General features: G+C 44.4%; 4 protein-coding genes and 3 pseudogenes across 4 annotated transcripts; 3 read left to right on the top strand and 4 right to left on the bottom strand.

The window, feature by feature from the left end:
- The first annotated feature begins 11622 nt into the window (after positions 1-11622).
- On the top strand, positions 11623-18417 carry LOC109561207 (putative adhesion G protein-coupled receptor E4P). The gene is made up of 4 exons (XM_019963596.2): positions 11623-11895; positions 12876-12942; positions 16800-16891; positions 18168-18417. The coding sequence occupies exons 1-4, from the start codon at positions 11720-11722 to the stop codon at positions 18415-18417; spliced, it is 585 nt and encodes a 194-aa protein (XP_019819155.2). The 5' UTR covers positions 11623-11719.
- Positions 18418-41097: 22680 nt separating this feature from the next.
- LOC109560954 (heterogeneous nuclear ribonucleoproteins A2/B1 pseudogene) lies at positions 41098-42202 on the bottom strand (annotated as a pseudogene).
- Positions 42203-49072: 6870 nt separating this feature from the next.
- On the top strand, positions 49073-52224 carry LOC109560953 (RNA-binding protein with serine-rich domain 1-like; annotated as a pseudogene).
- Positions 52225-63309: 11085 nt separating this feature from the next.
- LOC139184088 (heterogeneous nuclear ribonucleoproteins A2/B1 pseudogene) lies at positions 63310-67194 on the bottom strand (annotated as a pseudogene).
- Positions 67195-76022: 8828 nt separating this feature from the next.
- Positions 76023-77621, bottom strand: OR2Z1 (olfactory receptor family 2 subfamily Z member 1). The gene has a single exon (XM_019963395.2). It carries the CDS (start codon positions 77308-77310, stop codon positions 76378-76380), a length of 933 nt encoding a protein of 310 aa, XP_019818954.2. The 5' UTR covers positions 77311-77621; the 3' UTR covers positions 76023-76377.
- An 11686-nt stretch (positions 77622-89307) lies between these two features.
- Positions 89308-90681, top strand: ACTL9 (actin like 9). Its single transcript, XM_019963595.2, has one exon. The coding sequence runs from the start codon at positions 89429-89431 to the stop codon at positions 90677-90679; it is 1251 nt and encodes a 416-aa protein (XP_019819154.2). The 5' UTR covers positions 89308-89428; the 3' UTR covers positions 90680-90681.
- Positions 90682-109309: 18628 nt separating this feature from the next.
- On the bottom strand, positions 109310-115192 carry NFILZ (NFIL3 like basic leucine zipper). Its single transcript, XM_070792941.1, has one exon. The coding sequence runs from the start codon at positions 113829-113831 to the stop codon at positions 112974-112976; it is 858 nt and encodes a 285-aa protein (XP_070649042.1). The 5' UTR covers positions 113832-115192; the 3' UTR covers positions 109310-112973.
- Between the last annotated feature and the right edge of the window lie 10206 nt (positions 115193-125398).

Raw genomic sequence — 125398 nt, 5'->3', positions numbered from 1 at the left:
AACTCAATATCAGAAAAACAAACAACCCAATCAAAAGGTGGGGAAAAGACCTAAACAGACATTTCTCCAAAGACATATGGATGGCTAACAAACACATGAAAAGATGCCCAACATCACTCATTATTAGAGAAATGCAAATCAAAACTACAATGAGATATCACCTCATACCAGTCAGAATGGCCATCACCAAAAAGTCTACAAACAATAAATGCTGGAGAGGGTGTGGAGAAAAGGGAACACTCTTGCACTGTTGGTGCAAATGTAAATTGATACAGGCACTATGGAAGCCGGTATGGAGATTCCTTAAAAAACTAGGAATAAAACCACCATATGACCCAGCAGTCCCACTCCTAGGCACATACCCTGAGGAAACAAAAATTGAAAGAGACACATGTATCCCATTGTTCATTGAAGCACTGTTTACACTAGCTAGAACATGGAAGCAACCTCGATGTCCATCAACAGATGAATGGACAAAGAAATTGTGGTACATATAAACAGTGGAATATTACTCAGCCATAGAAAGGAACTCATTTGAGTCAGTTCTAATGAGATGAGTGAAGCTAGAACCTATTATACAGAGTGAAGTGAGTCAGAAAGAGAAAGATAAGTATCATATTCTAATGTGTATATATATGTAATCTAGAAAAATGGTACTGAAGAATTTATTTACAGGGCAAAAATGGAGAAACAGACATAGAGAATAGACTTATGGACATGGGGAGAGAGGAGGAGAGAGTGAGATGTACGGAACGAGTAACAGGGAAACTTATATTCAGTTCAGTCACCCAGTCGTGTCCAGCCCTTTGCACACCAGGCCTCTCTATCCATCACCAACTCCCGGAGTTCACTCAAACTCATGTCCATCGAGTCGGTGATGCCATCCAGCCATCTCATCCTCTGTCGTCCCCTTCTCTTCCTGCCCCCAATCCCTCTCAGCATCAGGGTCTTTTCCAATGAGTCAACTCTTCACATGAAGTGGCCAAAGTATTGGAGTTCAGCTTCAGCATCAGTCCTTCCAAAGAACACCCAGGACTGATCTCCTTTAGGATGGACTGGCTGGATCTCCTTGCAGTCCAAGCATACCTGTGGCAGATTCATGTTGATATATGCAAAAACAATACAACATTGTAAAGTTAAATAATAAAATAAAATGTTAAAAAAATGTAAAAAAATGGATATATTATGATTAAGTACAGCAAAAAAAAAAAAAGACTCTTCTCCAACAGCACAGTTCAAAAGCATCAATTCTTCAGTGCTCAGCTTTCTTCACAGTCCAACTCTCACATCCATACATGACCACTGAAAAAACCATAGCCTTGACTAGATGGACCTTTGTTGGCAAAGTAATGTCTCTGCTTTTCAATATGCTATCTAGGTTGGTCATAACTTTCCTTCCAAGGAGTAAGCATCTTTTAATTTCATGGCTGCAGTCACCATCTGCAGTGATTTTGGAGCCCAAAAAAATAAAGTCTGACACTGTTTCCCATATGTAAAATAGATAGCCAAAGGGAATTTGCTCTTTGTCTCAGGGAACTCAAACAGGTGCTCCGTATCAACCTACAGGAATGGGATGGGGAGGGAGGTGGGAGGGAGGTTCAAAAGGGAAGGAATATATGTACACCTGTGGCTGATTCATGCTGAGCTTTGACAGAAAGCAGCAAAACTCTGTAAAGCAATCATCCTTCAATAAAAGATAAATTGATTTAAAAAAATAACCAAACACACATTCATCCTTTGTGTGCACCCTGAGTTCTGCTAGTACCACAGGAAGAAAATGAGGGAAGTGGGTTTTTGCAGCAACATGCATCAGGGTGCCACCCTTAGAGAGCTAAACAATCTAGTCTGGCAAAAAATACTCGTCAGTATCTAGGAAGCAAGTAGAGCAACCAGATAGCTCATAGTTAAAGCACCCCATTTCTCAGTGCAGGCCATTTAAGAAATGTGGGAGAAACAATAAATGCTGGTATAAGAACTTTGGAAAATTATTTTGCCACATCTACTGTATCTCTGTAATCTTTATCCCTATCTATAGTTATCTATATATACTTTCTGCTATGTGTGTGTGTGTGTGTGTGTGTGTGTGTAATTCCACTCCTAGGCATATTCCCAAGAGAAATGAGTACCTATATACACCAATTGATATGTATGGATAAATAGATTAGGGTATATTCATGGAATGGAATCCCATATACCAGTGAAAAAGGACAAAACACAGCTATATGCCCCAACATGGATAAATCTAATAGACAACAATTAACAACAGAAGAGCAATTGAAGAGACAACAGATGGTAAGAGTCTATTTATATAAAGTTCAAGAACAGACAAAAATAATCTGTGGTGGTGGAAATCAGGAGATGGGTTAATTCCAGGGTTGGGAGGATGGTACTGACCAGAAGGGGACATTGGAGAATATTCTGAGGGACTGAAAAGATTTCCATGTCTCAATTGGCCTCCCCCTGGAGAGGGGAGAACACTTCCTGAGACACTAGCTTGCTATACTCCCTCTTTGCCTGACAAAGAATAAATCTGCTCTTTCTCCTTCAAAACTCTGTCACCATATCTCATTTCAGCATTGTGTACAGAGGACCAATATTTTGGCATCTGTGATGATCTTACGAGTGTGTACTAATCTACAAACTCATCGAGTTGCATATATTCATTATGCAAGGCATTTTTGTATGTAAAAAAATTAACTAAAAGAAAAGAAAATAGAAATAGCCTTCTATGAATGAAAGGCATCGATCTGATCTCTGATGGAAGGAAGTAAGATTCAGGTGGAGAATATAGCATGATCAAGTTGTTGTTGGGCATATGTTGGGGCCGAGAGGTGAATGCAGAGAGAAAGGCCATGGTGGGTCATTCAGCATCTCACAAACTTGGGCCTCCATCTGGAAGAGATCAGCTCAGTGATTTGATAACTTCATCTTTGTAGGGCTTGACTGAAAAGCAGCCTCTAAGTAAAAGCTAGTCTGCAGACATCATATTTCTTAGAAAAGCAGAAAAAAAGAGACTTCCTTCTTCTGATTCCTCCCCACCCATCCCCTCAAATTTGCAAGTTTATTTTGGTCAGAAATATTAGATCAGAATGGGAACTTACACCCTGATATTCCTGGCCCTGTTTGGACTTTGAAAATTCTGAATATTAGCCCTGATGCCCACTTATGTGTCATAAGTGGAGCCCATCATGCTCCTTTATGTGTCAAGACTTAATTAATCTCTCCAGCATCATCTGAAATCACATATCCTTCAAGAAACCACTTATTGTGGATTATCAAAAACACTTAATTGAAAAGATACACCCTAAAGGTGCTATGCACCCTAAAGTTCATAGCATTACTGACTATATGGAAGTAACCTGAGTGTCCATCAACAGAGGAATGGAAAAAGACATGGTGTGTATATGTGTGTGTGTGTATATATATATATATATTTGTGGTGGTTGTTCAGTTGCTCAGTCTTGTCTCATTCTTTGAGACCCCATGGACTGCAGCATACCAGGTTTCCCTGGCCATCACCATCTCCCAAAGCTTGCTCAGACTCATGTCCATTGAGTCGGTGATGCCATCCGACCATCTCATCCACTGTCATCCCCTTCTCCTGCCCTTAATCTTTCCCAGCATCAGGGCCGTTTTCAATGAGTCCATTCTTCACATCAGGTGGTAAAGTATTGGAGCATCAGTCTCAGCATCAGTCCTTCCAATGAATATTTAGGAATGACTCCCTTTACGATTGCCTGGTTTGATCTCCTTGTTGTCCAAGAGACTCTCAAGAGTCTTCTCCAACATCACAATTAAAAAGCATCAATTATTCAGCACTCAGCCTTCTTTACGGTCCAACTCTCACATCCATTCATGACTACTGGAAAAAACATAGCTTTGAATATATGGACCTTGACCAGCAAAGTAATGTCTCTGATTTTTAATATTCTATTTGAGTCTGTCATAGCTTTTCTTCCAAGGAACAAGTGTCTTTTAATTTCATTACTGCAGTCAACATCTGCAGTAATTTTGGAGACCAAACAAATAAAGTCTGTCATTGTTTCCCCATCTATTTGTCATGAAGTGATGGACCGGATGCCATGATCTTCCATTTTTTGAATGTTGAGTTTTAAACCAGCTTTTTCACTCTCCTGTTTCACTTTTATCAAGAGGTTCTTTAGTTCCTCTTCACTTTCTGCCATAAGGGTGGTGTCATCTGCATATCTGAGGTTAGTGATATTTCTCCTGGCAATCTGGATTCCAGTTTGTGCTTCATCCAGCCCAGCGTTTCTCATGATGTACACTGCATATAAGTTAAATAAGCAGGGTGACATTATACAGCCTTGACGTACTCCTTTTCCTATTTGGAACCAGCCTGTTGTTCCATGTCCAGTTCTAACTGTTGTTTCCTGACCTGCATACAGGTTTCTCAAGAGGCAGGTCAGGTGGTCTGGTATTCCCATCTCTTTCAGAATTTTCCACAGTTTATTGTGATCCACACAGTCAAAGGCTTTGGCATAGTCAATAAAGCAGAAGTAGATGTTTTTCTGGAATTCTCTTGCTTTTTCTATGATCCAACAGATGCTAGCAATTTGATCTCTGGTTCCTCTGCCTTTTCTAAATCCAGCTGGACCATCTGGAAGTTCTCAGTTCATGTACTGTTGAAGCCTAGCTTGGAGAACTTTGACAACGACTTTACTAGCTTGTGAGATGACTGCAATTGTGCAGTAGTTTGAGCATTCTTTGATGTTCCCAAAAGGAATGAAAACTGACCTTTCCCAGTCCTGTGGCCACTGTTGAGTTTTCCAAATTTTCTGGCATACTGAGTGCAGGATTTTAGCAGCATCATCTTTTAGGATTTGAAATAGCTCAGCTGGAATTCCATCACCTCCACTAGCTTTGTTCATAGTGATGCTTCCTAAGGCCCACTTGACTTTGCTCCACGATGTCCAGCTCTAGGGGAGTCATCACACCATCATTGTCATCTGGGTCATGAAGATCTTTTTTGTACAATTCTTCTGTGTATTCTTGCCACCTCTTCTTAATAGCTTCTGCTTCTCTTAGGTCCGTACCATTTCTGTCCTTTATTGAGCCCGTCTTTGCATGAAATGTTCCCTTGGTATCTTTAATTTTCTTGAAGAGATCTCTAGTCTTTCCCATTCTATTGTTGTCCTCTATTTCTTTGCATTGATCACTTAGGAAGTCTTTCTTATCTCCCCTGCATGGATACCTTTCCTTTTCTCGCTTACCTTTCACGTCTCTTCTTTTCTCAGCTATTTGTAAGGCTCTTCAGACAACCATTTTGCCTTTTGCGTTTCTTTTTCTTGGGGAAGGTTTAGATCACCACCTCCTGTACAATGTTACAAGCCTCCGTCTATAGTTCCTGAGGCACTCTATCAGATCTCATTCCTTGAATCTATTTATCACTTCCACTGTATAATCATAAGGGATTTGATTTAGGTGATAGCTGAATGACCTAGTGGTTTTCCCCTTTTTTCTTCAATTTGGCAATAAGGAGTTCATGATCTGGGCCACAGTCAGCTCCCAGTATTTTTTTTTTTTTCTGATTGTATAGAGCTTCTCCACCTTTGGCTGCAAAGAATATAATCAATCTGACTTTGGTATTGACCATCTGGTGATGTCCATGTGCAGAGTTGTTCCTTGTGTTCTTGGAGGGTGTGTATATACACACACAGTGGAATGCTACTAAACAGTAGAAAAGAATGAAAATTTGCCATTTGCAGCAACATGGATGTACATGGAGGGCATTAGGCTAAGTGAAGTAAGTCAGACAGAGAAAGACAAAAACTATCTGATATCACTTAGAGGTGGGATCTAAGAAACATGAGAAATGGGTGACTATATATAACAAAAAAGAAGCTGACTCACAGATGTAGCGTATAAATGAGTGGTTACCAGTGGGAGGAGGAGAACGGTAGGATGGGGGAGTGGGAGGTGAGACAGTGTTTTGGCTATCACATCTGGGGGGTGGTACTTCTAGCACCTAGTGGGTGGAGTTTACAGCTGACTCCTACAGCAAAGAATAATCCAACCCCAACGTCAATAATTCCAAGATATAGAAAAAAATATGCAGCGTTTAATTACAATTTTCTAACATTAGTAGGAGCTCTGAGCATAGAGATTAGATGTAGCTTTTATTTTCTTCTTTTTTAAATCAAAGTTTTCTAAGATTTCTATAAGAAATGTACTTTATTTTTTTATTTTTTTTAATTTTATTTTATTTTTAAACTTTACATAATTGTATTAGTTTTGCCAAATATCAAAATGAATCTGCCACAGGTATACATGTGTTCCCCATCCTGAACCCTCCTCCCTCCTCCCTCCCCATACCATCCCTCTGGGTCGTCCCAGTGCTCTAGCCCCAAGCATCCAGTATCGTGCATCGAACCTGGACTGGCATCTCGTTTCATACATGATATTTTACATGTTTCAATGCCATTCTCCCAAATCTCCCCACCCTCTCCCTCTCCCACAGAGTCCATAAGACTGTTCTATACATCAGTGTCCCTTTTGCTGTCTCGTACACCGGGTTATTGTTACCATCTTTCTAAATTCCATATATATGCGTTAGTATACTGTATTGGTGTTTTTCCTTCTGGCTTACTTCTCTCTGTATAATAGGCTCCAGTTTCATCCACCTCATTAGAACTGATTCAAATGTATTCTTTTTAATGGCTGAGTAATACTCCATTGTGTATATGTACCACAGCTTTCTTATCCATTCATCTGCAGATGGACATCTAGGTTGCTTCCATGTCCTGGCTATTATAAACAGTGCTGCGATGAACATTGGGGTACACGTGTCTCTTTCCCTTCTGGTTTCCTCAGTGTGTATGCCCAGCAGTGGGATTGCTGGATCATAAGGCAGTTCGATTTCCAGTTTTTTAAGGAATCTCCACACTGTTCTCCATAGTGGCTGTACTAGTTTGCATTCCCACCAACAGTGTAAGAGGGTTCCCTTTTCTCCACACCCTCTCCAGCATTTATTATTTGTAGACTTTTGGATCGCAGCCATTCTGACTGGTGTGAAATGGTACTTTAAGATTTTTAAACATCACTTTATTAGGAAAACTTGGCAAGCTGCAAGAATTGTACAGTGAACACCCACGTACCTGAGAGAGTCTGGGACCTGGGACCGTTTGTTGCAGTGGTTCCACCTGGACAAACACCTTCCTGAACAACAAGATGCAAAGAAACTATAGGGGACTAAAATAACTTCACAGTTTCGCAGCTGGGGGCAAATTATAAACCAATTGCCATTTCTGGTGTGGGAGCAGACTGAGGGTCCTGCACATGGACCTGCAATCTTCAGTGAAAGTTTTACTTGTGTTTTCAGTGTATCTCCATGTCTGCATTGCCCTCTCCCTTCATGGGCTACGGTCCATGGGGTCGCAAACAGCTGGACATGACTGAACCACTAACTCATTCACATTCATTCGTTCATCTTATTTTTTTAATGCATTTCAGAGTAAGTTGAAGCCTTCAGTAAACTGTCTCTGTTTCTGTATTTAAAAAGAAAAAAAATTGCTATTCTCTTCATTTGCACAATACTAGAAAACCATCCCATAGCAGCTGTTACGAAACCCCCAATTCTCCCTGAGAAACACCAGAGAAAGATAAAAGACGATGTAAGTTCCTATTTTTGCTTTCATTTTGTCGTGATGGCTCAAAGTCTGTTTTTGCCTTGGAGTGGTAAGTCTTTAAAATATTTTATTCTCTTTTAAGAAATGCAAATATTGTGTATTGATACATATATATGGAATCTAGAAAAAAAGGTACCGATGAACCTATTTGCAGGGCAGGAATAGAGACACAGACATAGAGAATGGATGTGTGGACACAGCAGAGGGAGGCGGGGGCAAGAGGAAGGTGTGATGAATTGAGAGAGTAGCATTGAAACATACATTATCATGTGTAAAATAAATAGCTAGTGTGGAGTTGTTATATAACACAGAGAGTGCAACTCAGTGCTCTGTGACAACTTTGAGGGGTGGACTGGGGTGGGGGGCAGTGGGCGTGAGGTTCAAGAGACAGGTGACATATGTATACTTTTGGCTGACTCACCTTGTTATATGCCCACAACCAACCCAACGTCATAAAGCAATTATCTTAAACAGACATAGAGAACAGACATACGGACATGGGGAGAAGGGAGGAGAGGGTGAGATGTATGGAAAGAGTAACATGGAAACTTACATTACCATATGTAAAATAGATAGCCAACAGGAATTTGCTGTATGGCTCAGGACACTTGAACAGTGGCTCTGTATCAACCTAGAGGGGGTAGGATTGGGAGGGGGTTTCAGAAGGAAGGGGATGTATGTATGCCTATGACTGATTCATGTTGAGGTTTGACAGAAAACAACAAAATTCTGTAAAGCAATTATCCTTCAATTAAAAAAGTATTTTATTTAAAAAAAGAAACAAGTATCCTCCAATTAAAAATAAATTTAAGCTAAATAATAAAAACATTTAATATTTTATTCTCTCTAAGTAGAAATAGCAAGGACACTTCAACTCTCATACTCTATCTTGTTTTCAACACTGTGGCTTGGGCAGGGGGCATCCACTTGGTTTGCTCTTTTAAACCATGGCTGAGGTATGTCTCCTATGGAAATACCTGGAGGAATTAAGATGGGGCACTTTCAACATGATTTCATCAGGCAATGGGGCTCTTCAAAGCTTGCTCTTATATTCCGTCGTACAAGGATAGGATCAAAGTGAGCTTCTGGGGTGGTTGTTGCGCTGTGGTCAGTCGTGTCCTACTCTTTGCGACTCCACGGAGAGGGGAACCTGGCGAGCTACAGTCCACCGGATTTTTCAGGCACGAATCCTGGAGCGGGTTGCCGTTTCCTTCTCTAGGAGATCTTTGCCACCTGGTCACCTACAGCTCCTGCATTAGCAGGAGGATTCTTTACCACTGAACCAACTGGGAAACCCTTGCAAAACATGAATTTCTTGTACGAATGGAGTTTTTCGTGTCAGGGCCAGACTTTTGACATGGAAAGCTGTCCCGTGCTCATTTTTCTTCCTGAAACTGAGTTGAATTCTCCCGGATCCATTTGCTTTAGCGAGTCAAAATTCCGCCTGGGTCTCACCTTGGTGTTTTTGGCTCAGAACAGACAGCTGAGCTGCGTGTGGACGGCGCCCCCTGGTGGTCACATGTGGATTGGACAAAGCATGCAAAGGCCTCGTAACACCGAAACGTTTCTCTTTCAATCTGAATGTCCCATGACAGGAACTGAAAATTGATAAGGACCCTTCCTCTGTTGCAGAGAGATCACATTTGCTTCCTACTCCTAATTTTGGAAGCCCCAACCTGTATTATATAAAACATTAAAATTGTTCCTCATTCCATATTACGTGGGTTTTGTTTTGTTTCATGGGGTTTTGTTTGTTTGTTTGTTTTTGCTACAATTACCAAGAGCATTTCTAGAATTATTGCCCAGGATAAACTCATTTAATTGTCCAAGCCTTATGATTTTTTCGGTTCTTTTGGGAGCATGGGGCAGCTTGCAGGATCTTAGTTTCTGGATCAGGGTTCAAACTGAGCCCCCCGGCAGTGAAAGCGTGGAATCCTAACCACTGTTCAGTTCAGTCCAGTCGCTCAGTCGTGTCCGACTCTTTGTGACCCCATGAACCACAGCACGCCAGGCCTCCCTGTCCATCACCAACTACCGGAGTTCACTCAAACTCATGTCCATCGAGTCGGTGATGCCATCCAGCCATCTCATCCTCTGTCGTCCCCTTCTCCTCCTGCCCCCAATCCCTCCCAGCATTAGGGTCTTTTCCAATGAGTCAGCTCTCTGCATCAGGTGGCCAAGTATTGGAGTTTCAGCTTCAACATCAGTCCTTCCAATAAACACCCAGGACTGATCTCCTTGAGGATGGACTGGTTGGATCTCCTTGCTGTCCAAGGGACTCTCAAGAGTCTTCTCCAACACCACAGTTCAAAAGCATTAAATCTTCGGTGCTCAGCTTTCTTTATAGTCCAACTCTCATCCATACATGACCACTGGAAAAACCATAGCCTTGACTAGATGGACCTTTGTTGAAAAAGTAATGTCTCTGCTTTTGAATATGCTGTCTAGTTTGGCCATAACTTTCCTTCCAAGAAGTAAGCATCTTTTAATTTCATGGCTGCAATCACCATCTGCAGTGATTTTGGAGCCCCGAAAAAGAAAGTCTGACACTGTTTCCACTGTTTCCCCATCTATTTGCCATGAAGTGATGGGACCAGATGCCATGATATTATTTTTCTGAATGTTGAGCGTTAAGCCAACTTTTTCATTCTCCTCTTTCACTTTCATCAGGATGGTGTCATCTGCATATTCTGAGGTTATTGATATTTCTCCCAGCAATCTTGATTCCAGCGTGTGTTTCTTCCAGCCCAGCGTTTCTCATGATGTACTCTGCATACAAGTTAAATAAGCAGGGTGACAATATACAGCCTTGACATACTCCTTTTCCTATTTGGAACCAGTCTGTTGTTCCACGTCCAGTTCTAACTGTTGCTTCCTGACCTGCATATAGGTTTCTCAAGAGGCAGGTCAGGTCGTCTGGTATTCCCATCTCTTGAAGAATTTTCCACAGTTTATTGTGATCCACACAGTCAAAGGCTTTGGCATAGTCAATAAAGCAGAAATAGATGTTTTTCTGGAACCCTCTTACTTTTTCGATGATCCAGTGGATGTTGGCAATTTGACCTCTGGTTCCTCTGCCCTTTCTAAAACCAGCTTGAACATCTGGAAGTTCATGGTTCATGTATTGCTGAAGCCTGTCTTGGAGAATTTTAAGCATCACTTTACTAGCGTATGAGATGAGTGCAATTGTGCAGTAGTTTGAGAATTCTTCGGCATTGCCTTTCTTTGGGATTGGAATGAAAACTGACTTTTTCCAGTCCTGTGCCCACTGCTGAGTTTTCCAAATTTGCTGGCATATTGAGTGCAGCACTTTCAAAGCATCATCTTTCCGGATTTGAAATAGCTCCACTGGAATTCCATCACCTCCACTAGCTCATAGCTCATAGCTTGTTCATAATGATGCTTCCTAAGGCCCACTTGACTTCACATTCCAGGATGTCTGGCTCTAGGTGAGTGATCATATCATCATAATTATCTGGGTTGTAAAGATCTTTTTGTACAGTTCTTCTGTGTATTCTTGCCACCTCTTCTTAATATCTTCTGCTTCTGTTAGATCCCTACCATTCCTGTACTTTATTGAGCCCATCTTTGCATGAAATGTTCCCTTGGTATCTCTAATGTTCTGTGAAGAAATCTCTAGTCTTTCCCATTCTATTGTTTTCCTCTATTTCTTTGCATTGATCGCTGAGGAAGGCTTTCTTATCTCTCCTTGCTATTCTTAACCACTGTACTGCCAGAGAATTCCCCAGCTCCTATGACTTTTATGAAACACTTGTCAAGTGAGAAACCTAACTTATGTATTATTTTCAAGTAGAATAGACTGATAATGTCAAATTCAAGAAGTGAAGAAGTCATATAATTCTACCTATAAACCTGCAAAAGGCATTAAAGTGAACATTTATTCATCAGTATGACTCATCTTTCTAAGTTTTCCCCTATTTTATCCATTTTTTCCTTGAAGTCTCAAAAATATTTTCATGGATCTGTGAACATTTGTTTACCCTGATCAACATACTTTTAACTCTCAATGATCACTAGCGAGCCAAAATTATGTTGGGTGTGCCTTCACCTGGATGTTCCTCGAAGGGGTGCACCTCTTCCTCACTGTCAGGAACCTCAGGGTGGCCAACTACACCAGCGCAGGCAGATTCAAGAAGAGGTTCATGTACCCTGTAGGCTACGGGGTCCCAGCGGTGATTGTGGCTGTGTCTGCAGCGATCAACCCCCAAGGATACGGCACCACTAAGCAGTGAGTCCAGTGCTGAAAATGTGCTGTCGGGGACGTGGGTACACACGTGTCTCCCTGGGAAACTGAGGGTGGAAGGAAGGGTGGAGTAGGTCACGACTCAGGCTGAGAACAAAGATGCTGAACATTTATTTCTCCAGCCCCTGGGGCGAAGTGTTTCATATACACCATTTCTCATGTCTATCAAAACATCCCTAGAGGAAAGTGCTCCAATTGTTCCCATTTTGTATACTAAGCAAACTGAGGTTCAGAGAAAAAGGTGAATGACTAGTGTAAAGTAACACAGACAGTAAACTGGAAGGAGCATGAATTTTTATTTTTTATACAAATGTCTACATTTATAAATGTCACATGTTTATAGATCTTTAATACTTCTATTACTGAAAGTAATAACTGGTTTTATAAAAAATAATATTCTAATAAAGAACCTCTGTAATACCACTAAGCCCAGTATGTGTTAGTCATTCAGTCACATCTGACTCTGCAACCCCGTGGACTGTGGCCCACTAGGCTCCTCTGTCCATGGAATTTTCCAGGCAAGAATATTGGAGTGGATTGCCGTTTGCTACTCCAAAGTATCTTCCCGACCTAGAGTTTGAACCATGTCTCCAGTGTCTCCTGCTTTGGCAGGTGGATTCTTTACCAACTGCACCACTTGAGAAGCCCCTTAAATATATATACATATAAATATATACTTTTATAAAAATGGGGTCATGATAAAGATACTGCATGTAATTTGTTTATTCCTTTAATACTCTCCAGGCTAGAATACTGGAGTGGGTTGCCATACCCTTCTCCAGGGGCTCTTCCCCACCCAGGGACTGGACCCACATCTCCTGCATTTCCTTGCATAGAAGATGGATTCTTTACCAGTGAGCCACTGGGAAGCCCAAAAAGTCCTATATAAATATTCTCTATTGCAGATCATGTATTGTATTCCATTACCTTTCAAAATGCTGCCACTGTTGCTTTTTGTTTTTCAGTTGCTGGATCAACACAGAGAAAGGGTTTATCTTGAGTTTCTTAGGACCTGTATCAGCCGTCATCTTGGTAGGTTTGTAGTGTGCATGTGTCTGCCTCAGGTGCCATGTGTGTATAGAGTATGTGTGTGTGGTATGTAGTATTCAACTTAATTTGAAGATCAAAAGAGGTACTATTTTTTATTTTTTATTGCAGTACAGCTGATTTACAATGTTGTGTTAGTTTCAGGTGTACAGTGAAGAGATTCAGCTATATATATATATATATATATATATATATATAATGGAAAAGAATCTGGAAAAGTATATATATATGGATACTTATATATATATATATATATATATAAAAGTCTCATATATATAAAAGAATATATATTTTTTCAGATTCTTTTTCATTATAGGTTATATCAAAGAATTGAATATAGTTCCCTATGCTATACAGTAGGTCATTGTTGTCTACCTGTTCATATACAGTAATGTGTATACATTAATTCCAACCTCCTAATTTATCCTTCTCCCCACTTCCCCTTTGGTAACCATAGTTTGTTTTATGTTTGTCGGTCTACTTCTCTTTTGTACTTAAATTCATTTGTATGTTGTTTTTAGATTTCACATATAAGCAGGAGCATATGATATTTGTCTTTCTCTGACTTAACTTCACTTAGTATGATAATCTCTAGTTGCAACCATGTTGCTGCAAATGGCATTATTTCATTCTTTTTATGACTGAATAATATTCCATTGTATATATGTACCACATCTTCTTTATCCATGCCTCTGCTGATGGACATTTAGGTTGCTTCCGTGTCTTGCATACTATAAATAGAGCTGCAGTGAACATTGGGGAACATGTATCTTCTCAAAGTATGGCTTTCTCTGGGTACATGCTCAGGAGTGGGACTGCTGAATCATATAGTAGTTCTAGTTTTACTTTTTTAAAGAATCTCCATACTGATCTCCATCCCGGTTTTACCAATTTACATTCCTACCAACAGTGTAGGAGGGCAATCTAAGTACTATTTTAACATTCATTTGTTTCCTTTTAATAGTAGATGTTTGAGCATATGTCTTTATTTAAAATTTTTGAGCATATTTTTGCCATCAAAAAGTCTACAAACAATAAACACTGGAGAGGGTGTGGAGAAAAGGAAACCCTCTTAAACTGTTGGTGGGAATTCAAACTAGTACAGCCACTGTGGAGAACAGTGTAGAGGTTCCTTAAAAAAAACTGGAAATAGAACTGCCATACAACTCAGCAATCCCACTGCTGGGCATACACACCAAGGAAACCAGAGTCGAAAGAGACACATGTACCCCAATGTTCATTGCAGCACTGTTTACAATTGCTCGGAAGCAACCTAGATATCCATCAGCAGACAAATGGATAAGGAAGTTGTGGTACATATACACAATGGAATATTACTCAGCTATAAAAAAAGAATACATTTGAGTCAGTTCTAACAAGTGGATGAAACTGGAGCCTATTATACAGAGTGAAGTAAGTCAGAAAGAAAAGCACCAATACAGTATATTAACACATATATATGGAATTTAGAAAGATAGTAACGACAACCCTACAACAAGACAACAAAAGAGACACAGATGTAAAGAACAGACGTTTGGACTATGTGGGAGAAGGCAAGGGTGGGATCATTTGAGAGAATAGCATTGAAATATGTATAGTACCACATATAAAACAGATGACCAGTGCAAGTGTGATGCATGAGGCAGGGCACTCAAAGCCGGTGCTCTGGAACAACTCAGAGGGATGGTGTGGGGAGGGAGCTAGGAGGGGTCTTCAGGATGGGGGGGACACATATGCACCATGGCTGATTCATGTCGATGTATGGTAAAAACCACCACAATATTGTAAAGTAATTAGCCTCCAATTAAAATAAATAAAATTTTTAATGATAAAAATAAAAATCTAAAAAAAGGAAAAAAATTTTTGAGCATATTTAAATGCTGATGAATAGAGAAGAAATCATCCTTGTATCTCTAATATCTAGCATGCCATACATACTTAATATATATTTGTTGAATAAACAAATAAGTGGATGTGTAAAAATATAATTGTGACTATGATAAAATTATGTGATTTGGAAGTGATTTCACCAAGTGTTCTTAAATCTTCTTCAGTTGGTTCAACTCAGGATATAGTCTGATGATTAGTCAGTTTAGGCTACAGTGTGGTACAGTGACAAAGAAGTCCCCACATCTCAGTGGCTTGGCAGAGCAAATACGTTTTTGTGTGCTACTTTTGCAAAGTCCAGTGTGGATCAAGAGGCTCCCCATGTGAGATTCAGCTTTACTTTTTCTATGACTGTGCTGGGTCTTCGTTGCTTTGTGCAGGCTTTCTCTAGTCGTGGTGAGTGGGGGCTACTCTTTCTTGGGTGCTCACGTTTCTCATGGAGGTGGCTTCTCTTGTCGTGGAGCACAGGCTCTAGGCATGAGGGCTTCAGAAGTCGCAGCACATGGACTCACTAGTTCTGGCACATGAAGTTAGTTGCTCCAAGGCATGTGGGATCTTCCCAGACCAGGGATTGAACTCGTATCTCCTGCATTGGCAGGCAGATCGTTAGCCCCTGTGGCACCAGGGAAGTCCTCAGCTTTTCTTTTATGATTCTATTATTTTGACATGTGACCTCCTTGGTTGTTGCTGGAGGGGAAGAGTTGAAGACTGTAGGATTCAGGCATATATCACTGCGACCAACATCTCAGCCGCTAGAACTCAGCCACATGCCCCAGACTATCTGAAATGAGCCTGGAAAATACCTGTCCATGGCCCGTGTGTGCAAGGAAAGGTGTTGGTGGAGACACCACATTGCACTGCGTTTGTGCCACCTGACCACCCACGCATGTTCTTTTGTGGCCTTTCAGGAGCTCCTTGGTGGTATTGTACAAGCATCCCCAGTCTGCTCCAAAGGAATTTCAATATATTCTCTTTTTTTTAACTATTTGGCTGTGCTATGAGGCATGTGGGATCCTAGTTCCTGACCAGGGATGGAACCTGCATCCCCTGTATTGGACGCATGGAGTCTTAACCACTGGACCGCCAGGGAAGTCCCCAAGTTTCAACATATTCTAACTATAAAATCTCATACCTTTTCCCATGATCTTCAGTGCTTTCTAGTTTGACTCTATTTTTTTCTTAGGGAATAGTTGCCTTGCAGTGTTGCACAACAAAGTGCATTAGCTACAGCATGTAGCATGTTAGTCACTCAGCCATGTCCAACTCTTTGCGACTCCATGGGCCATAGCCCACTAGGCTCTTCTGTCCATGGAATTCTCCGGGCAAGATTACTGGAGTGGGTTGGCACTCCCTTCTCCAAGGGACCTTCCTGACCCAGGGATCGAACCCTGGTTTCCCGCACTACAGGCAGATTCTTTACTTTCTGAGCCATCACATATATCCCCTCTCTCATGGCCCTTCTTCCCACCCACCCCCATCTCACCCCTCTAGGTCATCACAGAACACCCAGCTAAGCTCCCTGCACTCTACAGCAGGTTCCCACTAGCTATCTGTAGCTCTCTACACATGGTATCTTCACACACGGCAGTACACATGTCAGGGAAAACCATAAAGAGATGAAACGACAACCCTCAGAATGGGAGAAAATAATGGCAAACAAAGCAACTTACAAGGAATGAATCTCTAAAATTTACAAACAGCTCATGAAAACTCAATATGAGAAGAAACACACCCAATCAAAAAATGGGCAGAAGACCTATGTAGACATTTCTCCAAAGAAGACACACAGATGGCCAAGAGACACATGAAAAGATGCTCAACATCATGAACTATCAGAGAAATGCAGATCAAAACTACAAAGAGTAGTTCACCTCACACGGGTGAATGGCCATCATAAAAAAAAAAAAAAAAGACTGTATGTTGGTCCACAGTTAGTATCTTTTTTTTTCTTTCAGATAAACTTAATCTTTTATTCAATAACCCTGTGGATTTTGAGAGACCGACTTTCTTCCCTCAATAAAGATGTGTCCAAGATACAAAACACAAGGTAAAATGGGTTTAGACAGTTTAATGGGCTTTGCATAGGTTGTAGTCCTAAAGGATTGCTTTTTCAAGCATGCATGCATGCTCAGTTACTAAGTGGTGCCCAACACTTTGCAACCTCATGGACAGTAGCCCACCAGGCTCCTCTATCCATGGGATTTCCCAGACAAGAATACTGGAGTGGGTTGCTATTTCCTCCACCAGGGAATCTTTCTGATGCAACAATCAAACCCATGTCACCTGCATTGGCAGGCAGATTGTTTACGTACTGAGGCACCTGGGAAGCCCCTAAACAGTCATCTGTAAAGAGTTGCCTACCATGTTAGGAACCACTGTCAAATGAGAATCACCCTTAAAATCATATATATTTGAACCCTTGAAATTAATGAGCAGATTCATACAACCAGAAAGTAGAATTGATGTTGCCCAAGGGTGAGGGTAGGAAGGAATGGGTATTTATTGTTTTTTGGATACAGAGTTTCAATTCTTCAGGGTGAAAAAAAGCTCAGTAGAAGGATAGTGTTGTTCTAGCAGTGCAACAATGTGAGTGTGTTTAATGCTTTTGAAATGTGTGTTCAAATGTAGTTGTAGTAAATTTTGTGTTATGTGTTTTTGCCACATTAAAAAAACATAATGGTAAAATACCTTTCCTTGAGGAGGAAATGGCAACCCACTTCAGTATTCTTGCCTGTGAAATCCCATGGACACAGGAGCCTGGCGGACTACAGTCCACTGGGTCACAAGAGTTGGACGCGACTTAGCGGCTAACCACCACCACCACAAAATATCATTCCAATTATAAATATTCATAATAGAGGAAAACACCCATGGAATAAACTCATGCTCATCTATTAGAGTTTTTACAATGGAAATGATAGCCATTACTTCCAAATATTGCACTCACAACCACAGTTACTCCAAACCATCCTGGCTTGAGAAAAGTTCACAAGTAATTAGAACAGGCGTCCCAGGTGGCTCAGTGGTAAAGAATCTGCCTGCCAATGCAGGAGACTTAGGCTTGATCCCTGGGTTGGGAACATCCCCTGGAGAAGGAAATGGAAACCTATGGACACCTACAGTATTCTTGTTTAATTCTGAATAATTCCATGGACAGAGAAGCCTGGCAGGCTACAGTTCATGGGGTCGCAAAGAGTCAAACACAACTTAGGGACTAAAGTACTACAGTTGGAGAGGAAGGCAGATGGGGTCTGAAGACAGGAAAACATACTACTCAAGAGAGAAGGTGGTGAGTTGGTGACTGTCCTTCTTGGTGTTAACAGGATGCTGATGTTTAAAGCCATTGCTCAGCTCTTCCTCTTGGGCTGTTCCTGGTGCCTTGGCTTCTTTCTCGCTGAACTGATAAAGGAACCCATCAGATCCATCGTTGCCTACGCTTTCACCATCACCAACGTCCTGCAGGGAGTCTACATCTTCCTGGTCCACTGCGTCCTCAACCAGCAGGTAATAGGACCCATCCTGTCTTCCCCCAAGCTCCCAACTGGGGTCCTCACACGTCATTTACCTGGCTAGCCCTTCTCTCCTGCATGATGCCCTTCTGTCTGATAGTGTGTTCCCATTTTCCCCAAGCCTACCATTCTCCACTGAGTCCGGGAGTTCAAGCCCCTGTTTGCAAATGCATTTTTTATGTATCTGTAGGATGAGGTTAGTTCCACATCCTACGACTCCGCCATCTTGATTCCCCTTTGGGAGTTCAAGTCTCCATTTTCCAGTTTCCCAATACATGAATCTGCAATGAGGAGTGGATAGTTACTTCCCCATTCATCTTCTCCGATCACAAATATGGGGTCTGACAGCAACAAAACTAAAGTTTGGGGGACAATGGTTTCCATTTTTTAATACTCAAATTGGATTTTAACAATTATTACTTGCTTGGCTCTGGGGGATCCAGGGGCAGCTTTCTGAACAGTGAGGAAATCAGAAACGGGAAACAACATAATTAGACATTGAATAACCAACTGTGATTTGCACTGTGGGGAAAATTGTTAGGGGGACATTAAACTACCACATAGGGCTCCCTTAGGCTTGACAATGAGGGGCTTAATGTGGGTGGGAGACAACCAGCCAAAGAAAGGAAGTAAGGCTGATGTGGCAACCCTTGCCAGTCCCAGAACCCAAAGACATGTAGCGAGGGCAGTGCTCTGAGTATAGGAGACTGCAGTGGTAGTGAAGTTCCACTTGCCAGCATTGATTGGACCATATAAGCTTTTTAAGCAGTGATTTTACATTGCATTCTGACTCAATAAATAGGCAGATATCTCTAGGTTTCACTCCAATGGAGTTGTATGGATCTCAGAGAGACATGTAGTCAGGTACGAATGTGAGAGTGGTACCATAAAGAAGGCTGACGCTGAAGAATTGATGCTTTCAAACTGTGGTGCTGGAGAAGACTCTTAAGAGTCCAAAGGACAGCAAGGAGATAAAAACAGTCAATCCTAAAGGAAATCAGCCCAGAATAGTCAATGGAAGGACTTATGCTGGAGCTGAAGCTCCAATCCTTTGGCTTCCTTGTGGGAAGAGCCGAATCTTTAGAAAAGACCCTGATACTGGGAAAGATTGAGGGAGGGCAGGAGGAGAATGGGGAACAGGGGATGAGATGGTTGGATGGCATCATCGACTCAGTGGACATGAGTTTAAGCAAATTCAAGCAGATATTGAAGGACAGGGAAGCCTGGTGTGCTGCAGTCATGGGGTTGCAAAGTGTAGGACAAGACTTAGCAACTGAACAACAACATTGAGAGGAGGAAGCAATTCTCAGTAGTTACAGAAAACTGCTCATGTTCTTAGGGATGATATAAATGCTGTGTTATCATTAACATGAATATGAACAGGCTGATCCACAAATAATATCTCTGTAATCACTCATGGGGCCTCTCTGGTGGCTCAGACACTAAAGAATCTGCCTGCAGTGCAGGAGACCTAGGTATGGTCTCTGGGCTGGGATTACCCCCTGGAGAAGGGAATGGCTACCCACTCCAGTATTCTTGCCTGGAGAATCCCATGGACAGTGGACCCTGTCAGTCTACAGTCCATGAGGTCTCAAAGAGTCAGACATGACTGAGCCACTAACACACAATCACTTATAGTTCAATCTGTTTGATATAGCCTCTATGGGTTATCTGCAAATATAAATGGAAAAATAAACATTATTTTTGGTAGCATTCATGCATATATCTAGAATGTATCTAAATGCAAGATTTTCATTTACCATCTTTTTCAGGTGAGAGAGGAATATGTAAAGTGGCTTAGGAGCATGAGTAAAAAGACAGAGTCTGACAGCTACATCCTTTCCAGCTCTACCATCCAAACCCATGTGGTAAGATGATTTCCTGTCCCCGTCCATGCTGTTTCCTTATTTGAAATATTCTCTTCTGCCGGCAGTTGGGTCTGCCCCTCACCCAATAGTGTGATGAGACCACACATTGACTCTTGGTACAGAAACCTGTTAGCATCTCTGTCTCAGCTTACTGTGCAATATCTGACTCTGTGCATCTCTTCTGCTGCTGCTGCTAAGTCGCTTCAGTCGTGTCCGACTCTGTGCAACCCCATAGATGGCAGCCTACCAGGCTCCACCATCCTTGGGATTCTCCAGGCAAGAACAATGGAGTGGGTTGCCATTTCCTTCTCCAGTGCATGAAAGTGGAAAGTGAAAGTGAAGTCACTCAGTCATCTCCGACTCTGTGCAACCCCATGGACTGCAGCCTACCAGGCTCCGTCCATGGGATTTTTCAGGCAAGAGTACTGGAGTGGGTTGCCATTGCCTTCTCTGCTGAGCATCTCTAGGGTGGGGTAATAGCATACTTACCACATATGATCTGCACAGTGCATGATTATACTTTTCTAGAATTATTGGTTTCTGAGTCCAAGAGCTTCCCTGGTGGCTCGGTGGTAAAGAACCCATCTATCAATGTAGGAGACACAGGTTTGATCCAGGGTCAGGAAGATCCCCTAGAGAAGGAAATGGCAACCCACTCCAGTATTCTTGCCTGGGAAATCCCATGGACATAGGACCCTGGCAGGCTATGTAGTCCATGGGGTTGCAAAAGAATAGGACATGACTTAGCAACTAAACAACAGAAGCAAGCTGAGTCCAAACCTTGGAGTTACAGAAACATGAATGAAACTTTTTCTTGATACGTTACATCATAACTAAGTTATACTAGTTCATGAGTTCCACAAAGTTGCCAAACAGATGTTTCACTGCTGGTATGCTCTGAGCCTTAACCAGGCCTGTGCTTTGTAAACCTTAAAAGAAGCCACAGAACTTGGGACTTGCCAAACATCTTTGGCCAGGATTTTTTTTTTTTTTTTCCTGTAGAAAACGTCTTTACATTTTGTAGAACACTGATGTTTTTTACAAAAGACTTAATTTAAGGACTGTTGGCATAGGCAAAATAGTACTTGAAGAAACTGGTAGACATTACAAAGTACTTTTCTCCTTTTACTTGATAATGATGAAGGAAAATGAATGAAGGGATAAATAGGATGGATTTAGGTGAGATGTAGCAGTATGACCTTGGTTTCAGTCCTACTTTTGAAATTAACTTGGGTGTGATATTGACATCAGTCTCCTCATGGCTGAGATAAGTGGGCCAGACTTCATCATCTTATGATTACTTTCATATCTTCAATTTTCTGAGATGCAAAAAACAAAGGCAAGTACCTTAAGCCTGGAAGAAAAACACTCAGACTTTCCCTGGGATCCATGCTTCAATATGAATCTCATCTTTTTGTCAGGAAATTCCCAACAAATGATGTTAATAATTACTTTCAGGAATATTTCAGCATTATTTCTCTTTCTGTTTCTCCCATAAATTCACACATGGAGATGGAAAAATCATCCAATTTATGGGGGAAAAGAAGAAGCAATACTTAAGTCTGAAAATGACAAACAGTTCCATGTCATCCTCCCAACCACCCTGGAGAAAGAATCAGCCACGTGACTCAAACACCCAGGAGAACTGCTTCATCATACAGTAGAATCGCTCACAGAATGTATGCTTTGGTTGAATATTTTGTGTAGTGTTGCAGCGCTCTATGTTTTCAATTAAGATATTTTACACAGAGGCATGTAGATCTTACACTTAGTAAGTTTGTAAATATATATACATGTATATGCTCTTTTTGTTTAGTCACTCTGTTGTCTCTAACTCATTTGTGACCCCGTGGACTTAGTCCAACAAGATCCTCTGTCCATGGGATTTCCCAGTCAAGAATACTGGAGTCAGTTGCTATTTCCTTCCCCAGGAATATTCCCAACCCAGAAATTGAACCCTCTTCCTCCTGCATATATATCTATTAACTACATAAGTCAAGTCAAGAGATGCAGTATTTGCATTACTCCTGAAAGTTCCCACATAATCCTTTCAATCATTTATCCCCAGTCTTCCACCCCAGAAACAATTATTCTGATTTCTATAGCAACAGATTAATTCTGTCAATTCTTTAAGTCCATATACATGGAATCATACAATATGACCTCTTGGTGTCTGCCATGTTTCACTCATCTTGATGATTATTTTGGAATTCATCCATTTCATGCATATGTTGTCAGTCTGTTCCTTTTATTGCTGAGTAGCATTTCACACTATTGTATATCACAATATGTTTATCCATACCCCTGTTCATGTGTATTTGAGTCATTTCCATTTTTCCACTATAAATAAAGATGCTATGATCATTTTCATATAATGTTTGTGTGTGTGTATGTGTGGCCACGTGTTCTCACTTCTCTCAGGTAAATACCTGGAGCTTCCTGTCTTTGAGTCGTATCTGATTGACGTGCCAGGATTCAGTTCTTAGTGTGTGATGCCTGTACTAATGGCACCGGCATCAGTTGGGAAGCCAGAAATCACACTATGGGTCTCTCCCTGGATTCACTTGGGTTTAGATTCAGAAATCAGAGTTGTAACAACCCTCTGAATGTCTGTGATGAACAATGTAATTTGAGACTCATTTCTGCAGAGAGAGAGGAGGGTGGTTATCCAAATGCTATGAGAACATTCTCCATGACTGGCAGTCATTTCATTACCCCCTCCCCTTATCTAATCATCTTCTCTTTTTATTCAAAGTAAAATTTCATTTTGCTTTCAAAGGAGAAGCTCAAAAGTAATATGATGCCTCAGACATTGGAGAAGAAAAGAAAATACTATTTAGAGAAGTCAGAACAGGGCCACTATGATGAAACCACACTTCCTATAAGGTTGACCAGCTGCATTTTCCAGAGACCAGTCACAAAGATAACCTCACATCCTGGCAGTGTGGTCAGACACCGTCAATGTGAGGGGACCTTGGAAAAGCCCCCAGCAAGTCTGTGCATTCAGGAGACTACAGGGTCTTCAGGCGACTGCAGGGTCTTCAGGCCTACAGCCCAGTAGGAGAACCTTTCAGGACCATGGACAGTGCAAATGTTTGCAGGATCTTTGCCCAGCTTAGTGTGGGTGAATTCGTGGGCCGTGCTGGTGCCCGGTCTCTGCACACCAGCCCTGAGCCCGTCCTTGCCCAGTCTTCAGATGGGGCAGAGTTGGGCCCAGGATTGGGTCCTGGAGTAATGCAGTCGCAGAGAGTCACAGAGAGTCAGACCCAACTGAGTGACTGAACAACAACAATGAACAAAGTTTCTGAGTCAGGGCACCAAGGGCTGGAACAGGAAACCTAAGGAGGTTGGGCTCCTCCCAGGTGTAATGGCCATCCCTGCTTTGGTTGGGGGCATGGCTGGAACTCAAGAGCTTGGGGCTGCAAATCTGAGCTGATACCACTTTTCCCCTAGACGGCATCTGGGTCAGGGCCATAGGGGTTGGACCAACACCACATAAGCTGGTTGTTCTCCTTTCCAAGCACATGAACTCACACACATGCCCATAATGGCAGTTTCTGCCCTGGCCAGAGGCAGGACTGGTACCTAAGGTAGCTTCATCCCCTCCAAGTGTCCACATGATTGCTGTAAAGGCAGCTGCTGCATTAGCAGGAAGCATCACCAGAGAAGGAGGTCTTGATGCGGGAGCCCAGAGGAGGATGGAATGTGCCCTGGGGCCATCTAGGCCAGCTTTCCAGAGCACCAGGTTGTTTTCAGCTTGCTGCCTCTGTGCTGGATGAGAGAGCAAGAAAGTCTGTGCATCTGCTCTTCAAGAATGGAGTCTAGGGCTTCCCTGGTGGTGCAGTGGTTAAGAATCTGCCTTGCAATGCATGGGACATCAGTTCAATTCCTGGTCTGGCAAGATCCCACAGTGCTGTGGGGCATCTGAACTGGTGTACCACAACTGAGCCAGTGCTCGAGAGCCCAAACCCACAACCCACATCTCCTAAGACCAAGTACTGCCACTACTGAAGCCTGCACACCCTCAAGCTTGTTCCCCCCAACAAGAGAAGGCACTGCAATGAGAAGCCCTTGAACCACAACCAGAAAGTAGCTCCTGTTCACAACTAGAGGAAGCCCACACCCAGTAATGAAGACCCAGCACAGGCAAAAATAAAATAAATTAAAAAAAAAGAATGGAGTCTCAATTTCTTCTAGTGCTTGTTTTATTGAATAAGTTGTTTCTAAGTAAAATGAATCATTTAATGAATAATTGTTTGTTAAACAATTACAAAATTATGATGTATCCCACACTGTGAGGTGGAAAAATTGCAATGACTCCAGACCTATTTCAGGGCAAAACAATAAGTTTGCTGGCAAGTCATTTTCCACATCAAATGTTTTTAGAGAATATGTTCCTTTTTAATAATCTAACGTTAAATCTAATTTTTAAAAATAGCCACAAATTTTTAGGCAAACATAAGTGCTAATTAGCATTAAGTGCTAATTAAATTTACATTAAAATGTCTTAATGTTTGATCTAACATTTAGCACAAAATGAAACAAGGATGTAGCTTACATTAGAATGAGGTGTAAAAGCAAGCTAAATAAAATAAGATTTTTACAGAGCTAATTGACATTAAAAATATAATTTCTTTAAAAACACAAATACTACATGATATCACTTATATGTGGAAGTGAAAAAATTACACAGATGAATTTATTTGGGAAACAGAAACACAGCCACAAACATAGAAAAGAGATCTGTGGTGGCCAAGGGGGACAGAGAGGGGGAGGGATGGATTGGGAGCTTGGGCATCCCTGGTGGCTCACACGGTAAAGAATCTGCCTGCAATGTGGGAGACCTAGGTTAGATCCCCGGTTTGGGAAGATCCCCTGCAGGAGGGCACGGCAACCCACTCCAGTATTCTTGCCTGGGGAATTCCCATGGACAGAAGGCCAGCAGGCTACAGCACATGGGATCACAAAGAGTCAAACAGGACTGCGTGACTAAGCACAGCACAGCACAGATGCAAACTAGTACATATAGGATGGATAAACAAGGTCTTACTGTATAGCACAGGGAATCGTATTTGATAACCTGTAATAAACCATAATGAAAAAGAATATTAATATATATGTGTAAGTGAATCACTTTGTCATACATCAGAAATTAGCACAACATTGTGGATCAACTATACTTCAGTGAAATTTATATATATATATATAAAATCTCTTTAGGGTAGACATTTCTTCCTTGAGTGTAAACAATGTAAGAAAACATATAAAACACTAAATAATCCTTCAGGCTAGATAACCTCTGTAGAATTTAATATAAAAGTCAATTTTAAAAATCACAGTAAATAGAAATTGAGGTGCACATGGACAAACAAAAATCTTTTTTCTTGTCACGTGAAACCCAACCTCTTACCCACAGAAACATTTCCTCATCTCACATTTGTCAAACAAAAGGGTTTAACAGAGTGCTGTGTTAATATAACAAAGCATCTCAATCCAGATCAAGAAACAGGGCTGACATTCAAGGATGCAAGTATCATGGAGGGCTGTCCCTCCCCCCTCCCCCCCATAAACTACCTCCCAAGGGCCACACATCATTCAGCGTCTCCAGGACGATTTTCTCCTATTTTTTAATCTAGCTCTCAAGTCTCCTGGCTTTCTCTGCCTCCCTGGCAAGCCTGTCTGCCCTCCAGGCCATAGCCAGTCTCTTCCTTGCTCTCTTCACTTTCCGAGACTGCTGATGAATATCTCTGTCTGTTACTGGTTGTCTGCAGAGGGTGTGTGGGAGGAAGAGCTCCAATCCTGGGTCCAGCTCTGCCCCATCTGAAGACTGGGCAAGGATGGGCTCAGGGTTGGTGTGCAGAGACCAGGCGCCAACATGGCCCAGGGATTCACCCACACTAAGTTGGGCAAAGATCCTGCAAACATTTGCGCTGTCCATGGTCCTGAAAGGTTCTCCTTTCAGGAGACTGCAGTCTCCTGAATGCGCAGACTTGCTGGGGGCTTTTCCAAGGTCCCCTCACATTGACGATGTCTGACCACATTGCCAGGATGTGGGGTTATCCTTGTGACTGGTCTCTGGAAAATGCAGCTGGTCAGCCTTATAGGAAGTGCAGTTTCATCACAGTGGCTCTGCTCTGACTTGTCTAAATAGTATTGTCTTTTCTTCTCCAATGTCTGAGGCATCATATTACTTTTGAGCTTCTCCTTTAAAAGCAAAATGAAATTTTACTTTGAATAAAAAGAGAAGATGATTAGATAAGGGGAGGGGGTAATGAAATAACTGCCAGTCATGGAGAATATTCTCATAGCATTTGGGTAACCACCCTCCTGCTCTCTCCCTGCTGAAGTGAACTGCAAATTACATTGTGTATCACAGGCACTCACAAGGTTGTTATAACTCTGACTTCTGAATCTAAACCCAAGTGGATCCAGGAAGAGACCCACAGTGTGATTTCTGGCTTCTTAACTACACCAATCCTGCTACTGCAGGCACCAGACACAGAGAACTGAATCCTGGGGCATCAGCCAGATGGAACTCAAGGACAGAAAGCTCCAGATCATCACCCAGTACCAATTCCAGACTTGCCCCTCCACCATCCTCTTAGAGGATGTTTTCACCTTCCAATCTCTGTCACTGTCAACCACACACATGCTGATAACCCCAAATCCACCAACATTCAGATGAAGAGATCACAGGGTTCTTTGACTCCCAAGACATTACACCTTCACTTCTACCCCAACTCCCTTCTTCACTCAAGTATTCCCCTGAACCATACTCTCATCACCAAGCTCCCTTTTCCCACTGTAAATAACCATTTTTACTCCCTGACTCTCTTCCTCCCCTCCTCCTAATCCTCTCTCCCCTATCTCACTTAATGATCAATGCTTCTTAGAAGTTGGTTCTGTTCTCACATCTGTTCTGCATCTTCACCTTCTTCCAGGCAATCCCATCCATTTCCCTGGCTTCAGATACCATTCATGAACTAGAAATGCTCACAAATTCACCCATCTGGCTTCAGCCTCAAGACCCAAATATCCGTCTGCCCACCCACCACATCAGTGATATTTGTGACTCAACTCTCACTGGGCAGGTCCCAAGTTGAACCAATTACTTTTCCAAATACATCACCCATATCTCAGTGTCCCCTAAATTTACTTTTTGATATTAATACCCTATGCCACTGAGTGTCATTCTGAACTCCCTGCCACTCCATGCTTCTATCAGTTAACCCTCCATTTTCCTTTTTGAGGGCTTCCCTGGATAACTTAAAGTGATTTTACAAAAGGAAAAAAAAGATACAAAGGATTGCTCTTGACATCAATATGGATTCCTCACTCACCAGAAGAGGCTGGCTTGGAACACTCATTGGTGTGGCTCAGTAGGTAAAGAATCTGCCTGCAGTGTGGGAGACCCAGATTCAATCCCTGGGCAGGGAGGATCCCCCAGAGAAGGGAACAGCTACCCACTTCAGTATACATGCCTGGAGAAGTTCATGGACAGAGGAGCCTGGCAGCTACAGTCCAAGTGTTCACAAGGAGTTGGATATGACTGAGTGACTGACTAACACTTTCACTTTTCCTTTCTGAATCCACCTAAAAGTTTCAGCTTTTGAAATAATTCTTGAGTATCTTTCAATTTTCATCATAATACCATTTCCAGAGAGTGAATTTTTCCATTTTTAAATCTTATGTACTATTATTTTGTGTGTATGTAGATTTTCTTACTAAGTTGGATACTCAATAATGACATGAATAATGGGAACTTTAATGTTTATTACTTATTGCTTTGCTCTTTGAAGGTGCTCAGATATCTTTTTGAAAGAAATTCTGCAAACTCAACTGAGAAAAAGCTTTCTAAATTTTTCAAACAAATTTACCCAACTACAAAGCATAAAATGACATAATCTCTTTTGTAGTAAACTGCGATAAATTGTCACTAAGATTTTAAGCTCTTTGTGCCTGTAGTCCATTTTAAGACTCTACTCACAATAATCTTTTTAAACTGTAAACCTAATAAGTGCACAGTTCCTCACAAATCTCTCATTTCTGTCCTCAGATTTTTTAAGGAAAAACAAGTCTCATTTCATTCTTTTTGTCATGCCATAATTATTAATTCTACTCCTTTTGTGAGTCAAAATGTCCCAGTTTGGTGGGGAGATTACTGCTGCTTCTGCTGTTTAGTCACTAAGTCATGTCTGACTCTTTGTGACCCCATAGACTGTAACCTGACCCGCTCCTCTGTCCATGCAGTTTTCCAGGCAAGAATACTGGAGTAGGTTGCCATTTATTATGCCAGAAGATTTTCCTGGCCCAGGGCTTGAACCCATGTCTTCTGCTTGAAAGGCAGAATCTTAACTCCTGAGCCACCTGGGAAGCCTAGGGAAATTATTAGATCCTCCAATTTATAGAGCACTTATTATATACCAAGCTGTGTATTCAAACTCCTGACTCAGAATTTCAAACAATTTCACTTCTCTAGTTTATTTTAATCTTGGTAAGAGGAAAAAATTAATAGAGCAATGAGCATTTAATGCAGTGTTGGGTATAATTTGGTGCTGTGATAAACAATAAGACCAACTCAAGAGACAGAGAGAAAAAGCAGATGGGATGGAGGAAAAGAGGTCAGAAGGAATAGACAGAGAAAGAAATTAACTGTAGTGATGAATGATGAGATTAGAGAACTAAGGACATATTTGAGCAAAGAATTTAATTTTAAAAAAAGAAGAAAAGACCAAATGCATTATGCGTAAAGAATTTTCCAGAGCAGAGAACAGTTTAAACACTCTAAAGTCAAAAGGCATTTTCACTTCCTAGTAAATTTGATCAAAAAGGAAAACACATTTTGTCTATTATTCTAAGAAAACCTTATATACAAAAATATACAAAATCTTAAATATGTCTTAGCAAACATTAACCCCTAGGAAATAATGTTCAAAAAATATCTTATTGTGTTAACAATTACCATTTGCTGACTTAAAGTGATTTTACAAAAAATGCCACTTTTGACATCAATATGGACTTCTCACTCACCAGAAGAGGCTGGCTTGGAACACTCATTGGTGTGGCTTCTCCCATCTTTGGAAATTGTCCTCTGACCTATTCACTACTCAGATGCAGGCAGTCTGTGATTTGCTGGAAAACATGCTTCTGATCCCCCTTTTATGGAGAGAGTGAGTAATTCAATCAGTGGATAATCCAAAGAAGATATCTTATCTCACACCATTGGGATTGAAAAGATTTTTAAATCACATTCAACAATACACTAAAAAGATCATACACCATTATAAACTGGGACTTATTCTGAAGATGCAAACCATTCACAAATCATTCAATATGATCCACCACATTATCAAAACAAATGATAAAAATCACATGATCACCTCAATAGATGCAGAAAAAGCGTTTGATGAAATTTAACTCATAGAAACCATTATACCAGCTCCTTTAAAAATCTAAGCATAGAACCACCACATGACCTAACAATCCCACTCCTGGGTGTATACCCTGAGAAAATCATAATTCAAAAAGACACATGTACCCCAGTGCTCACTGCATCACTATTTCAATAGCCAGGACATGGAAGCAGGCTAAATGTCCATTGACAGATGAGTGGATAAAGACAATGTGGCACAGTGGAATATTACTGAGACATAAAAGGGAACAAAACTGGGTCATTTGTAGCAAAGTAGATGGGAACAACAGAAGATGAGATGCTTAGATAAAATCACCAACTCAATGGACAGGAGTTTGAGTAAACTCCGGGAGTTGGTGATGGACAGGGAGGCCTGGCATGCTGCAGTCCATGGGGTCGCAAAGAGTCAGACACGACTGGGTGACTGAACTGAACTAAACTGAAATGGACCTAGAGTCTGTCATACTGAGTGAAGAAAGAGAAAAACAAATATGTCAGAAAGAAAAAAACAAATATCATATATTAATGAATATATGTGGGATCTAGAAAAATGTCACTGATTTGCCATGCTTAGTCGCTCAGTGTTGTCTGATTTGCAGAGCAGGAGAAGAGACGCGGATACAGAGAATGGATGTATGAACACAGTGGGGGAAGAATGAAGCGGAGAGTGAGAAGTTGGGATAGTAGAAATGACATATATACACTATCATGTGTAAAATAGATAGCTAGTAAGAAGCTGCTGTGGCTTCCCTGGTAACTCAGCTGGTAAAGAATCCGCCTGCAATGCGGTAGACCCTGATTCGATTCCTGGGTTGGAAAGATCCCCTGGAGAAGGAATAGGCTACCCACTCCAGTATTCTTGGGCTTTCCTGGTGGCTCAGCTGGTAAAGAATAAGCCTGCAATGCAGCAGACCTGGGTTCGATCCCTGGGTTGGGAAGATCCCCTGGAGGAGTGCATGACAACCCATTCCAGTATTCTTGCCTGGAGACCCCCATGGACAGAGGAGCCTGGCAGGCTACAGAGCATGGGGTTGCAAAGGGTCGGACAACACTGAGCGATTAAGCACAGCAGAGGAAGCTGCTGTATAACACAGGGAGCTCAGCTTGGTGCTCTGTGATGACTTAAAGGGGTGGGAGGGACGCTCAAGAGGGAGGGGATATATGTATATATATACCTGATTCACTTCGTTGTACAGAAGAAACTAATACAACATTGTAAAGCAATTATACTCCAATTTTTTTTAAGTTTGTAAAAAAAGATGTGCGTGCAAGCTCAGTCATGTCCAACTCTTTGTGACCCCATGGACTGCAGTGCACCAGGCTTCCCTGTGCATGGGATTTCCCAAGGCAAGAATACTGGAGTGGGTTGCCATTCCCTTCTCCAGGGGATCTTCCTGACCCAGGAATCAAACCTGAGTCTCTTATGTCTCCCACATTGGCAGGCAGGTTCTTTACCACTAGCGCTATCTGGGAAGCCCTTGTAAAGAAAGATAACAAAAAAACTGTGTCATTAGAAAAATATTTTGAGAACATTTTTGATGAAACATGGTAGAAAAAAAAAGATATGACAACAGAAGGGAAATGTGGGATAAAGAACAAAGTTCTTTTTCATTGTGACACATTAAAAGATTTAATGCTGAGTGCTTGGCACCAGAATTGTAAACAAACAGAGCACAGAACATCAGGCTGAGTGCATGCATGCTAAGCCACTTCAGTCATGTCTGATTATTTGTGACCCCATGGACTGTAGCCTGCCAGCCTTCTCTGTCCATGGGATTCTTCAAGCAAGAATATGGAGTGGATTGCCTCCCCCAGGGGATCTTCTCCACCCTGGAGAGAAACATGTAAAAAAGAAAAAGACACGACATTCTAATCTAAGTCACAACCTAGAGACCTTAAAAGTAGCTGTTACATGAGATAGAAACTTGAAGACTTCTGTATTGCAACAAAACATAAAATATAAAGTGTAGAAGGGTTATAGTGCTTTTCTTTGCTAAAATATAACAATATTGAATGACTTGAATTCTCCATCAATACTGCACAATTCCAATCATCTTAACAGTAGGATTCATTAGGTTTCCATCATCTGGCAGATACATAGGTAGAATGTGAAGTCAAGTGGGCCTTAGAAAGCATCACTATGAACAAAGCTAGTGGAGGTGATGGAATTCCAGTTGAGCTCTTTCAAATCCTGAAAGATGATGCTGTGAAAGTGCTGCACTCAATATGCCAGCAAATTTGGAAAACTCAGCAGTGGCCACAGGACTGGAAAAGGTCAGTTTTCATTCCAATCCCAAAGAAAGGCAATGCCAAAGAATGCTCAAACTACCACACAATTGCACTCATCTCACACGTTAGTAAAGTAATGCTCAAAATTCTTGAAGCCAGGCTTCACCAATATGTGAACCGTGAACTTCCTGATGTTCAAACTGGTTTTAGAAAAGGCAGAAGAACCAGAGAACAAATTGCCAACATCCGCTGGATCATCAAAAAAGCAAGAGAATTCCAGGAAAACATCTATTTCTGCTTTACTGACTATGCCAAAGCCTTTGACTGTGTGGATCACAATAAACTGTGGAAAATCCTGAAAGAGATGGGAATACCAGACCACCTGATCTGCCTCTTGAGAAACCTCTATGCAGGTCAGGAAGCAACAGTTAGAACTGGACATGGAACAACAGACTGGTTCCTAATAGGAAAAGGAGGACATCAAGGCTGTATACTGTCACCCTGCTTATTTAACTTCTATGCAGAGTACATCATGAGAAACGCTGGCTGGAAGAAGCATAAGCTGGAATCAAGATTGCCAGGAGAAATATCAATAACCTCAGATATGCAGATGACACCACCCTTATGGCAGAAAGTGAAGAGGAACTAAAAAGCCTCTTGATGAAAGTGAAAGAGGAGAGTCAAAAAGTTGACTTAAAGCTCAACATTCAGAAAATGAAGATCATGGCATCTGTTCCCATCACTTCATAGGAAATAGATGGAGAAACAGTGGAAACAGTGTCAGACTTTATTTTTTGGGCTCCAAAATCACTGCAGATGTGACTGTAGCCATGAAATTAAAAGATGCTTACTCCTTGGAAGAAAAGTTATGACCAACCTAGATAGCATATTCAAAAGCAGAGACATCACTTTGCCAACAAAGGTCTGTCTAGTCAAGGCTATGGTTTTTCCTGTGGTCATGTATGGATGTGAGAGTTAGACTGTGAAGAAGGCTGAGCGCCGAAGAATTGATGCTTTTGAACTGTGGTGTTGGAGAAGACTCTTGAGAGTCCCTTGGACTGTAAGGAGATCCAACCAGTCCGTTCTGAAGGAGATCAACCCTGGGATTTCTTTGGAAGGGATGATGTTAAAGCTGAAACGCCAGTACTTTGGCCACCTCATGCGAAGGGTTGACTTATTGGAAAAGACTCTGATGCTGGGAGGGATTGGGGGCAGGAGGAGAAGGGGACGACAGAGGATGAGATGGATGGATGGCATCACTGACTTGATGGATGTGAGTCTCAGTGAACTCCGGGAGTTGGTGATGGACAGGGAGACCTGGCGTGCTGTGATTCATGGGGTCGCAAAGAGTCGGACACAACTGAGTGACTGAACTGAATTGAACTGATGAATAAGCTAACTTTAAAATAGACTTCTCTTGCTCAGGAACTTACTGAAGGGTTTACAACATCAAAGTAGTGTTTAAAACAAGAGAGAAATAAAGGACATGGGACTTGAGAACCCATAATAAAACATACATGTGTTTGTGGGTACCAAGCTTGTATCTGAAAGGACAGAGAGAGAGAGAGAGAGAGAGAGGCCAGGAACAGTTTTTGGCTCTAAGAAGAGAGAATGGATACCTGGGGAAATAAATTCACAGATTAAGAATCCACATCCTTGGTGACATCACTGAGCCAGCCTAGACCCACCATATGCTGAAGATTCAGGCTCCAGGCTGACTGTGTCTTGTCTTACCTGTAGCTAAATGCCTTCTTCCTGTGTTATGAATACAGAATCTTAATCTTGTATCTGAGTATTACATCACAGGCAGTCTGTCTACACAGTGACAACAAAGGTGATCATGTTAAAAACAGGCCAAAAATGAAGAATTTCTGAAACTGAAACACTGAGTCTTTGCTTTTTCCCCAGATGCAGAGCAGCCTAATGGTCTGTATCCAGCACCCAGCCTAAGAGTATCCAAACAGCGAGAGAAATCACTGCCTCCCTCCCCAAGGACTTGACCATCCTGAATTTGATGATTCTCTGGGGATGTCACCGACTTGTTCATCTCCCTCCTCCCGTGCTTCCTCTGCTCCTTACTCTTTATCAGTCGTCCCCACACAGCCACCTCCATCCTCCAACAGACCACATTTGGAGCTGTGTTCACTGTGGCTGTGGTCACTGTTTTGGCCAAAATCGTCCCTGTGATCTTGGCATTCAAGGCCAGGAAACCAGGAAGAACCATGAGGCGATTGCTCTTAACAGGACCTGCTATGTCTTTCCCATGTACTCCATGATCCAGGTGATCATCTGTGGAGTCTGGCTGGGAGCCTCTCCCCCTTTCCTTGAGATGGACACTCATTCTGAGCCCAAGGAGCTCCTCATCGTGTGCAACAAGGGCTCGGTCACTGCCTTCTACTGTGTCCTGGGCTACCTGGGCTCCTTAGCCCTGGGGACCTTCTCCTTGGCTTTCCTGGCCAGGAACCTGCCTGACACCTTCAGTGAAGCCAAGTTCCTGACCTTCAGCATGCTGGTGCTCCTCAGTGTCTGGGTCACCTTCCTCCCTATCTGCCACAGCACCAAGGGCAAGGTCATGGTGGCCGTGGAGATCGTCTCCATCTTGGCCTCCAGTGCTGGGCTCCTAGGCTGTATCTTTGCCCCAAAGTACTACATTGTTCTTATAAGAACTGATAAAAACTCTTTGAAAAGTTTAAAGAATAAGTTGAGTTCCAAGGGAAATAAACATTCTTGGGTTTTATCTCATGAGTCTCTATCACATTTTTAGAATTTTGAACAACAAAATGTTTAAATATTATATATAATTTATAATATCTGAGTGCATTACATCAAATTTACTATTATATCAAATGTTCGTTCAGATATCAAAAAGCAACCAAAATTGCTTTACCTCTATTTATCAGTGGATTCTGCTCTCTTTTTCAGAATGTTTGTGTAGAACTGCATTGTCATCAAGACTCACACATAGGTTTTCTCTCAGACTAATGGCAACCCATAGGTTTTCTGCCTCAGACTAAGAGCAAAAGCTATTGAATCTAACCATTTCTTCCATTATTAAATATGCACAGCCTCTATTTTTCCAGCCTCTCCTCTATCCTAGTAAAAGGTATCTCATAACTAAGAACTTTTCAGAGCATTCTTTGTTGTATCTCCTCCTACTACTTCCTGTTTCTGGAAGAACACAGTGCCCAAAATGTCTTTCCTGTACCTTGTAAGAAATATCTGTATATCTCAGTTCAGTTTAGTCGCTCAGTCGTGTCTCTCTTTTCGACCCCATGAATCGCAGCACGCCAGGCCTCCCTGTCCATCACCAACTCCCGGAGTTCACTCAGACTCATGTCCATCGAGTCAGTGGTGCCATCCAGCCATCTCATCCTCTGTCATCCCCTTCTCCTCTTGCCCCCAACCCCTCCCAGCATCAGAGTCTTTTCCAATAAGTCAATCCTTCGCATGAGGTGGCCAAAGTACTGGCGTTTCAGCTTTAACATCATTCCTTCCAAAGAAATCCCAGGGTTGATCTCCTTTGAATGGACTGGTTGGATCTCCTTGCAGTCCAAGGGACTCTCAGGAGTCTTCTCCAACACCACAGTTCAAAAGCATCAATTCTTCGGCACTCAGCCTTCTTCACAGTCCAACTCTCACATCCATACATGACCACAGGAAAAACCATAGCCTTGACTAGACGGACCTTTGTTGGCAAACTAATGTCTCTGCTTTTGAGTATGCTATCTAGGTTGGTCATAACTTTCCTTCCAAGGAGTAAGCATCTTTTAATTTCATGGCTGCAGTCACCATCTGCAGTGATTTTGGAGCCCAAAAAAAATAAAGTCTGATACTGTTTCCACTGTTTCCCCATCTATTTCTCATGAAGTGATGGGACCGGATGCCATGATCTTCCTTTTCTGAATGTTGAGATTAAAGACAACTTTTTGATTCTCCTCTTTCACCTTCATCAAGAGGCTTTTTAGTTCCTCTTCACTTTCTACCATAAGGGTGGTGTCATCTGCATATCTGAGGTTATTGATATTTCTCCCGGCAATCTTGATTCCAGCTTGTGCTTCTTCCAGTCCAGCGTTTCTCATGATGTACTCTGCATAGAAGTTAAATAAGCAGGGTGACAATATACAGTCTTGACGTCCTTCTTTTCCTATTAGGAACCAGTCTGTTGTTCCATGTCCAGTTCTAACTGTTGCTTCCTGACCTGCATACAGATTTCTCAAGAGGCAGATCAGGTGGTCTGGTATTCCCATCTCTTTCAGAATGTTCCACAGTTTATTGTGATCCACACAGTCAAAGGCTTTGGCATAGTCAATAGCAGAAATAGATGTTTTTCTGGAATTCTCTTGCTTTTTCCATGATCCAGCGGATGTTGGCAATTTGATCTCTGGTTCCTCTGCCTTTTCTAAAATCAGCTTGAACATCTGGAAGTTCACAGTTCACATATTGCTGAAGCCTGGCTTGGAGAATTTTGAGCATTACTTTACTAGCGTGTGAGATGAGTGCAATTGTGCGGTAGTTTGAGCATTCTTGGGCATTGCCTTTCTTTGCGATTGGAATGAAGACTGACCTTTTCCAGTCCTGTGGCCACTGCTGAGTTTTCCAAATTTGCTGGCATATTGAGTGCAGCACTTTCACAGCATCATCTTTCAGGATTTGAAAGAGCTCAACTGGAATTCCATCACCTCCACTAGCTTTGTTCATAGTGATGCTTTCTAAGGCCCACTTGACTTCACATTCCAGGATATCTGGCTCTAGGTCAGTGATCACAGCATCGTGATTATCTTGGACTTGAAGATCTTTTTTGTACAGTTCTTCTGTGTATTCTTGCCACCTTTTCTTAATGTCTTCTGCTTCTGATAGGTCCATACCATTTCTGTCCTTTATCAAGCCCATCTTTGCATGAAATATTCCCTTGGTATCTCTAATTTTCTTGAAGAGATCTCTAGTCTTTTCCATTCTGTTGTTTTCCTCTATTTCTTTGCATTGATTGCTGAGGAAAGCTTTCATATCTCTTCTTGCTATTCTTTGGAACTCTGCATTCAGATGCTTATATCTTTCCTTTTCTCCTTTGCTTTTCACTTCTTTTCTTTTCACAGCTATTTGCAAGGCCTCCCCCAGACAGCCATTTTGCTTTTTTGCATTTCTTTTCCATGGGGATGGTCTTGATTCCTGTCTCCTGTACAATGTCACGAACCTCAGTCCATAGTTCATCAGGCACTCTATCTATCAGATCTAGGCCCTTAAACCTATTTCTCACTTCAACTGTATAATCATAAGGGATTTGATTTAGGTCATACCTGAATGGTCTAGTGGTTTTCCCTACTTTCTTCAGTTTAAGTCTGAATTTGGTAATAAGGAGTTCATGATCTGAGCCAGTCAGCTCTTGGTCTTGTTTTTGTTGACTGTATAGAGCTTCTCCACCTTTGGCTGCAAAGAATATAATCAATCTGATTTCAGTGTTGACCATCTGGTGATGTCCATGTGTAGAGTCTTCTCTTGTGTTGTTGGAAGAGGGTGTTTGTTATGACCAGTGCATTTTCTTGGCAAAACTCTATTAGTCTTTGCCCTGCTTCATTGCATATTCCAAGGTCAAATTTGCCTGTTACTCCAGGTGTTTCTTGACTTCCTACTTTTGCATTCCAGTCCCCTATAATGAAAAGGACATCTTTTTTGGGTATTAGTTCTAAAAGGTCTTGTAGGTCTTCATAGAACCATTCAACTTCAGCTTCTTCAGAGTTACTGGTTGGGGCATAGACTTGGATTACTGTGATATTGAATGGTTTGCCTTGGAAACGAACAGAGATCATTCTGTCGTTTTTAAGATTGCATCCAAGTACTGCATTTCGGACTCTTTTGTTGACCATGATGGCTACTCCATTTCTTTTGAGGGATTCCTGCCTGCAGTAGTAGAGATAATGGTCATCTGAGTTAAATTCACTCATTGCAGTCCATTTTAGTTCGTCCTGATTCCTAGAATGTCAATGTTCACTCTTGCCATCTCCTGTTTGACCACTTCCAATTTGCCTTGATTCATGGACCTGACATTCCAGGTTCCTATGCAATATTGCTCTTTATAGCATCGGACCTTGCTTCTATCACCAGTCACATCCACAGCTGGGTATTGTTTTTGCTTTGGCTCCATCCCTTCATTCTTTCTGGAGTTATTTCTCCACTGATCTCCAGTAGCATACTGGGCACCTACTGACCTGGGGAGTTCCTCTTTCAGTATCCTATCATTTTGCCTTTTCATACTGTTCATGGGGTTCTCAAGGCAAGAATACTGAAGTGGTTTGCCATTCCCTTCTCCAGTGGACCACATTCTGTCAGATCTCTCCGCCATGACCCGCCCATCTTGGGTTGCCCCACGGGCATGGCTTAGTTTCATTGAGTTAGACAAGGCTGGCTGTGGTCCTAGTGTGATTAGATTGACTAGTTTTCTGTTAGTATGGTTTCAGTGTGTCTGCCCTCATGCTCTCTTGCAACACTTACCATCTTACTTGGGTTTCTCTTACCTTGGGCGTAGGGTATCTCTTCAGGGCTGCTCCAGCAAACCGCAGCCACTGCTCCTTACCTTGGAAGAGGAGCATCTCCTCACCACCGCCCTTCCTGACCTTCAACGTGGGATAGCTCCTCTAGGCCCTCCTGCGCCTGCGCAGCTACCTTGGACGTGGGGTTGGTCCTCCCGGCCACGGACCCTGGCCTCGGACGTGGGGTAGCTCCTCTCAGCTGCCGCCCCTGACCTCGGACTTGGGTAGCTCTTCTCAGCTGTTCCTGCACGGTTGCAGCCTGGCACTCTTGGCCGCTGCCCCTGACCTCAGATGTGGGGTAACTCCTAATCCTCAGGCTCCTCAGGCCACCCAAATGGTGCGGGTCACAGAGACAAGGATGGGGGAGAGGTTCACCACTACCTCAAGGCCTGGGCCAAGGTCAGTGGGAGGCCTTGCTGAGGGCTCTAGAGCTCTGCAGGACACAGTCCCCAGCCTGATCCCTGGGCACCACCGCCCCCTCTCCCCCGCTCCCAGCTCACCAGCTGGCCATAGGCTGGGTGAGCTGGAGTGCCCCTGGGAGAAGGCCAAGCTCTGCCTGTTACCTCACTCTCCACCTCATGAACACCACTCCACCAACCCTTGGTTGAATGAGCCAAGTAAGAGTCACCCATTGACATCCGTTTGCTTGGGGGAAGGGCCCACCGTGGCGCCAACCAATGACTGAGCAGAACCACTAATGGCCCCACCTTAACCGTTGCTTGGTAACAGGGTGGGGCAAATAATGGCACTTTGGCCACCTCATGCGAAGAGCTGACTCATTGGAAAAGACTGATGCTGGGAGGGATTGGGGGCAGGAGGAGAAGGGGACGACAGAGGATGAGATGGCTGGATGGCATCACCGACTCAATGCACGTGAGTCTGAGTGAACTCCGGGAGTTGATGAGGGACAGGGAGGCCTGGCGTGCTGTGATTCATGGGGTCGCAAAGAGTCAGACACGACTGAATGACTGATCTGATCTGATCTGATCTGAGCAGCTCCAGGCTAAGGGCTGCACTCAGCGGGCTCTAATACAGTCTTGAGCTGGAGGGGGACCTCTCCCCATCCCCATGGCCTCTGTGACCTACTGCAAAAGCAGTCTGCATGGGTTGCAGGCCAAGGAACATGGCCCCTACTGTGTGGGAGGACCAAGGAACCTGAGGGCCAGCTGGGTCCTGGGTGACTGGCTCCTTCAGTATGATGGCTGGGCAGCAGTCTGGGGACTTGGCCCTGAGGAAGCTGGTAGCAGAGATCTTCCTCTTCATCCTGGCCTGGGTACTGGTGGGAGGATCCAGACTGGGTACTGGACAAAGGTTCTTGGGCAGGGTAACAGGCCCCTGCAGGGAACCCCACCTCTTAGGCAGGTCATGACCTCAGAGGGTGAAAGCTGTGACTTGGGACCTTATCCTTTCTTGTCAGAACAGAGAATAACATTTGTTTGATGGAGATTTACAAGAACCCCTGGAGAAGGGAATGGCTACCCACTCCAGTATTCTTACCTGGAGAATTCCATGGATAGAGGAGCCTGGTAGGCTACAGTCCATGGGGTCGAAAAGAGTCAGACACGACTGAGTGACTAACACTTGCACTTTACAAGAAAATCATTACCTGAATGTGACCCTGATGTTAAGATCTGACAACAAGAAGTTTGCAACAACTTACCATGCCCCTCTGTCACCTTGCCTGGAAAAGGGCTTTGCTGAAAGCTTTCACAGAGTTTGGAGGGTTTTAAGGCATGAGCCACCCATCTCCTTGCTTGCCTCTGCAATCAATCTTTCCCTGCTACAAACTCCCACATTTTGGTATTATGTGGTCTCACTGTGCTTACAGAGCATGGACTTGTGGTCAGTACAGTTAGCACTGCTGTTGATATCTAGGAAAGATGTTTAGAGAGTAATCTTAAGAATTCTCATTGCACACACAAAAATCTTTTTTTTTTCTTTATCTTTTTAATACTATTTGAGATGATGGATGTTAAATATTATTGTGGTAATCACTGCATGATATAGATGTCATATCATTATGCTACACACTTTCAAAATATATAGTACTGTACATCCATATCTCTTGAAAGTATAAAAAATATTACAAAGATAAAAATTTAAAGTACAAAAAGCTATAAATGAAAGCAGACAAACTACAATTGTTTTTCTTTTAGAATTATTTTATTAAATAAAAATCTACAACTGCTTCATACCTCTATACTCTAAAATTTAATGAATAACATTATTTCTTATTACAACATACTCCTAGCTAATAGCTTTTCAAAACTTGAGTAAAATCTTTAAAAAGTTTTCACATGTCACCTGAAACTTGCAAATTTAATGTTATCAAAGAAGGAATGCTTCTACAATCTCACAAAGACCACGACAACAAAGAAACAGGAAGAAGCTGAGAAACTGTCTCCAAGGCATTTTCTTCTTGGTAGAAAGCCTTCTAAGTCTAAATATAATTTCATTATATGATATAGAATTATTTTCTTTGACCCCTCCAGGAAGAGGACAAGTAACTTGTCTTTTACTAAAAAAAAAAAAATATATATATATATATATTTCATCAAAGTTTTCAAATTCACTTGCATAAAATTCACAAGTGTCTTTTTATACAGCCTTCCAACCCACCAACAGAATGGCTCTCTGGACCTGTTCTGTTGTCTTCTGCCACATCACTATTTATTCATGACTGAGATAAGAGTTTCCTTAATGTCCTTAATTCAAAAACCTGAAACTGTTTATCTGGGCTCTCATCCTCTGCTATTTAGACAGTTAAGCCCAGGGCAAACAGGAAGAAGCTCAATATCCACTTCTGCCTCCATAACCCCGACTTCCGCCACTGCCTCCTGGGCCATAATTGCCTCCACCATATGGGGCCGCCTTGTTCCTGCCAACGCCGAAGTTTCCATTTCTCATTGGACCATAGTTAGAAGGTTGCTGGTCGTAATTTCCAAAATTATTGCCATAACCACCTCCAGAGAATTCCCACTGGTTGCCATACCCAGGACCTCGACCAGCATATTCTCCACCTCCTCCTCCATAACCAGGGTAACCTCCAAAATTCCCACCTCCAGGTCCTCCTCCATACCCTTGACAGCTATCCCTAGACCTGGGGCCATTTCCATATCCATCAGCTTCTCCTCTAAATTTAGTTCCTGGCCCTCGTCCAAAATTCCCACCCCAACTAGAAGAAACACTAAAATCAAAAGGGTCTCTTTTTCTACTTCTAGAACCTTGGACTTGCTGCATTTCCCATATTGACAAAGCCTTCCTGACTTCTGCATGATGACCATTGATGGCATGGTATTTCTGCAACACTATCTTATCCACAGGATCATAGTCATCAAAAGTCACAAATCCAAAGCCTCTTTTCCTGCCTGACTGCCTATCAGTAATGATCTCAATGGCATCGATTTTTCCATATTTCTCAAAGTACTCTCTAAGATGATGCTCCTCGGTATCTTCCTTAATTCCACCAACGAACAGCTTCTTCAGGGTCCAGTGAGCGCCCCGCTGTCCAGATGCCTCTCTTGGGATGGCACGTCTGGGTTCAAGCACTCTGCCGTCAATGGAATGGGGTCTGGCCGCCATGGCAGCATCCACCTCGGTCACGGATGAAAAGGTGACAAAACCACATCCTCTTGATCGTTGACTGGCAAAGTCCCTCAGGACCACACAGTCTGTGAGTTCTCCCCACTGCTGGTAGTACTTCCTCAGACTTTCTTCTGTGGTTTGAAAGCTCAAGCCGCCAATGAAAAGTTTACGGATTTGTTCGGCCTCTTTCTGTTGCCTTCTCATAGGAACAGATTTCCAGGTTTTCTCCATCACAGACTCGGTTGCTTCAGCCTGATTTCCCATAGCTGAGGGAGATGAGAGAGGTCTCAGGGATGAATGCAGACCAGACATGTCCTGGCTCTGCAGTGGGAAACTCAGCTACCCCAGGAAAATGCCTCTAGGAGCACCTCCACAGGGACCCAGCGATGCTGCTATGGCCTCTAGGCACGTTTCCGCCTTCCTGCAAAACACCATTTCCAAGAGTGACCTTTCCAGACCCAGTCATCAAATTAACAATGCATTTTCTCTATTAGTTTCCAATTTTGAAATGCATGTTTTATCAGCTCTTCATTTTGTGTTGATTTTCTCATTAAATTTGATACTCAGTGGTTTACAATGGCATGCTCACTTAGTCACTTTGCTTTTAGAAGGAGCTCGAATATATTTTTTTGAAAGAAACTATTCAAACTCCCAAAAACACTCTCTGAAGTTTTCTCAAAAAATCAACTTCAGTTATACAATGATATCACCTTTATTGTTATCAATCAACTTTCAGTAGGATTTCAACTCCTTTCTCTGTTAATCCATGTAAGAATCTGATCACCATAATCTACTTAAAATGTAAACCTAATCAGGGTATCCTTTCTTTTACACCTAACACTTCTTTCCTCAGAAGATATATTTAAAGGAGAAAATACAAATATCATTTCATTTCTGTAGTCCCGCCATAATTATTAATATTACCCCTCTCAACATCTAAGCGGAGAAGGCAATGGCACCCCACTCCAGTACTCTTGCCTGGAAAATCCCATGGGCGGAGGAGCCTGGTGGGCTGCAGTCCATGGGGTCGCTAAGAGTCAGACATGACTGAGCGACTTCACTTTCACTTTCATGCATTGGAGAAGGAAATGGCAACCCACTCCAGTGTTCTTGCCTGGAGAATCCCAGGGACGGGGGAGCCTGGTGGGCTGCCGTCTATGGGGTCGCACAGAGTCGGACACGACTGAAGCGACTTAGCAGCAGCAGCAACATCTAAGATGCCACAGTTTGGAGGAAAAAAGCACTTGATCCTCCCACTTACAGAGCATCTATTATATGCCAAGTTGTGGACTAAAATCCACGATTCAGAATTTCACTTAACAAAATCATTGCCCCAGTTTATTTGAATCTTGATGAGAGAAAGAATGTTTACTACAGTGTTAGGTACAGTAAAGAGCTGTGATAATAAGGACAACACAGTAACAGAGAAAGATGGAGATATGGGGGAAGAGAAATAAGAAAGAAAAAATATTAATGACAAGTATTAATGATGAAGAGATTGGGAAAGGTCAAACTGATGGCATGTGAAGCAGAGAAGTGAAGTTTTGAAGAGAAAAAGACCAAATACTTTGTGGGTAAAACATTTTTTCAGAGAGAACTATTTAAACAGAGCCTAGGCAAACACTACATCTACCTCACACAGAAAGATTTTACAAAAGACAGAAGTAGACAGACAGATACTCTCTTGCCATCACTCACCAGAAGAGGCCAACTTGGAAATCTGGTCAATGCAGGTTCCTCCAGTTCCAGGAGTTGTCCTCTGACCACTCTTGAGATGCAGTCAGGCTGTGGCTCCCTGAAAAGTCCACTGACTTCTGCCTCTGACTCTCCTTTTATAGAGGAAGAGAGTGGATAACCAAATCAGTAGACAACCCAATCACTAGACAACCCAATCCAGAGGACATGGTCTCTCTCAAATCCAAGGTATTGGAGAGATTCCTAAATCTGTACCCACAAACACAAGAATTCGAGGTTACTGACACCGTCAGATACTACTGTAGATGAAAAAACTCAATACGTTTGGAGGGCTGGTATTTGCAATCTCTATGAACATGTAATGTTTTTCTTTTACTCAGTTGGTAGCCAATATTTTATGTGAATAACCTTTAAAAAGGCATTTTTATACCATATTTCCTTCACAGTAAGGTGTGTGTGTGTGTTTGTGTGTGTGTGTGTGTGTGTGTGCGTGTGTTCAGCTGCTCAGTCATGTCCAACTCTTTGCAACCCTATGGACCAGAGAGAGTTTATTTTCTTGGGCTCCAAAATCACTACAGATGGTGACTGTAGCCATGAAATTAAAAGACACCTGCACCTTGGGGGAAAAAAGCTATGACAAACCTAGACAGCATATTAAAAATCAGAGACATTACTTTGCAGACAAAGGTCCATATAGTCAAAGCAATGGTTTTTTCCCAATAGTCATGTATGGATGTAAGAGCTGGACCATAAAAAAGGCTGCATGCTGAAGAATTAATGCTTTTGAACTGTGGTGTTGGAGAAGATTCTTGAGAGTCCCTTGAACTGCAAAGAAATCAAATTAGTCAATCCTGAAGGAGATCAATCCTGACTATTCATTGGAAGGACTGATGCTGAAGCTGAAGCTCCAGTACTTTGGCCATCTGATGTGAAGAGCTGACTCCTTAGAAAAGACCCTGATGCTGGGAAAGATTGAAGGCAGGAGGAGAAGGGGGCGACAGAGGATGAGATGGTTGGATGGCATCACCGACTCGATGGACATGAGTTAGAGCAGGTTGGGAGTTGGTGATGGACAGAGAAGCCTGACGTGCTGCAGTCCATGGGGTCACACAGCTGAGCAACTAAACAACAACAGTGGACCACAGCCCACCAGGCTCCTGTGTCCATGGGATTTCCCAGGCAAAATACTGGAGTGAGTTGCCGTCTCCTACACCAGGGGATCTCCCTAAACCAAGGCTCAAACTCGAGTCTCTGTATTGGTAGATGAATGAGTCACCTCATTCATTGGAGTCACCTGGGAAGCCCCCACAGTAAGGTAATGTTCTTAAATAAGTTGATGGATTCACAAAATGACTCTCTGCACCTGCTCTGGTGAATTAGGTAGACTGGTGTTTGTTACAAGGTATAGTAAGGAAATTTCAGGCACAGTGTTCTTTCAGGGAAAGGAAGGTCTACTCTGTTGCTAAGGGAGCTTGTGAGTTGTAAAGAAGACCTGGAGCCCTGGTCCTTCTAGAGCTATTATGAAGTGCAGAAAGCAACTTCCATTCTTATTTTTGTAGAATGTATCCCAACCGAGGGAAAGAAAACATTACAATATCGGTAGACGATGCAAATACCTACCCAGGCACAAATGTATTTTTTTTCATCTACAACAGTATCTGATGATGTTAATGGCCTCAGAATCTTGTGTTTATGGATATAGATTTCAGAATCTCTCCAATGCCTTGGATCGGAGAGAAAGCGTGTCCTCTAGATTGTGTTGTCCACTCTCTCCCCTTATAAAAGGAGAGGCAGAGGCAGAAGTCAGTAGACTTTCCAGGGAGTCACAAGCTGTCTGCAACTCAGGCATAGTCAGAGGAAAGCTCTTGGAACTGGGGGAAACTGCATAGACCTATTTCCAAGCTGGCCTCTTCTGATGAGCTTGGAATCCATATTGATGGCAAGAGAGTGTCCATTTATCTACCCTTGTCCTATGTAAAATCTCTTTAATTTAGCAAACAGTTGCCCTTAAGACAAAAAGTTACCTTATTGAAAGTTTTTTTCTGTGGTGTTAGTATTAACAAAGATTCAAGGGTTCTTATATCTGTACATATGAAGTTTTCTTGGGGTAAGAAGGCATATTTTTTTAAACAAAATCACTATGAAGTAGAAGTAGTATTTGCCCAGGCTCTGTTTAAATATTTCTCTCTGAAAAATGTTTTACCCACAAGTTTCTTGGCTTTTTTTTTTTTTTCAGTTTACTTTAATTGGAGCTAATTACTTTACGATATTGTGGGTTTTGCCATACATTGACATGAATCAGCCATGCTGTCCCCTCCGCCCCAAACCCGCCCCCCTCCACCTCCCTCCACATTCCATCCCTCTGGGTCGTCCCAGTGCACTGGCTTTGAGTGCCCTGTTTCATGCATTGAACTTGGACTGGTGATCTATTTCACATATGGTAATACACTTTTCGAGTCTTCCCTGGTGGCTCAGATGGTAAAGCGTCTGCCTGCAATGCAGGAGACCTGGGTTCGATCCCTGGGTTGGGAAGATCTCCTGGAGAAGGAAACAGCAACCCACTCCAGTACTCTTGCCTGGAGAATCCCATGGAGGGAGGAGCCTGGTAGGCTACAGTCCATGGGGTCGAAAAGAGTCGGACACGACTGAGCGACTTCACTTCACTTTCACTTTTCTTTCCAATACACTTTTCAATGTTATTCTCTCAAATCATCCCACCCTCACCTTCTCCCTCAGAATCCAGAACTCTGTTCCTTATATCTTTGTCTCTTTTGCTGTCATGCACATAGCGTTGTCGTTACCATCTTTCTAAATTTCATATATATGCGTTGATATCCTGTATTGGTGTTTTTCTTTCTGACTTACTTCACTCTGTATAATAGGCTCCAGTTTCATCCACTTGTTAGAACTGACTCAAATGCATTCTTTTTAATAGCTGAGTAATATTCCACTGTGTGTATGTACCACAACTTCCTTATCCATTTGTCTGCCAATGGATATCTAGGTTGCTTCAACATCTGAGCTATTGTAAACAGTGCTGCAATGAATGTTGGGGTACATGTGTCTCTTTTGACTCTGGTTTCCTCAGTGTGTATGCCCAGCAGTGGGATTTCTGGGTCGTATGGCAGTTCTAGTTCCAGTTTTTTTAAGAAGTCTCCACACTGTTCTCCACAGTGGCTGTACTAGTTTGCATTCCCACCAACAGTGTAAGAGAGTTCCCTTTTCTCCACACCCTCTCCAGCATTTATTGTTTGTAGACTTTTTGATGGCAGCCATTCTGACCAGCGAGACATGGTACCTCATTGTGGTTTTGATTTGCATTTCTCTGATAATGAGTGATGTTGACCATCTTTTCATGTGTTTGCTGGCCATCTGTATGTCTTCTTTGGAGAAATGTCTGTTTAGTTCTTTGGCCCATTTTTTTGATTGGGTCGTTTATTTTTCTGGTATTTTCTTTCTTCCTTCCTTCTTTTTTAATTCAGCTCTCTGCTGCTCCATCCCAGAGTCTCTGCTTCATCACATCTGGGAGCAAGGCCTGAGACTCTGCATTTCTAGTAGTAATTCCCCAGGCGCTGCTGCTGCTTATGGTCCAAGGATTCATTTTCTCATGCTGAAAACCACTGGTCAAGCCTGGTGAGGTGGAGAAGCTTTCTGAGACTTGATAGGAGGGTCCTTATTACAGATAGAGGCCTGGGTTGACCCCTTGGCAGAAATGCATAGACACTACCCCAGACTCTGCCATACTGGGTTTCAGATTTCTTTCTCTTCCTATTAATAGTGCCTATAATGTGGGCTGAGGAGGCAGTGCTCCCATGAAAGGCAGTTCTGAACTAAATGACACTACAAAGCCCAGACTATCCCATTTTTAAGCTGGAAGAAGACAGAGTGTTCCAGCCATCTGCCTGATACAGCAGCACGGGGTCTGCTTCTCGTGGTTTAGTTTCCCCTGTGGTGGCCCTGAGCTGTAACGAAGACAGTACAGACTGGACGTCCATGGGCCCTGGGGGTGACACAGTGGTGAGGTGCTAGGACTTGTGGTAAGGGTTTTGTCTGTGACTTGCCTATATCACTCACACCAGGGTCAAGGTGACTTAAGTTATTTTACAGTGTCTTTTCTTTTTTCTCACTTTTTGATTTCTCTACCTGAGATATCCTCTGAGGCGACGTTGAACTTTACCTCATTTCTCTTCCAACTTAATCCAGTCCCTTTGTGTATTTTAATGTTTCTATAAAGCTTTCTTTAATGTCTACTGCTTCCCAGGTGGCGGTACTGGGAAAGAACCTGTTTGCCAATGCAGGAGACAGAAGAGACTCCGGTTCAATCCCTGGGTCTGGAAGATCCCCTGAAGCGGAAGAATGGCAAACCACTCCAGTATTCTCTCCTGGAGAATCCCATGGACAGAGGAGCCTGGAGGGTTACAGTCCATAGGGTCACAAAGAGTCGGACACGACTGAAGCAACTTAGCATGCACCCAACGTCTACTGCATAGCCAACAGATTCTTCAGCGTCTGAGCCACCAGGGAAGCCCTCTTTGTACATTTAATGTTGTCTAAAACATTAAAAAAACTGGATGTATGGATGTGACAGCTGGACTGCGAAGAAAGGTCCGTCTAGTCAAGGCTATGGTTTTTCCTGTGGTCATGTATGGATGTGAGAGTTAGACTGTGAAGAAGGCTGAGCGCCGAAGAATTGATGCTTTTGAACTGTGGTGTTGGAGAAGACTCTTGAGAGTCCCTTGGACTGCAAGGAGATCCAACCAGTCCATTCTGAAAGAGATCAGCCCTGGGATTTCTTTGGAAGGAATGATGCTAAAGCTGAAACTCCAGTACTTTGGCCACCTCATGTGAAGAGTTGACTCATTGGAAAAGACTCTGATGCTGGGAGGGATTGGAGGCAAGAGGAGAAGGGGACGACAGAGGAGGAGATGGCTGGATGGCATCACTGACTCGATGGACGTGAGTCTCAGTGAACTCCGGGAGTTGGTGATGGACAGGGAGACCTGGCGTGCTGCGATTCACGGGGTCGCAAAGAGTCGGACACGACTGAGCGACTGAACTGAACTGAAAACAACCTGGAACCTGCTTTGGTGTTGGGCTAAAATAATCTAGTACATCACTGGCTCTTGTATTTCTGGGAACATTTAGCAAACAATAGAATGTTTTTTAAAATTCAGCTCCCTGATCCATATGTGTCATCAGTTTGCCCTTCTCCAATCTCTTTATCATCAATAATTGTCATTAATATTTTTTTCTTTCTTACTTCTCTTCCTCTATATCTCCCTCTTTTTCTGCCTCTATGATGGCCTTATTGATGATCACAGCACTCTATCGTACCTAATACTGTAGGAAACAGCCTTTAATCTATTAACCCCTTTCTCTCCTGAAGCTGAGAAGCGCGGAGGCGAGATGACTCCGTCTCCCATCCCACTCAAAGAGCGCTCTGGCGAGCAGTCCGTGGATCGCTGTAAAGATACAGGCGCCACCCAGCAGTCCGGCGAGAAGGACCGCGTCAGGGATAAAGCTCGGAAGCGGCTCAAGGCCTCGGGCGGTAGCAGCAGCTCAGGGGCTCGGTCCCGCGCGGGCTCCAGCCGCGGCTCCAGCTCGCCCTCAGCATCTGGCCGCTCGGGATGCTCCAGTGGGTCCCGCAGCTCCAGCTCCAGCAGCTCCCCCGGCTCTCCGAGGCCTTGGTGTCCCCGAGATCACAGGCGGCGGTCCGGTTCCAAACCCAAACCACCCGGACAAGACTAGAAGGAAAGGAGACGGCGCAGCCCCGCCCCTAAGCCCACCAAAGTGCACGTAGCAAGGCTCACCCGGAAGGTGACCAGGGAGCACATCTGGGAAATACTCTCCACCTTCGGGAGATATTCTCCACCTTCGGGAGAGTTAGAGCGATCGACCTGCCCAGAGAAAGGATGCGCGCGCATCCGTCTCAAGGCCACGCCTACGTGGAGTTCAAGAATCCGGAAGAGGCTGCGAAGGCGCTCAAGCACATGGAGGGAGAGCAATCGACGCCCAGCAGATCACGGCCACAGCCATGCTGGCCCCCTGGCCCCAGTCACCCCCAGACGACTGAGCCCTCCCCGGAGAATGCTGCCACCGCCCCCTCCACGTGGCACAGGCTGAGGAGGAGCAGGTCGCGTTCCCCTTGGGGCAGGTCCCCCAAGCGCCAGCGACCCCGATCCCCCCGCCGCCGCCGCCGCCACTGGAGCGGCTTCAGCTCCGTCTCCTGCCGAAGGTGAGGGCAGCAGTTGACACGTGTCCTCGAGCAGCAGAGCTCTGGCTGCAGGGGTGTTGCTGGTTTGCGGTTGTGCTTGGAAAGGTGCCCTCTAGTGTTCTGGCTGGAAAACTTCCAAGTTTCTATAGTTCCTGGGAGTCATGTAGCTAGCAAAGCAGCAGGGATGAGCCAGGGGGCTCCAGGTGGAGGGACATCCCCGGCCTGGGAACACGTTTTCCCATGTCCCAAATGAGCTGGGCTGATCTGGTGGCCTGGTCCTGTCGTGATGCCATTCCTGTTATCCTAGCCCTGCTCCCCTGCTAGGGTCCTCTTCTGACCTCTAGGGACAAATGCCCCATGTTATCTGCCCCAAATAGTTCTTTTCACGTGTATACACACACACACACACACACACACACACACACACACACACACACGCACACACTCCACTCCCTTTCTCTGAAATTGGCAAGTTGCGAGCCAGATCTGCCAGGTCATCACAGAACCACCCCTACCGGGGGCAGTTGTGTTGCTGTTCATGGCCCTGCAGGCTACCCTGGCAATGTGTACATTGCTTTTTTGGCTTTTATTGTACAGTCAGTACTATTTATTTTCTCTTTTGGGTTTTGTAACTTCCTGGCATTTTAGATGATGTTGTGGTGGATCTTTGTTGTGTAGAGGTAAATAAACCTAGGAATAGAGTAAAAAAACATCTTTTCTGTCATGAAGATTCAAATACATTGGGGCAAGACTTTGTTCAGTGACATTTTGAACCATGGGTCTTAGTCCACAGCTTGGCATGTAATAGGTGTAAACTCTGTAAACATAAGGATCACATGATTTTCTTTCCAAACTGGGAAATACTGGGTGTTGAAAGGGATTGTGTTAATAATTATGGCAGGACAAGAGGATTAAAATATTTTTATTTTCTCCCTCCAAAAACGTCCTCTGAAGACAGAAGTGATGGGCTGTAAAAGAAAGGGTGCACTGATTAGGTTTACATTTTAAGTAGATTATTATGGTTAGAGTCTTAAATGGATTAAGAGAGAAAGAATGTTAAAATCATAGTGACCGTTGACTGCAGTCTCCCGCCAAAAAGGTGGTATCATGGTATAACTGAGGTTGAGTGACTTTCAGAGAAAACTTTAGAAAGTGTTTTTGGAGATTGAATACTTTCTTTCAACAAAATATATCTGATCCCCTTCTAAAAGCAAAGTGAATAAATAAGTATGAAGAATGTCAGTGTGAACCATTAAAGTCCACATTACTCTTCCCTTCATTGGGTATTCAACTAGGTGAGAAAATCAACATAAAAGGAAGAGATGATAACACATATACAATTCACAATTTGAAAACTAATAGAGAAAATAGAATATTAATTTTGATGACTGATTCTGGAAAGGTCACTCTCTTCAACTGATATGTTTTGCAGGAAGGTAGAAAATCACTCAGGATTGCTTCAAGGGAGACAGGAGCTGAGAGGCCATAGCAGCATTGCTGAGTCTTCGTGGAGATGCTCCTGGAGGTACTTTCCTGGAGCACCTTAGGTTCTCACCAGAGCCAGGACAGTTGAGACCTGCGTTCTTTGCTGAGATCTTTCTCATCTCCTTCAGCTATGGGGAATTGAACTGAAGCAACTGAGTCTGAAACCACAGAAGAAAGTCTGAGGAACTACTGCCAGCAGTAGGGAAAACTTACAGACTGAAACTCTGGTCCAGAAGGCAGTGGAGAAAGTGGAGGTTGAGAGGGCAAAGCTCATATTGAGCTTCTTCCTATTTGCCATGGGCTTCCCTTGTGGCTCAGCTGGTAAAGAATCCGCCTGCAATTCGGGAGACCTGGGTTCAATCCCTGCGTTGGGGAGATCCCCTGGAGAAGGGAAAGGCTACCCACTCCAGTATTCTGGCCTGGAGAATTCCATGGACTGTATAGTCCATGGGGTCGAAAAGAGTCAGACATGACTGAGCAACTTTCACTCACTGTCTAAATAGCAGAGGATGAGAGCCCAGAGGTAACAGGACAGCTTCGGGTGAATTGTCTCAGTCATGAGTAAACATGCAGTGATGTGGCAGAAGACACCAGAGCAGCTGCAGAGAGCCATTGGTGAGTGGAGTGGATTATTTAAGAACATCACCTGCCTGCAGAGGAAAAACTATATAGAAAATGCCTTTGAGACCGTTTCTTAGCTTAATTATTTTTTTCTAGTGGTCTTTGTCAGAGTGTAGAAGCATCCTTATTTTGATCATGTGAAAACTTTTGCAAGATTTTTCTCAGATATTGAAAAGCTGTTAGCCAGGAGTATGTTGTAATGAGGCATAACATTGTTCCTTAAATTTTAGAGTGTAGTTATAAAGCAGGTGTACATTTATGATTCAATAAAATAATTCTGAAGAAAAATACAGTTGTTTGTCCTCTTTGATTTATACTTTTTTGTACTTTTAATTTTTTTCATAAAAATTTTTTTCTGATTTCATGAGATATCATTGACACACCATTGACATACAGTACTATATATGTTTCGGCTTCCCCCATGGCTCAGTGGTAAAGAATCTGCCTGCAATGCAGGAGTTGCAGGAGATGTTGGTTCAATCTTAAGTCAGGAAGATCCCCTGGAGGAGGGCAGGGCAACCTACTCCAGTATTCTTGCCTGAAGAATCCCATGAACAGAGGAACCTGGTGGGCTACAGTCCCTAAGGTCACAAAAGAGTTGGACAAAATTTAGTGACTAAACAACAAATACAGATAATCATTTTTACCACTTTTCTCAAAGCTAAAATCTTAGAATACTTTCAATTTCATTTTAACTTTCCTGGCTTTTCTATTACTGCTGTCATGCATTTTAATTCTACATATATTTTAATCTCCATGACATATTTCTTGAACTGTTTATAAGCCAAAATTCATTGATATTTATTTTAAATTCTCTTTTGTTGACTCTATTCTTTCCTGCATCCCTAGTGTTTAATTTGGAATTATTGTCCTTTGGACTTAATAACACTGTCTAGTATTTTGTCTAATTCAAGGCTACTAACAATAAATGCTTCACTTTAAGTTTTTCAGACATCTTTATTTTGGACCATTTTGATGCTAGGTATAGAATTTTGTCTTGACATGAGATTTATTTTAGCATTTTAAAAAGGTTCTCGGGACTTTCCTCGTGGTCCACTGGTTAAGAATCCATTTTCCCGGGACTTCCCTGGTGGCTCAATGGTAAAGAATCCTCCTGCCAGTGCAGGAGATATGGGTTTGATCCATGATCTAGGAAGATCCTACGTGCCTCAGAGCAACTAAGCCAGTGCACCACATCTATTGAGCCTGTGCTGTAGAGCCTATGCTCCAAAACGAGAAGCTACTGCAGTGAGAAGCCCAAGCACCGCAACTAGAGAGTAGCCCCCATTCGCTGCATCTAGAGAAAAACCCACACAGCAATGAAGATCCAGCATAACCAGAAATAAATAAATAAAATTATATAAGAAAAGGAATCCACCCTCCAACACAGGTTAGATCCCTGGTCAGGGAACTAAGATCCCATATACCACAGGTCAACTAAGCCTCTGGGCTGCAGCTACTGCTCTTGCACTCTAGAGCTCATGATCTGTAACAAGAGAAGCCCATTGCACTGCAACAAGAAGCCCATGGAGTGCAGCAAGAGAAGCCCACATGCTGCCCCTGGAGGTAAGCCCGTGTGAAGACCCAGTACAGCCAAAAAGAGAGAGAGAGAGAGAGAAATTAAAATATTTTCTAAAATAAAAAGGTTCTGTATTGCTATCTATCTTAGTTTTTATTTATGTCTAGGCATCACCAATTAGCCTCTGTATTCTCTAAAATGTCTAAAACCTTTTTACATTAACTTTGGCGTTGAGACCATAGTGTATCTCATTCTTTCCCCTGTGTTTTTGTTTTTGTTTTGTTTTATTTTTTGCTCAAAGGACGTTGAGTTACTTACATCTGTGGGTTGATGTATTTCATCCATTTGGAACATGCTTGCGTATATTTTCACTTGTGATATCAATTCCTCCCCACCTTCTCTCTAGTCCACTCTTCATCACTTCCCACTTATCTTTTAGCTCTGTCTTGTCTATTTTTCACTCTGTGCTTTTGTTTGACTATTTGCTCTTGAACTGTCTTGAAGCTTACTAAATCAGTCTTTTCTTGGAATCAAAACCTTCTTAGTTACTTAATTCCTTAATATCAGTTATAATTTAAATGCCTTCTTCCACAGATTTAATTTTTTAAATAAAAAAGCAGTTTTGTGATGAGAATTTATTCCTTCTGATACGATAAAAGTCAGATAGATAGGAGAACATTGTAATTTGGATCATATTCAGATCAGATTCAGATCAGTCGCTCAGTCATGTCCCACTCTTTTCGACCCCATGAATCGCAGCACGCCAGGCCTCCCTGTCCATCACCAACTCCCGGAGTTCACTCAGACTCACGTCCATCGAGTCAGTGATGCCATCCAGCCATCTCCTCCTCTGTCGTCCCCTTCTCCTCTTGCCCCCAATCCCTCCCAGCATCAGAGTCTTTTCCAATGAGTCAACTCTTCACATGAGGTGGCCAAAGTACTGGAGTTTCAGCTTTAGCATCATTCCTGCCAAAGAAATCCCAGGGCTGATCTCCTTCAGAATGGACTGGTTGGATCTCCTTGCAGTTTGATGAATTCTGACTCCAATTATATCTTAAAATGGATCATATTAAGATATAATTGGAGTCAGAATTCATCAAACTGTAACTGAAAGTGGGGTCCAGATCCTCACTGCTCAAAAGCCAATAAAGAGGCAAGGTTGATGGAAAGGAAAATTTGCTATATTTTGGATGCCAGTGACTGGGGCCATGGGGGAGGGCAGACTCCTGTCCAAAGCGCAACTCCCCCCTTGACAATCATGGGGCAATAGAGTGTATAGGCAGAAGAATGGGGCTACATGTAGAAACAGCAGTCAGCTCTAATAGTAATCTTGAAATTGGTTACCAGTGGTCTGACCAACATCATCTTGATTGTTTTAAACACAGTTGATTTTAAGTTCCAGGGTTGTATTATTCCCATTTCCTTAAGGCCAATGCTCACAACTGTGGGAGCTTCTGTCATGGCTCCACTCTGGTCATCATACAGTTAACCTGTTCCACTTGGTGGGAGTTTCAGTATCTACAAGACAGCTCAGGATATGGCTCAAAATATTATCTATAGCCCTTGAGAAGGAGCTAAAGTTCCTTGACTATGCTTAATGACTAAACTATTACTGTTTTGTCCTATTTGACTGCTTTTCTTTGCTTCTGCATTTTCTCACTTCTATGATGAAACTTATTCTTCTAGCTAAGTTTTTTTTTTTCACAGATAATAGGCAGGTTGAGGACATGGGGTAGGGGGATGGGAAAGACTATAGGGGGGACTTGCTCTATTTCAACTCCACTTCTGGGTATATATCTGAACAAAACAAAAGTCATGATCCTGAATAGTCCATGTTCATTGCAGCATTACTTACAATAGCCAAGACATGGAAATGACCCTAAATATCTATCAAAAGATGAATGAATAAATAAAATGTGATTTTACATTTTATGCATATATACATGTATCTATACACATGCTCATATACATATATACGTACACATATATATACACATATAATGATAGACTGTTCAACCATAAAAAAAAATAAGGAAATTGTGCCATTTCCAACAACATGGATAATCTCTTGAGGGCACTATGCTAAGTGAAATAAGTCAGAGAAAGACAAATACTATAGCATCTCATTTATATGATGAACTTAAAGTTTCCTTTTTAATCTCAAAGGAAAAGATACCACCAGAGGTGGGGAATTTGTGGGCAGAGAAATAGAATGAAGGTTGCCAAAAGCTACAAGCTTTTGGTTAAGATAAATAAAGTACTAGGGCAACCAGCAGCAGTGGAAAAGCCAGGATATAGTCAGCTCCTGGGTGGCTTATCAGCTCCACTGGTGGACAGCAGCTCCCAGGCAGTGGATCGACTCCAGGGTAGCCAGCGGCAGCAGAGGTGGGGGTGCCCTCCACTCCTGGGCATCCTCCAACATCAGTTCCAGACTTCTCCAGACCCCCTTTTCAGCCACTCCAACAGGGCCTTTGCCTCAAACTCTGGCCACATCTTGACTGACTCCTGATGCCAGTGAAGGTTTAAATGCTCACTGAGGACCAGCAGTGGGAAAGCCAAAGCACAAAGCATTTCATCCAGCTATGCTGAGCAGCTGAAGGGCACATCCGTGCTAAAAACGTGGTACACTGTAGAAGGGAATGGCAGACCACTTCAACATTCTTGCCTTGAGAACCCCATGAACAGTTTGAAAAGGCAAAAAGAGATGACACTGAAAGGTGAACCCCCAGGTCGGTAGGGGCCCAATATTCTACTGGGGTAGAGTGGAGAAATAGCTACAGAAAGGATGAAGAGGCTGAGCCAAAGTGAAAATGACACCCAGGTGTGATTGTATCTGTTGGTGAAAGGAAAGTCTGATGCTGTAAAGAACAATACTGCATAGGAACCTGGAATATTAGGACCATGAAACAAGGTAAATTGGATGTAGTCAAACAGGAGATGTATATTGTCACCCTGCTTATTTAACTTATATGCAGAGTACATCATGAGAAATGCTAGGCTGGAAGAAGCACAAGCTGGAATCAAGATTGCCGGGAGAAATATCAATAACTTCAGATATGCAGATGACACCACCTTTATGGCAGAAGGTGAAGAGGAACTAAAAAGCCTCTTGAAGAAAGTGAAAGAGGTGCCGGGGACCAGCCCCGGCTGATCCAGGGTATTCGAAGGAGAGACGGCGTAGGCGAAGATCAGGAAACAACTGCTTAATTAAATGTTAATTAAGGATATAAAGAGTAATAGAATGAGGATAGCTCAGTGAGGAAATTCAGTGGAGAAAAGAGGCTGAAATAAGGATAGCTCAGTGAGGAAATTCAGTGTAGAAAAGAGGCTGAATAATTCAGCCAGAAGGTAAGAGAAAGAACGACATGGTGAGACCAAGTTTCGGTGAACAAGGCCCGCACTTTATTTTCCAAAGTAGTTTTTATACCTTAAGTTATGCATAGAGGATAATGGGTGAAGGGGTAGAGTCAGGCAGCAAGCCAGGCTTTCTTCCTGCAAACTTATCATGTGCAAAAGCTTAGGTGATTTACATCATCTTCTGGCCCGGAGGCCTGTTAACATTTTAAGACCCTTTCTTCAGAAAACTTATTTTTCTCTAAAGGTGATTGGTCAGGAGCCACCCTCCAAAAGCATTAGATAAAGTTGCATTCCTACAGAGCAAAGGTGTGGTGGGCTATAACAAGAAAAAGAATTAACTCAAGGGTCCCAGGTTACAAACATTAAAGCTACTACTTACACCAATTATATTAATCAATACACTGCCAGGGACACAGCAGGTAAGGGATATGGAAACTTAGCAGCAAACATTGGCCCAACAAGTGAAAATCCCTTCACCAATATAATTTCTAATCAATCTTTTAACTACTCAAAAGAATCTGTGTTTAGACAGTTTAGAACATCTCCTGCCTCTCACAGTTGGGAGGCTCTGAACAATCACATGTGGCCGGAAAAACCTATTCAGGCAGGTTAGGGGATTTCCAAAGGAGTTTGTAGGTTGAAACACTGTCACACCCAGGAATTATTAACTGGAGCTGTAAGCTAACTCTTTTTTCAGAGAGGTAGTGGGGGACAGCCCCCCGTAAAGTCAGAGGTGTAGGTGAAAGCACAAAGCAGAAAGTAGGCAGACTCTGGTTTTGGGTGTAAATGCTCGAGAATTTCCAGGGGGACTCCTGAGGCTCGATCCCGCCTTTGCGTATGCCGAGCCTCCTTCCTCATGACCTTTGTCATGGGTGGAGCTCCTCACGCTGGCTCCCAGCAGTGATAGAATTCCAGTTGAGCTATTCCAGATCCTGAAAGATGATGCTGTGGAAAGTGCTGCACTCAAAATGCAATATGCAGTATGCACTCAATATGCAATATGCCGGCTCCGGGCAAAGAGGAGAGTGAAAAAGTTGACTTAAAGTTCAACATTCAGAAAACGAATATCATGGCATCTGATCCCACATCATTCATGGGAAATAGATGGGGAAACAGTGGAAACAGTGTTAGACTTTATTTGGGGGGGCTCCAAAATCACTGCAGATGGTGATTGCAGCCATGAAATTAAAAGACGCTTACTCCTTGGAAGGAAAGTTATGACCAACCTAGATAGCATATTCAAAAGCAGAGACATTACTTTGCCAACAAAGGTCCGTATAGTCAAGGTTATGGTTTTTCCAGTGGTCATGTATGGATGTGAGAGTTGGACTGTGAAGAAAGCTGATCGCCAAAGAACTGATGCTTTTGAACTGTGGTGTTGGAGAAGACTCTTGAGAGTCCCTTGGACTGCAAGGAGATCAAACCAGTCCATTCTAAAGGAGATCAGTCTTTGGTGTTCTTTGGAAGGAATGATGCTAAAGCTGAAACTCCATACTTTGGCCACCTCATGAGAAGAGTTGACTCATTAGAAAAGACTCTGATGCTAGGTAGGATTGGGGGCAGGAGGAGAAGGGGACGACAGAGGATGAGATGGCTTGATGGCATCACTGACTCGATGGACATGAGTTTGGGTGAACTCAGGGAGTTGGTGATCGACAGGGAGGCCTGGCTTGCTGCAATTCGTGGGGTTTCAAAGAGTCAGACATGACTAAGCAACTGAACTGAACAGAACTGAAACAGGAGATGGCAAGAGTGAATATCAACATTTCAGGAATCAGTGAACTAAAATGGTCGGGAATGGGCAAATTTAATATAGATGACCTATCTACTACTAAAGGGCAAAAATCCTTTAGAAGAAATGGAGTAGCCCTCATAGTCAACAAAAGAGTCCAAAATGCAGTTCTTGGATGCAATCTCAAAAATAACAGAATGATCTCTGTTCAAGACAAACCATTCAATATCACAGTAATCCAAGTCTATGCCCCAACCTCTAATGCTGAAGAAGCTGAAGTTGAACTATTCTATGAAGACCTACAAGACCTCCTAGAACAAAAACCGAAACAGATGTCCTCTTCACCATAGGGGAGTGAAATGTAAAAGTAGGAAGTCAAGAGATAACTGGAGTAACAGGCAAGTTTGTCCTTAGAGGAGTATAAAACAAAGCAGGGAAAATGTTAACAGTTTTGCCAAGAGAATGCACTGGTCATAGCAAACACCCTCTTCCAACGACACAAGAGATGATGCTAAACATTGACATCACCAGATGGTCAGTGCCAGAATTAGATTGATTATATTTTTTGCAGCCAAAGATGGAGAGGCTCTATACAGTCAGCAAAAACAAGACCTGAAGCTGACCATGGCTCAGATCATCAGCTCCTTACTGCAAAATTCAGGCTCAAATTGAAGAAAGTAGGGGAAACTACTAGGTCACTCAGTTATGACCAAAATAAAATCCCTTATGATTATACAATGGAAGTGACAAATAGATTCAAGGGATTAGATCTGATAGACAGAGTGCCTAAAAACCTATGGATGGAGGTTCCTAACATTGTACAGGAGGTGGTGACCAAAACCATCCCCAAGAAAAAGAAATGCAGCAAGGCAAAGTGGTTGTCTGAAGAGGCCTTACAAATAGCTGAGAAAAGAAGAAAAGCAAAAGGCAAAGGAGAAAGGGAAAGATAAACTCAACCGAATGCAGAGTCCCAAAGAATAGCAAGGAGTGGTAAGAAAGCCTTCTTAAATGACCAATGCAAAGAAATAGATGAAAACAATAGAATGGGAAAGACTAGAGATCTCTAAGAAAATTGGAGATACCAAGGGAACATTTCATACAAAGATAGGCACAAAAAAGGACAAAAACAGCAAGGACCTAACAGAAGCAGAAGAGATTAAGAAAATGTGGCAAGAATACACAGAACAACTATACAAAAAAGATCTTCATGACCCAGTTAACCACGATGGTGTGATCACTCACCTAGAGCCAGACATCCTGGACTATGGAGCATTGCATTAAACAAAGGATTAGAAAGCATTGCTATGAACAAAGCTAATGGAGGTGATGGAATTCTAGCTGAGCTATTTCAAATCCTAAAATATGATGCTGTTAAAGTGCTCCACTCATTATGCCAGCAAATTTGGAAAACTCAGCAGTGGCCACAGGACTGGAAAACATCAGTTTTCATTCCAATCCCAAAGAAAAGCAATGCCAAAAGATGTTCAAATTACTGTATAATTACACTCATTTCACATGCCAATAGATTTTGCTCAAAATCCTTCAAGCTAGCCTTCAGCAGTATGTGAACCAAGAACTTTCAGATGTCAAATTGGATTTAGAAAAGGCAGAGGAACCAGAGATCAGATTGCCAACATACCCTGGATCATAGAAAAAAGCAAGAGAATTCCCCAAAAAATCTGCTTCTGCTTCATTGAATATGCTAAAAGTTTTGTGTAGATCATGACAAACTGTAATATTCTTAAAGAAATGGGAATAACAGAACACCTTACCTTCCTCCTGAGAAACCTGTATGCAGGAAAAGAAGCAACAGTTAGAACCAGACACAGAACAATGGTCTGGTTCAAAATTGAGAAAGGAGTCCATCGAGGCTGTATATTGTCACCCTGCTTATTTAACTTCAATGCAGAGTACATCATGAGAAATGCCTGGCTGGCTGAAGCACAAGCTAGAATCAAGATTGCCAGGAGAAATATCAACAACCTCAGATATGCAGATGATACCACTTTAATGTCAGAAAGTGAAGAGGAACTAAAAAGCCTCTTGAAGAACGTGAAAGAGGAGAGGGAAAAAGCTGGCTTAACACTCAACACTCAAAAAACAAAGATCATGGCATCCAGTCCCATCACTTCATGGCAAATAGATAGGGAAACAATGGAAACAGTGAGAGACTTTATTTTGGGGGGCTCCAAAATCACTTCTGATGGTAACTGCAGCCACAAAATTAAAAGACACTTACTCCTTGGAAGAATAGCAATGTCAAGCCTTGACTGTTTTTAAAAGCAGAGACATGACTTTGCCAACAAAAGTCCATCTGGTCAAAGTTATGCTTTTTCCAGTAGTCATGTATGGATGTGAGAGTTGGACCATAAAGAAGGCTGAGCACCAAATAATTGATGCTTTCAAACTGTGTTGCTGGAGAATACTCTTGAGAGTCCCTTGGACTGCAAGGAGATCAAACCAGTCAATCCTAAAGGAAATCAACCCTGAATATTCATTGGAAGGACTGATGCTGAACCTGAAGCTCCAATACTTTGGCCACCTGATGGGAAGAGCTGGCTCATTGGAAAACACCATGATGCTGGGGAAATTGAGGGCAAGAGGAGAAGGGGGAAACAGAGAATGAGACAGTTGGATGGCATCACTGACTCAATGGGCATGTTATTTGAGGAAACTCAGGGAGATGGTGATAGAGAAACCTGGCATGCTGCAGTTTATAGGGTTGCAACTAGTCAGACATGACTCAGTGAATGAACAACAAGGGATGTAATGTACATGATGACTATAGTTAGCACTTGATTTTTGTCCTATATACCGCAGGACAACGAAGCCTACCTGTTGCAACTACTGAGCCTGTGTGCCTCAAGTAGAGAACCCACGCACCTTAGAGTCGGTGCTTTACAACAAGAGAGGCATCCACGCACTGCAATGAAGACCCAGTGCCGCCTAAATAAATGAGTGATAGTGGTCTGGTGGTTTAGTCATTAAGTCATGTCCAACTCTTGGGACCCCATGGACTAAAGCCCCCAGGCTCTTCTGTCCATAGGATTTCCCAGTTGATAATCCTGGAGTGTGTTGCCATTTCCCTCTGCAGAGGATCTTTCCCACCCAGGAATTGAATCCACATCTACTGCATTGGCAGGTGGATTCTTTACCACTATGCCAGTCAGTTTTCATTCCAGTCCCAAAGAAAGGGAATGCCAAAGAATGCTCACACTACCACACAATTGCACTCATCTCACATGCTAGTAAAGTAATGCCCAAAATTCTCCAAGCCAGGCTTCAGCAATATGTGAACCATGAACTTCCAGATGTTCAAGCTGGTTTTAGAAAAGGCAGAGGAACCAGAGATCAAATTGCCAACATCTTCTGGATCATGGAAAAAGCAAGAGAGTTCCAGAAAAACATCTATTTCTGCTGTATTGACTATGCCAAAGCCTTTGACTGTGTGGATCACAAGTGTGGAAATTTCTGAAAGAGATGGGAATACCAGACCACCTGATCTGCCTCTTGAGAAACCTCTATGCAGGTCAGGAAGCAAGAGTTAGAACTGGACATGGAACAACAGACTGGTTCCAAAGAGGAAAAGGAGTACGTCAAGGCTGTATATTGTCACTCTGTTTATTTAACTTGTATGCAGAGTACATCATGAGAAACGCTGGGCTGGAAGAAGCACAAGCTGGAGTCAAGATTGCCAGGACAAACATCAATAACCTCAGGTATGCAGATGATACCACCCTTATGGCAGAAAGTGAAGAGGAACTCAAAAGCCTCTTGATGAAAGTGAAAGTGGAGAGTGAAAAAGTGGGCTTAAAGCTCAACATTCAGAAAACGAAGATCATGGCATCTGGTCCCATCACTTCATGGGACTGTAGATGGTGATTGCAGCCATGAAATTAAAAGACGCCTACTCCTTGGAAGGAAAGTTATGACCAATCTAGATAGCACATTCAAAAGCAGAGACATTACTTTGCCAAAAAAGGTCCATCTAGTCAAGGCCATGGTTTTTCCAGTGGTCATGTATGGATGTGAGAGTTGGACTGTGAAGAAGCCTGAGTGTCAAAGAACTGATGCTTTTGAACTGTGGTGTTGGAGAAGACTCTTGAGAGTCCCTTGGACTGCAAGGAGTTCCAACCAGTCCATTCTAAAGGAGATCAGTCCTGGGTGTTCTTTGGAAGGACTGATGCTGAAGCTGGAACTCCAGTACTTTGGCCACCTCATGCGAAGAGTTGACTCATTGGAAAAGACTCTGATGCTGGGAGGGATTGAGGGCAGGAGGAGAAGGGGATCACAGAGGATGAGATGGCTGGATGGCATCAGTGACTCGATGGACGTGAGTTTGAGTGAACTCCAGGAGTTGGTGATGGATAAGGAGGCCTGGTGTGCTGCAATTCATGGGGTCGCAAAGAGTCGGACATGACTACTTGACTGAACTGAACTGATGCCACCTGGAAAGCTGCTAAAAATAAACAGTAAATTAAATAGTATATATCAATAATACCTCATAAAGTAGAAAAAAATTACTTAAAGATAAAAATTTTAAAGTGAAAAAGTTATAAATGAAAAAGGACAAATTACAACTGCTTTTCTTTTAGAATTATTTTATTAAGTCATAAAAGTACAACTGCTTCTTAACTCTACAGACAGTTTTATTTTTATTTTTTTCAAGTTTAATATATTTTTATTTTTCCAATAAAAGGAACAACATTCTGTCTATTGTGCTGATTCTGGCTAATAGTTTCAAAACTTTGAGAAAAAAACATTTTAAAGGTTTCACATGTCACCTGAAACTTACACATTTAACATTACCAAAGAAGGAATACTTCTACACTCACTAGAAATAAACAGTTAAGAAGCTAGGAAACTGTCTCAAAGTCAGTTTTTTTCACAATTTTTCCTCCACAGGAAGGTAATGTTCTTAAATAATCCAGTCCATTCACAAAAATGACTCTTTGAATCTGCTCTGAGGTCTTCTGACACATCACTAAATATTTATTCATGGCTGAGATAAGAGTTTTCTTAATGTCCTTATTTCAAGAACCTGAAACTGTTCTGTTATGTCTGGGCTCTCATCCTCTGCTATTCAGACAGTGAAGCCCAGGGCAAACAGAAGAAGCTCAATATCCACTTCCACCTCCATAACCCCCACTTCCTCCATTGCCGCCTGGGCCATAATTTCCTCCACTGTATGGGGCCACTATGTTCCTGCCAACACCAAAGATTCCATTCCTCATTGGACCATAATTAGAAGGTTGCTGGTCGTAATTTCCAAAATTATTGCCATAACCACCTCCAGAGAATTCCCACTGGTTGCCATACCCAGGACGTCGACCAGCATATTCTCCACCTCCTCCTCCATAACAAGGGTAACCTCCAAAATTCCCACCTCCATAACAAGGGTAACCTCCAAAATTCCCACCTCCAGGTCCTCCTCCATACCCATGACAGCCATCCCTAGATCCGGGACCATTTCCATATCCATCAGCTTCTCCTCTAAATTTAGTTCCTGGCCCTCGTCCAAAATTTCCACCCCCATTAGAAGAAACACTAAAACCAAAAGGGCCTCCTTTTCTACTTCTAGGACCTTGAATTTCCTTCATTTCCTGTCTCGACAAAGCCTTCCCAACTTCTGCACGATGACCGTTGATGGCATGGTATTTCTGCAACATTATCTTATCCACGGGATCATAGTCATCAAAAGTCACAAATCCAAAGCCTCTTTTCTTGCCTGACTGCCGATCTGTAATGATCTCAATGGCATCGATTTTTCCGTATTTCTCAAAGTACTCTCTAAGATGATGCTCCTCGGTATCTTCCTTAATTCCACCAACGAACAGCTTCTTCACATTGACAAGCGACCCCTGTTTTTCAGACTTCTCTCTCGCAACAGCACGTTTGGGGTCAACCACTCTCCCATCAATGGAATGAGGTCTGGCTGCCATGGCTGCATCCACCTCAGCCACGGAGGAGAAAGTAACAAAACCAAACCCTCTTGATTTTTGACTGGCAAGGCCCCTTATGACCACACAGTCTGTGAGTTCTCCCCACTGCTGGTAGTAATTCTTCAGACTTTCTTCTGTGGTTTCAGAGCTCAAGCCACCAATGAAGAGTTTACGGATTTGTTCGTTTTCTTTCTTTTCCCTCTTCACAGGAACAGATTTCACAGTTTTCTCCATTGCCCGTTCACTCGCTGCAGCCATATTTCCAGTAGCCGAGGTTAACGCGAGATCTCGCGGGATGAACAGAGAGACCCAGCAGGTCTCTACTGCGGGGTGAGGCCCTCTACTGCTCCAGGAACGGCAAGTCTAGGAACCTCCACAGGGAGTCGGTGATGTGGCTCAGACCTCCAGAGCCGCTGCCTCTGGAGCCTTCGAATCAGTCTTGAGCACCTTTCAATGTTCCTGCAAAACACCATTTAACACAGTGACCTTTCCTGATCCAGTCATTAAGATTAATATTGCACTTTCCCTATTAATGTTTCCAATTTTGAATTGTATGTATACTATCCAGACTTCCCAGGTGGTGCTAGTAAAGAACCTGCCTGCCAATGCAGGTTAGATGTAATCGATCCCTGGGTCGGGAAGATCCCCTGGAGAAGGGCATGGCAATCCATTCCAGTTTTCTTGCCTGGAGAATCCCATGGGCAGAGGAACCTGGCAGGCTGCAGTCCATGGGTTCACAAACTTAGCACGCAGGCACATCATCTCTTTATCTTGATTTTCTCACTAAGTTGGATGCCCAATGAAGGGAAGAGTAATGTGGACTTTAGCAGTTTACACTGACAGACTCACTTATTCACTTTGCCCTTAGACTGGGCTCAGATATATTTTTTGAAAAAGACTGTTCAAACTCAAAAAAGTACTTTCTAAACTTTTCTAATAAATTCACTCAACTTCAGTTATATGGTGATAAAAATCTCTTTTGTGGTAGACTGTCTAATTGGCACTAGGGCTTCTAATCCTTTCTCTATGTAATCCATTTAACCTCTAATCACAATAATCTGGTTAACATGTAAACCTAATCAGCACACCCTTTCATTTAAATCCATCATCTCTGTCTTCAGAAAATATTTTTAAAGGGAGAAACTAAAATTTTTATTTTATTTCTGTTGTCCTGCCATAATTATTAACACTATCCCTGAACATTGATCTAGAAGTCCCAAGTTTGGAGGGAAAATTATTTGATCATCCCATTTACAGAGCATCTATTGGGAGGACTAATGCTGAAACTGAAGCTCCAATCCTTTGGCCACCTGATCTAAAGAAAAATTGAAAAGACCCTGATGCTTGGAAAGATTGAAGGCAGGAGAGGAAGGGGATGACAGAGCATGAGATGGTTGGATGGCATCACCAACTCAGTGGACACGAATTAGAACAAACTCTGGAAGATAGTGAAGGACAGGGGAGCCTGGCATGCTGCAGTCCATGGGATGGCAAAGAGTTAGACATGATTTAGCCACCGAACAACAATTATATGCCACATTGTACTAAAACCCTTGAGTTTAAATTAAAGTCACTGCCCCAGTTTATTTGAATCCTAATGAGTAAAAAGGGTTATAGACTAAAGAATATCTACTATTGTGGGGATTCTCCAGGCAAGAATACTGGAATGGGTTGCCATGCTCTCCTCCAGGGCGTCTTCCCAACCCAGCGATTGAACCCAGATCTCCCACATTGCATGAAGGCTCTTTACAGTCTGAGCCACCAGGGTAGCACAAGAATACTGGAGTGGGTAGCCTATCCCTTCGCCAGGGGAACCTCCTGACCCAGGAGTCTAACGGTGGTCTCCTGCATTACAGGTGGATTCTTTACCAGCTGAGCTACCTGAGAAGCCCATATCTACTATAGTTTCAGGTATAATTAAGTATTGTGAGCATCAATAAAGCCAACAGAGAGACAGAGAAAGAAGGAGATATGGAGGAAGAGAGGTAAGAAGGGAGAAAAAATTAATGACAATTGTTGATGGAGAAATTGCGGAAGGCCAAACTGATGACCTATTTGAAGCAATAGGTTCAAATAGTTCTTGAAGCAAAGAACTGAATTTTTTTAAAGAAAGGAAGGAAAACTAAACACATAGTGTGTAAAACAACTTCTCAGAGAGAACTATTTAAAGAACACAGCCAAATACTTCTACTTCATAGTGATTTTGTTTTTAAAAAATATATATATGTACAACCTGGGATTTCCCTGGTGGTCCAGTGGTTAAGACTCCAAGCTTCCACTGCATGGGGTTTGATCCCTGGTCTAGGAACTAAGATCCCACATGCCAAGAAGAAAATCTGGGCTACTATCCTAAAATCTTCAGACTCAAAAATATACGAAATCTTCAGTATTCCTAACACTAACACCAAGGAAATAACTTTCAACAAGGTAACCTCTTTAAGAGCTATTGTCTGCCAACTTAAAAAGACTTTGCAAAAAAAACAAGTATATATGTGAACACTCTCTTGCAATCAAGAGAGATTCCACACTCACCAGAAGAGGCCTGCTTGGAACTCTGGTCTATGCAGGATTCCCTGTCTTCCAAGTGCTGTCCTCTGACCACTCTGGAGATGCAGAAAGCCTGTGACTTGGTAGAAAGTACAGGAACTTCTGCTTCTGATTCTCCTTTTATAGGGGAAGAGAGTGGACAACCCAATCAGGGGACAACCCAATCAGGGGACAACCCAATCCAGAGGACACACCCCTCCCTCTCATCAAAAGCTTTGAAGAGATTTATGAAACTTTATCCACAAAGTTGAGAATTTGAGGCTATTGACAGTGTCAGATACTCTTGTAAATGAAAAAAATGTAATACATTTGTGTCTGGGAGTGCTGTTGGCAGTTTCTACCAACATTTTTAACATTTACTCTCAGTCAGGATACATTCTACAAAAAAAAATTATTTCTATACACAGAAATATCCATCAGATCAGGTCAGATCAGTCGCTCAGTCTGATCTGATGCCTCAGTGTCCAATTCTTTGCAACCCCATGAATCGCAGCACGCCAGGCCTCCCTGTCCATCACAATCTCCTGGAGTTCACTCAGACTCATGTCCATCGTGTCGGTGATGCCATCCAGCCATCTCATCCTCTGTCATCCCCTTTTCCTCCTGCCCCCAATCCCTCCCAGCATCAGAGTCTTTTCCTATGAGTCAGCTCTTTGCTGAGGTGGCCAAAGTACTGGAGTTTCAGCTTTAGCATCATTCCTTCCAAAGAACACCCAGGGCTGATCTCCCTTGGAATGGACTGGCTGGATCTCCTTGCAGTCCAAGGGACTGAAATATCCATAAGCTTATGTTTTAACACAATAAAGTAGAGGCTGTTTAAATGTTTATCAGTAAAAGTCCAAATCTTTATTAAAAATCTATAAAGTCTATGCCAATAGCCATTCCAAAGAAATCAGTGTTTTGTGCATTTGCTAAGTCGCTTCAGTCATGTCTGACTTTTTGGGACCCTGTGGACTGCAGCCCACCAGGCTCCTCTGTCCATGGGATTCTCCAGGCAAGAACACTGGAGTGGACTGCCATGCCCTCCTCCGGGGGATTTACCCCACCCAGGGATCAAACCCACCTCTCTTACATTTCCTGAAAGGCAGGTTCTTTCCCACTAGAGCCACCTGGGAAGCCCTTTAAATAGTCTCTTAACTATCTTTATTTCACTGACTGTGATTTAACTTTTTCTTCATTCTGATGTGGACTACATTTTGAAATAATTTCAATTTCTTTGGTAAATAGAAATAGTATAGAAACCAATTTCCTCCCTGTTTACTTTCTTTAACGTGTGTTTTAAAATATTTAAAATTACAGACCTATGTACACTACCATGTGTGAAATAGATAGCTAGTGGGAAGTTGCTGTATAGCACAGGGAGCTCAGCCCGGTGCTCTATGATGACCTAGCAAGCTGGGATGGGAGGAGCAGGAGGGAGGCTCAAGAAGCAAAGGATATATGTATGCTTAAGGTTGATTCATGTTGTTGTACAGCAGAAACTAATTCAAAACTGTAAAGCAATTATACACCTATAAAATTTTTTTAATTTAAAATTATATAATCAGTTATACCCCCAACAATGTGCAGAAAGTAATCATGAGTGAACATTAAGCTGCAGCCATGTATCAGTCCTTCCACAAGAATGTATTTTGTTGTTTCGTTGCTAAGTTGTGTCCAACTCCTTTGCGACCCCATGGACTGTAGCCTGTCAGATTCCTCTGTCCATTAGGATTTCCCAAGAAGAAAGCTAGAGTAGATTGCCATTTTCTTCTCCAGGAGATCTTACCAACTCCAGGATCAAACTCAGGTCTCCTATATTGCAGGCAGATTCTTTACCCATCTGAGCCACCAGGGAAGCCCAGAAGAGTTTAAAAAATAAAAATAAATTAAAACATAAAATCACCTAGGTCATTTTGATATTTGGCAAAACTAATACAATTTGTAAAGTTTAAAAATAAAATAAAATTAATTTTAAAAAATCACCTAGGTCACCTTGTTCTGTTTCTATTGGTGTTGAGTGGATAATACAACATGTGATGTTTAATTATAGGGAGAAACATGACTGGGCTAGGGAATGCCCAGTTAGCAGGTTGTGTATTAATTCTGAGTGTGTTCCTGAAGATATTTCTAGAAGAGATTAGCATTTGATTCCATAGACTAAGTTAAGAGACCCCACCCTCCCCAGTGTGGCGGAGGATAGTGGGCAGGTGGAGGCGGGGTGTCATCCACTCTGCTGAGGGCCAAATGGATCAAAAAAGCGAAGGAAGGGTGAATCCATTCTCTTTTCTTGAACTGGGATGTCCACCTTTTCCTTCCCTTGGACTCAGAGCTCAGGCCTTCAGACTTGAACTGAATTTTACTACTGGCTTTCTGCTTCTCCAGCTTGCAGGTAATGCTGCCAAAATCTTGCCTTTCTGTGCACTGATGCCAAGTGGAAAGATGAAGACAGTTATGAAGGAGAAAAAAAGAGTGGCTTTATTCCTTTGCCAGGCAAAGAGGGACCAGAGTAGGCTAGCGCCTCAAGAACTGCACCCCCTCAATGGGGAATAGGGAGAGGTCTTATAGTCTGGGCTCTTGGTCAGGGGTAGGTGATAAGGATCAAGGCAGTGAGTGACAGGCTTGCATTCTGCTGGGTTAGTGGTGAGCTAAGTAGGAGTCTGTGGTGCTCGAGAAGACTCTTGAGAGTCCCTTGGACGGCAAGAAAATCAAACCAGTCAATCCTCAAAGAAATTAACCATGAATATTCAGTGGAAGGACTGATGCTGAAGCTGAAGCTCCAATACTTTGGCTACCTTATGCAAAGAACTGACTCACTGGAAAAGACCCTGATGCTGGGAAAGATTGAAGGTAAAAGAAGGGGGCAGCAGAGGATGAGATGGTTAAATAGCATCACTGACTCAGTGGGTATGAGTTGGAGCAAACTCTGGGAGATAGTGGAGGACAGAGGAGACTGGCGTGCTACAGCCCATGGGCTGGCAAAGAGTTGGACACGACTTAGTGACTGAACAACAACACAAGACCTTGCTCTAAGGTTGCTCTTGACCATTTCTCCCTGGTCTTGCATTCCCACCCTTCCCTAATTAACAACTGCTTGAATCTGCCCACTGGGGCTCAGGGAAGGTCATGGGGGCTAAATGAAGGCTGTTTCCTGTAGTCGAAGAAATGGGGGACATGGAAAGGCTTTGTGCCCTGGAGTCCCATAGACCCCTGCTCAGTATGAGACTCAGAAACCAGACTGCAAGGTTTCTCACTTTCATAACTAGGTGAGTGAATTTCTAAATAAGTCTCCTCTTCAATATACTTTATATCCTATTGGTAGTCCGGTGGCTAAGAGTCCACGTTCCCAATGCAGGGGGCCTGGGTTCTATCTCTGGTCAGGGAACTAGATCCCACTTGCTGCAACCAAGAACCCCTGTGCCACAACTAAGACCCAGTACAGCCAAATCAATTTAAAAAACAAGATAAAGTCCAAAAAAAGTGCACCTGGAAGGAATTTACAATGCATAGGAGCCTCCCTCAAACCCCGGAAGGAGACAATCCACTCCCCACCAAGAGTTTATGTACATGAACACATGAAAAAACACTTAAATGTGAATAAATGCTCATACTTAAACTATCTCCCTCCCTCCGTCTCTCTCTGTCTTACTGTTGATCACAGCATTTATTTCTATATGATGTTATGAACTCTTTGCTCTACTTACCATTTCCTTTCACTAAGGAAATAGGAGCAGCACTGTTTAATTCTGGACCACAAGTTCTATACCAGCACTTTGCACATAGTAGGTGCTTTGCAAAAAAGTGACCAAATTTTTTTTCTCCAAATTGAGACACATTGGGGAATAAAGAAGGCAGTGTTATTAGGGCAGGACAACAGGATAAATATCTGCCAAAGACAAAAATGAAAAGGACCAAAAAGTTCAAGTAAATGATCAATTTTGCATTTTAAACAGATCATTGTGATTAGAATCTCGAAATTGGATTATGTGGAAAAAAGATTTGAAATCTAAGCTGTAATTCCTAGTTTATTGCAGTATATCATTCAAAATGTGATATCTTTACCTAAGTGTATGCTGTATTATGTCTCAGCTGGTAAAGAATCCACTTCCCAGTGCAGGAGACACAGGAAACGTGGGTTCCATCCCTGAGTTGGGAAGATCCCTGGAGAAGGGCATGGCAACCCACTCCAGTATTCTTGCCTGGAGAATCCCATGAACAGAGGAGCCTGGTGGGCTACAGTCCAGAGGGTCACAAAGAGACATGACTGAGTGACTAAAGTTTTCGCTTTAGGATGCTGCAGGTGGGTAATGGTGTGCTCAGAAGCTCAGTAGTGTCAGACTCCGTGATCTCACGGACTGTGGCCCCCCAGGCTCCTCTGTCCATGGGATTCTCTGGGTAAGAATACTGGAGTGGGTTGTCATTTCCTTCTCCAGAGGATATTCTTGACTCAGGGATGGAATCCGAGTCTCTTATGTCTCCTGCATTGGCAGGCAGATTCTTTACCTCTAGCGCTATCTGGGAAACCTGCAATCTGAAGGTCAGAGAACTAGCTGGTTTAGATCAGGATGTTCATGACAACATTTGCTATGGAGCTTGGTTAATTCCAGAGATTCTTGTCCTGTGACCTTGGTACAAAGTTCCACACCTGTGACTGTGGTATAGGGCTCCACACCAACTTCACAGAGGAAGAAACGAGACCATGATACAGGCCAAGCAGAAAACTGGCTGAAGCCCTAGACACTCAGGAAGACTGACCAGAGCTTCCCTGGTGGTCCAGGGGTAACCAATCCATCTGCCAATGCATAAGTAGGTTCAATCCCTGGTCCAGGAAGATCTCACATACCTCAGAGCAACTAAGCCCATGCACCGCAACTACTGAGCCTGTGCTCTAGATCCTGTGCTCCACAAGAGAAACCAACACAGTGAGAAACCCAAGCACTGAAACTAGAGAGTAGCCCTGGCTCTTCGCAACTGGAGAAAAGCCTGAGCAGCAATAAAGACCCAGTACAGCCAAAAGTAAGTAAATAAAATTATTTTTTTAAAAAAAAGGAAAAGAAGACTGATCAGCTGCATATTCCAGAGATCAGTGACTAGAATACCTTTCCAGGCTGACAGTGAGTTCAGGTGACAGCCAAAGGGAGGAGACCTTGGAGAACAAGAGAACGCGAGGACTCCTACTTGCAGCCACGAAGGTGAAAGTCCTTTGGATTTTACAAATGCCTTAACAACAATTCCACCAAGTAGTTCAGGTGAAAGTCTGGACCAACCTAAGGATGGGTAGGTGTGTGCACACCAGCCCTGACACCCCCGGTGGTGTCCATATCAGCTATAGAGGAGTCCAGGAACCAGCTGGGATCTCTCACAGCCTGTCTGCAAGAAAAAAGTAACCTCTGAAGATAGCAAGAGTCAGATGCATATGGTAAGAAGTAAGAGGAGAGACTGACTCTGGCCTTGAGGGCCAATAGGATTGCCAGGGAGGAAGAGAGAGGAACCAAGAAAGAGCCCTGAAAACACAATGAGACAGGCTCCATTGGTGCCAAAGAAAAGGAGAGTGTGGTGGTCCTTGAGAAAGACAGACTTGACTTTCACCCGCATGTCTTTGCAGTATCTATCATGGTCTTCCCTTTTCATGGTAAATCTCAATATTTATTTACCATAATCTTTCTTCATTTTATGTTAAAGTCTACAAGACAATTGGGCTCAGGAATTACTTAGTGTTTTGAACTTACATTCTAAATGTCTTATCAATAGACAAATGGAGGAGGGATGGGATGGAGGCTCAAGAGGGAGGGGATATATGTATGCTTATGGCTGTTGTATGGCAGAAACCAACACAACATTTTAAAGCAATTATACTTCAATTAAAAATCTAAAAATATTTTTAAATAGATGAATGGATAAAGAGGATGTGGTATGTACATAAAATGGAATATTACTCAGCAACAAAAAAATTAAATCTTGCCATTTGCAACAATACAGATGAATCAGGACTGTATTATGCTAAGTGAAATAAGTCAGACAGAGAAAGACAAATACCGTATAATCTGACTGATACGTGGAATCTAAAAACAAACAAAACAGATACAGAGCAAACTGGCGGTTGCCAGAGGGAGGGGGGTTGGGGGTTGGGCAAACTAGGTGAAGGGGATTAAGAAATACAAACTTCTATTTATCAAATAAATAGGTCATGGGGATATAATATACAGCACAAGAGATACAGTCATTAACACTAATAATTTTGGAGAGTGAGAGAACTTACTGAACTTCTCACGGCGATCATTTTGCAGTGTATTTGATTGTTGGATCACTATATTGTACACCTAAAACTAACATACATTTTGTACACCTAAAACTAACATACTATTATACATGATCTATAGTTCAATTTTAACAGTATGCATATATAGGGAATCTAGAAAGAAGGTATTGATTAATCCATTTGCAGGGCAGCAATGGAGACGCAGACATGGAGAACAGGCTTGTGAACACAGTGGGGGAAGGAGAGGATGGGGAAAATTGAGAGAGGAGCATGGAAACATGTGCATTACCATACGTAAAACAGATGGCCACTGGGAATTTTTTGTGTGCTGCAGGGAGTTCAACCCAGTGCTCTGTGACTACCTAGAGGGGTGGGATGGGGTAGGAGATGGGAGGGACCTTCCAGAGGGAAAGGACATGTTTATACCTATGACTGATTCATGTAGATGTAGGGCAGAAACCAGTACAATATTGTAAAGCAATTATCCTCTAACTGAAAGTAATTTTAAAAAATACATTAATGGACTTCCCTGGCAGTCCAGTGGTTAAGACTTTGCTTTCCAATGCAGGGGCTCAGATTCGATCCCTGGTTGGGAAGCTAAGATCCCACATTCCTCATGGCCTAAAAAAGCAAAACATAAAACAGAAGTAGTCTTGTAACAAATTCAATAAAGACTTTAAAGATGGTCCACATCAAACAAATAAATAAAGTATATTAAAACAAGAAACCAGTTTTCACCAACAAGTCTTTTAATGCTTCTTAAACACTCTGAAAAAAATGGCCCCCCAAATACATAGAATTATTATATTGAAATCACTGGAAAATACATAATACATTCAGTGCAGTTCAGTCACTCAGTCGTGTCCAACTCTTTGCGACCCCATGAACCGCAGCACACCAGGCCTCCCTGTCCCTCACAAACTCCCGGAGTCCACTCAGACCCATGTCCATTGAGTTGGTAGTGCCATCCAGCCATCTCATCCTCTGTTGTCCCCTTCTCCTCCTGCCCCCAATCCCTCCCAGCATCAGGGTCTTTTCCAATGAGTCAACTCTTCGCACGAGGTGGCCAAAGTATTGGAGTTTCAGCTTCAGCATCAGTCCTTCCAATGAACACCCAGGACTGATCTCCTTTAGAATGGACTGGTTGGATCTCCTTGCAGTCCAAGGGACTCTCAAGAGTCTTCTCCAACACCACAGTTCAAAAGCATCAATTCTTCAGTGCTCAACTTTCTTCACAGTCCAGCTCTCACATCCATACATGACCACTGGAAAAACCATAGCCTTGACTATACGGACATTTGTTGGCAAAGTAATGTCTCTGCTTTTCAATATGCTATCTAGGTTGGTCATAACTTTCCTCCCAAGGAGTAAGCAACTTTTAATTTCATGGCTGCAATCACCATCTACAGTGATTTTGGAGCCCAAAATATAAAGTCTGACACTGTTTCCACTGTTTCCCCATCTATTTCCTATGAAGTGATGGGACCAGATGCCATGATCTTCATTTTCTGAATGTTGAGCTTTAAGCCAACTTTTCCACTCTCCTCTTTCACTTTCATCAAGAGACTTTTTAGTTCCTCTTCACTTTCTGCCATAAGAGTGGTGTCATCTGCATATCTGAGGTTAGTGATATTTCTCCCGGCAATCTGGATTCCAGCTTGTGCTTCTTCCAGCCCAGCGTTTCTCATAATGTACTCTGCATAGAAGTTAAATAAGCAGGGTGACAATATACAGCCTTGACGTACTCCTTTTCCTATTTGGAACCAGTCTGTTGTTCCATGTCCAGTTTTAACTGTTGCTTCCTGACCTGCATATAGGTTTCTCAAGAGGCAGATCATTGAGAAGAAATATTTCACCGAAAACATTTTTTAACTCATGCAAAGTATTTAACTTAATTTTAAAAATGAAGAATCTTTTTAAAAGAACAAAAGAATATCAAGGAAAGCAGGAAGAAATAAAGAGAAAAGCAAATATTATTTCTTTAGGAAATATATAGTTTTAAATCTATTTTTTAAAAATCAAGCACTTATTTTAGTTATCTAACCAAGGGCAAAATAAAGTTTGGATGTCTAATGAACATGAAGCAGACTAATGATTTATGTTCAATATTTACACTTTGGCTTTTTTTGTTTCAGTTGCTCTTGTTTACAACTGTTTTCAAGGCTGGGCTTAAGAGCAAAGATGGAGTTTCTTTTTAGGGTTCCAAATGAAACACTCCATATTTCATTTTTTAAGGAGATATGCATGGTTTTTCCATCTTTATACATATACACACACACCTATGGCAGGTAACAGATCACTGCTTAGCAGTCAAATAGCACAATAGTTTGGCATCAGAACATCATGGGCTCAAGCCCCAGCTGTGCCACTTCCTGGAAGTTTGAACACTGATGACTTATTTTCCCTTTTTGAGTCTTTTTTCTTACACATAACACATCATAGTCACTACATCTCAAAAGCTGTCATGAGGACAAAATAACATTTACTCAGTAGATCAATTGGTCAAAAACGTTAATTATTACTAGTATAATTATCAATTCAATAACAAGGAAATTTCAAGTTTACAAAGTAGGGTCTTCCATTCATGCATGTGTGTTAGTCACTCAGTCATGTCAGACTCTTTGTGACCCCATGAACTGTAGCCTGCCAGGCTTCTCATGGAAGTCTGCAGGTAAGAATACTGGAGTGTGTAACCATTCTCTTCTCCAGGGTGTCTTCCCAACCCAGGGATGGAACCTGAGTCTCCTGCATTGCAGGCAATTTCTTTACCGTCTGAGCCATGAATGGAAGTCCCCCTTCTATTCATGTAAATAGTGCTAAAAATAGGGCAAGAATACACTAAAAGTATATTTCTTTTTAATACAGGACTGCTACTATTGCTTTCCACAAGTCCATGCGAGAAAACATGAACCCAACTCCTCAAGGGATGGGAAAAGCTGGGCAGACACTTAGCCTTGGATCTAAGGCCTTAGCAGCTGCACCATAAATTGGTACTTGGGTGAGATGGGTGGAATGGAGGACCACTAAGATCACACCCGCAGCTCCCTCTGTGATTATCACTTTGCCCTGAGCCCAGGTCTGTGGAGAACTTTGACCAAAGCCATCCACACTTCCCGGTTCCTCAGGCTGTATATGAGGGGGTTGAGTGTGGGGGTGATAAGGCTGTAGAACAGGGAGACCATGTTGTCCTGGTGTGGGCTGTGGTAGGCACCCGGGACCATGTACATGAACACAGCTGCTCCATAGAAGAGTCCCACTGCTGTGATGTGTGAAGAGCAGGTGGTGAAGGCCTTGTGGTGGGCCTCCTCTGAGCGCATACGTAGAACAGCCCCCAACACGTGGCCATAGGAAGTGGCAATGAGGGAAAGGGGAAGCACCAGGATCAGCACTCCCGAGGTGGACAGCGCCAGTTCATAGGTGGAGGTGTCCGCACAGGAGAGCTTCAGCAGCGCAGGAACCTCACAAAAGAAGTGGTCCACGGTGTGCGAGGCACAGTAGGGGAAGTGCAGAGTGATGGAGGTCTGGATGCAGGCATTGAGCACACCCGCCAGCCAGGAGGAGATCACCATGAGCAGGCACATCTGGCGCCTCATGAGCAGAGAATACTGCAGCGGGTGGCACACAGCCACATAACGGTCATAGGACATGAGGGCCAACAGGATGCCCTCAGCCACACCCATCAGCGTGAGGAAGAATATCTGAGCTGCACAACACCCAAAGGAGATGGAACCTTCTCCTTGCAGAAAGTCTGAGGCCATCTTGGGGATGGTGACCAGGGGGAAGCCAACATCAAACAGGGAGAGCTGACTGAGCAGAAAATACATCGGTGTGTGGAGCCGGGAGTCCACGCAGATCAGGAAGAGCAGAGTGGTGTTGCCCAGAAGCCCCATGATAAACATGACAGCCACCAGGAAGAACAGTAGCTGAGGTGACCCTGAGCGGCTGAAGAGCCCCACCAGAATGAAGTCAGAAGCCACTGACTGATTCATATCTGTCGTATTTTACACAACATACTTTTGCTGCAAGAAGAACTGGAGATCCATGGCAAGAAGCCCAAGTGGGGGCTGGTATGTACGTCTCATCCCACGTGCCAATGGCTATTGATTGGTAAAGGCTGCCTGGAGTGCCATCTTGAGAACTATGAGGTCACAGCTAAGATTAATAGGTAGAAAAAGGCATGATTGATTAGTAATGTCTGTCACAGGCATAGGATGGGAAAACCATAACTGGAACCTCTGAATGAGATACTTGGCCACACGTTGATCAAGAGCTACCTACTTACTCTTTTTTTTTTTTTTAATAATAGCAATTTAGTTTTCCCCCTTTTTTAAATGGGCTTCCCTGGTGGCTCAGATGGTAAAGCGTCTGCCTGCAATGCAGGAGACCCGGTTTTGATTCCTCTATCAGGAAGACCCCCTGGAGAAGGAAATGGTAATCCACTCCTGCACTCTTGCCTGGAAAATCCCATGGATGGAGGAGCCTGGTAGGCTGCAAGTCCATGGGGTCGTGAAGAATCGGACACAACTGAGGGACTTCACTTTCACTTTTTTTAAACATTAATTTTTATTGGAGTATAGTTGCTTTCAGCAGTAAAACAATCTGCCTGCCTCGAAGGAGACATGTAGAAGACTTGGGTTCAACTCCTGGGTTGGGAAGATTCCCTAGAGAAGGAATGGCAACCCTCTCCAGTATTCTAGCCTGGAGCATTCATGGACTGAGGAGCCTGGTGGGCTACAGTCCGTGGGATCAAAAAGAGTTAAACATGACTGAGTGACTCACACACACACACACATAGTTGCTTTACAAAGTTGTGTTCCCACTGACTCTTGCAGTCCCAATTTCATGGCCCAAGTCAAAGAACACAACCCCAGTAGAATGTCTCAATACCCCTCATCCGAGTGGTGCTGGGGCCAAAGCAGAAGTAATATTCCAAAAGGACTGGTAAATAGATGGAGTTGAATCAACAAACCAAGCAAGAAAACAGAGAAAGATCTGGGTCCAGTAGCCTGGATGAGAATCTGGATTAAAGAGAAATCTGATGAGCAAGCACTGGGATCAAATTGATGGTCTGGGGACTTCCCTGGCAGTCCAGTCTAAAATTATATTAAATAAATCCTGGGAATATCTCACTATTTCCACGGCTTCATAAAGAAAAACTTAAAAACTAATCCTTAACAATCCTTAACAATTTTCTGCCAATGTGGAACCAATCAATTACCTTAGTCACCAATTTTACCAGTCCCAGCTGGTAAAATGTCAAGGGCTATTTAAGAGTCAAAATGAACCTAGTCTTGCTCTGTTCACTCACTATGCTCATCTTGAGAGGAGCTGACACCAACTGAGCACTGACTGTATAGTGGATATCTGGCTATTTCACAATTAACACTTCAATATGCCAATACTTTGGCCAGCTGATTTGAAGAGTTGACTCATTGGAAAAGAGTCTGATGCTGGGAAAGATCAAAGGCAAAAGGAGAAGATGGTGGCAGAGGATGAGATGAGATGGTTAGATAGCATTACCAACTCAATGGACGTGAATCTGATCAAACTCTGGGAGACAGTGAAGGACAGGGGAGCCTGGAGTGCTGCAGTCCATGGGATCACAAAGAGTCAGACATGGCTTCAGTTCAGTTCAGTTCAGTCACTCAGTCATGTCCAACTCTTTGAGATCCCATGAACCGCAGCATGCCAGGCCTCCCTGTCCATCACTGACTCCTGGAATCCCCCCAAACCCATGTCCATTGAGTCGGTGATGCCATCCAACCATCTAATCCTCTGTCGTTCCCTTCTCCTGCCCTCAATCTTTCCCAGCATCAGGGTCTTTTCAAATTAGTCAGCCCTTCACATTAGGTGGCCAAAGTATTGGAGCTTCAGCTTCAGCATCAGTCCTTCCAATGAACACCCAGGACTGATCTCCTTTAGGATGGACTGGTTGGATCTCCTTGCAGTCCAAGGGACTCTCAAGAGTCTTCTCCAACACCACAGTTCAAAAGCATCAATTCTTCGGCACTCAGCTTTCTTCATAGTCCAAATCTCACATCCATACATGGCCACTGGAAAAACCATAGCCTTGACTAGACGGACCTTTGTCAACAAAAAATGTCTCTGCTTTTCAATATGCTGTCTAGGTTGGTCATAACCTTCCTTCCAAGGAGTAAGCACCTTTTAATTTCATGGCTGCAATCACTATCTGCAGTGATTTTGGAGCCCAGAAAAATAAAGTCTGACACTGTTTCCACTGTTTCCCCATCTATTTGCCAAAAGTAATGGGACTGGATGCCATGATCTTAGTTTTCTGAATGTTGAGCTTTAAGCCAACTTTTCCACTCTCCTCTTTCACTTTCATCAAGAGGCTCTTTAGTTCTTCATTTTCTGCCATAAGGCTGGTGCCATCTGCATATCTGAGGTTATTGATATTTATCCCAGAAATCTTGATTCCAGCTTGTGCTTCCTCCAGCCCAGCGTTCCTCATGATGTACTCTGCATAGAAGTTAAATAAGCAGGCTGACAATATACAGCCTTGATGTACTCCTTTTCCTCTTTGGAACCAGTCTGTTGTTCCATATCCAGTCCTAACTGTAGCTTCCTGACCTGCATAGAGGTTTCTCAAGAAGCAGGTCAGGTGGTCTGGTATTCCCATCTCTTTCAGAATTTTCCACAGTTTATTGTGATCCACACAGTCAAAGGCTTTGGCATAGTAAATAAAGCAGAAATAGATGTTTTTCTGGAACTCTCTTGCTTTTTCAATTGACCCAGCAGATATTGGCAATTTGATCTCTGGTTCCTCTGCCTTTTCTAAAACCAGATTGAACGTCTTGAAGTTCACAGTTCACGTATTGCTGAAGCCTGGCTTGGAGAATTTTGAGCATTACTTTACAAGCATGTGAGATGAGTGCAATTGTGCAGTAGTTTGAGCATTCTTTGGCACTGCCTTTCTTTGGGATTGGAATGAAAACTGATCTTTTCCAGTCCTGTGGCCACTGCTGAGTTTTCCAAGTTTGCTGGCATATTGAATGCGGCACTTTCATTGCATTATCTTTTAGGATTTGAAATAGCTCAACAGGAATTCCATCACCTCCATTAGCTTTGTTCATAGTGATGCCTCGTAAGGCCCACTTGACTTCACATTCCAGGATGTCTGGCTCTAGGTGAGTGATCACACCATGTTGATTATCTGGGTCATTAAGATCTTTTTTGTACAGTTCTTCTGTGTATTCTTGCCACCTCTTCTTAATATCTTCTACTTCTGTTAGGTCCATACATTTATGTCCTTTATTGAGCCCATCTTTGCATGAAATGTTCCCTTGGTATCTCTAATTTTCTTGCGCTTTTCTGGAGCAGCCGTGAAGAGATACCCCATGTCCAAGGTAAGAGAAACCCAGGTAAGATGGTAGGCACTGAGAGGGCATCCGAGGGCAGACAGACTGAAACCACAATCACAGACAACTAGCCAATCTGATCACATGGACCACAGCCTTGTCTAACTCGATGAAACTATGCCATGCCATGTGGGGCCACCCAAGATGGTCAGGTCATGGCTGAGCGGTCTGACAGAATGTGGTCCACTGGAAAAGGGAATGGCAAACCACTTCAGTATTCTTGCCTTGAAAACCTCATGAACAGTATGAAAAGGCAAAAAGATAGGACACTGAAAGATGAACTCCCCAGGTTGGTATGTGACCGATATGTTACTAGAGATCAGTGGAGAAATAACTCCAGAAAGAATGAAGGGATGGAGCCAAAGCAAAAACAACACCCAATTGTGGATGGGACTGGTGATAGAAGCAAGATTTGATGCTGTAAAGAGCAATATTGCATAGGAACCTGGAATGTTAGGTCCATGAATCAAGGTAAATTGAAAATGGTCAAACAGTAGATGGCAAGAGTGAACATTGACATTCTAGGAATCAGCTAACTAAGATGGACTGGAATGGGTGAATTTAACTCAGATGGCCATTATATCTACTAATTTGAGCAGGAATCACTTAGAAGAAATAGAGTAGCCATCATAGTTAACAAAAGAGTCCGAAATGCAGTACTTGGATGTGATCTCAAAAACGACAGAATGATCTCTGTTCATTTCCAAGGCAAACCATTCAATATCACAGTAATCCAAGTCTATGACCCAACCAGTAATGCTGAAGAAGCTGAAGTTGAATGGTTCTATGAAGACCTAAAAGATCTTATAGAACTAACACCCAAAAAAGATGTCTTTTTCATTATAGGGGACTGGAATGCAAAAGTAGGAAGTCAAGAAACACCTGGAGTAACAGGCAAATTTGGCCTTGGAATACAGAATGAAGCAGAGCAAAGACTAATAGAGTTTTGCCAAGAGAACACACTGGTCATAGCAAACACCCTCTTCCAACAACACAAGAGAAGAATCTACACATGGACATCACCAGATGGCCAACACTGAAATCAGATTAAGGTGAGGGGTATCTCCTCACCACCACCTGACCTGCCTCTTGAGAAACCTGTATGCAGACCAGGAAGCAACAGTTAGAACTGGACATGGAACAACAGACTGGTTCCAAAGAGGAAAAGGAGTACATCAAGGCTGTATATTGTCACCCTGCTTATTTAAATTCTATGCAGAGTACATCATGAGAAACGCTGGGCTGGAGGAAGCACAAGCTGGAATCAAGATTGCCAGGAGAAATATCAATAACCTCAGGTATGCAGATGACACCACCCTTATGGCAGAAAGTGAAAAGGAACTAAAAAGCCTCTTGATGAAAGTGAAAGTGGAGAGTGAAAAAGTTGGCTTAAAGCTCAACATTCAGAAAATGAAGATCATGGCATCTGGTCCCATCACTTCATGGGAAATAGATGGGGAAACAGTGGAAACAGTGTCAGACTTTATTTTTTTGAGCTCCAAAATCACTGCAGATGGTGATTGCAGCCATGAAATTAAAAGACGCTTACTCCTTGGAAGAAAAGTTATGACCAACCTAGATAGCATATTGAAAAGCAGAGACATTACTTTGCCAACAAATGTCCGTATAGTCAAGGCTATGGTTTTTCCAGTGGTCATGTATGGATGTGGGAGTTGGACTGTGAAGAAAGCTGAGTGCCGAAGAATTGATGCTTTTGAACTGTGGTGTTGGAGAAGACTCTTGAGAGTCCCTTGGACTACAAGGAGATCCAATCAGTCCATTCTGAAGGACATCAGCCCTGGGATTTCTTTGGAAGGAATGATGCTAAAGTTGAAACTCTAGTACTTTGGCCACCTCATGCGAAGAGTTGACTCATTGGAAAAGACTCTGATGCTGGGAGGGATTGGGGGCAGGAGAAGGTGACGACAGAAGATGAGATGGCTGGATGGCATCACTGACTCAATGGATGTGAGACTGAATGAACTCCAGGAGTTGGTGATGGACAGGGAGGCCTGGCGTGCTGTGATTCATGGGGGTCGCAAAGAGTCAGACACGACTGAGCGACTGAACTGAACTAAACTGACAGTAGTCTAAATGGTAATTTTTATGTATTAAAATTATGTATTGGAAAAATCCTGATGCTGGGAAAGATTAAAGGCATCAGGAGGAGGGGACAACAGAGGATGAGATGGTTAGATAGCATCACAGACTCAATGGGTATGAATTGGAGCTAACTCCAGAAGATTGTGAAAGACAGGGAAGGAAGCCTGGTGTGCTGCAGTCCAAAGGGCCTCAAAGAACCCAACACAATTGAGCAACTGAACAACAACAATATATATTTTATAACAATAAAAAAAGAAACACTGACTATAGGTCTTGCTGTTTTTCTGTATTTTTTGGATGAGAAGCAGATATTCAGAGAAGTCTGGTGACTTGTCCAGCAACAAGTAACAGAATCAAGATTTGAACAAAATAGGGATCCGATTTGGAGAAGGCAATGGCACCCCACTCCAGTACTCTTGCCTGGAAAATCTCATGGACAGAAGAGCCTGGTAGGCTGCAGTCCATGGGGTTGCTAAGAGTCGGACATGACTGAGCGACTTCACTTTTTTTTTTTCACTTTCATGCATTGGAGAAGGAAATGGCGACCCACTCCAGTGTTCTTGCCTGGAGAATCCCAGGGACGGGGGAGCCTGGTGGGCTGCTGTCTATGGGGTCGCACAGAGTCGGACACAACAAGTGACAGCGTAGCATAGCATAGCATAGCATAGGGATCCAATTCCAAAGTTCCCATTTTTCCCTTTGCATTCTACACACTCCTCCCAAGCACTGTAGTTATACATTTCGAATTTGTTATACACACTCACACACACTCAGTCCTGTGTGCCTACAAACTTACGTTTCCTTCCAGGATTCCCAGGTGGTCCCACTGTTGATGCATCTTTAAAGAGATGGGTTCTAAACCTCTGGGTTTTTGGAATCTCTAGCCTGAAGTTCTTTGGTGGCTAGAGACTCTGATTGTGATTCCCTTGTGTCCTAAGCTTTTGATAAACTCGTTCTCCTACAAAATCTCTTGGAAAAAAAAAAAAATTTTCCAACCTCCTCCAAGGGCTGGGCACAGCTAGCCAGGATTCACTCAAATCTGAGCTGGATTATCTTACTGTGACTCACAACATTGCTTCTCATTTGGGTCCAAGAGGATCTCCTTTGGCAAGTTTCCAAACTGTATATTACTCTTCCTTTCCCCATTTTCCTGCATGATACCAAAATTTTGATCTGAGGGGCCCTCTGCGGATGCTGAGTGACCTGGGGAAAGGGGCTGGCATTATTCACTTTCTGGTTGCCCTTAAAACTCTCACATCTCTCCACCATGACCAGATAAGATCTGGACTCTTCATCCTCTTAATAATCAGAACCCTGTCACTGACATGGTTGATTTAATCCTCACATTCAATTACCCCTGCTCAACGATCCACAGCAGATCTTGTTCAATAAACAGTAGGTGAATGAACACATTCTGTGAGGGAAACACTATTGTGTTAGAACTAATGTTATTGACAAATGAGTTGAGAAACGATGAGTGACTTAACTAATGTCACACAGCTGTTAAGAAAGCAGGCTAGGATTTGGAATCTGTCTTAAGGAGTCCAAATTCTGAGCACTCTCGACTCTGCATGTTGCCTCTTTCTTAGAGAAAAGGCTCCACTCTTCTGCCCAGGAGCTCAGAACTCAGAATTCCTCAGAGGAAGCACCCTTGTGGATGGCCAGTCCTCAGAAAGTGAGCTAAAGGTGCCCCCAACCCATGCCATACAAGTCATTCTGGCATTGGCTCTGAGACCATGGTCAGGTACCAGTGCTTGGCAGCTTCCAAGAGCTTTTCTAGAAGGTCAGCATGGGTTGACATTCAACATGGACTGCACATCAATAGAGATGACTTTCTGCTGTCTGGAGGACTGACCTTCTTGGGTTCATAACAACAAAGACAGACAGGGAATTAATAAGTATTCAATATAATAAGATAGCTGCCTGCCAGTTAGCAAATATCAAAGAAATAGACAAGAACCCATCTTTCCATTCAAGTACCTGTATTGACTCAAGCCAGTATATCCATGGAAAATTTCGTCAGTTCTTTGGCTCCATCCCACCACTAATGCCTAACTCCTAAATCAAGCCTGCATCCCCAAGACCCCCAGAAGGCTGGCTGAGTTCCAAGTCCTCTGCCCCACTTACCAAGGTCTGTGTGTAGACTGAAGAACCTTTCTCAACACCCCATTTGCATGTCAACACCTTTCTTCCAGGATTGTCCCTGATAAAACCTCCCTGGATTCCCATGCCATGGGTTTCACCAGGGTTTCCTCTGTCTCTGCAGACTTAGATGTCATCATCTAGGAGCTGAGGCTCCAGAGAGCACTGTTGCATCATCAGTCCCTCTGGGTCTTTCTGCCAGAGGGAGAATGAGTTGCAGCAGAAGCCAAGAAGCCTGGCTATTTGGATTGTCCCTGGAGGATAATGGAAAAACATTCACTCATCTCAACCAAAGGCAGGATGGGCATCACTGATGTGGATCTTTGCATGTGACAGATATCCAAGCCCTTCTTTGAGCATCTAATTAGGAGGAAGGGGTGCGGCAATGCATTACTGCCAATGGGCCCCATGCTCAAAAGGAAAAAAGAAATTCTGAAGTCCAGGATATTTCCTCTGCATTAAATAATGAGACAATGATGGTAGGGGAACAGTCAGGAGACAGTTTTCCTGGGTCAGGAAATTCCTTCCTCTAAACTCCATTCTTGAGGGGCCTTTAAGACTCAGGAGATACAATGGTTTAGACATAGATGGTTCTAGTGTTGAGAGTTTATTGTGTGCCCATGGCCAGAGCTTAGGGTAAGGACAGAGATCAGAGAGCCAGGCCACCCGGATCACGGATGCTCACCGCAAGAATTCACAGGAGTGGCCAAGACAGAGTGAGTTACTGTTAGGGGATGCACACTGACTGAAATCGCCCTCCCTGGCCAGGCACCATAGTAACCATTTGCATGAGTTGTTTTACGACAGGAGGTCCTGGTAAGGAACACGGAACTAATAAGCTACCACCAACTGGAAGAGTTCAGGAAATGTCAAAAGGAGACACCACATGTCCGACCACCTCCCAGCATCCTTCTCATTGGCATCCATCTTGGCTGAACAAGGCGTACACCACCAGAAAGGACTCTGAGACAGAATGATTGGCTGAAGACAACCCGGAAATTAATCCCATCACCATAAAAGGGTTCCCTTACCCTACTGTTCTCCACCTGGGTGGCCTTTCCCAATAAAATCTCTTGCTTTGTCAGCACATGTGTCTCCTCAGACAATTTATTTCCAAGTGTTAGACAAGAGCCCAGTTTCGGGCCCTGGAAGGGGTCCCCCTTCCTACAACATTGCCAAGAGTGCTGCTTGAAACAAAGCTGAAAGGGATCAAAAGGTTCATTCTTCCAATAACAAAATAAACAAGTCGGGGGGTGCAATGTACAGAGTGGTGACTATGCTTAATAATATTGTATTGCATGTTTGAAAGTTGCTTAGAGAGTAGATCTTTTAATTTTTTTTTTAATTTATTTGGCTGTGCTGGGTCTTATTGTGGCATGTGGGATCTAGCTCCCTGACCAGGGATCTAGCTGCCCCGCATTGAGAGCACAGTCTTAGCCACTGGACCAAAAGGGAAGTCCCTAAGAGAGTGCATCCTAAAAGTTCTCATCATGAAGGGAAAAAAATGTGTAACTATGTATGGAGACAGATGTGAATTAGATTCATTGTGGTGAGCATTTTGCAATATATACAAATAATGAATCATATTGAACACTTGAAGGAATGTTTTGCCAAAAGTTTTCACTTTGTCTCAGGTTCAAAGGATTTGTTAACAAAATAAGCCTCTTATTATATACAAATAAATAATACAGGTATTTATTAGAGAATTATCTAGCTTACTTTCAACATACTAACATTAAAAGAAAAGAGAAGTAGAAAGAACAGAGACTACATCACCAAATTGGATTTTGACTTCATCCAGACTTCAGCAATGCTGGGAAGTTTTGTGTCACAGCACATCTGGAGTCCCAGTTGGGAAAGGATCCCAGGCAGCGTGTCACACCACCTTACTCCATGGCATACTTTAGCATTGATCTCATTGCTTTCTACCTAAGTCTGGATAAAGCTTCATGATTCAGCACAAGGTACAAACAAATTCTGGATTTGACATTCATCATGAAAGGATCTTTTCAGACTCTAGACCAGTACTCAAAGCAGTGGTGACAGTCCGCATGGAGATAAAGAGCTTGCACCAGAAAGTTATACAGTACACTGCTTCCTTCACTGAGAAATGCTTGCTGTGTAAGAAATATCGGTTGAATGAAAGTTTAGTGATATTGATTTATGGTTTCTTCCAAAGTTCCTTTCTCTTTAAGAAACGGTAACAGTTTATGGACCACAATGTGAGTAACACTGTCATAGACCATAGACACATGCTGCTAAGGTACCTGCTATTAGCCATTTCTGTGTAGCTGGTACCCAAGGCACATGGACACATCAATATTTATTGATGCAGACAGGAGGTTGGAAAGAGAAAATGAGATATGGAGAAGTGGCTGGTGGGTCTCGGATTCTCGACACCTACCACACTGATTTGCATCAAAGATGGATGGATGGGGAGTGACCAAGATGACAGACTAGGAGGACTTGAGTTTGCCTCTCCCCAAAAGCACACTAAAATTGCAACTATTTACAGCGCAGCTATAGATGAGGAAGGCCTGAAGACTAACAGAGAAGATCTTCTATATCTAACGATATAAAGAAGGAACAGCAGGAGAATTCCCTGGTGCTACAGTGGTTAAGATTCCACACTTTTGACACAGGGGATGCGAATTCTGTCCCTGGTCAGGGAACTAGGATCCCATGTGCCGCTTGGCCAAAAAAAAAGAAAAAAAAAAAAGTATGCCAATATCATCATAATAATTAAAAAAAAAAAAAAAGAAGGAACCACAATGAAATGGGTAGGAAGGGCAAAGATATGGTATAGTCAAGACCCATACCCCTGGATAGATGACCCACAAATGGGAGAATAATTACAATTGCAGAGGTTCTCCCCCAAGAAGCAATGGGTTTGAGATCCACATTGGAGGTGGGTGGTGGGGGGTGAGGGGGGAGATGGGAGGTGCTTTTTTTCCCCAGTTTTACTGAGATATAATTGACATATAACACTGTCAGTTTAAATGTATGGATTGATTTGATACAATTGCATATTGCAAAATGCTTACCACCATCTACTATCTTGCATAATTATCATTTCTTTTTTGAGGTGAAACACCAGCATGAGTGCTAAGTCACTTCAGTCATGTTCGACTCTATGCAACCCTATGGACTGTAGCCAGCCAGGCTCCTCTGTCCATGGGGTTCTCCAGGCAAGGATACTGGAGTGGGTTGCCACGCCCTCCTCTAGGGAATCTTCTCAACCCAGAGACTGAATGTACGTCTCCTGTGTCTCCTGCATTGATAGGCAAATTCTTTACCACTGAGCCATCTGGATCTATTTTATTGTTGATGTTTTTCACTCGTTTAGTTGTGTCTAACTCTTTGTGACCCCATGGATGGTAGCCTGCCAGGCTCTTCTGTCCATAGGATTATCCAGGGAAGAATACTAAAGTGGGTTGCCATTTCCTACTTCAGGGGATCTTGCCGACCCAGGAATAGAACTCACAGTCCTGCATTGGCAGGTGGATTCTTTACTATTGTGCCACCTGGGAAGCCCTATCTATCCTGAAAGCTCCCTTCTGTATCTCCCAGACACTCCCTTCCACCAAGAGAAAGCAGATAAAGTCCCTGCAGTGAAGGCAGACAGCTCCTACCATCACCAGGCAGTAGAGAGAGGGAGAGGGAATCAAGGAAGACTTACAGAAGGAGATGTTTTCCTGCTGTGATTTGAAGAGCAAATTCCTGCCCTGCAGGAAGGGAGGCTGTTTCAGGCAGCAGGAAAAGCAGAAATGTCAAAGAATCTAGTATAGGGGGTGTCTGTGTCTCTCTTTGCCTCCCATCCCATCCTCTGGGAAAACAAAAAGCTGGGACTTCCCTGGTGGTCCAGTGGCTAAGGCTGGTCCAATGCCCAGGGCCCAGGTTCAATCCCTGGTCAGGGAACTAGAGCCCACATGCTGCAATGAAAGACCCCACACAGTTAAATAAATAGCTATGTACTTTAAAGTACTTAAAGAAATCAAAAAGTCACCCTAACACCAACCACTTTCTGATTAATATTCTAAGGATCGATATTTTAATATTCTAAGGAGAACTGTGAGCAGCTCTTAGAGACCACACTATAAATAACTTCAAGACAAGGCACCAAGAGAAGGATTCGTGGGTCTTACTGAATCAGGGCGCTGGGTCAGAGGTTCCTCTTTGGACACCTTCTAGCTTATTCCTTCTCCAAATTGGGCACTGGGGTGGGTAGGTGATGGTAGGGAATTCAGAATAGATGAATACTCTGGGGGTTTTCCGCAGAAAGGAAGGGTCCACCCCTACCCCCACCCCCCCTTCTGCATTGTGAGCAACAGAATGATGTCACAGACCCCCGGCCCAGCCCCTTCTCCCTCTCTCTGCCTGTGCTTGCTCCAGGCCCAGCCTCTCCACTCCCACCTCTCCCCCACCCACACCCCAGAGGAAAGTAGTCAGCTTTGCCAAGCAGCCCAGGCAACTACTCACAGCCATGGATCCAAATCAGGGCAACCCCTCAGAGCCCCAAGACTCTCCGGAGATCCCCAAGCCTAGCCTGAACCTCAGCTCAATCCTGGCAAAAAGCACCCTCCCTCAGGAACCCCCCAGCATGGTGGGCGACAGACTGCCCCCAAAGACCGGGGCGGTGGTCATCGACATGGGCACAGGCACGTGTAAGGTGGGCTTCGCCGGGCAGGCCCGGCCCACCTATACCGTGGCCACCATCGTCGGCTGCCAGCCCCAGAAACCGGCCACCTCAGGGCAGCCGGTGATGGAAACCTTCATCGGCGAAGCAGCCCGCAAACGCCCAGAGCTGACGCTAGTGCAACCCGTGCACAGCGGCATCGTGGTGGACTGGGATGCGGCCGAGCTCATCTGGCGCCACATGCTGGAGCATGACCTCCGCGTGGCCACCCGCGACCACCCGCTGCTGTTCTCCGACCCGCCCTTCAGCCCCTCCACCAACCGCGAGAAGCTAGTGGAGGTGGCTTTTGAGTCGCTGAGCTCCCCGGCCATGTACGTGGCTTCTCAGTCAGTGCTGTCGGTCTACGCACACGGGCGGGTCAGCGGGTTGGTGGTAGACACGGGCCACGGAGTCACCTACACCGTGCCCGTCTTCCAAGGCTACAACCTGCCCCACGCCACACAGCGCCTGGACCTGGCGGGCACCCACCTGACCGCCTTCCTGGCGGAGATGCTGCTCGGCTCTGGGCTACCCCTGGGACAGCAGGACCTGGACACGGTGGAGAACATCAAGCACAGATACTGCTACGTGGCCCCGGACTTCCTGAAGGAACAGGCCCGGCCAGAGCTGGAATGCCGCCAGACCCTGAAGCTGCCAGACGGACGGACGGTCACGCTGGGCAAAGAGCTGTTCCAGTGCCCCGAGTTGCTGTTCAGTCCCCCGGAGATCCCAGGGCTGTCCCCCGTGGGCGTCCCCACCATGGCCCAACAGAGCCTTTCCAAAGTGGCTGCGGAGCTGCGGACCGACTTGGCCCAGAACGTGCTCTTGTGCGGGGGCTCTTCTCTCTTCACCGGGTTCCAGGCGCGCTTCCAAACAGAACTGCTCCGCAATCTGCCACCAGAGGCACACGTAGTGGTGATGGCCCAGCCAACCAGGAATTTCTCCGTGTGGATTGGGGGCTCCATCCTGGCCTCGCTGCGCACCTTCCAGTCCTGCTGGGTCCTGCGGGAGCAATATGAGGAACAGGGGCCCTACATCGTGTACCGCAAATGCTACTGACCGGGGGCGGGGGTGGGTGTTGGCGAGGTGGGGTGGCGGGGAGACAGTCCTGAGCAGTAAAGTTTCTGCTACCCAAGCTGGTTCTGTCCTGCCTTCGCCCAGGTCCACTGCTGAACCCATCCCGAGGCACCTGGTTCCCACGCCACAGACTCACCTTCCCCCACCCAAGGTGGTCTGCCTCTCAAGATATCTCTGGTTCTTCCCTGCCTGCATTCACCTCCCATGAAAGTGAAAATTTTTAATTACTCAGTCGTGTCCGATTCTTTGCGACCCTATGGACTGTATCCTTCCAGGCTCTTCTCTGTCCATGGGATTCCCCAGCAAGAATACTGGAGTGAATAACCATTCCCTTCTCCAAGGGATCTTCCTGACCCAGGGATCGAACCCATGTCTCCCGTATTGCAGGCGGAGATTCTAGTCTGAGCCACCAGGGAAGCCCCATGATACACCCCAATTCTGACTCCCAGAACCCCCCTCCCCCACAATCAGTCCACACTGCACACACACACACATACCATCATGTCTTAACTCTGTCAGACCCAGCTTCCATGATCCAATGGCAACCCACTCCAGTGCTCTTGCCTGGAAAATCCCGTGGATGGAGGAGCCTGGTAGGCTGCAGTCCATGGGGTCGTGACTGGGTGACTTCACTTTGACTTTTCACTTTCATGCATTGAAGAAGGAAATGGCAACCCACTCCAGTGTTCTTGCCTGGAGAATCCCAGGGACGGGGGAGCCTGGTGGGCTGCTGTCTATGGGGTTGCACAGAGTCGGACACGACTGAAGCGACTTAGTAGTAGTAGTAGTAGGATCCTAGTCTCCTACAAACTCAGGTTGGGGTCTACTTCCCAGGCCCATCCACAAAGACATATCTGGTTCTGGGCACCTCAAATCCACCCTCTCATTGGCCTTTCAGTTCTCATTATCCAAAATTTTCTGACACCCTGATGTCCTGAACATCCCCCCAAGTGCTGAACCCCCACACCCATTACAAAGATCCCAATTCTGACCCTCAGGGTCTCTCCCTACAGTGACTCACTAAAGGATCCCGTGTTCAAAGCTCATCCCCTAAGTTCCACCTCTGCCCACCCTGCATGATCTGTTTTCCCAAACTTCTTCCATCCAGATGCTCCCACAACCCCACCCCATCTGTACTCCCAGAGGACACCATGCTCTGAGACCACCCCATCCCCCCTCCCCCGCCCCAAGGATGGTGCCCTCTGCTCTCAGCCCTCCCCCTTGCTCTGCAACTCCCCCAGAAACCCTCCCACATGGTTTCTCAATGTACTTCCGGATCACATTCTTCAGCCCCTGGAATGATCCTAGGAAAGCTCCAGTCTCCAGGATCATCCTGTGACGATCCCACTAACACCCTAGGCTGACCCCTGTGTTCTGATTCTCCAACTGCCTCCCCAAAGACACTTTCCCAAGGCTGCCCTATGGTGAGCCCCAGAACACCCACCCTGGGGTTCTCAGACTCTCCAGAACTCACCCCCAGGACCACCCCCCCCAAGGTCCCATCCCTTTAATTGAGACACCAATGGCCAGTGACATTCACAAGAGCGGCCCAGGACAATGTAACCCTGAGGCATGCTTGGGGTAGAGGGGGGCTCCCCCTGGACTCTGGCTCCCTCCTGCCACCGCCATACAAGTCTGCAGGGGCCTATCGTCCTGGGATGTCCATTCCCCATTCCTTCCATTCCTCTAGTAATTCATTCCAAGTTAACTCCGTCTCCCCAAACCTCTTTCAACCTATTCCTACTATGCCACCCCAGGGACTTTCTCAGGGACCTGCCTGAGGACACCCTAGGTGGTCTCTCGTACCTCACCTGCTGGGGAGGGGCCAGACATTCTCCCCAAAGGGTGCCCTCAGTCCCCTCCACTCCACCCTGCCACCCTCATCCTCAGACACCTGGGCCCCTGCTGGAGGCAAGACTCTTTGCCTTTATGCCATCCAGCCTGGTGAATATCAGGACCCCTGGACACATCCTCCCAGTGTATCAACAGAATTAAGCCTGAGCTGCCAGAGCTTTATCCATGTTTACATTTGTTCCAAGGGATCCTTCATTCATTCCTTCAACCAATCATTACTTACTGAGCATCACTGCCTGTCTTTGTCTCTCCGTGAGTCTTTCTGTGAGTATCTTTGTTTTGGATTTTTATTTGCAAACTAGATGTGTCCCTCTGACTCACCGCCTAGCACTACTTCTTCTTTTTTTATTTTTTTAACAGTTTAAAAAAATTTTTTTTTTTAATTTGGCTGCACCGAGTCTTAGTTGCAGCATGTGGGACCTAATTCCCTGACCAGGGATCGAACCTGTAGCCCACCGCTTTGGGACTACAGGCAGAGTCTTAGCCACCTGACCACCGGGGAACTCCCAAGAGGTTAGGAAGTGGTGAGGGGAATTGCTCATTCTTCCCACCAGGGGGCAGCCCCTCCAAACACAAGGCTACTGGGGAGGGCAGCACGGAATTTAGAACCACAATGACTGCAGCAAACCTGGCACCCTAGACCCACCCACACCACAATATTAGGGCACTGCCAGGCACACACACACACACAGAAGGGATGTGGGACAGGCTGAGACTCAGAAATCACAGAAAGTGATGATGCAGAAATCCCCACGACCCTTGGGCTGCTGGGAAACCCAAAGGACTCTCATTTAGACCACACTAAGCTTCTCCCAGCTCCAAACCTTCCCTGGGACAGAGATTTGCTCTACAACCCTCTGGAAATGTGCCTCTCCCACTTGCATACTCCTGGGAACAGGGAGCTCACTACTTCAAATCTGTTAGAAATAGCAGTTCCTCCCAGCAGACTTAGGTAAACCTCTGCACTCTGCTTGCCACCCTCAATCCAGAGCACTGAGGGCTACAGAGACTCTGAGTTCCCCCCACCTCAGGCGCACGAGCACCTGTGGAGTCTGCTGCTGCTATTGCTGCTGCTAAGTCACTTCAGTCGTGTCCGACTCTGTGAGACCCCATAGACGGCAGCCCACCAGGCTCCCCTGTCCCTGGGATTCTCCAGGCAAGAACACTGGAGTGGGCTGCCATTTCCTTCTCCAATGCGTGAAAGTGAAAAGTGAAAGTGAAGTTGCTCAGTCGTTTCCAACTCGTAGCGACCCCATGGACTGCAGCCTACCAGGCTCCTCTGCCCAGGGGATTTTCCAGGCAAGAGGACTGGAGTGGGGTACCATTGCCTTCTCCACCCGTGGAGTCTACTCTCCCAAACCCAACATCATCAAATTTTCCCACTTCTGGTTTTAAGTCATTCATGCATCCAGTCCAGAAACATTCACTGGCCACCCACTACATGTCTGGCATTCTACTCAAATCTAAGGAAACCACAGTGAACAGGAAATGCAGTCTCAGCCTACCAAACCCTCCTTGGAAGGTCCTACCAGAGAAAGTGGGTTGATCACTTTCCATCAATTTCCCACTGGCTGATATCTGTTCCACACACTGACCCACAAGTCCTTCCCTTCTTTTTTTTTTTTTTTTTAAGTAATTTATGTATTTATGGGTCTTTATTGCTGCACGTGGGCTTTCTCCACGTGTAGCGAGCTGGGGCTGCTCTCAAGTTGCAGTGCATGGGCTTGTCACTGCAGTGACTTCTCTTGTTGTGGGGCATAGGCTTTACAGCGTGGGCTCAGTAGTTGCAGCGCACGGGCTCTGTTGCTCCAAGGCATGTGGGATCTTCCCCAAACAGGGATCAAACCCATGTCCCCTGCATTAGTAGGTGGATTCCTAACCACTGGACCATCAGGAAAGTTCCAGTCCTTTCCTTCTTGTGGCTTCAAAACCACCCACTTCCTTCCTTCGCACCCCAGCCCAAGTCCCTTCATTGCTCACTTGGAAGATCAGGGGAGCCTCCTCACTGGCACTTCGGTCACCCCTCTCACCTTCCAGAAGACCTTGCAGAGGATTTTTGCAAACTGCAACTTAAAACACTCTGGTGGAAAAGAAAAAACCAAGTTCTCACAACAGCTCTGAACCCTTTGCCAACCTCTCCAAACTTTTCCTTGGCTTTCCTTCCCACCACCTTCTTCTTCTGGGCTTCCCAGTTGGCACTAGTGGTAAAGAACCCACCTGCCAATGCAAGAGACATGGGTTCTATCCCTGGGTCAGGATGCTCTCCTGGAGGAGGCAACCCGCTCTAGTACTCTTGTCTGGAGAATCCCATGGACAGAGGAGCCTGGTGGGCTACAGTCCATGGGGTTGCAAAGAGTCAGACATGACTGAGCACATCTTCATCGTTACCACACCAGTCACATCTTTGTTCCTCAAAGGGAGTACTGTCGTGGCCTGCACTGTGACACTGCCACCACCCCCCACCCCGGCAAATTCGTATGTTGAAACCCTAACCCCAGCACCCCAGAATATGACTGTGTTTGGAGATATGACCTTTAAAGATATAATTAAGGTAAAGCCATTAGGGTGGGTCTTAGTCCAATATGGCTAGAGTCCTTATAAAGAGGGAGAAATTATTATACCACTTGGAGAAAACAGCCTCTGAGGACACAACGAGAAGACGGCCATCTATAAACCAAGGAGAGAGGCCTCAGAAGAAACCAGCCCTGTCAACATCTCAGTCTTGAATTCCTAGCCTCCAGAAATGTGAAAAAATTAATGTCTGAAGTTTAGGCCACACAATCTGTTAAGTGTTTTGTTATGGCGACCCCAGGAGACTAAGAGAAATTTGGTACCAAGGGTGGCTCAGAAGGTAGTTATAAATATCGGCTACAACCACGTGACAAGTTACACAAGAAATGACTACAACTCTCATGAGAATTTCTCCCCTGTTTTGTTATGAATATGTGTGGATAGTACAAATTTACACATATAATTGCTTCCCAGGTGGCTCAGATGACAAAGAATCCACCTGCAATACAGGAGCTGTGGGAGACGCAGGTATACAAATTAAGCAAATACCTTTGTTTTCCTCCCTTTTTTATTTCCATATCGTGTAACAGAAGATGTGTTGACTTTATAACATAGTGTTTAAGTATCATTAACTTCACATCGTAGTATTTTTTTAATTCTTTATTTGTTTTTGGCTGCGCTGTGTCTTCATCGCTGTGCACGAACTTTTCTCTAGTACACAGGCTTCTCACTGCGGTGGCTTCTCTTGCTGTGGAGGGGCTCCAGGGCGTGCGGGCTTCAGCAGTTGCAGTTTCCAGGCTCTAGAGCACAGGCTCAGTAGTAGTGGTCCATGGGCTTAGTTTCCACATGTCATGTGGGATATTTCCAGACCAGGGATTGAACCTATGTCTCCTGTCTTGGCAGGCAAATTTTTTACCACTGAGCCACCAGGGAAGCCCCTAGACCGTAGTATTTAAATTAGGATATCAAAGAGAAGGGTAAACATCACTCAAGGACTTTGTCTCCTCTTCTGAGGCAAGGGTTAGCATGTTTTCAGTCATTTGCAGGACAGTTTTATCATATTAGGTGGGAGCATCATCTTGTTATTGCCTTTTTTTGCAGATTAAGTGTGGTTTAAGGAGTTTGTGTGCATGTCAGGTTGACAATGGGTAGATTTGTGATGGCTTATTTTATGTATCAACTTGGTGAGGCCATGGTGCCCATCTAGATGTTGCTGGGAAGGTTTTTTTTTTTTTTAGATAAGATTATCATTTAAATCAGTAGACTTTGAATAAAACAGATTACCACCCCCCCACCCACCCCACGCCAATAATGTAGATGAGTCTCATCTAATCAGTTGAAGGTCTAAGGAAACAAAGACTGACTGCCCCCAAGAAAGGAGGAATTCTTCAGCTGACTGCTTTCAGATCAAATTGCAGCGCTTCCAGGGTCATTAGTCTGCTGGCCATCATGCAGATTTTGGACTTGTCAGCCTCCACAACCACATGGGTCAATTCCTTAAAATGATATTCCCTCTCTATGCACACATCCTGTTGGTTCTGTTTCTCTGGGGAACCCTGACTTACATACCTCAGGATCTTTGCACCTGCTACTCCCTCTACTCAGAATGCTCCTTTCCACCTCCTATCTTATCAAAGGAAGGCCTGCCTTGTCAGTATAACACAAAGCTCTGATGCCATAAAAGGAATAACTAGAATAGTTATCTCATGTAAACATCAAAAAAAAATCTGGTAAAAATCACCCTGAACAATGTTAAGACAAATGACAATTCAAAAATAATAAACTCTTAAAAGGCAAATGACAAATAATAAACAAAGGGGCGTAACACAAAGGGACAATGTCCTTAATATATAAAGAACGCTTAGAAACAATAAGAAAAATATTACAACAGTCCATAAAAATGTGAACAAAGGATATGAACTTTGAGCTCACAGAGGAAGAGAAACAAATGGTTCTTAGTCACAAGAGAAGATTCTCAACTTCATAAGGGAAGTGAACATTAAAACTACACCACAATGCAATGTTTAACCGATCAGATTGGCAAAGATCAAAAGGTTTGATAACACCTCCTGTTGGTGAGGCTCTGAGGAAACTGGCACTCTCTTATTCTGATGATGAAGAAGGAAACTGGTACCAACTCTATGCAGAACAAGTGGTAATATCTACCTAAATGACAAATGCACACAGCTTCCAAGCCAGTTATCACATTTCTAGGAATTTCTCCTTCAGATACAATCGCTTGTATGTGAGATGACGCAAATGCACTTGTCCATCACACACTGCAGCACTTTATTGTGGCAAAAGGTTGGAAACAACATCATATGTTGCCAACATCATGTGAGCATCCATGAGAACACATCCATGAGAACATACATTTCATTCAAACATAGAGGAATACTGCTGCTGCTGCTGCTAAGTCGCTTCAGTGTCCGACTCTGTGCAACCCCATAGACGGCAGCCCACCAGGCTCCGCCGGCCCTGGGGTTCTCCAGGCGAGAACACTGGAGTGGGTTGCCATTTCCTCCTCCAATGCATGAAAGTGAAAAGTGAAAGTGAAGTCACTCAGTCGTGTCCGACTGTGCGACTCCATGGACTGCAGCCTACCAGGCTCCTCCGCCCATGGGATTTTCCAGGCATAACTCTAAAAAAGGGACCAGCAAGCTCTGTTCACTGACATGGAGTGTTCACCAAGATATACTCAAAGTGAAAAAAAAGAAGGCCACAGGATGGTTTGTGACCATTTATGCTAGAAATATAAATAAATAAAGGAGGGGCTTTCCTGGTGGTCCCGTAGATAAGAATCCACCTGCCAATGCAGGGGTCACAGGTTCAATCCCGGGTCCAGGAAGATTCCCACATGCCTCAGAACAACTGAGCTAGTGCTCTAGAGTCCATGAGCCTCAACTACCAAGCCCATGTACCACAACTACTGAAGCCCGAGCACCGAGAGCCTGTGCTGTACAACAAGAGAAGCCATTGCCACGAGAAGCCTGCGCACCCCAATGAGGAGTAGCCCCCACTCGCCACAACTAGAGAAAGACCATGTGCAGAACAAAGACCCAGTGTAGCCATAAATCAATCTTTTTTAAAAAAATGAATAAATGGAAGTGTAGGTATTTGCTTGAAAATGCCTAGAATATCTCTGGAAGTTCTCAGAAAAAAATCTGAGTAGTGGCTGCTATTAGATCAGAGGTTCTCAAACTTTATTTCATTATTACACATTAAGGAGCAATCATTTTTAGACATTTTTTAATTGCCCTGTATAAAAGTTTAATGCCACAGAACCAGTATGTATCTACCATATCTAAACATATACAGTCTATGTATGTCTGTGCACATATCCCCAAACCACTTTTCACTCTTTGAGGATAATATCAGGCTGCTCAGGTGGCTCAGTGGTAAAGAACCCGTCTGCCAATGCAGGAGACATAAGAGATGCAGGTTCGATCCCTGGGTCAGGAAGATCCCCTAGAGGAGGGTATGGCAACCAACTATAGTACTCTTGCCTGGAGAATCCCATGAACAGAGGAGACTGGCGGGCTACAGCCCATGAGTTCCAAAGAGTCAGAGACGACTGAAGTGACTTAGCATTTCATGAGCCAGAGAAGGAGCCACAGGAGACCTGGATTTGATCCCCAGGTCTGGAAGATCTACTAGAGGAGGAAATGGCAACCCACTTCAATCTTCCTGCCAGGATAATCCCACGGACAGAGGAGCCTGGCAGGCTAAAGTTCATGGGGTTGCAAAGAGTCAGACACAACTTACTGACTGAATAAGTCTGAACAACTGAAAGATTGCATCTTAAAATTTGACACTTTGTTTATCATGGAATTTTTTGCATTAATGTTGATTTTTTTACGTGCATTGATGCCAGGAGCTGAGGGTAGAGAGGGATACAGAGTGATGTCTATGGGTATGGGGTTTCTTTCTGGGATGATGAAACAATTCTGGAGGAGACAGGGGTGATGGCCGTACAACCTCATGAATATACTAACTGCCTCCGAACTATACACTTCCAAAGGGTGAATTGTATGGCACAGAAAACACTCTCAATTAAAATCATTGCATTGGGACTTCCCTGACAGTTAGGACTCTGCTTCCACTGCAGGGGGCGTGGGTTCAATCCCTGGTCAAAGAACTAAGATCCTACCTGCTACATGGTGTGACCAAAAAAAACCCCAAAACAAACAACAAAAAACATTGCACTGAAATATTATTTACTTGATAAGCCCTAGAGATTTAATGCACAGTCTAGAGCATATAGACAACAATACTGTAATCATCAAATTTGCTGAGACTGGAACTTTATTATTCTAACCACTAAAGAGAAATTATAATAATGGAACAGAGGTGATAATGATAGTGATGTGCGTACGTGCTAAGTCACTTCAGTCGTGTCCAACTCTTTGGACCCCATGGATTGGAGTGGGTTGCCATGCCCTCCCCCAGGGGATCCTCCCAACCCAGGGATCAAACCTGCATCTCTTAAGTTTCCTGCATTGGCAGACAGGTTCTTTACCACTAGCTACCTAGGAAGCCCCAGTAATAGTGACAGAGGTATAAATATTACTACAATGGCAATCATGTTACAATGTAGCAATATATCCAATTAGCATGTGGTACACCTTAAATTTACACGATGTCATATGTGAAGCATATTTCAAGGTTTATTCACTTTGATTACTGAGCTGTCAGGCAGAATGCCTCACTCGCCTTGCCCTAATCTCAGCTGTGTGTATGAAGACAGGGGAGGCGGTGAGGCACTGAGACAGTGTGCATGAGGCTGGCCCAAGAAGTAGAGACTGGAAGGTCAGGCTCCTGGAGACCCTGGCCACAGGGCTTCCCATGGAAACCAGGAAGTCATCGGCACTGCCACCCATACCTACGGTGGGACACCTGCAGCTGCTTCTTGGCCCCCGTCCAGCTCACTGCCCCAGGAGAAGAGGGACACAGCCAACACTCACCCCACCCAAGCACAGTGTAATTAAATTCTGGTTTTAGCAGGACTGTTCACACAATCACACATGTATTCCTACCCCTATTACCTGAGGTCTCTTGAAACTTTGCATGGACAGACATGGCTGCCAGATGGGGATGGGGAGGTGGAGGGAGTACTGGGCCAGGTGACAGGGTTCAAGGTCAGGGGGACTTTCCCTCCACCTCAGGACCTTTGCACAAGCTGTTCCCTCCACCCAGAGCACTTTATTTTCTTGTCTTTCCCGAGTTAATGCTATGCCCCTGCTTCAGATCTCAGCTCTGGGAAGCCCTTTGTGACCACCCAGGCAGGTCAAGTCCTCCAAGCACCAGGCTTCAGCCTAACATGTATCAGGATTATACATTATGTCTGTCTGCCCAGGTGACACAACTCACTTCAGCCTCCCCCAGTGAACTGTGACTTCTGGGAGGTCTGGACACTGATACATAGTAAGTCCTCAGCCAACACTTACTTGACAGTTTGAGAGCTTTCTGCCCAGTGGAAGAAACAGATAATAAACATGGAAAGAAATAAGACACATGGTAGAAAATGCCCTGAATAAAATTAAACAAGGTGATGTAGGACCTCCCTGGTGGGCCAGCAGTTAAGACTCCTCACTATCAATGCAGGGGGCCCAGCTTCAATCCCTGGTCAGGAAACTAGATCCCACGTGCCACAACTAAGACGCGCCACAACCAACTAAGTATATATAAATAAATAAGAAAAAAAGAAAATTAAACAGGGTGACGGGATGGGTGATAGGAGAGGATCCAAGAAGATGAGGGAAAAGCATTCCAGACTGAAGGACCCACAAGGACCAGCGTGACGGGTTTGGGGATCACAGTGGATTGGGTGGGAGGGAGCAAGGGAGGGGTGACCACAGGTCATGCAGGCCCTTATGAAGCACAACAATATTAAACTTGCCTGAGACTTCAATATTAACAATATTAAACTGCATTGATGGTACAGTGGTTGACAATCTTCCTTCCAATGCAGGGAACATGGGTTTGATCCCTGATCAAGGAGCTAAGATCCCCCATGCTGCAGGGCAACTAAGCCCACACACTGTGAGGGAACTAGAGAGAAGCCCAGACCCCACAACAAAGACTCAGCGCAGTCAAAATTAAATTAAAAACATATTTAAAAACAATATTCACACATTATAAATCAACAATACTTCAATTAAAATAATCTTAATAAACATACTTGGCTGTATGTGGAATAGAACATACTCCAAAACATGTAAAAAAATTTTTTAAAATAAACTTTACCAAAGCTCTGTGATCTTGGAAAATGCTGAAGATTAAGAATCCCCTTCCCAACCTCTCATGTTCCACCTTTCACGGTTACTCTAAGGAACCACCCTCCCATATGACTTAGAGGAGTCCCACAGACAACATGCTCTGATGGTTAATTTTATGTCTCAACTTGACTGGGCCACAGGGCCCAGATATTTGGTCAAACATTATTGTGTGTGCGTTTGGGAGGGTGTTTGTGCATGAACTAACATTTAAATCTGTAGACTGGGTAAAGCAGATTGCCCTTCCTGGTGAGGGTGGGCCTTGTCCAATCAGTTGAAGGCTGACTAGACCAGAAAGCTGACGGTCCTCCTACTAAGACAGAATTCCGCCTGCCTGAAAGACCATCTGTTTTCTGGCCTTGGGACTTGAACTGAAACCTCACTTCCTCCTGTTGATCTCAGTTTGAGCCTGTAGATCTTGAGATTTGCTCATCTCCATAATCACACAAGCCAACTCCTTATAATAGATATTCCAGGCTACAGACATATATCTAGAGCTACACGTAGATCTATAGACAGATATTATATCAAAGTGGATAGATATCTAAATAGATATAGATATACATATGTAGTATGAAGTGAAAGTGGAAGTCACTCAGTCGTGTCTGACTTTTTCCAGCCCCATGAACTGTAGCACACCAGGCTCCTTTGTCCCTGGGATTTTTCAGGCAAGAATCGTGGAGTGGGTAGCCATTCCCTTCTCCATGGGATCTTCTCGACCCAGGGATTGAACCTGGGTCTCCCACATTGCAGGCAGATTCTTTACCATGTGAGCCCCCAGGGAAGCCCAATATATAGTATAGATATGTAATATATAGATATATTATGGATATGGGCTTCCCTCGTAGCTCTGTCAGGAAAGTATCTGCCTGCAATGCAGGAGATGTCAGCAATGCAGGAGACTCGAGTTTGATTCTTGGGTCAGGAAGATCCTCTGGAGAAGGAAATGACAACCCAATCCAGTATTCTTGCCTGGGAATTCCCATGAACAGAGGAGCCTGGCTAGAATGTATAGGTATATAGAGATATCTATATTAAGATTTAGACAGATCTATAGATATCTCTAAGATCTATAGATATCTATATTATATAGATATTATCTATATATTTATAGCCATATGAAAAGTGAAGTGAAAATGTTAGTTACTCAGTCATGTCCAACTCTCTGTGGCCCCATGGACTGTAGCCTGCCAGGCTCCTCTGTTCATGGAATTCTCCAAGCAAGAATACTGGAGTGGGTTACCATTCCCTTCTCCAGGGGATCTTCCCAACCCAAAAGTCAAACATGGGTTTCCCGCGTTGCAGGCAGATTGTTCACCCTCTGAGCCACCAGAGAAGCTCTTATAGCTGTGTAGAGATAGAGAGATAAATAGATAGAGGTATATATAGTGGATAAAGAGAGACAGATGAAACTGTAGATTGATAGAAAGATGATAGATAAATAGATAGATGATTGAAGATTGATAGATGATAGATAAGATAGACTGATCCACTCTATCTGTTCTATGAAGAATCCCAATACAGATTTTCTTGTGTGCCTGTAACAAGACCAGATGCCAACCCTCCAAATTTCCATTCTTTGCCTCCTAAATGAGTAGCTGGACTGGGTGTCCCCACTGACCAGCTAGAACAAAATGCTTGCCAACCAAACTTTGCTTAACTCCTCTCCTTCCTTCAGGTCCCTGAACCTAAGCACCAGCAGACAGCCCACTGAGAACAGGCTGGCCCAGCGCAAAGTATCCTCTCATCCGGTATTTCATCCTGCCCCTCTCTCATCCCCTCCCTACACCTGGTCCTCTTCTGCCTTGTTCACTGTCTTCATGAAAAGAGCACCCTCTGGCCTCACTCTTGGGAGGCTTGCAGACTCCACAATCAGAGCCTTCTCCCCAGGGCATCATCTTTCTCCTCTCCCCTTGCCATAATCCTTTTGAATAAAGGCTCTCCTTACTAAGTCTGGGCTTCCCTGGTGGCTCAGACAGTAAAGAATCTGTCTGCAGTGCAGGAGACCTGGGTTCAATCCCTGGTCCAAAAAGATCCCCAGGAGAAGGAAATGGCAATCCCCAACAGTATTCTTGCCTGAAGAATCCCACGGACAGAGGAACACGGGAGGCTATGGTCCATGGGGTCGCAAAGAGTCGGACACAACTGAGCGACTAACACTAACTAACTTACTGAGTCCAGATTTGTTTTTTTAACTGACAGCTGCAGGGAAGACTTCAGATTTTTTCTTCTAGGAGCAATAGGGCCCCATGGAAGGCTTGAGAGCAGGGGCGGGGTGCCTTTGGGACAACCAAGTGGATTCAGGGAAACCATGAAAATGCTCAAGCTGTAGATCTAGCTGGAGAATGGACAGATTTAAGCTGCATTTGGGAGGGCGAGTGGGCAGAACTATGAGAATTAGAGGCAAGTCTCTGGAGGTCTCCAAACCTCCAGCAAGTTAAATTCCAGAGAGTTCCACTGTTTGTGGCAAGAACAGCCCAGGAAGGTGGCTTAGCATCGGAAAATAAGAGTAACCTTGAGGCAGAAGAGTTGTTGTTCATCAAGGAGGCTTAGAACCACAGAGCATCGGAGCGCTCAAGGAAAACTGGCTGCCCGGTGCGCCCTCGGCACAGCCGGATTCGAACCCAGGTTCCCTGTCTCCCAGATCCGGCTGGTCCCACTGCTCTCCCTTATTTCCGGAGAATCTGAAATTTGAATGATTCCTAGGTTTCACCAGGGAGACAGGAGACAGACATTCTGGGTAGCAGACCACCAAGCTTCCGTGTGGAAGCTGGAGGTGGCGGGGAAGTGGGGCGGAGCTAGGGGCAGGAAGTGGATAATAATAGCCTCTAGCCCTTCCTACCTGCCAGACTCAGCTGCGCTCACCGCCCAGTGCGAGTCACCACCTGCACTCGTCTCTCTGAGGTTGGGACTAATTGATATTATCTCCGTTCTACAGAAGAGAAGACAAGGGCCCCGGGAGGGGATGCTAAGATCCCTGAAGCAGTCCAGAGCCGCCTCGGCCTGGGACCCCGGGGCTAAGAGGGCGTGGCTCCCAGCCATTCCCCCGACCCCGCTTTAGAGCCCCCCACCCAGGCCCCAAGACAGGAAGACAGTGCCCAGGACAGCCCTGCTAGAGGGCGGGGGAGGGGATGCGCCAAACCGCGGACAGGGTTTCTCAGAATTTACAGTAGGATGGGGGGAGGGGACGCTTGGGCTGCCCCCCAGGGCCTGCGCAACCACAGGGAGAGTGGGTGCCGGAGAGGCGGGTGATGGGGGTGGGGAGGCCCAGCTCAGGCCTTATGAAAAGGGCCTCCTCTCTCCTCCATCCCTCCACCTCACCCCCCACATAATGAGGAGACTTGTGGGGCCCCCTTTACACTAGGCGTTAGCCTGTGTGTGCATGTGTGGTTCATGTCTCCACGGAGGCCCCGGTACACAGGTATACATGCATGTCATGTCACACATGCACACCCAGGCGAGGGGGGGGGGGGGGTGCGCGCGCACATACGCGCGCACACCTGCTCAGTGAGTCAACTCAGGTAGACCCAGGCGTTTCACCCCCAGTCACCCAGGCACATCACAAAACCCAAGATAGATAAGCCCCCAAGCTGAGCAGCTGGAGTTCGTCCCCTATGAACAGAAACTCCAAAATAGCAGAAGCTAGAGCAGAGTTGAGCCTTGCCCAGATAAGACCGCAGATTTCTCATTCTGGAAGTCAAGGAGACCTTCCTGATTACACAAGCGCAGAAAGGCTCCTTGGAGGTCAGAAATGGAGTGATAGGCCTCTTTGCTGGAATTCATCTTGGCTAAGAGATGCGCACGCACACAGGAGGACGCTGCGATACACCCAATACGGGCTCAGGAAAAGCAAGATGAGAGGCCAGAGGAAACCCGGAAGACATGCCCCATAAAAGTGATTCAAACTACCAGGAGGGTGCGACTCTCTCCGAGCACACCCGTGTGTCTATCAACACGTACCCCTTTTTCCTCCTAACAAGCACTTTACTTGTTTCACTACTTTCTGTCTCTGCGTGGAAATTCATTTCTGCACAGCTGACAGGCCAGGGGCCTGGGCACTGGCCAGTGGTCCCCGGTGGTCTGGTGGCTAGGATTCAGTGCTCTCACTGCTGCAGCCAGACTGCAGTCTCCGGCCGAATCGAAACCTTGCTTCTAGCGGCTGCAGGCTGAGGCCACCGGAGATGGCCCCCGCCCCCATCTCCCTGAGGGCAGTGTGTACAGGCTGGGACCAAACCCGGGTCCATGTCCTTCCTTCCACATTCCCCCTGCAGGTTGAACCCAGTTCTCTGGCCAATTTCTTCCTTTCCATCCCTCAATTGGCCATCAGTCCTCTGTGCAGGACAGACTCGATGGCAAATTTTTTTTTAACTTGAGGTGAAATTCACAAAACAAGAAAAATTAACATTTTAAAGTGAACGATTCCGAGGAATTTAATGCATTCAGCACCACCTCTATCTCAGTCCAAAACATTTTCATCACCTCCAGAGGAAACCCCCTGCTCAAGAACTCATCACTCCTGACTCCCCCCTCCCCACCCCCTAGCCTCTGACAACCAACCATCAACCACTATCTGCCTGTGTGGATTGGTCTGTTTTGAATATTTCATATAATGGAATCATACAACAAGTGGCCTTCAGGGACTGGCTTCTTACACTTATGCTTTCTAGATCTCAGATCAAATGTCACCTCTTCCAAGAGACCTTCCCTGACCTCCCGCATCCCCAGAAACCTTGGCCCACAATCCTCAGCAGCATCTGACGTAGTCTTGACCTTCTGATTCTCTCAGTGGTCCTTCTCCCCAAAGGCACAGGCTCTAAAGGACAAGGATAGGTTTCATCCTCTCTGGAAAGTTGTCAGTGACTGAATGAATGACCCGTGTGACTCTGTCCTTTCCTGTCTCTCTCTGCCCGGTAACGTAGCCTCAACTTCCTCTTCAATCCTCAGATTCAGTACAACAGTATTTAATCATGCACCTACTGCTTGAGAGGTCCTGTCCCAGATACTGGGCTCCCCCAGGGGAAACAACAGGTGGGATCCCCTTCCCCACAGCACCTTCATCATCCAGGTGGAAGCAGTCTACCTGGTGTCAACTTAAAAACTATTTACAACCTAAAAGTTGAGAGTTATGTTTTATTCAGTGGAAATTTTTAAGACTTTAAACCTGGGAGACAGCATCTCAAATGACCCTGAGAGAACTGCTCCTCTGAGGAGGCAGGGGAGGAGACAGGTTATTTAAAAGTTTTGCAATAAAAGATAAGTAGTCTGAACATCAAAATATGATTGTTAGTTAAAGAAAACCAGATATCCCAAGTTAAGGAATTTAGCACTTTTCTATGTAGGGGAACATGCAAGAGCCTGGAGTCATTGAAATTATTCCTTTCTTATGCAGCTCAGCTCTCCAGGGCCAGTAACCTTTGTTTTCACATCTTGAGCTCCCTTGGTGCTCACCGTAGGGAGTGGCTGCAGTCACTGATGACTGCTGAACATGTTAGTTGCTCAGTCATGTCCAACTCTCTACGACCCCATGGACTGTAGCCCACCACGCTCCTCTGTCCATGGAATTCTCCAGGCGAGAATACTGGAGTGGGTAGCCATTTGCTTCTCCAGGGGATCTTCCCAACCCAGGGATGGCTGCTAGACTGTAGGTATTCTTCTCCTTCCTGAGTGCTCTTAGGGCTCACTGGCTCACCTTGGAGGGTTGCAATCGCTGATAAACTGTGACGTCCCTGTTTACTGATATGGCATAAAATAGTCAATTTCTCACTGCCGACACAGGATTTAACTGCAATCAAAGTTGTTACTAGAAGGATCAACTGTTCCTATCCAACTTGCTTATTCATTCCACAGATATTTATGGAAAACTTACTGTGTGTAGGATTGACATAAATATTAATATCTGGTATTTTACAGTGGGTGTTGAAGGATAGTCTTTCCTAAGAGAGCAGTGTTTGGGACTTCCCTGGTGGTCTAGTGGCTGAGACGCTGCACTCCCAGTGCAGGGGGTGGAGGTTCAATCCCTAGTTGGGGAACTAGATCTCCCCTGCCACAGCTAAGAGTTTGCATGCTCCAACTAAAGATCCCACATGCTGCAACCAAGACCTGGACAAGCCTAAATAAATAAATAATTTTTTTTCAAAAAAGTAATGTTTGAACCAAGAGAGAATCATTTAAAGACTGAAGGTAAATAAAGCATTATAGGGAGAAGGAATAGAAAGGACAGAGACCTGAGGATTTCAAGGAGGAGAAAGTTGGCCATGACACCAGTGCAGTGATGAGGGGGATGAGTGGCCCATTCGCTGCTGACTGTTTGAGGTTAGGCAGCATACATTTAACTGCCCCAAGCCTCAGTTTCTCTGTCTGTTCATGAGGATATAATAATGAAGCCTTTTGTAGAAGATGAAACAAAATCCAGTGCACAGGGACCAGCTCAGAACTGGCAGCCGAGAGATGAGCCCACCTGTCCTGGGGGATGGACTCCAGGGGGTCACAGCCGTTGTTGGGTAGGTGTAAACCTCTGCCTCCTCCACCCTTTCGTCTTGCAGAGCCAGTCTCCCACTGTTGCCAGCTGGAGCCAATTATCTACAGCTTATCTACAGCCCCTCCAATTTACCTGAGCCCCCTCCACCTCAACTATTCCTGCTCACTACGTTGCTGACCTTTCCCCCCAGCCTCAGCAGGTCCTTCATCTTTCTGGCATTCCACCGCTCCCCCCCATGCCAACACACACACATCTGAAAGCCCACCCTCTCACACTTGCCCTAAATGGGTTTTTGTGGAAGGCAGTTTTACGAAGCAGAAAAGAAAACCACATGAATTTTCCTTCCATGAATCCTCCTCATGGAGCAGCTTTACCTGCTTCATCCCCTCACAGCTCAGAGAGGGTCGGAAACAGGGATAGATGAGCAATTTGGCAGGAGGGCTGACGGGGACGGCCTGTGGCCACCCGTGGGAAGATGAGGCACAGCAAGGCTGTGGTCAGTCACCCCTTTTCTCAAGATGATGAGCCAGCCAGCTCTCCTGTGCTTGTGTGGTGGCTTTATTTATTTTCACTCAGTCTCACACACCACAGGATGGAGTGGGGTGGGAAAGAAGGACAGTTATAGCAGAAATACACTCAGAAACTCCCCGGCACCCCCATCTCACTCAGAGAGGAAACCAGAGTCCTCACCTCGACCCACAGGCCCTGCGTGACCTGCCCCCCATCACCTCCCTGTCCCCACCTCCTCCCACTCTCCCCCTCCATCACAGCCTCAGCCACATGAGCTTCCTCTATGTTTCACCAACTCACCCAGCATGGTCCCATTTCCAGACCTTGGCACAGACAGTTCTCTTAGCCGAAGGAGGGGGTCTTCCCCCAGTACATATATAGATCCCTCAACTCTGTTCAAATGTCATCTTCTCAGCAGGGCCTTTCCTGATCTCTCAATTTCAATTTTTATGACTCACCCAACACTACCTCTCCCAATCCCCTTACCTCTTTGTTCTCCATGACGTTTATCACCACTGACCCTGCTATACATTTTTTCTTGTTTATTTCTTTTATATGTCTCCCTCACTAGGCTGCTGGCACTACAGAGTCAAGATTGTTCATTGCTCTTTCCTCAGTACCTGGAACATGGTATCCGATCAATAAATATTTCCTAAATGAGTAAAGGAATTTTCTAAATGAATGAATGAATGAATGGTTATGATGACTGAGCTGTAAGTTTAGCCCCAAGCCCCCTGGTGGCCAAAGCAGAAAGGGAAACAAGATTAGTTACATTCTCTGTGAGGATGAAGGGCTTCCCTGGTGGCTCAGATGGTAAAGAAAGGCAGGAGACCTGCAGTTGGATTCCTGGGTTGGGAAGATCTCATGGAGAAGGGGATGGCAAGCCACTCCAGTATTCTTGCCTGGGAAATCCCATAGACAGAGGAGCCTGGCAGGCTACAATCCATGAGGTTGCAAGAGTCGGACACGACTTAGGGACTAAACCACAACCCACCACAAAATGACACACACACATACACAAAGAGATGGGTTAAGCAAAACTTATAAACATTTATGGGAACATTTAGGAGACTATCTTCATGACCTTGAGGCATGGAAGGATTCTTAAAAAAGACAGAAATGTACAACTGTAATAGAAAAGAAGGATACATTTGGCAACATCTGATTTTAGAACTTGTCTTCAACAAAATCTGCCAGAAAAAAGATGAAAAGACAAGTCAGGCAAGAATGCTGTGATGTTCACATGTGACAGAGGATGTATATCTGGAATATATAAAGAACTCTGAGAAATCAACAAGAAAAAGGTAAATATCCCAGCAGAACAGGCAATTCATAGAAGAGGAAACCCAAGTGGTCAACAGATTTTGGCAAAGATGTTCAGCAGATGAATGCAGGTTAAATTCATTTTACACTCACCAGATTGGCAAAAACCAAACAGTTCATAAAAATCATTATATGTCAGCACAACACGGACATCCTCTGCATACAAAGGAGTGTGGATTGGTAATACCACTCAGTGGAACACTTTGACAGTGTCAAGGTTGAAGACAAACACCATGCAAGTCTGCAATTTCTCTCCTGGGTATATACCAACAGTAAACTATGGCCCTTGGGCCAATTCTGGCTATACCTGTTTAGGGAAATAAAGTTTTATTGGAACACAGCTATGTCCACTTATTTACATACTGTCTATGGCTGCTTTCGTGCTACAATGAAAAGGTGGAGTAGATGCAACAGCGGCCATCCCACAAAGTCAAAAATATTCACTCTGTGGCTGCTCCGTACAGGAAGAGTTTGCCAAACTCTGCTCTGGGTCACTGCTTCTCAAACTTCAGTGTGCATACAGATCTCCTGGGAACCTTGTTAAAACACAGATTCTGACTCAGCAGTTCAGGGAGGAGCCTGGGACTCTGCATTTCTAACAAGCTCCCAGTGATCCTGATGATGCTAGCTCATAGATCATGACTTGAGTGTCAAGGATCCATGTAGCACAGGATTCCACCAAGATGTGTCTGTGAACCCTTGCAGACAAAACTGAGAAACGTGGCCTCATCAACATTTTCAACTCATTTTATCTCTGCCCCAAGAAGTCATCATTCAGGTGGGCAGAAACTTTCATTCAACATCTGTTGCACATTCACTATGAGCCAGGCACACCCGAAGCAGGAAGAGAATCTCATGCATTGATAGCCAAAGAAATCTCCCCAGCCTACAAGGATGGGTGGAAGAGGAAACATAACATGTGGTTGCACAGTGTCCTAAAATCTGGTCCCCAATTCAATCATGTTGTTGCACACATGACCCAAGGGGCCCGTGGATGCCCCAGGGTGGAACATGGCATGGGATAGTTCTTACAGCAGCAACTCCCAGGCAGCCACATGGAAGGCTGCAGTTGCCTACTGGCTATCAGAGGGCAGAGGCCACACCTACGGCCCCAGAGCCCATCACATGAGTAATCGAGAACAGTTTAGACATTTGTGCAAGTTTCCACTTGCAAACACTTCAGTGTGGAATACTTCTTCCCTCATCCAGTTCCTGTTTGACACACAGAAGGAGATTAAAAAAAAACATTTATTGAAAAATATATATGCATTTGATGAATGAAGAAATGATTCATATTCAATCCCAAGAACCATCATATATAAATGACATTGACAAAAAAATAGTAAAGAGCCAGGTCAGGGTGAAGGGAAACAATTTTGAAGAATGAGAGGACATTTCCCCTGAAGACAGCACTACTCTGGGGTTGGGACCGTGAGTGCTTTCTAAAAAGGAAAAGAAGAGAGAGGAGTTAACATCTGTCGAACACTTGCGTATGAAATGCTACACATTAGTAAATGAGATTTAATCTTCTCAAACCATCTGAGGTAGGTGTGGTGGTCTCTACTTTGGAGAAGAGGAACCAGAGGCTCCACAGGCCACCTCCAAGTAGAGGGAGGGGTGGGGCAGGGGGTCTGAGTGGTCCCCTGTGGTAAGAATAGGATCAGAGGTAGAAGTTTTCAAGCAGTGGGTTCTGGCTCTAGAGAAGGAACAGTAATGGGGTTTTGAAGGGAGTGAGTTCTCCGTCCCTAGAGGAATTCAGGTAGAGACTAGATAACCACTCATCACTAGATTCTCGGAGCCCCTCCAGATGTTGAAATTCTATGACCTGTTTTAGGCAGATCCTTCTCTGGGCTTTTCCAACTGGAGCTGGAAGGTTAAAAGGGACTTGAATGATCCAAGGCCGCCAACCCCCATTCCCCTGAGTACATGGGGTGTGAGTGAGCTGGGCTCCGACACTTCAGACACACCAAGTGAGTGGACTCACCAAGAGGAAGCACCAAGCTACCCACATCTCCCAGAGGTGGTATGCTACGCCCTGACTTCCTTCTTCTGTCTACTTGTCAGCATTTTTTAACATTTCTAGGGCCAAGCCTGCATTTAAGGCCTCTATGCATGATCACCCACAACTATGTGGCATCTTTATGTTGAGAGCCAACTTCTCTGCACCCCTAGTCTACCCCTTTCCAACAGTGGGCTCTGGCTAAGAAGGGAACAGGCTAGAGCTGCCACCTCCAGGCAGCCCTCCTTCCTGTCTCCTCAGGATCTTCTTGGGAGATGTAAGTCTTCAAGCCCAGGATGTGTTCTGGGGCTGAGAGGTCTTCTAGGATACAAGTAGCCAAAGAGAGAGAGAAGACTAACATACACACCCTTAGATACTGAGGATCTGTTCCAGAGGCTTGGGCTGTGACTCAGCACACAGAGGAAGCCACCTGAACTGGGTAAGTCTGACCTCCACACGAGGTGGTAAGTACACACACCCGATCCTGCAAGAAGTGAGGAGTCAGACATCCTAAAATTTTAACTCCTCCTTCAGTATGGCCCTCAGTGTGTCTGTTCCCAGTCCCCACCATCCCCCTAGAATAGGAACCCCAAAGCCAGGAAGCTGTTCTCATGCTTGTTACTAAGCTGGGCACTATGAATTGTAAAGAAATGAGTGAGAGAATGAATGAATGAATGATCAACTGAACACATGAATGAGTGATTAAATGTATAAAAGTATTGATGAATGGACAGACATATGGGTAGGTAGATGAATGGATGAATGGATAGGTGTGTAGATTCAGAGTAAAGTGGTTGGGTGGATGGATCAATAGATCTAAGGATGGATAGATGGAAGGAAGGGTGGGAGAAAGGGAGAATGGGTGGGTGAGTTGATGTGATTAGATGGCTGAGTGTTCAGATGAATGAATAGACAAATAGAAGAATGGAAGGAAGGTAGGATGGATGGACAGATGGATGGACAAATGCATAGATGGGTGGATGGATGAGTGGACAGATGGACACATGCAAGGATCAGTGAATGGATGAATGGATGGGAAGGCAGACAGAAGGATAGACGGATGGATGGATGGATGGATAAATGGAAAGAGGAAGAAAAAGTGACTACCCAAAACATATTTCAGGCAGAATAGGAACCATGATATGACCCAAGGTCCCACAGACTCTCCTCTTGAAAATCTGGTCTGGACACTAAAAAGTGGATTCTATCCCCAGCCTTGCCCAGTTTTTGGAGCTGGGTCAAAGCCAAGCCACTCATACTCCCAGACAAACCCATGATCAGTCCCCACTACAGCCTTGCAGGCCTGGCCTTGCCCAGGGGAAGCTTTCAGATGGGGCTCCCGCCACTCTCCCAGCCCCAAGGTACTCTGCTGGAAGCTCGGGACTTGATTCGCAATTTATGGGGCAGGGAGGCCTGAGCCAGATCCTCCTGGGGATGGTTCTCAGGGACCGGGCAGGCCACTCTGGGAGGCAACCCCATGGGATCCACACCGGCTGTCAGCAACACGTCAGAGGACCCTGAGGCCTGGTATGCAGTGGGTATGGGTGACCACAGCCCCCAGCAGGGCCTGAGCTCTGGTCTGGGGCCCCCATGCCTATCCAGGAGGTGACAGCTGAAGAAGGCAGCAGGCAGGGCAGCCTGCAAGGCCATGTCCACTCTTTTTGAGGCAGGGTCCTGGAGGGACCTGGGAGGAGTGGCCAGGCTAGTCCACCTGTGAGCCACTAGGCAGCGCCAGCATCCTGGAACCCCAGCGTCCAAGGAACACGGTCTCAAGAGGCAACCGTGGGAGCCAGGTAGAGTCAGGGTCTGATCAGCCCTAGGACTGGAGTCCCCAGGCCAGGGGGAATCCCATAGCAGAGTAGGCAGGGTCCGGGTCCCACCGGTGGCGGGCAGGAGGCCAAAGCGATGCTTGAGCGCCCGCAGCTCAGCCCTGAGCAAAGCATTCTCCTCGAGCAGGGCGGCCAGCCGGCCCTCCAGGGCCGCGTCATTGAGACGGCGCTTCTCGCGGGATCTCTTGGCCGCCTCGTTGTTCTTCCTGCGCTTCTCCCAGTAAACCGTGTCCTTCTTCTCTTCCGGCATGAACTCCCGCTGCCGGCGCACGGCCGGACCGCGGACCCGCGCTCCCGGCAGAGTTTTGCGGTGACCGTGGGGTACATCCGGGAGGACCAAGAGACCCACATCCATGGTCGCCTGGGAGCCCTGGGGGAGGAAAGACGAATTCTTGGACTGGAAGCAGGAAATTGCCCTGAACGAGTCCCTCTAATTTATCCTGTATCTCCACCATCCCCAGGGGAGGGACCCAGGAAAGAGTGGAAATTGGGCTGGAGAGCTGGGTGGGGGCAGAAAGGAGTGTAGCAGAAAGAGTGGGGAGCTGATGGGATGGTTTGATGTCTGAGGGAGAAGTGGGTGAGGCTGCCAGAGAGAGGATGGATTTCGGGCTTAAAAGGAAGCCACTGGAGTCAGGGAGAGTAGGTTGGGTACCATATCCTCAGGAAGACGGAGGCTCTTTCCCAGGAGTTCTTACTACTGAGGAGGTCAGCACACAAGCCAAGGGCTCAATTCAATCTGAGCTTCAGGGTAGGATTCTTGGAGACCCAGAGAGACACAGGAGGAAAGCCAAACCTAGAAAAAGAGAATATGTGTCCGTGGAGTTAAACTGAGCCAAGGTGGGGTCAGAAGATAAGCCACTACTCACCTGAAAAGTGCCAAGGTTATACACCAAGATCTCCATCTGCAGCCAGAGGTTTCCACCTGCCCATCCACCCTACTTATATATATTCATAAGGTCTTCTATTCGCCCACTCACTCAGTCATACACCCTTCACCGACCTACCTAGCCAGCTCCCATTCCATCCATTCATCCCTTCATCTACCAAGCATCTATTTATCCATCCATCCCGGTCCCATCACTTCCTGGCAAATAGAAGGGGGGGAAGTGGACACAGTGACAGATTTTATTTTCTTGGGCTCCAAAATCACTGCAGATGGTGACTGCAGTTATGAAATTTAAAAACGCTTGCTCCTTGTAAGGAAAGCTATGACAAAACTTCACAGTGTGTTAAAAAGCGGAGACATCACTTTGCCAGCAAAAGTCTGTATAGTCAGAGCTATGTAGTCATGTACAGGTGTGAGAGTTGGACCATAAAGAAGACTGAGTGCCAAAGAATTGATGCTTTCAAATTGTGGTGCTGGAGAAGATGAGAGTCCCTTGGACTGCAGGGAGATCAAACCAGTCAATCCTGAAGGAAATCAGTCCTGAATATTCATTGGAAGGACTGATACTGAGGCTGAAGCTCCAATACTTTGGCCACCTGATGAGAAGAGCCGATTCATTGAAAAAGACCCTACCTAATGCTAGGAAAGATCGAACGCAAAAGAAGGAAGTGGTAGAGGATGAGATGGTTAAATAGCATCACTGACTCCATGGACATGAATTCCATCTCCATGGATATGAATTTGAGCAAACTCCAGGAGATAGTGAAGGACACCCATCCATCCCCCATTTGATTGTACAATCCTCTGTCTATTCCTTGCCCAGTCACTCATCCATCTGTCAATTCATTCACTGTTAGCTTTATTTTTAAAATAATATTGTGCCTACAGGAAAAATAAAAAATAGACAAATTGGACCTCATGAAAATGTTTAAATTTTGCACAACGAAGGACACTATTCACAGAATAAAAAGACAACCCACAGAATAGGAGAAAATATTTGCAAATCATAAAGCTGATATAATTTGCAGATTACATAGGTATTTGTATCCAGAATATATAGGAAACTCCTAAAACTCAACAACAACAAACACCAAACAACTCAATTCAAAAACAAACCAAGGACTTGAGTAGACATTTCTCCAAAGAAGCTATATAAATGGCCAAAAAGTACATGAAAAGATACTCAGTATCACTAATCATTAGGGAAATAAAAATCAAAACCACAATGAGATACCACCTCACACCTCCTCAGATGACTACTATCAAAACAGCAGAAAGTAGCAAGGGTTAGCCAGGATATGGAGAAACAGGAACTTTTATGAACTGCTTATGGGAATGTAAAATGGTGTAGCCATTGTGGAAAACGTTACGATGGTTCCTCAAAAAAAAATTAAAAATAGAATTACCACATGATCCAGCAATTCCACTTCTGGCTATACCTGCTAAATCACTTCAGTCGCGTCTGACTCCTTGTGACCCCATGGACTGTAGCCCACCAGGCTCCTCAGTCCATGGGATTCTCCAGGCAAGAATACTGAAGTCAGTTGCCATACCCTTCTCCAGGGGATCTTCCCAACCCCAGGTATTGAACCACCCTCGTCTCTTAATCTCCTACATTGGCAGGTGGGTTCTTTACCACTAGCACCACCTGGGAAGCCCAGTGGATATATACCTAAAAGAATTGAAAGCCGGGTCTCAAAGAAACATTTGTACACCCATGTTCGTAGCAGCATCATTCATAATAGCCAAACGGTGGAAGTAACCCAAGTGTCCATCAACAGACGAATGGATAAGTAGTCCATCCATACAGCAGAATATTGTCCAGCCCTTAAAAGGAAAGAAATTCTTAAAAGGAGACCCTGCTTTCAATTCTTTTGGGTATATATCCAGTGTATAAGGCTTCCCAGGTGATGCCAGTGGTAAAGAACCTGCCTGCCAACGCAGGAGACATAAGAGATGCATTATCCATGCCTAGGAGTGGCTTGGCAACCCACTCCAGTATTCTTGCCTGGAGAATCCCATAGAGAGAGGAGCCTGGAGGGCTACAGTCCATAAGTTCACAAAGAGTAGGACACAACTGCAGTGACTTAGCACACACACTCATATGTATAACCAATGTACTTACTTGTACGCCTGAATCTGACACAAGATTATACTACGATAAAAAGACTTTTTGTAAAAAAGGAAGAAAATTCTGACACATGCTTCAATGTGGATGCAATTTAAAGGCATTATGCTCACTGAAATAACCCAATGACTAAAGAATAAATTCTCCTTTCGTATGGTTCCACTTATTGGAGGGACTTAAGGTAGCCAAGAATGGTAGCCCACCAGGATCCTCCGTCCATGGGCTTCTCCAGGCAAGAACACTGCTGTGGGGCTCCATGCCCTCCTCCAGGGGATCTTCCCAACCTAGGGACTGAACTTGGGTCTCTCTCACGGCAGGCAGATTCTTTACCATCTGAGCCACCAGGGAAGCCCTGAGTAGTCAAAGCCACAAAGACAGAAAGTATTGATAAAACGTGGTGGTTGCTGGGGCTGAGGGAAAGAAGTGAGTTAGTGTTTAACGGATATAGAATTTCAGTTTTAGAAGATGGGAAGAGTTATGAAGACGGATGGTGGTGATGGCTGCACAATCTGTGTCACGTGAACATACTTAATACCACTGAACTGTACGCTTAAAAACGGTTAAGGTGATAAATTTTATGATATATGTATTTTACCACACTAAGAACATTTTAATAATAATAATTTTGTGCCAGGCAACTTTCCATCCATATATTCATTTACTGGTCCTTACTGGTCCTTACTAAGCGCCAGGCATCTTTCTGTCCATATATTCATTTACTGGTCCACTCACCCGCCTTCTATTCCTCCATCCTCTCATCCATCTAACACATCCTTCCTATGTGCCAGTCATCCTTCCACAAATCCATTCATTCATCTCTATATCCCTCCATGAGTCCACCCATCCACCCAACTAGTAAGAAAGCAATTGATAAGAACTTCCCACATGACTAGTGTTGAAGAACCAGGATGTTAAGAATAGGAGCAAGGGACTTCCCTAGTGGTCCAGTGGTTTAGAATCCACCTTGCAATGCAGGGGATGTGGGTTGGATCCCTGGTCAGGGAACTAAGATCCCCACATCCCCTGGAGCAACTACTGAGCCCACACGCTCTGGAGCCCAAGTACCACAACTCGAGAGCCTCTGTGCTCTGGAGCCCCACACCACAGCTGGAGATCCCGCATGACTCAACAAAGGTCCTACATGTCACCATAGAGACCAGATGCAATCAAATTTAAAAAATATTAAAGAAGAGGAGCAGATGAGGACTTGCCTGGTAGCTCAGCTGTAAAGAATCCACCTACAGTGCAGGAGACACGAGTTTGAGTGCTGGGCCAGGAAGATCCCCTGGAGGAGGAAATGGCAACCCTCTCCAGTGTTCTTGCCTGGAGAATCCCATGAACTGAGGAGCCTGGCGGGCCACAGTCCATGGAGTGTCAGACACAACTACGGGACTGAGCAGACAGAAGAAGCAAAGTCATTAGATTCCCAACCCCTAGAGTGCAGCTCAGAAAAGATGCCCCAGGGACACCCCAAGGATGGGGAACCACCTCTCTTACCATAGCCCATTTCCCCATGTTGGTTTTCCTGAATTTTCTGATACAAAGATCTGGTCTCTACTGAACCCCTGGGTTCCCGGCACCTAGGATGTCATCACCTTCTGTGATTCTGATGCAAAACAGGATGAGAGGAAAACCAGAGCAAGGTATGAGCGTTCTGACTCAGCATGGGCTCAAGGGAAAAGTGGACACTGGGGGCTGACAATTTTGTTCCAAAAAAACACTGAAAAACCTCCATGAGGACAGCATGTGCCTTTTTTTTTTTTTTTTTTTTTTGGTCTACCATTGTACTCCTGTGCCTGACATTGGGCTCATAGATAGTAGTGGGTAAATAAATATTTGTTGAATGAGTGAATAGCCACATAAATGAATAAAAACAGAATCTTGTTCACACATAGAGAGTTTGGCCCTCCCATTGAACTGCCAGTCTAAAACTGTGAAACCCACTTCATCAGCCTCCTTGCTTTGGCCACCAGGAAACTCAGCACTGGGTTTTGAGATGAACTCTAGTGGTTTCTTGAGTTGGGAATGCAGTTTTTCTCCTCTAATGTTATTGTTTGAAGTTAGTCTTTTATTCTGTGCTCTTGGCCATGTTTGAAAAAGCATGGAGGCATAAACAGTCAAATAACAACACTCCTAGGAATTCTGACCATAATCCTAGACCCACATTTTGCAAAAGTTTATTCTCAAGAATCCCAGTGGCCCAGCTTCCCTGATGGCTCAGTGGTAAAGAATCAGCCTGCCAATGCAGGAGACAACAGGTTCAACCCCTGGTCCAAGAAGATCCCACATGTCGCAGAGTAACTGAGCCCATGCACCACAGCTATGAGCCTGTCCTATAGAGTCTGGGAGCTGAGACGCAACTACTAAGCCCACTCGCCCTAGAGCCCGTACTCTGCAACAAGAGAAGCCTCTGAAATGAGAAGACCAAGCACTGCAGCTACACAGTAGACTCACTCACCACAGCTAGAGCAAACCCCGTGCAGCAACCAAGATCCAGCACAGCCAAAAACAAAGAAAATTATTTTTTATAAAAGAATCCCAGTGGCAACAGTGTTCTGCCAAAAACAAGAGATAAAAATATATTTGAAAAATATTGCAATCCTTGTTCTTATATGAAAATCACAAACACGTGGGAATCATTAAAGGCTCTGACGAGTCCTGCAAAAAGGTTTAACTTGTGTTTGACTTGGAAGTTCTCAAATGTATTTGGCCATGAAATATTAACTTCACAAAACATCTTGGGATATATATTTTTTCATTCGCTCATACAACACTGTGCCAGGTTCTAAGGTGGTTACTGGGCTGGCAGAGGAAAACTGAACAGTCTCCCTGCCCTCACAAAGCCAGGAGATGATGGGTGTCAAAGGCATATCCCAGGACCCTGGGACCAGCGTCCAGAGGGCACCATTCTGGCTCGGGGAGAGAGGATGGGGGCCAGCTGGGCTGGAAAGGGAGAAGGACGGCCTAAGGGTCACCTAAGCCCAAGTCAAAGCCAGCAGATGCCCAGGGAAGGAGGCAGTGCGTGGGCTGGTGGTCAGTTACAAGAGGAACTGGAGGCTCTCACGCTATGCCCATGAGGCCGACAGGGTTCAGCCTCACTGTGCGGCTCCCTGCCCGAGTCCCCTCCTCTCTGTGGCTTGGCCAGAGGCCCCCCTAACCACCACCCCAACACCTCCACAGGAACCCAGAGGGAGATGGGGCAGTAGATAGCTCAGCTGCCTGAGTTTATTTAGAGAATACGCAGCGAGCGCTGGGCTGGGCCTTCCTGTGGTCGTGGAGGAGGTGCTGGTGGGGGCAGGCAAGTCAGGGGACACTTCCCATGAATCAGCCAGTGAGGGGAAGAGGAAACCGGAAAATCTCCCTCAGAGGTGGCCCAGCGCAACTCCACCCCAGCCCCATCACCCTCCACTGACTGACTGACTGCTGGCAGTCAAGGCTCTTCTCAGTTCCCCCAAGTGACGGGGAACTCATTCACTACAGTCAGCCGCTGCGAGGCTGGGTGACTTCTCATAGTCAAGAAGGTCTTTCTGACAAATACCATATGGTATCACTTATATGTGGAATCTAAGATAGGACTCAAATGAACTTCTCTACAAAATGGAAACAGACTCACAGACGCAGAGAGCAGACTTGTGGTTGCCAAGGCAGACGGGGTGGGGAGGGAAAGGACTGAGAATTTGGGATTACCAGTTGCAAATTATTATATATGGGATGGATAAACAACAAGATCCTACTCTAGGGGCTTCCCTGGTGGTTCGGTGGTAAATATGGGCTCAATCCCAGGTACAGGAAGATGCACGTGCTCCAAAGCACCCATGCTCCACAACTACTGAGCCTGTGCTCTAGAGTCTGGGAGCCATAGCTCCTGAGCCCATGCACCATAGAGCCTGTGCTCTGCAACAAGAGAAGCCACGGCAAATGAGAAGCCTTCACACCAGAACTAAAGAGTAGCCCATGGAGAAGGCAATGGCACCCCACTCCAGTACTCTTGCCTGGAAAATCCCATGGATGGAGGAGCCTGGTGGGCTACAGTCCATGGAGTCGCTAAGAGTCAGACACGACTGAGCGACTTCACTTTCACTTTTCACCTTCATGCACTGGAGAAGGAAATGGCAGCCCACTCCAGTGTTCTTGCCTGGAGAATCCCAGGGACGGGGGAGCCTGGTGGGCTGCCATCTATGGGGTCACGCAGAGTCGGACACGACTGAAGCGATTTAGCAGCAGCAACAGCAGCAGAGAGTAGCCCCTGCTTGCCTCAACTAGATAAAAGCCCATGCGGCAACAAAGACTCAGCACAGCCAAAAATAAAAATAGAAATAAATTAAAAAAAATTTTTAAGATCCTACTGTGCTTGCCTGGTGGCTCAGATGGTAAAGAGTCTGCCTGCAACGCAGGAAATCTGGGTTCAATTCCTGAGTCAGGAAGGTCCCCTGGAGGAAGGCAAGGCAATCCACTCCAGTAATCTCGCCTGGAGAATTCCATGGACAGAAAAGCCTGGTGCGGTATAGTCCATGGGGGTTGCATAGAGTCAGACATGACTGAATGACTATCACTTTCACTTTTCACTGTATACCACAAGAAACTATATTCAATATCCTGTAAAAAAAAATCATAATGGAAAAGAATATGAAAAAAATATATGTGTATAACTGAGTCGTTTTGCTGCAGAGCATAAATTAAACACTGGAGAAGGAAATGGCAACACACTCCAGTATTCTTGCCTGGAGAATCCCAGGGATAAAAGAGTCTGGCAGGCTACAGTCCATGGGGTTCACAAGAGTTGGACATGACTGAGCAACTAAACCAGCACCATAAATTAAACACAACATGGTAAATCAATTATACGTCAATAAATTTTGTTTAAAAAAAAGAAGATAAAGAAGAAGAAGGGGAAGAAGAAAGAGGAGGAAGGGGAGGGGAAGGAGGAAGGGGAGAATGAGGAGGGGGGAGAGGTCTTCCTGGTACAGAGCAAAATCCACCTTCACCAGACTTTTTTCCCGTTAGAATGTGTTCTCTGTGTGAGTGTTCGAGAAACTCCTCTCTCTGGCCCCTAAGGATGTGATGAACTGACATTCACATTCCTCTATTCCTATTCCAGTCTCTAAGGAAAGTGGTAATGTTTACTGAGCACCTACTGGCATCTGCGTGCCAGGCATATGCAGTGTCTTACTCTGCACTCACTACCACTCAAAGAGAAACACTCAGTTATTGTCCTCATTTGACAGATGAAGAAACAGCTGAGAGACCCCGTGACTTACCTGAGTCAGCAACAGACACCAGAGCCCACACTTGAACACATCCGCTGAATCCTCCCGGCTTTTCCCCTACTTATTCCACTGAGGACAGAGTTTTGCGTTTGTTTAGCACCTCTGAAGAATAGAGGTCGGTGTCCACAGAGGAAAAAGGGGTCCAGCGACCGAACAGCTGGCAATGGGCAGGGCTGAGATGAATGTCCAGGCTGTCAGAATGATGCACGGATGGACAGAGGAAAGAGCTTCAGCCAGTTCTGCCTGGGTTCAGATTTTCCCTCCCAGCTGAGTGTGTGGGGGCAAGTCCTGTCACCCCTCTGAGCTTCCAATGCCTCATTTAAACTGAAGGTAATAGTGGTACCTACTTCACTGGTTCTATAAAGAATGAGATCATAGGTGTGAAGAGCCAGTACATAATAGTACAAAATGAGCCACAGGGTTATTTTTTATTTGATGGTGATGGTAGAATCCTCTCCCACTAAGCTTCTGCTGCCAGACCCTAATGGTTATCTGTGTTGAAAACACCCACACAAAATGGAAACAGACTCACCGACCTAGAGGACAGACTCTGTGGTTGCCAAGGAGGAGGAGGAGGAGGTGGGGGAAGGAAGGATTGAGAGTTTGGGATTAGCAGACGCAAACTGTTATATATATGGAATGGATAAACTTACAGTCCATCCAACACAATGGTATCGGTTTATAGATGATGAAATTGGACTTCCATCCAAGATGGCAGACCAAGTACCCACAGAGACCTCCCTTGTTCCTCCTCCAAACACTTGGACAGAGAAGCGCCAATGTGAACCAGAGATCAAAGCAGAGATGCCCAGTGACAAGGATGCCCCCACCCACAGAAATGTAGGGCCCCTAATATAGGATGTCAAAGATGCACATTCTCAGAAGACTCAGAGGACAGGGGAAGAGATCCTGAAGAGATGAGGAATTCACAACCACTTCATGAAGTTGCCAAAAACTCCCCAACTGGAAGAATTTACATCTGCAGAAATAGAGATAATCAGTGCAATCTTCAAAGAGTTTTACAATGAATAGATAAAGCGATTCAAAAAGATAAAGGAGGGAATACTAACCATAAGACCAGAACAGGAGGTTATAAAACAAAAGAAAGTAGATATTTTAAAAGAATGAATTTCTCAGCTATGAAAAATATAGTTACTAAGAAAAAAACAAAAAAAAACCTCAAGACATGGGTTGCCTAGTAGAAGCAGAAACCGAGATCCAGATTTGGGAACAGACTTACCAAGGTCAGATGGAATTTTAGTGGCCAAAATGGAAATAGTACTCAGAGCTCAGCTTTGAAAAGCCCAGAACTGAAGTCTAGCTCAGGACCTGAGCCTGAGGCCATCTATGACTCTCCAAGAGTGTTCCATGGCTCCCCTCTCTCTCTTGTCTGTTTTTCTTTCCTTTCCCTGTATTATAAGGTTGCTGCTGAGCTGAACTTCAAAGTTCCTTCCTGATGAGAAACAGGGCTTCCATTGTCTGACTGGACAGGGTGGGAATGAAGGGTACGGAGCAAAGCATGGCCCTCTCCTCCCAAATTAGAATTTAATTAAACAGAATCTTAATGTCAGAAGAGGAATAGTTAGTATTGGCCATGGGATGCTGGTCTCTGAGCCTCTGATTCCTCATCCATAAAATGGGTTCACTTCACTGACAAAGATCCATCTAGTCAAAGCTATGATTTTTCCAGTAGTCATGTACAGATGTAGAAGTTGGATCATAAAGAAGGCTGATCACCAAAGCATTGATTTTTTCAAATTGTGGTGCTGAAGAAGACTCTTGAGAGTCCTGTGGACTGCAAGGAGATCAAACCAGTCAATCCTAAAGGAAATCAACCCTGAACATTCATTGGAAGGACTGATGCTGAAGCTGAAGCTCCAGTACTTTGGCTACCTGATGCGACAAGCTGATTCACTGGAAAAGACCCTGATGCTGGGAAAATTTGAGCACAGGAGAAGAGGGTGACAGAGGATGAGATGGTTGGATGGCGTCATTGACTCAATGGACATGAATTTGAGGAAACTCCAGGAGATGGTGTAGGACAGGGAAGGCTGGCATCCTGCAGTCCTTGGGGTCTCAAAAAGTTGAACAGGACTTAGCAACTGAACAGCAATAAAAATGGGTTCGAGGGGCCCTATCACATGGAGATGTTTTGAGAATTAAATAGTAAGTTGTGTGTACAAGACACATGGCATGTCCAGATGGTCTCACACAGAACACTGGAGCTGAGCAAACTCCTTCCTTGAGCCCAAAGACACCCCAGATAAGAACAAACTACAATCACTTGGGGTCTCAACCACCAAGACAGCAGAGAGAAAAAGTTTGAAAGGAAAATTGTAAAGGTGAGGGGAAGAAAAGATGAATCAAAGAAGAGACACTATGCCCATAAATTCCGCACCCATGTGGCCAAAAGGAGCCCACAAGCTTTCCCCTTGTTCCATGCTAAGTGGGGAGCTACAAATGACCACAAACTCTCCAGTGGGTGTAAGACTTCTTAACACTTAACAGCAAGAAGTGGCATTCATGTGGGTGATGCACCTCTGGAAAAATGGTTTGCCCCCATAAGAGGAATACTCATTTGTTTTCATTTACACAATGAGATACTGTTTTTTTCCAACTGAAATTGGCAAAGATTTTAAAAAACGATAAAACCCAATGCTAGCAAGGATGCGGTGAGATGGGCACTTCTATATCTAGAAGGCGGAGGTGTCAATTGCTTCCTGGCAAAACAATTAGGCAATATGAAACACAGTTAGGCTTAAACCCTGTCTGAGGAGTAAAAGTGCCCCTTTCTTCCCACCTGGATCACTGCTTCAAGCATCTCCCTATTTTGCCCTCAGTAGCCCCAATATCCCTCAAATACACCATTCCAGCCAGTTAGAACCTCTTTCATTTACTGAAAAGATGTTCTCTCATCTCTACATGCTGTTTCTTCTGCCTGAAACATTCTTTCTCTTCCCTCACCAATTCCCCAGCCAAATCTTATTCACCCTTCAGAACTGAGCCTAGATTTTGCTTCACACAGGAAGCCTACCAGACTGATCCCTCTTATCTAGACCAGGAGCATCTTCTGGCTCCCTGTACCCAGGGGCTTTCACCATCACCTCCACAGGGATCACTCTTGAGTCTGCCTCCCCATGTCCACCGATCTCCAGAATTTGTTGTCCTTCAGTTGCTAAGTTGTGTCTGACTCTTTTGTGAACCCACGGACTGTAGCCCACCAGGCTCCTCTGTTCATGGGATTTCCCAGGCAAGAATACTGGAGTGGGTTGCCATTTCCTTCTCCAGGGAGCTTCCCTACCTAGGGATTAAACCTGTATCTCCTGCATTGGCAGGCAGATTCTTTACCATTGACCCACCAGGGAAAACGCAATCTCCAGAACAGATGTTCAGTAAATGCAGGAGGAGTGAAATATTTGGAGAAGGGATGTGCTCTGTGTAGTCCCAGAAGGCAGAGAAAGAACCACAGAGAGGGAGAAATTTTTCTTAAAATTCCAGCAGAGGCTGTCTCGAGTGGTAATGAGCTGCCTGTCACAAGAGCTATGCAACTGGGGGGTCAGAAACTGCTTCTCTCAGTCCCTCTCTCTGACGTATCCACCCTTCCCTGCACAGATTCAGGGCCCGGGGGTGCCTTCCTCCCC

Source organism: Bos indicus, chromosome 7 (genome assembly GCF_029378745.1).
Source record: "Bos indicus isolate NIAB-ARS_2022 breed Sahiwal x Tharparkar chromosome 7, NIAB-ARS_B.indTharparkar_mat_pri_1.0, whole genome shotgun sequence".
In the NCBI taxonomy this organism is placed as follows: domain Eukaryota; kingdom Metazoa; phylum Chordata; class Mammalia; order Artiodactyla; family Bovidae; genus Bos; species Bos indicus.
Note: the sequence above shows the minus strand (reverse complement) of the source record. Positions and strands in the feature narration are given on the sequence as shown.

Bases quoted from the DNA above. Each gene is read 5' to 3' on its own strand.
- OR2Z1 (XM_019963395.2), bottom strand. From the start codon at position 77,310: ATGAATCAGTCAGTGGCTTCTGACTTCATTCTGGTGGGGCTCTTCAGC.
- LOC109561207 (XM_019963596.2), top strand. From the start codon at position 11,720: ATGTTCCTCGAAGGGGTGCACCTCTTCCTCACTGTCAGGAACCTCAGG. The intron at 12,943-16,799 runs GTAGGTTTGTAG...TTTTTCTTTCAG, and splicing joins CTGTATCAGCCGTCATCTTG to ATAAACTTAATCTTTTATTC. The intron at 16,892-18,167 runs GTAAAATGGGTT...TGGTGTTAACAG, and splicing joins TCCAAGATACAAAACACAAG to GATGCTGATGTTTAAAGCCA.
- NFILZ (XM_070792941.1), bottom strand. From the start codon at position 113,831: ATGGATGTGGGTCTCTTGGTCCTCCCGGATGTACCCCACGGTCACCGC.
- ACTL9 (XM_019963595.2), top strand. From the start codon at position 89,429: ATGGATCCAAATCAGGGCAACCCCTCAGAGCCCCAAGACTCTCCGGAG.